Source organism: Lynx rufus, unplaced genomic scaffold (genome assembly GCF_022079265.1).
Source record: "Lynx rufus isolate CCGP_SWC_20201006 ecotype Redwood Valley unplaced genomic scaffold, mLynRuf1.p SCAF_4, whole genome shotgun sequence".
NCBI lineage: Eukaryota > Metazoa > Chordata > Mammalia > Carnivora > Felidae > Lynx > Lynx rufus.
Window position 1 is genome coordinate 91,682,780 of NW_025814856.1, and position 121,896 is coordinate 91,804,675.

The 121,896-nt window shown below is 39.6% G+C and overlaps 2 protein-coding genes across 9 annotated transcripts; one reads left to right on the plus strand and one right to left on the minus strand.

Moving 5' to 3' along the window:
* Nucleotides 1-47,776: 47,776 nt before the first annotated feature.
* Nucleotides 47,777-92,725, plus strand: DMTF1 (cyclin D binding myb like transcription factor 1). 5 transcript variants are annotated; one of them, XM_047097351.1, is made up of 19 exons: nucleotides 47,801-47,882; nucleotides 49,632-49,774; nucleotides 57,133-57,255; nucleotides 58,615-58,731; nucleotides 60,500-60,622; nucleotides 64,958-65,052; nucleotides 69,029-69,143; nucleotides 70,027-70,103; nucleotides 75,023-75,180; nucleotides 76,316-76,348; nucleotides 77,252-77,361; nucleotides 81,062-81,290; nucleotides 82,503-82,654; nucleotides 83,954-84,163; nucleotides 86,722-86,807; nucleotides 89,400-89,555; nucleotides 90,058-90,432; nucleotides 91,019-91,166; nucleotides 91,357-92,725. In XM_047097351.1, exons 4-19 carry the CDS (start codon nucleotides 58,623-58,625, stop codon nucleotides 91,464-91,466), a joined length of 2,286 nt encoding a protein of 761 aa, XP_046953307.1. In that variant the 5' UTR covers nucleotides 47,801-47,882; nucleotides 49,632-49,774; nucleotides 57,133-57,255; nucleotides 58,615-58,622; the 3' UTR covers nucleotides 91,467-92,725. The 5 variants fall into 5 exon arrangements, with proteins under 5 accessions (XP_046953306.1, XP_046953308.1, XP_046953307.1 ...); XM_047097350.1 differs by lacking the exon at nucleotides 49,632-49,774 and having other exon boundaries at nucleotides 47,777-47,882; XM_047097352.1 differs by lacking the exons at nucleotides 49,632-49,774; nucleotides 60,500-60,622 and having other exon boundaries at nucleotides 47,777-47,882.
* On the minus strand, nucleotides 92,543-114,500 carry TMEM243 (transmembrane protein 243). 4 transcript variants are annotated; one of them, XM_047097358.1, is made up of 5 exons: nucleotides 114,296-114,500; nucleotides 113,303-113,602; nucleotides 95,579-95,629; nucleotides 94,513-94,617; nucleotides 92,543-93,152 (listed from the first exon to the last, which is right to left on the minus strand). In XM_047097358.1, the coding sequence occupies exons 2-5, from the start codon at nucleotides 113,378-113,380 to the stop codon at nucleotides 93,030-93,032; spliced, it is 357 nt and encodes a 118-aa protein (XP_046953314.1). In that variant the 5' UTR covers nucleotides 113,381-113,602; nucleotides 114,296-114,500; the 3' UTR covers nucleotides 92,543-93,029. The 4 variants fall into 4 exon arrangements, with proteins under 4 accessions (XP_046953314.1, XP_046953313.1, XP_046953312.1 ...); XM_047097357.1 differs by lacking the exon at nucleotides 114,296-114,500 and adding an exon at nucleotides 113,970-114,096; XM_047097356.1 differs by lacking the exon at nucleotides 114,296-114,500 and adding an exon at nucleotides 113,838-114,096.
* Between the last annotated feature and the right edge of the window lie 7,396 nt (nucleotides 114,501-121,896).

The window sequence follows — 121,896 nt, forward strand, 5'->3', positions numbered from 1 at the left end:
AAGAGAGAATCTTTTTAAAAAAAATTTTTTTTTAATGTTTATTTATTTTTTAGAGAGAGAAAGAGTGTGAGCAGGGGAGGGGCTCAGAGAGAGGGAAACGCAAAATCTGAAGCAAGCCTCAGGCTCTGAGCTGTCAGCACAGAGCCCGACATGGGGCTTGAACTCACAAACTGGGAGATCATGACCTCAGCGGAAATCGGACACTTACCCGACTGAGATACCCAGGCGTCCTGAGAGAGAATCTTAAGTAGGCTCCACGCCCAGCACCCTGCTTGAGATTGTTTCTCTCTCCCTCTGCCCTCTCCCCCTCTCATGCATGCACTCTCTCTCTCAAAAATAAAATGTAAAATAAAATAAAAGAAATAATAAAATAATAAATAAAATAAAATAAAATAAAATAAAATAAAATAAAATAAAATAAAAAGTATATATTTGCCACTCTGGAAGGTATAAGGCAACATGTCAATGTTAATTTAATTTACATTTTTTAAGGTGTTTTTGTTTTTGTTTTTTACTTTGAGAGAGAGAATGTGCGTGCATGTGTGCACGAGTGGGGGAGGAGCAGACGGAGAGGGAGAGAGAGAATCCCAACCAGGCTCCTTCCTGTCAGCACAGAACCCAATGTGGGGCTCAATCCCACAAACCAAGAGATCATGACCTAAGCCAAAATCAAGAGTTGGACACTTAACCCACTAAGCCACCCAGGTGCCCCTAGTTTGCATTTTTATGACTACTATTGCATTAGAGCATCTTTTAATATATTTATCAGCTGTTTGGATTTGCCTTTGTGACCTGAAGATTTATATCCTTTGTTTATTTCTCTATTGAGTTGTCTTTTTATCAAATTATAAAAGCTGTGTATTATAGTTATTAACCTTTGCTAAATTCATCATCTGCTTTGTAAATAGTTGTTCCAGATCTAATAACTATCTGCAGGCATAGCTTATAGTTTATTCTGCATGCAAGATTTTTACTATTTATGTTCTCAGCTATGTCAATTTTTAAATAGTTTCTAGGATTCATTATTATTATTAAGATCTTTCTCTCTCTTTAGATTGTATGTTACCTCCTAAATTTCTTTCCAAAATTTTTAACATTTTAATTTTTTATATGTAAGTATTTTAATTGGAATTTACTTAAATATATATGAAATATAGGAGTCTGATTTTGTATTCTTACAGATGGGCAATCAGTTTTACCAGCAACCAATTGTTAAATAAATCTTTTCTCCTGAAATTGAAATACTCTTGCCATATGTTAACTTTTTTGAGAGAGAGAGAGGACACAAGTTGGGGAAGAGGGGCAGAGGGAAAGGGAGGGAGACAATCTCAAGCAGCCTCCACGCTCAGTGTGGAGCCCAGCGTGGGGCTCAGTCCCACAACCATGAGATCATGACCTGAGCCAAAATCAAGAGGTGGATGCTCAACCCACTGAACCACCCAGGTGCCCCAGTCATATGTGAAATTTTAATGTTTCCTGCTCTATATGGACGGACAATGTTATCTACTCTTGTGCCACTTCCATATTACTTGGGGTTTAGCGCCCTTATACTATGTTCTGATAGAAGGTAAGGCCCTCTTATTATTCTTTTTGATAAATTTTCGGGCTATTTTTAAGATTTTTTTTTTTTTGTCTTCCACCTGAACTTTAAGGTCATTATGCCCAGCTTCACGAAACAAATCCAAATTGGTATTCTAACTGTAATTATATGAAATGTATAAATTGATTTGGGAATAATTACCGTTTAAATTGAATCTTCTCATCCAAGAACATGGTATGCCTCTCAATTTGTTCAGACCTTGGTTTTATGTTGAAATTGCTATAGTCTTCTTCATGTAGAGCCTTCATTCATTTTGTTAATTTTGGGGGGTAAATTGATTGTGTAATGTCATCATAGAGGCAGACTACCTTTCCCACCTCATGAAGCTTGCTTTGACCAAAACAGGCAGGCAAAGGTGATAAAATTCTGGTTTCAAGCCTAGGCCTCAATATTCCTTGCCTATTCTGCTCATTCTCTTCCACTGCTGCCATGGCCATGAAAAAGGGTTTTCTCTATAGCCACTGACCCTCCAACCCAGAGACAGATCTCAGAGCAGAGCCAGTCAGCCAAGCCCAGCCAAGAGTTATGGGTGACATTACCTGTCAAGATGGACCATTCAAAGGTCCTATTTGCCATGCCCACTGTGTTCTTGTGAGGAAAGCAGCCCCCAGCTGTCTCTGAGGTGACTTAAACCGTGTACATCAAGAACAGCCAAGCCTGCCACTTAGAGCACAGCAGATTGGACCAGATATTTATTCTTGTCTATGCTAAATTAAGCAGACATGGTAAGCTGCACATTAAGAAGAGCTAATCCTCTGAGAAACTTTCAGTGAAACTGCCCAATTGGGATGTTCTGTATCAGATGGTAACGTACCAGCACACGCTGTGCCTCTTGCTAAGGAGGAAATACCGTGCACACGGAAGTGAGTCTTGCAGGCAGAACGTATGGTAACCAATTGCCCCACTCCCCACGGAGCTTGCTCACATGCCAACCAGTGCTGGCTGTCCTCTGGGTTTGGCCCGTGAACACCAACAAATCTCTTCTTCCCAACTTTTTATTTTCCAACAACAAAAATAATAACTGGTATAGATTAGTATTTATCATAGATAATACAAATAATACCAAAGAAATCCAGTGTTTTATAACATTTGTATGTCTTATTTTATTTCATCCTAGTAATCTATGAGGTAGTCATTATTATTGTTCCTTTTACCGGTGAGGGAACTTAGGTTTAGAGAGGTAAAATGACTAGTTCCGGGTCAGATAACTTGGAAGGAGAGGAACTGGGATACAAATCCAGACCTGTCTGGCTCCAAGGGTGGTCTTGTGTGCTTCTTTAGCAGTGGTTCTCAATATGTGGTCCCCAGACCAGAAGCCTCAGCATCCCCTGGGAATTTGTCGGAAATGCATATTCCTGGGCCCCACCCAGACTTACAAAATCAGAAGCTCTGAGATTGGAGCCCAGGAATCTGTGTTTTAACAGGCCCTCTCACCAGGATTCCTGTCTGCCTGCTTCAGTTTGAGAACCACTGCTCTGTACCATACCACCTCCATAAAATGATTTTAAAGTCAGGAAAGAATTCTGTGAGCAGAAGTGATCTGAAAGACTTTCTGAAGAAAATGTATTGTAAGCTGAACTTCAGAGTATGGAAGAATAGAACTGGGTGTAAAAAGGAGATGGGAAAAGTTAAATCTACTCTTACCATATGACCTTGCAACCACTCCTTGTTACTTACCCACATGTGTTGGAAATTCACGTCCCCACAAAAACTGGCACAAAGATATATATAGCAGCTTTATTCATGATGGCCAAAATTTGGAAACAACCACAATGCCCTTCAGTAGGTGAACACATAAACTGGGGCATTTCCTGAATATTGTCCAGAGCTAAAAAGAAAGGAACTGTCAAGCCATGAAAAGTCATAGAGGAACTTGAAATGCACATGACTAAGGAAAAGAAACCAATTTTAAAAAGCTATTTACTTATAGTTGTATGACTCTACTCTAACCGTATGACATTCTGGAAGTGGGCAAACTGTGGAGACAGTAAAAAGACCAGTGGTTGCAGGCTGGGGCAGGGGTGGGGGGGGGTGAAAGCAGACATTTTTAGTATTTAGTGAAAATCCTCTGTATAGTACTATAATGATAAATACATATCATTACACCCTTGTCGAAACCTATAGAATGTACAACACCAAGAGTGAATCCTGATGTAAACTATGGACTTTGTATGGTTACAATGTGTCACCAAAGGTTCATCAATTATAACCACCGTAACACTCTATGGGGTATTGTTGATAATAGGAGAGATTTCGTGTGTATGAAGGTGGAGATACATGAGAAATTTCTGTACCTTCCTCTCAATTTTGCTATGAACCTCAAACTGGTCTAAAAAAATGTGTCTTAAATTAATTAAATAAAATACTAAGTACCAAAGGTGCTTTGCCTAGGAAAGTACAAAGTCAAAAGAATGGTTATTTGGATGGAAAGGCCAACACCAGCTTTGAGAGAGGAGATAATCATTAAAAGAAGCCATAAATAATGTTTAGAATTTGAACAAAGAGAAAGGAAAGGACTGTTTAGATAGGGTTTCTCAACCTTGGCACTAGAAATGTTTTGGAGGAAATAATTCTTTGTCATGGAAGGGCTGTCCTGTGCATTGTAGCAGCATCCCTAACTTCTACCCACTATATGCCAAGAGTACCTTCCAGTTGGGACAACCAAAAGTCTCCAGATACTGTCCAATGGCCCTAGTTGAGGGAAGGAGAGAAAAAACAAGATTGCCCCTGGTTAAGAACCAGTTAAACAACCAGGTGAAGGGAACAGCACATGGAAAGGCATGCAGACAAAGAACATAAGGCAAGAGAATGGTTTGGTTGAAATACAGTGTTGTCTCAACTATTCATTATGAAAGATGAAGCTGGAAAGTAATAAAGGAATGAAAGATGGGGTTAGAAAAGTCTTCTGTAAGTCATCATATTTATGGTTTAAAAGTTTGAGGCAAATTCTGTGAACAAAGAGGAACTACTGAAGGTCTTTGATCTGGGAGTAACAGGTACAGAGCACTAAGATTTTTAAGATAAGGTTGTTTGGAAGGGATTCAAGTGACTAGGTAATGTCGTTCTTTGGTGAGAGAATTTTAAAGAATTGTTACATAGTTAAACCATTTATACTAAATATTTACTTCATCAACTATAACGTTGTGAATGTTTTTTGGTCAAAAGTTTATATATGTGCCCCACAAACGTATGGCCAACTAATCTTTGACAAAGAAGGAAAGAATATCCAATGGAACACAGTCTCTTCAGCAAGTGGTGCTGGGAAAACTGGACTGCGACATGCAGAAGAATAAACCTGGACCACTTTCTTACACCACACACAAAAATAAAATCAAAATGGATGAAAGACCTCAATGTAAAACAGGAAGCCATCAAAATCCTCAAGGAGAAAGCAGGCAAAAACCTCTTTGATCTTGGCTGCAGCGACTTCTTACTCAACATGTCTCTGGAGGCAAGGGAAACAAAAGCAAAAATGAACTACAGGGACCTCATCAAAATAAAAAGCTTCTGCACAGCAAAGGAAACAATCAGCAAAACAAAGAGGCAACCGACAGAATGGGAGAAGATATTTGCAAACGACATATCAGATAAAGGGTTAGTATCCAAAATCTATAAAGAGCTTATCCAGCTCAACACCCAAAAAACAAATAATCCAGTGAAGAAATGGGCAAAAGACAGGAACAGACACTTCTCCAAAGAAGACATCCAGATGGCCAACAGACACATGAAACAATGCTCAACATCACTCATCATCAGGAAAATACAAATCAAAACCACAATGAGGTACCACCTCACACTTGTCAGAATGGCTAACATTAACAACTCAGGCAACAACAGATGTTGGCGAGGATGCGGAGAAATAGGATCTCTTTTGCATTGTCGGTGGCCATGCAAGCTGGTGCAGCCACTCTGGAAAACAGTATGGAGGTTCCTCAAAAAATTAAAAATAGAACTACCCTACGACCCAGCAGTTGCACTACTAGGTATTTATCCAAGGGATACAGGTGTGCTGTTTTGAAGGGACACATGCACCCCAATATTTATAACAGCACTATCAACAATAGCCAAAGTATGGAAAGAGCCCAAATGCCCATCGATGGATGAATGGATAAAGAAGATGTGGTGTGTATATATATATACAATGGAGTATTACTCAGCAACCAAAAAGAATAAAATCTTGCCATTTGCAACTACGTGGATGGAAATGGAGGGTATTATGCTAAGTGAAGTTAGTCAGTCAGAGAAAGACAAATATCATATGATTTCACTCATATGAGGACTTTAAGAGACAAAACAGATGTACACAAGGGAAGGGAAACAAAAATAATATAAAAACAAGGAGGGGACAAAGCATAAGAAACTCATAAATATGGAGAACAAACAGAGGGTTACTGGAGGGGGTGTGGGAGGGGCGATGGGCTAAATGGGTAAGGGGCATTAAGGAATCTACTCCTGAAATCATTGTTGCACTATATGCTAACTAATTTGGATGTAAATTAAAAAAAATAAAATTAATAAAAAAAGTTTATATATGTGCAATATAGTTCATAATAAAATGTACTTCTTAAAAAGGCCATTTAAAAAAGAGAGAAAGATGGCACTGTTTCTGGCCATTTACTCCCATTTTCTCTATCATACTTTGAACCCTAAGAGAAGTGACAATTTTCAGCTCAGAACCGGCACCTATGGATACTCAATACATCTGTTCAGTGAATAAAAGTTTTGACAAAAAATAACAAACTATACATTTTATTCTAGGATTTAGGAGAAATTGATGTTTGCACTTCTGCATTATCTATGTACAACGATTTTATTTCAGGGTTGTGTCTTTAGAGTCTAGCTCTGGATTCTTAGACTCCTCAGCACAAAATGTTCAAGTCCTTATTTCTCATGGCTCTCAACATACGTGTCATGTATGTGCCCCTGTAGCATTGTGGTAATAATGCGGTTAATGATGCTCAATTAGCTTTAGCAACAGGTAGATTGTTGTTGAACAGAACAAAGAGGAAGCTCCAAATTTTGTCTTGTTAAACTGAAAACATTCACAAATTGGGGGAAATCAAATCATATGAAAAATAAAAACAACACATTGTGTAGTACATAACTTCTTAAATTCTAAAGTGGACACAAACTGAAGAAGCAGAAGATTGTAAGTGCCGTTCCATTATAATGATACGCTAAACCAAAATGTTACGGTTGTTCATTCTCTTCTATTAGAGGTAGTCCTACTGGTGCAGAGCATGGAATAGAAATAGAATATGTATATTTTTCCATGGCAGCAATTCCCTTGTTTTGATTTGATCAGCACATCTTTAGTTATGCACTAATACATAAATAATAATACAATTCTGAATTTGTACAGTTCTCCCAGAATCACATGTCCTGAAAAGTGATATACCCAAAGTGACCCTGGGTGATAAAGGTTTTGTGGTGTGACAAAATGTCCTCCATCTTCCAAGAGTAACTGGGAAATAAGAAGCAACAAACAAGAGGAAGACAAGGCACATGAAAACAACATGAATATGAAGCCTTAAGTACTTTGCATACTTTTTTGAAAAGACAGTAGAGACTTCTTTAGGAAGATGATTATACTATGACTTCCTATAGGATAATCTAAAGGGAGATCTAGTTTGATTGAATCCAACCTATTGATAAAGAAGTTGTTCAAACCTAAAATGAATAAACAAAATAAAAAGGGCAAAGATAGGGGTGCCTGGGTGGCTCAGTCCTTAGGCATCTGACTTCAGCTTAGGTCACGATCTCACGGTTAGTGAGTTCTAGTCCTGCATCAGGCTCTGTGCTGACAGCTAGGAGCCTGGAGCCTGCTTTAGATTCTGTGTCTCTCTCTCTGCCCCTCCCCAACTTGTGCTCTGACTCTCTCTCTTTCTCTCTTTCAAAACAAATAAACATTAAAAAAAAAATTTAATGCAAAGATAAATATCTATGGAATTTTAGATGCTTTGAGTCAGCATGCAAAGGCTATAATATCTCATGACTTAGGACAGAGAAGTCCTCTTTACAGTAAATCAGAAATGGACTGTCCAGGCAGTCAAGGTTTATAATCCTCTCCCCATGGGCCTGGGCTGGATTAGTGACTTGCTTCTAACAAATACAATTTGGCCAAAGTGATGGCCTAACATCTGAGATTAGGTTACAGAAAGGCCTTGACTTCTATCTTGGGCGCTCTCTCTCACTCTCTTACACACTTGCTCTGAGGGAAGTCAGCTGACATGTTAACAGCAGCCTTCTGGATATGCATAGCTTGGAACTAGACATACATAGGAAATAAGTGACCAACAAAGAACAGTCAGGAAAGAGCAGAAGTCCTCAGTCCAATGTCCCAAGAGGAACTGAATCTTGCTCACAACCGCATAAATGAACTTGGAAGTGTATCCTTCCCAGTCAAGCCTGCAATGAGGCCGTGGCCCCACCTAACAGCCTAACTGCAACCTCACCAGAGACTCAGAACCAGAGGCATCTAGCACCTGACTCAGAGCAATTGTGAGGTAATAAACATTTGTTACTTTAGGCCACTAAGTTTTGCAAGCTAAAAGAGAACTCACAGCTATAGCTCAGCATTGGCTCAATGGTTGAAAGAAGGTATTTTTAAAGTGTGTCACTCAGAGATTGATCCCTTGACAAGAGATAAGATCTTGAGACCAAAGGGTAATGATGGCAGAGGACACTGGAGATGATGTATCCAGGTTCTAAATCCCTCTCATGTAACCCACCAAAGTGAGAATTTACTTTTAATTTTGCTTAAAATATATGCCTTGAAATTTCTTTGTGAAATAAAAACACTTAGTTCTACCTTGGAACCAACTGTTCTGGACTGTACTTAAAAAAAAAAAAGGCAGAGAGGGAAATGGGGAACTATCAAAGGAAATGAAAAATGAGGGAGAGATCAGAGCTCAGCCTTTAATAGAGAACGTTCCCTACTCGAGGTTTGTCCAAAAAAAAAGTTCAAGATCCACTAGAGTCCTTATTCTATACGGCAATTACTGGTTTATCCATCTTCTGTGCATACTATGAGACACTTGGTTCAAAACTGGGTCTTATTTATTTATGTAATCCAGCACATTTTTCCAGGGTGTATAACATAGTAGGCATTCAACTGTTCAGTGGATAAATAAATCAACGGGATAGGAATCTCCAGTGGATTAAGGTTCTTTATACCACAGTACATAGTGAATTTATATAACACCCAGGAATGGGATTATCTCAACTTAAAAGGTAACTAAAGAGTTTCTGCTTCCATGTAAGTTGTTGTAAGCCCACTACACCCTAATTCTCCTAGATTATAACTAAAAGTCCTACAAGAGAATAAAAAGAGCAGTATCTGAGGTCTCTGAAAATAAACAAGAGCAGGCATATTAGGGAAGGAAACCAAAACTGAAGAACAGCCTATGCAACAGTTTCCCAGCTTAGATTTGAGAGCAGCCCAAATACTACTGTGCAGCACATGTGGACGTGAAAATCTCCGAGAAAAATACAGTAAAACCTTGGATTGCGAATAACTTGTTCTGTGAGTGTTCTGCAAGATGGGCAGACATTTCTAATAAATTTTAACTTGATAAATGAGTTATGTCTTACAATACAATTAGCATGTGATGCCAAACATCACATGATCACAACTGAGCCAATGATTCTTCTCTCTTTCGCTGTGGGATTATAGGTGATCGCCTCCCATGCTCAGATACTTTGTCTCAGGCTGTGGTGTTTGGCAGAAATCAGTGATTTTTCAGAAAGTTGGAAGGTGTCCACAACTGGCACAAGTGTATTTTTTGTCACTTCAAAGCACCTATGGACAGTCCTTTAGTTTTCCATGTAAGAGTAAGCTTGGGAATGCTTTGCTCCTTGCTAGGTCAGGCTGTCTGTAGACACAGACCCTTTCCTCTGCTGCCTTATTGCCACTTACATTAAATACAGTATATGACAAGAGTTTATTAATACTGTACTGCAGTCAAAACCTGTGTGAGTGTACACAATGGCCCCCATGCAGAAAAAGATTCCATTGGGCCAACAGATAGCAGTGATTTCATTTGTGACAGTGAAAATCATCCTACACAATAACACTCCTCTTTCTCATCTCCCTCACACCAGCCAAAAAGGATTTCAAAGGTAAGTGCAAGTGAATTTGTTTATTTTTCTTTATATTTTGTATTTTCTTTATTGTTTTGTATTATATTACACTATTGTAATAATATTTATATGAATATTTTTGCCTTGTGGAACAAATCATCTGAGTTTCCATTATTTCTTAGGGGGAAATTTGTTTTGATATACAAGTGCTTTGGATTACAAGCATGTTTCGGGAACAAATTATGCTCACAAACCAAGGTTTTACTGTACTCTCTTATCACAAGATGGGGTAGTAGCCTGATTGAGATTGTGGGAGAAATCTTTGTTTTATTTTTTTCTCTTTCTCTATCCCAGCTTTCCCCGAAGCAAACTCCAGTGTTAGAGTAGTGAAACTTGAGGTCTTGCAGCAGCTAAAACCCAAAGAGAAACCCTCATCTCCAGGCAGAAAGGAAAGGGCCTGCTCACCATACCCAAAAATGTGAGAGAAGCCCAGATTTCTCTCACATTTTTTTCTTTGTTCTTTTTCTCTCTTGCCCCTGTGCTCCAGTTATGGGAAGGGCACAACAGTGTGGGGAGGCTGAAACTCTAGGAGAAACTGCAGCTTTCTAGTGACAGGACTGGGATAAGGAATCCTTGGAAGATGGGAAATCACAGAAGAGGAAGCTGAAAGAAAATTCGCTCAACCTATGTATCCCTGTGTGAACCCACACAGGTCTTAGGTTCATAGCTGAGATGCACATGTGCAATAGAGACCCAAAACAGCATAGTGAAGGCTTTCCATGGAACTGCAGTATAGAGCCCCACTCAAGTCCCAGATTGGGACCACATGGCTTTAAAGTTTGAAAGACTTTAAAAATTGAGCCACTGCCCACAGAAGATAGGATTTGTAGTTTGAACCTAACCAGGCTGTCCACTTGAAACAATGAAATCAACATTTCTAAGGATTTTTACAGGACCCAGATACATATAATATTCAAAATGCCCAAAATAAAATCCAAAATTACCTGGCATACAAAGAACCAAGAAAATCTTGGGGTGTCTGGGTGGCTCAGTTGATTGGGCGTATGACTTCAGCTCTGGTCGCAATCTCCTAGTTTGTGAGCTCGAGACCCATGTTGGGCTCTGTGCTGACAGCTAAACATCTGGAGCTGCTTCGGATTCTGTGTGTGTCTCTCTCTCTGTCCCTGCCTCCCCCCCCTTCTCTCTCTCTCAAAAATAAATAAACATTAAAAATTTTTAAAAGAAAAAGGTCTTAACAGCTCCTAAGAGAAACTACAACCATCAGATGCCTGGAAACAGGCAGAAAAGTTAAAGAATGTAAAGGACTCCTATAAATCTACAATTATACAAATTTAAGCAGTTTCATGAACCAAGAACCATGAGATGACTAATTTTGGAAAAGATAGCCTCTGGGCAAAAAGTAGGAACTCCTGGAAACCATCAGAACCTCAAGGTGGGCTCCAAGGACATTCACACTCCATTGATGCCAGCATTATAGACTGAAGGGGGCCCATCCCCTCTCTGGCGATTGTCTGCTTGCGATTGTCTGCTGGCGATTGTAATGTTGGCAAGGTTAAGCTTAGTAACTCCTTGGTGCCTGTTTCTTGGTTTGAGAAATGGAGATAAAACAGCACCTGCCTTAAAGGTACTCAAAAGTACCTATTGTGGGAATGAAGGGAGTTAAAACATTTAAGGCACTTAGAGCAGCTCCTGGGCAGACCTCAGACTGTGCAGAAAAGGAGGCAAATGGATGGCGTTGCCTATGTGTTCTTGTGCCTGCTGCTTTCTCCTCCACACCCTCTAAGCTCTTCTAATGCAGCAGGCATTGCACTAAATGCTTTCCATGCTTCCCTCCGTTTAATCTTTACGAGGCCACTGTGAAATAGGTGCAATTGTTATTTGTATTTTTCAGATGAGAAAATTGGATTGACTTTACATATGTACGTACTCACAAATATACACCCAGACACATCACCAATCAGGTCACCATTATGTCTTACTTTTATTCATGAGTCTTTCTGTCTTCCCAGGTAATACCTTATATGTCTGACATATCCACCATATATTGATTTTATAGAAAAAAAAACAAAGGAAAATACATTTTCCTTTTTTTTTAATCTTTTTAATGATTATTTTTGAGAGAGAGATATAGGGTGTGAGCAGGGGAGGGGCAGAGAGAGAGAGGGAGACACAGAATATGAAGTAGGTTCCAGGCTCCAAGCTGTCAGCATGGGTCTCGAACTCACAAACCCCAACATCATAACCTGAGCCAAAGTCGGACGCTTGAGCGACTGAGCCACTCAGGCACCCCACCATTTTCCTTTTTAAAAAATCTCTTGGGTGGCACCCCACTCTTGCCCTCATATACCACCTACCTCACCTTTAAATATGTTATTTTATAGACTTCCATCTGGACCCAGCTCCTTTGGCTTTGTGATGGGCACACCATGATACATGTGCAGAAATCTGATCAATGGGGTATGTGCTGCATCTAGAAGCAGGCATTCTTGGAGGCAATGTGGGAACAGTTTTTAGTAGCCATTTCATGTTATAATGACAGAAACGTAGTATTAATAGATCAGACTGTCCCTGGCATTTGAAAGCAGGCCTGACTCCCTTAGAATGTTTTCTTTAAAATAAGTTGATCAATTTTTTCTGTACTTAATGCCAATGGCTGTGTCAGCGTTGCTGATTTGGAGGCTAATTACATGATTTCATAGCTATTCTGGGAAAACATGAACTACTGGAAATAGAATGAGGGAGGGTATGAGAGTGTTGACCTAAAAATGGAGATAAGCCAAACTGTTAATGACTTCCATGGTGCTCAGCAGAAATCATCCCTCATGGTCTCTGTTGATATAGTTAGAATCCAGGAATGACAGATTTCCAGTTATGGATCACCTAACACGTGACTATGAGAAGTCATCTTGTCCTGGAATTAAAAAAGAAATTAAGGTCTACTTTAAAATAAATAGTCATAATTCAACAACATTTGACTGACAATTTTTAGCTTGGTCCCTCTATGAAGAAAGTATAGTATATCCATATAAAACATTAAATGCCAAGACACAACAATCTCTGGAAATCCTTCAAAACTAAGTGGGAGAAAGAGGTAGAAGTTAGGAGAGATAAGGGCAGAACTGTTTGTAAGGGTTAATGAGCTCAGATCAATCATTTTATGTGTATTCTTCCCTTGTCAATATTTATATACAGGCGAAATCAGGTAAAACTATATATATTACATACATTCTTAAAACAATTAAATTGTTGAATCCATTAACTATCAGTATATATGAAAGAAAAACCTACTCAGACAGGCTTTAACAATAGTCTGTGTCATCAAAGACTCCGTGTTTTCTCCATCTCTCCACTCTGCCTTTTGTCACACAGGCTTTATCCTCAGGATCTACATAATGGCCTTCCAGGGAAGCCTCAGGGTTGTTTCCCTGCTGGTGACAGTAATATGGACACAATATAACCAACTTCACATGTTATACCTCAACATCTTGGACAAAAGACGTGTCATCTCTGCCATTTCCACAAATTTTTTTCTTTACCTTTCTTTTAATGAGACAGTTCAGCAAATGTGACCTTAAATATCATTGTGATCTGGTTACACACACATGTCTGAAGCAATCACCCGGGTTAAAAGCACAGAATACACAGATTGGCTTAGATCAGCACGGCCCACATGTTCCACAATAGATATATGATGTACTCAGCTCTACATTCATGAACCTTCAGGTCTCCATTATCAGGTCCGTTTTCTCCTTCCCTAATCTTTAGCAACCCATTGGGGAACTTTAAGGACATACTGACAACAATCTTCCTTTAGGACAAACACCAACCATTTAAAAGGTTTTAATAACATTGGACCTCAAAAGAGAAGGGTTTGATAATTCACTCTCCACTCTCTGAGGATGTGTCTCTTCTCGGTGGCCAGCTGTTCATACCATGGAATCATGGGAGAGATTGTCTTTGTAAGGCCATATTTCCTGCAAAGAAATAGGTTCCTCTTGGCTCATCTTTGTATAACTTGTACTCTGAACAAAAGTTGAGCAGCTGTATTTCTTGATCCAAAGGAACCAGGCATGTTCACTGTTAACCTTTTGATAAATGTAACAAATTATAAAAAAAAAAAAAATGTGGACAAATTATAGGTATACAGCTAAGTAAATTTCATTAAGTGAACATACTTTATAACCAACCTCCAAATCAAGACACAGAACACGACCACCAGCCAGAAGTCTCTCCACAAGCTCCCTTCAGTCACTTAACCCCTCCCCACCAAGACTAATCAGTATCCTGCCTTCTAACACCATAGATTGATTTGCCTCTACTTTTATTTCAATGACATCACATAGTATCTACTCTTTTCTGCCCAGCTTCTTTAGCTCAAGATTGTTGTTTTATGTTGTTATAGTTTTCTTTCATTCTTAAGTTCATACTGTGAAAAGAAAAGTGAGCAGTGAATTTATCATTTTACTCAGAAAAACAAACCAGATGGATTTTCAAGTTATATAATTTTCTTTCAAAGATGTAACATGAAGTTTGATTCCAGAGTTCTAGAAGACTTCCAGGTAGTGAGACGGTAATGAGGCTACCCACTCTGATTAGATCCTGACAATAATAGCTAACATTTGTAAGTGTGGCCAGAAACTGTACTAAGTGTTTTATATGGATCATTTAATCCCCACAACTTTATGATTCTTTACATTTAGTAGATGAAGAAATTGAGGTCTTATATTATGAAATTTGTCTAAGGTCACAGAGGTAGTCATATTACAGCAGTGCAAGATTCTGGATATGAATCCACGTTCTTAGCCACTAAGCTGTGTTCTCCTCTGAGACACTGAATGAAATAATTCACATTATTCAATGTAATTGTGCATATCTATTTCCAGTACACTACAAATACTACTTCACATTAATAATAATAATAAAAATATCTTATATGACTTCTCCCTATTTTAAAAAATAATGCTTGTAATTTCAAGGATGATATTATATTAAATTGATCAATATGGTAAGGAATTTACAGACTTGGTTAGCATCCTATAGTGGGCATTTCCTCTTTCTTTACCCTCTTACAGAACCACAATTTTCATTCCAGTATCTTCCTTCTCTCATTCATTCCATGTGTTTCATGGATATACATGATGAGTTTAAGTCAAAGAGCACATCTCATCACGTGGTCACAGTAATTAATTCAGGGAAGGGTCCATGATACGATTCACATCAAGGAAATAAGAGATGTTTGCTAGAGGCTTTGGGGAAGAAAGCATACTTATTTTCCTGCTGAAGCTCCATGAAGAAATACTTTTAATGCTTCTGATCAGTGGGGTATGTGGATGTGAGGCCTAGAACTACAGCTGTTTTTCCACCATAAGGGAAGTCAGCATGAAGATAAAACCAAGACACAGAGGAAGGAAAAGCTAAGAGAATTACTTGATGACTGAAGAGCCTGATAAAACCATGTGTAGAATCCCCCCTCAACATTACATTCCAAAGTTTCAAGACCACACTACCATAGCTATATGATGAATCTACCCAACAGACACTAGTAGTTGTGTCTTCAACCATTATCCACCTAACTGCCCTGCTGGAAAAATAACGCTCTCCATTTCTTCTATAAAACACACTTAGTAAGCCCCTTGTCACATTGCACAATCACGGCTAATACTCTTCTCCTTTATGCCTACATACTTCTATTCCCACCAGTCAAACTGTGTTGTCATCAAGTCACTCAGGTTCGTTCAAACCTCTTTATCCCAGTTGAGCTTAGTACTGTAAACACATAACTCAGATAAATATCACAAAAATCAATTAAATATAAATGAAAAAGGCAAAGTTGTTTCAATAAGAACTAATGTTTTAGAAATGCTCAGTAATAGAATCATACCATCTTGTTCACTTTAGTGACTCAGTGAAGGTGAATCTCTAAGAACTACGGTCTTTAATTTAGGCGAAGTTGAACAGGCCCTCAAAAAGATAGGTGCACAAATCCTAAAAATATAGGAGCTTTCCCATAGCTCGCTTCACAAGTGTTTTAAAGTTTCCATCCCGGGCATGCCTGGGTGGCTCAGCTGGTTAAGCTTCCAACTTCAGCTCAGGTCATGATCTCATGGTTTGTGAGTTTGAGCCCACATTGGGCTCTCTGCTGTCAGCACAGATCCCACTTCAGATCATCTGTCTCCCACTCTCTGTGGCCCACCCCACTCGTGCTCTCTCTCTCTCTCAAAAATATTAACATTAAAAAAAATAAAGTTTCCATCTTATTTTCAGGAAACAAAACTGAGAATCACAAGTGTTAACTATTGTTTATATACATCATGTATATATGAAAGACATTATGAAACTCCAATCACGAGACCCATGTGAAAAAAAAAGCCATCCTAAAAACTTGACAAAAGCATACATATTTATGTTTCAAGTTTTAATTACACATTGAATGTATCGATTTTTAAAGATTCCTTGAAAGAAAAAAGGAAAAGAAAAAAATTTAAGAAAAGATTCTAGGTTGAAGCCACATTGTTGATGAGCCATCGGGTCCAGCTATGTGAGGTAAGGATTTTTCTGCCATTGTTCAAAAACAAGTAAGTTGCGCGGTGTACCTCTGTCTTCAGCAAGTACCTTGGGCCCAAAATGAGATGTGGAAACAAAGTGTGGATTATCACAAATAAATCCAAGCTTATGCTGAAAATGATGATGGCTTATGGAGTCATGCTGACTTTTATTACCTTACATGCCTAAGAATTGGAACAATGTCTCTCTCATAACAGGTGATCAAAATATTCTTGTTACATATTTTTCCTGGACGTATGCTATTTTTATTAAATATTGCCATTTCAGCAACTGGCCATTACTAACTGATTATAATGATAAATCATTCCTTATATCATACCCAAAGGGGTCTGAGGTTATTCCTTACCACTTTTTCAAAAACCTAAAGAACAAGATAAGGTCAACAAAAATATATCCTACTTATTCTCCTCTTCATTATATTCAGCCTCTTTTTTTAGTCTTTTGTCTGACCCAGATAGAATCTTTCTAATGGGCTAATTATTCTAATGTACTAAATGTAGTGATTTCAATGTAATTGTCTCACTTGATATTGAACAAGTAAACAGCTACAGCTTGATTTGCCTATACTTCTAGGAAAATCCCATTTAATTCATTTTCATTTTACTCTAAAAGGTAAGGCTACATAAAGATAATGCTACATTTACTGCTATGTACACATTACTTAAATAAAATGCTTTTTTATTTATTGTTTTTTATCATCTATTTTACGTGTTTATCTTTTTCAGTTAATGTTATCCATGTTAAATATTCAAGTTAAAATTTAAAGTTCTAGGATAGATCATTTTTTTAAATGTTTTTTAATGTTTATTTATTTTTGAAAGAAAGAGAGAGACAATGTGAGCAGGGGAGGGGCAGAGAGAGATAGAGACCCAGAATCCGAAGCAGGCTCCAGGCTCTGAGTTGTCAGCAAAGAGTCCGAAGTGGGGCTTGAACTCACGAACCGCGAGATCATGACCTGAGCCCAAGTCGGTCACTTAACTGACTGAGCCACCCAGGCACCCCCAGAATAGATCATTTTAAAAGTAATTATCATATGGGGCACGTGAGTGGCTCAGTTGGTTGAGCGACCGACTTCCACTCAGGTCATGATCTCACGGTTTGTGAGATCACAAACCCGCGTCGGGCTCGTCGGGCTCTGTGCTGACAGCTCAGAGCCTGGAGCCTACCTCAGATTCTGTGTTTCCCTCTCTCTCTGCCTTTCCCCCACTCATGCTCTGTCTCTCTGTCTCAGAAATAAACATTAAAAAAAAATTTTTTTTAAAGTAACTATCATAATAAAGAATAGAATGCAAATGAAATGCAGTACCCATACAAATTCTAGTACACAGTACATGCCTCTGAGGGCAGGCCAGAAAGGTGCAGTGGGCAGGCCTTCATCCAGTTTGGGCCCTAGTGAACTTTCATGATACTAGTATACAAAAATAATTTGTGACCAGTTGTTACTACTGAATGACTGCCATTTGACATGGAAAGTTTAACTTTCTCAGCATTCACAAAATTAGACATCTATCTGCTCTTGAAGTCATCTCATGTGGACTTCTTCCTCTCATGCTAATGTTTGAGACTTGTACATGACTCAGTTCTGATTATAACCTAAATGTATTATCCTACAAGAGTTGGAATGTTATCCTTTAAAAAATCCAGATGATAATCATCAATGAGTTAATCCATCAAACGCTTTATTTTACACTTAGATGATGGGAAAGAGAAGCCAACACAATTTAATCATAGTAATATAATGTCATTGAATAGTATGGCAACATAGCCAGGCTAATTACTTTGGTAATATGGAAAAAGTAAAGATTATGACGCAGTAGAGATTGGGTGGTAATCTACATCGCAGCCGTTAAAACAGTTATACATGTTGACTCAGATGTTTCCATGGAGAAACGCTGAAGTATAAGGAAATTACTACCCAGGTTTCTCTTATCAACATGGAGCCAGAAGTTTAGCAAAACTCAGGGGAGGTTGCTTAAATTAAATAAATAAACACATTAATTTCCTATTTTCTCACCTAACTTTGTGAGACAGCCCATCCCCCAAATCTAAATAGGAACTAGCACAGATCCTTGCTTAGAATAATACCTTTAAGAGGCACCTGGGTGGCGCAGGTCATGAACTCAACAATTTATGGGTTTGAGCCCCACATTGGGCTCTGTGTTGCCAGCACAGAGCTCACTTCAGATCCTCTGTCCCCCTTTCTCTCTCTGCCCCTCCCCAACTCGTGTGCGGGTTCTCCCTCTCAAAAATAAATAAACTTTGAAAAAAAGAATAATGTTTTTGATATCAAGTGGAACAATAAACTTTAGGATCTGTGGGCTAGACGAAACAAGAGTGGTATCATCAGACCCAGCTCCCTTTTCCCAGAAAAAAAAAAAAAAAAAAGGAGCAATTTCAAGCTAACTGGCATCTGAACTCTTTACCTAAATTACATTAAAATTAATATTTAAAAAAAATTCTCAAAGCACACCTGCTAGGAAATCCTTTCTTTAAAGTCCCAAGTGGTCATAATAGCCCTCTGTTTCCTGCTGACACGTTCACCCCAAAAATGGAAGCAGTAAGGAGACTGTGAAAGTACATAGATATTGATATGCCATTAATACTGACACACTTGATTAATCTGAGTTATCGAGGCTAGCAGTCTGAAGAAAATGTGCTCGTGTGCAGGCCGTGGTGGGAGGAAGGCGACGAGGAAAGGGGCAGGGTCCTCACTCAGCTCCTTGACAAACTCCTCACAGGCTTGGCTTGCGAGCCATGAAAGCTCGGAAAACTCATTTCTCAATACACCATGCAGCGTCCCACTCATCGAGCTCACAAAGACTGATAAATAAACTCGATTTCAAGTATATTGATTTGCAAAGAAAAGTGTTCACTGCCACACGTTGCCATCGCCCATGCCTTCTTTACCTCCAGAACACGGTGTGGGAAGCTAGGTTATAATCCAAAGGTTTCTTGGTGATCATAACCTCAAGATGAGTAGCGTCAGTTCTATGCTCCCTCTGGGTCATGGTCTCTTGTCCCTCGGTATAGTCAATCTTTGTCCAGGTGATCTTTCTTTTTTTGAAATTTCAGGGCTGGCCAAGGCCCCACGCCATCTGACTGATGCATATTTTCTTCAGCGACTAAATATATTCACTCAGGTTACAGTTCATTGTTACCTGCTGAGCCACCATTCTTTCTCTTCAGAGAAGATTTTGCTATCCTGTTCTGTGATCTTTTTAAACTTTTAATTCTCAACAGACAACCTAAAGTCTTACTGAGGAATGGAGTTCACCTTCACTTTCAAATCTTCACAACACGAAGTAATCTTGAATTTAAAAAATTCCTCTGTAGTTAGCCTTTCTTCACATGTCTCTTAAGTGTCATCTGGCAAAAGACTGTGCCAAGCAGGAGTGCATTTGTGAGGGAGAGGGAGATAACAGAGAGACATTAGTACTTGGATACGTGGATATGGGATACCAGTTTATTTTAGCCATACTCAGCTCCCAGATCAACCTGTCAGAAGCTCAAAAACATATCTAAGATGAAAGCAAGGATGAGGGGCGTTTGGGTGACTCAGTCAGTTGAGCATCTGACTCTTGGTTTCAGCTCAAGTGATGATCTCATGGTTCATGAGTTCGAGGCCCAACTTGGGCTCTGTGCTGACTGCGCTGAAAGCATGGAGCTTGCTTGGGATTCTCCCTCTCCCTCTCTCCCTCTCTCTTTCCCTCTTTCCCCCGCCTCTCTCTCTCCCTCTCTCTCTCTCTCTCTCCCTCTCTCTCTCTCTCTCCCTCTCTCTCTCTCTCTCTCTCCTCTCTCCTCTCTCTCTCTCCACCCCTCCCTTCCTCATGTTCTCTTTTGTTCTCTCAAAATAAATAAATAAAGTTAAAAAAAAAAGTAAGGATGAGAAAACTAAAATGAGTGAGAAAATAGAAAAGTGAACAGAAATCACAATTCAGGAATAGTGAAACCTAGAACATAGGGTCAGTCAGAAAATAGGTGCAAGCAGGACCCAAAAGAGTAGAACCAGGGCTGCACCACTGGGCATCCCAGGGGGCACTTTGAAATCACTGTCCACATGAGTGCAGCCTGCTACACTCTGGCACATGCACGGCATCCATAGAGGCTCTAGGCATGAGAATAAGATCAGAGGCCCAGATCTCAGGAATAAAGAGCTGAGGGAACAGAATGGGAAGGGCAAAGCAGGCAAGACAGAAGATGGAAGAGGAAGAAGAGGAAGGAGGAGGAGGAGGAGGAGGAGGGAAAGAGGAAGGAGATGGAGAAGGGGAAGGGGAAGGGGAAGGAATAGTAGGGAGGCCACTGCCCTAATAGGACTTAAAAATTAAAATGCTGTCTTGGTTAGGGAGCTTTTCTAAGTTCTGCCAAGGTAGGGAACACATTCTGTGAATATGCAAACTGAAGCAAGCTACATACCCTATTCAAGTGGGAAGGGGTAGGTAGGGATGATGGCAAGTCCCAAGAAGTGTTGTTAAACAGTCATGATCTCATTCCATGTTTCACATTTGATGGAGGATGATGTTTCCAAACGTATATTCTAATCCAGCCAGATGTACCATTGAAAAAATGCTTCGATGCCCAAGAAATATATGAGAAATGAGTAGAATGTATTCCCCTGGTGGGAATTTACAACTCTCAATAATTTATAATGATACACATATAAAAAGCTAAACTGTTTATTTGGATATGGAATTTCTCTTTGTAACATGAACTTTCTGTGGAGCATGCTTTAGGAACAGGCAATTACTGTCATATGAAATAATTAATTTTCCCTCAGGATTGACGGTACATTCAGGTTAAGAAATACTGTACTTCTAACCAAACAGGATGAGAGAAAGAGATCAGGGGAAGTGTAGTGGTTAGGAAATGGCTTAGGCTGCTAGAGCTGAAGCTCAACTATAATGACTTAAACCCATTAGGATCTCTCTCTCTCTCTCTCTCTCTCTCTCTCTCTCACACACACACACACACACACACACACACACAAGCTACAGAATAGTCCAGGAATGCTGTGTAATCCTACAAAGTCACAAAGAACTTATACTCTTTCTATTCTGCCATCCTTATCTCATGGCTTCCATGTTCAGAAATAGTTGCCAGGCAAGATAAGGCATAGAATCCTCTCTGCCAAGCTAAGTCAGCCCTCCACTAATTTTTTATTTTCAGTTAAAATTTACATACAGTGAAATGTACAAATCTTAAATGTACAATTCAATGGGTATACTGTAGAACCAACACTCCACTCAAGAGATAAAATAGTGCCATAATGGCAGCAAATTGCTCTGTGTTCCCATTCAATTCCAGTCCCTAAAGGCAGGAACTGTTCTGGTCAATTGTTACAGTTTAGTTTTGCATGTTCTCGAACTTCATATAAATGGATTAATACAGTGTTCTTGTCTGTATCTGGATTCTTTCATTTAACATAAAGATTTTGAGATTGATCCATGTGCTAGCATGTATCATTTGTTCTTTCTCTCTCTCTCTTTTTCCTTTAAATTACCCACTGTGGAGCCCAACACTGGGCTTAAACTCACAACTCTGAGATCAAGACCTAAGCTGAGATCAAGAGTTGGACGTTTAACTGACTGAGCCACCCAGGCGCCCCTCTTTCTTTCTCTTTTTAAAAACTGTTTGCTACGCAGTATTTTATTATATGAATATACCACAATTTTCATGCACCCTCCTGTTGGGAGATGACTGTGCTGTTTCCAGCTTTGAGCTTTTATGAATAAAACTGCATAACTATTCTTATACAGGTCTCTTTGTGAAGACATGTATAAATTTCTATCAACTGAGAGGCCTGGAAACAGCAACGTTCTAATAGTTATAACCACACCTACCTAGTATCCAGTTCTTAATTTCTAAATATCATCCTGCACTAAAATGTCACAAATATCACTAAAATATCCTACCCTTGTAGGAACACAAACGTAATCATGGGTGATGATGTATCATGTTAGCAACTTACTCTCAAATGGCTTAGGAAAAAAAGTTGGTTATACTGTACTGGCAACTTTCATGTAAGTTTGAGAATGCTTTTGTTTTGAATAAAAAATAAAACCAGGGAGAAAATACTATATACATAGATTATATTTAACTCTTCAGAACACCATGAATGAAGAAAGTTTCTAGTGTGAATTAACTTGCCCAAGGACAGGTAACTAGTAAATGACAGAAGATAACATTAAATAAGAGATGCAAACTTCTGGCCCAGATTCATAAAGATTGTTCCCTGCAGGAGACAGCAGTTACGTTATTTTGGGTCATTTAAATTGTCTAGTTCTTCATCTCAAAAATGTCAGATGTTTCTGTCTTTAAAGTTGAGTTTAAATCAGTTTCTGATTCTATTCTTATTGTGTTGTTCAAAGAAGGCACACAGAGATCTTTGATCTCTTTGGGTATAGGTCAACTAAATCCAGTTCTCCAGTAGTGATAGGGAGAGGCAGGGGAAGATGACACATAAGTAAGAAAAATTATTTTTCTTCAATTTAATTCTGTCTCTGTTTTTCAGAGCATTCTTCCTACCTTCCATTTATCCCAAGTGAAAACCCAAAGTGACACATGCACCAAAATGTTTTGGGAATGTGGAGTATGGCGGAAGAAAGAGGGAATCATTATATTTCCTTCTCCCCAACCTAAGAAAGTATAATGACAAAGCCTACATATCATTATATAATTTGTTCACATATGGTAAGAAGTCATTGAAATTATGACTTTTCATGTGAAAAGTGCCACTGTTTCCAGAACTCACTGAGTGTGTTACGCAAGATCATGGTTCCAATTTAATATCCTTCCATTTTTATCAACAGCTCATCTAAGTACTGACAGCTCAAACAAGCAGCATATGCTCTTCCGTCATTCTTGTCCCAAATAATTATTTGAGCAAACAATTATTAGTTACTAATTTGCCATTTGTCAGAAGATATTTTTATTCATTCATTTAACTACCAAATCCCTTGCCTGGGGCTCATACGGAGATACTGCAACATTGGATAAGTATGATTCATGAAGCTAAATATCCATGTTTCTCCCTCCCTGTTTCACAGCCCTCTACCTCTGCAGGACACTGTCAAAACTCTCTGCACCTTTAAACTTTTCTAGAAGTATTTTTTTGGCTATGATAATATAGTCAACATCTGGCTTTTCCCTGATGATATCTTTAACCTTGAAATCTGCTATAACAGGATAATTCTTCTTACTCTCTCCAATTCAAAAGAAAGAGGGGTAAGCCTTTCTTTACTGCCCACTACCCTTCAATTGTCCTCATGTGACCCTCTCTTTCTGCCCCCCATGCCCGAAGCCACCTGTTCCTTATACTTGTGCAGCCTGCCTTTCTAGTCTACATCAGCCTGTGGTTGATAGGGGCATGTCAAAGGAGCATAGGAACCAACTGAAATAGCTCTTAGTCATCAAAGCTGGAACAATTTGAACAAGAAAATAAAAAGTAGTATTGAATTATAACCCAAAAGCATATGATAAATGCTCATGAGTCCACACTGATACAAATAAATTACTGAATAAATTACAGTTGACCCTTGAAAAATGTGTGTTTGAACTGCGTGGGTCCACTTATATGTGGACTTTCTTTGATAAATACAATACAGTACTGCAAATGTATTTTCTCTTGTGATTTTCTTAATTATAGTATCTTTTCACTAGCTTACTTTATAGTAAAAAATATAGTACTTAATACATATGATATACAAAATAGGTGTTAACCAACTGTTATTGTTATCAGTCAACAGCAGGCTATTAATAGCTAAGTTTCTGAGGAGTCAAAGATATGCAGGGATCTTCAACTGTACACCCCTAACCCTCACATTGTTTAGAGGTCAACTATAATATGGGGAAGAAGAAATAAATCTCCCATGTAGAGTAATTCCAAATAATGTATGTAGCTACTCCAGCCTCAAGAAGGGGGAGAATAATGCTCCACTCCACAAGTGTGGTTTGAGCATAGTAACTTCCTTCCAAAGAGTATGTGGTGGGGGGTGTGCAGGTCACAGGACAGTAACTTTACAGCGGAGACACCTGATAAATACTACCTTAGCCAGGTGATCAAGATCCATACTAACAGTGAGAAATAAATTCAAGATGACACAAAGAAATGGAAAAACATTCCATACTCATGGATTGGAACAACAATATTGTTAAAACGTCTATATTACCCAAAGCAATCTACAGATTTAATGTAATGCCTATCAAAATATCAACAGCATTTCTCACAGAAGTAGAACAAACAATCCTAAAGTTTGTGTGCAACCACAAAGACCTCAAATAACCAAAGGATCCCCTAAAGGAAAAACAAAACCGGAGGTAGAGCAATTCTAGATTTCAAGTTATATTACAAAGCTGTAGTGACCAAAACAGTCTGGTACGGGCATAAAAACAGCCACACGGATCAGTAGAATGGAACAGAAAACCCAGAAGTAAGCCCACAATTATATGGCCAATTAAACTTCGACAAAGGAGAAACGAATAGCCAATGGGAAAAAGACAGTGTCTTCAAAAAACGGTGATGGGAAAACTACAGTCACATGCAAAAGAATGAAACCGGACCACTTTCTTTCACCATACATAAAAATAAACTCAGAGGGGACTAAAGACCTAACTGTGAGACCTGAAACCACAAACATCCTAGAAGAAAGCATAGGCAGTAATGTCTTAGACATCAGCCATAGCAACATTTTTCTAGATGTCTCCTCAGGCAAGGGAAATAAAAGCAAAAATAAGCTATTGGGACTATATCGAAATAAAAATTTCTGCACAGTGAAGGAAACAATCAACAAAACTAAAAGGCAACCTACTGAATGGGAGAAGATATTTGCAATTGACATATCCGATAAAGGGTTAGTATCCAAAATGTATGAAAGAACTGATACACCTCAGTGCCAAAAAACAAATAATCCGATTAAAAAATGGGCAGAAGATATGAACAGACATTCCTCCAAAGAAGACATGCAGGTGGCCAACAGACACATGGAAAGATGTTCACCATCACTTACCATCAGGGAAGTGCAAATCAAAACTACAAGGAGATATCACCTCACAGCTGTCAGAATGCCTGAAATCAACAACACAAGAAACAACAAGTGTTGCTGAGGATGTGGAGGAAAAGGAACCCTTGTACACTGTTAGTGGGAATGCAAACTGGTGCAGCCACTGTTTCCCCAGTGAAGGTTCCTTAAAAAATTAAAAACAGAACTACCTTATGAACCCATATTTGCACTACTGTGTATTTACCCAACAAATACAAAAACACTAATTCAAAGGGACACATGCACCCCTGAGTTTATTACAGCATTATTTACAATAGCCAAACTATGGAAGCAGCCCAAGTGTCCATCGATAGATGAATAGATAAATAATATTGGAATTCAAACTTTCATTTAAGAAAGAATGAAATCTTGTCATTTCCAACAAAATGGATGGAGCTAGAGAATATAATGCTAAGTGAAACAAGTCAGTCAAAGACAAATACCATATGACTTCATGCATATGTGGAATTTATGGTTACCAGATGGTTACCAGAGGGGAGGTGGGTGGAGAGATGGGTGAATTAGGGGATAAGGATTAAAGAATATACTTATCATGATGAAATAAAATAAAATAAGATAAAATGATTTAAAAAGAAATCTAAATAAAGTATGTTTTAGCTAGTAATACTATATCAGTATTGGTTCATTAATTCTAACAAATATGCCATATTAATATAAGATGTTATTAACAAGGGATACTGGGTGTGGGATATATAGGGGCTCAGTATCATCTTCATTTTTCTATAAATCTAAAACTATTCTAAAAAATAAAACTATTCTAAAAAATAAAGACTATTTTCAAAAATACAGTTTTGGGTTACATCTAGGATTGATCTCTAAGTCTGTGTCCTTCCTCCCTGTCTACCAATTAAAAGTCCAAATTTCTTAGTATCCAAGTATCCTAGCAGATTGCAAAATATTGTCCCCGATAATGTGCAATTCTTCCTATCAAAAGGTGAAGTCCTTTCTTCAAAGTCACATATGGGCTCAGTTAGTGACTTGGTAATGTGAAACAACCAGAGGCTTAGCAAGTCCATGAGCACTGGGTCTTGCCTTTGCTGCTCTTGAAACACTGCTGCTCTATGAACAAGCCCAAGGCAAACGGCTGAAGTCACAACATGGAGAACTGAGCCACACCAGCCATCAATCTATCAACTAGACATGTGAATGAAGCCATCCATTCCCAGCTGATCTTCCAGCTGACTGCAGCTACATGAGTAAACCCAAGCAAAAGAGTTGAAGAACTAATGAACTGCTGCCAGTCCCAATTGCCAACTCAGTAAGTAGTAAGTGAATAATTGTTTTAACACACTAAAATTATGGCTTTGGGGGGTGGTGGCGGGGAGAGATGACTGCCACATGACAAAGCAGCAAAGATGAACGGATGTATGCCTCTAATACCTTACCCAGCCAAGTCACATTTCCACTTTTGTTTTCCAGAATTCCCCTACGCTTCACCCAAATTGCAGGTGTTTTTATTCCCTATAAGTTCTTTTCACCTTCCTGAATATTTCCTCATGAAATTTTCTTTCACCTGAAGTGCCTTTACTCTCACATCTCTGCTTAAGCAAATATCACTCATATTCCCCTTGACAGAAAGTTTCATATGTGAATATAAAAAGGGGGAGAAATTTTGGCTCACTGACTTCCTCTTAGTATTCTTTTTTTAAAAACATTTTTTAATGTTTATTTATTTTTGAGAGAGAGAGAGAAAGAGAGAGAGAGGAGGAGAGAGATCATGAGCAAGGGAGGGGCAGAGAGAGAGGGCGACAGAAAATCCCAGGCAGGCTACCCTGTCAGTGCAAAGCCCAATGTGGGCCTTGAACTCACAAACCGTGAGATCATGACATGAGCCAAAATCAAGAGATAGACACTTAACCAACTAAGCCACCCAGGTGCCCCTTCCCCTTTGCATTCTTAAGAAATGCCTTGGTGTGAAGGGTGGGAGCTTTAAGGGCAGTGCACGGATTAGAATATAGACCCAGCTGCAGAAACAGAAACCCAAAATATGAGTGATTTAAGAAAATAAACATTTACCTCTCTCAAGGCATAGTCAGTCAAGGACAGGCATCATCATGTCAGTACATCTTGTTGCTCTACTGGTCCTGTCATTCTTATCTGCATAGTTCGAGAGCATACTTACCACCACATCCACATTCCAGCCAGAAGGAAGAGAGAAAAGTGAAAAGGAGGAAAGGCTCATTCCTTTATAGGGAAAACCCCTAATGTTATATACTTCAGTTCTGTTTACATTACATTGGCTAGTGACACTCATACAATCATACCTGTCTGTACACGAAGCTAGGAAATGTATTGTTACATTGGCACTCAAATATTCTACTCAACTATGGAAGAAGAGGGGAACAAATATGGAGAACAGTAGTAGCATCTACCACAAGTTAGATCAAGTGTATTAGCCTACTAAAATGCTATATGTAAGGCAAGAAGAGAAATTAGCTTTGTCCCTGAAAGATAGAAGAGAATACGAGACAGAGATAGAAGCCAGGGAAATGGTGGAAGGCTATAACTCCTCCCTGAAACTTTTAACTCTCCCACAAAGCCTCTAAATTCTTAGAATGAGAAGCCCTGTGATAACTGGTGAAGAGATTCAATTCTTTTTTTAATATTTATTGATTGATTTTTGAGAGAGAGAGAAAGAGACAGAATGACAGAGGGACAGAGAGAGAGGGAGTGAGAGAATCCCAAGCAAGCTCCGCACTGTCAGCACAGAGCCCGAAGTGGGGCTTAAACTCATGAATCACAAGATCATGACCTGAGCCAAAATCAAGAGTCGGATGCTTACCTGACTGAGCCACCCAGGTGCCCCAAGATTCAATTCTTCAAGGTAAAATAGAGTGTACACTTTGATACAAGAATTAGAGGAACCTTCAGGACCCTATGGAAAGATCTAAACATAAGTGGACTTTGGAAATGAAGCAATCTTTCATTGATTTTATGAGATAGGATATGGGAGGCCTCAACATGTGAGTACCAGAGTACCACCACAGCTCCTTTAAAAGAAAGAAAGAAAGAAAGAAAGAAAGAAAGAAAGAAAGAAAGAAAAAAAGAAAGAAAGAAAGAAAGAAAGAAAGAAAGAAAGTCCCCAACTTTTAAACAAACAAGGGTGCTGAGAACAGGATTAAGCATAGTTGTTAAAACATAATCAAAAAGAAACCAATGCAGAATTTCTAATTATGCTACTTAGAGCAACTATAATGTTAGCAATTTGAGAGAGCTTTCAGTTAGGTTTAAATAATGTTAAGTTTTAGCTACGGGAAATAAATAAGAAGTATGAATCACTTTCTTAACTGAAAAGTAGGCTAAACGTAGCCTTTGCAGATTTTAAGAATTTCACCTTATTTTCTCAACCACATTTTGTGTACTGACACTAACACATCAGTTAAGCAAACAGGATGAACTGGCTAATTTCTGTCTTTCGAAATGGACTCCATATTAGTGGAAATGACCTAGCAGATGGACAACTGTGCATTTCTAAAAGATTGCAATATGCCTGATTACAAAATAATTCATTGGTGAATAGGCCTCATCACCATTAGAAGCTGTCATGGAGAGAGTTTATTTAGAACCAAATAAACACAAACCAAGAGCCATCGGAAAGCCCTATGTGAGTGTCCACCTGTCACTTCTCACAGAAACTGACCTTTCAGACGTTAACCAGGTACAAGAAGGCCTTCTTAGAAGAAATTCCTTGTTGAACAAGACAGTCCTGTCCTTCCTATGTAAGCTATTCAGAGACATCATCAAAAAGACGTGACCACCAACTGATCCATGAGCTAGACCTGGGCACTTGGAGGCTCCTTGCCCCTCTCCTATCCTTCAAATGTGGGTTCTGTTTGCCTTTCAGCTCCCAGAGGTTGCCCCAAGGACATAGCCTTGAGATAGGGATGTGGTGTTGAAAAAACCCACATAGCATATGTAACTGAGCCCAATGAGGCCCTCTTTGTAAACTTTTATGATTTGGAGGGTGAGTGCCTGAATCCATTCATCTTGCTCCCTCTTGCTCAAGACAAGCCTCATATGTAAGTTTCCTTTTGTTTATCAAAAGTGCCACCTACAAACACATCTCTGGAGGCAAGGGAAACAAAAGCAAAGATGAACTACTGGGACCTCATCAAAATAAAAAGCTTCTGCACAGCGAAGGAAACAATCAACAAAACTAAAAGGCAACCGACAGAATGGGAGAAGATATTTGCAAATGACATATCAGATAAAGGGTTAGTATCCAAAATCTATAAAGAACTTATCAAACTTAACACCCATAAAACAAATAATCCAGTGAAGAAATGGGCAAAAGACACTTCTCCAAGGAAGACATCCAGATGGCCAACCGACACATGAAAATATGCTCAACCTCACTCATCGTCAGGGAAATACAAATTAAAACCACAAGAGATACCACCTTACACCTGTCAGAATGGCTAACATTAACAACTCAGGCAACAACAGATGTTGGCGAGGATGCGGAGAAAGAGGATCTCTTTTGCATCGTTGCTGGGAATGCAAGCTGGTGCAGCCACTCTGGGAAACAGTATGCAGGTTCCTCAAAAAACTAAAAATAGAACTTCCCTATGACCCAGCAATTGCACTACTAGGCATTTATCCACAGGATACAGGTGTGCTGTTTCGAAGGGACATATGCACCCCCATGTTTATAGCAGCACTATCAACAATAGCCGAAGTACGGAAAGAGCCCAAATGTCCATCGATGGATGAATGGATAAAGAAGATGTGGTATATATATACAACGGAGTATTACTCTGCAATGAAAAAGAATGAAATCTTGCCATTTGCAACTACGTGGGTGGAACTGGAAGGTATTATGCTAAGTGAAATTAGAGAAAGACAAAAATCATGTGACTTCACTCCTATGAGGACTTTAAGAGACAAAACAGATGACCATAAGGGAAGGGAAACAAAAATAATATAAAAACAGGGAGGGGGACAAAACAGAAGAGACTCATAAATATGGAGAACAAACTGAGGGTTACTGGAGGGGTTGTGAGAGGGGAGATGAGCTAAATGGATAAGGGGCACTAAGGAATCTACTCCTGAAATCATTGTTGCACTATAAGCTAACCAATTTGGATGTAAAATTTTAAAAAATAAAAAAAAAAATTAAAAACAAAAACAAAACAAAAAAAACCTTGCCACCTACAACCTGGAGTGATCTGCCTCTTTCTTTGGTCTCTCCTTTCCCTCCTCATACAAGGGCCAGCTTCAGATTATACCTGGAAAGCTCCTTAGAGTTTTGCACTAACAAAACTACAAAAACAGAAGTTGAAAATGTCTGGTCAACTGCAAATGGAGAACATGACTCTGTCCAATTTGAGTTACTGGAGGGTGCTTCAATTTTCTGCCCAGATATTCAGGTAACCTTTATGCTACTAAAAACTGACAAGCAGAATTTCAGGTAATTTGGGACTTTAACAAAGACGAGAATATCTATTAAAATGAGACACCATTCCCTCTCTGCACACACTATGGTTTGCAAATATTTGTGGCAGCTATATTAAGAAATATGTTAAAAGTAATATAAACAATGTTTTTCAGCTTCTCACATATAAAATATTGAAAATCCAAATCTTTTTAATCTCTTCATCTCCTGTGAGAGGGCTCAACAACTCTGTATCATGCCCTATTACCACTCCTATGCCCTATTACCACTGTCCTATCTCTCCACTACTGTAAAGGACTCAGGTGAATATACCAATTCCTGCTTTTTGGGACCCAGAGGCATCTCTGTAGTCCAGAATGCACTCTGCTGAGTTGCTTGTCTCCTAAGAATGCTGATAATTTCCAGGTACATATTTCCTTTAATCTCCATTTTCCACAGTAGAATGTTATAAATTAGAATTCCAGTTCTGGGTATGAATTCCATATCTCCCAAATTCCAAAATCTATCATAGATAGATAGATAGATAACTAGAACATACAGTTTATGCAAACTTTTATTAATTATGTGAAATCAAATAGCACTTAACATAAATGCTATATGTCAAGTATTCTTTTAGTATAATAACAATTTTGAGCTATTAATGGGTTGCTATTCCTTCCTGAACTTTCTCATAGCTGTTATCCTTCATAAAGGCAACTTTGATAGCTTTCTCTACACTGCCTCAGAGGAAGAACATACACACAGACCAGAACAAAGAAGTAAATTAAACTTCTGAATGGACTTTTATAAATTTATATGAGATAATATTGAAACTCAGAGTCTTTAAGAGCCAGGAACTATAGAGGGGGAAAAAAAGGTTTGGGGAATTCTAAAAACTTTCATTTAAAAACTAATAGAAGGGCCTAGACCACCTAGATTCAGAGTCTATATCGTGAACTGGAGCATGGGGAGAATGCTGATGATATGAGCTGTTTACGCAACCAAAGGAAATGAAATTTTTGACAAGAGAACAAGCTGTAGTACATGAGAAGGGCTCCCCTATGCTACTCCCTTCTTGGAGTCAAAATCCTAGGTCAGAGGGAAAGAAAGGAATAGAAACCCCAGATGAGTTTGTAGGGTTCCCAGAGAAGAATGAAGTAGCTTCTGGCATTCCAGGGCTTAGTCCAAAAGACTCCATGTTCTGGTTAGCTAGTGTTGAAAGAAAGAAAGAAAGAAAGAAAGAAAGAAAGAAAGAAAGAAAGAAAGAGGGAGAGAAAGAAAGAAAGAAAGAAAGAAAAGAAAAAAAGAAAGAGAAAAGAAAGAAAAGAAAAGAAAAAAGGATAAAGGAAAAAGAAAAAAGAAAAGAAAGGAAAATTACTCCAAAACATAGTGGCTTAAAACTACAATAACCATTTTATTATTGCTTATAGTTTCTATGGATGAGGATGTGGGGAAAGGCTGGGATAATAGTTCCAGCTGACAAGTTTCTCAGGCCTTCACAGTCAGATAATGGCTGGAGCTGTAACAATGGATGAAAGAAAGGTATCTACAAATCCCTTCAAAAGGTAGAGCCAGATCCCTATCCCCCTGAATGTGGTCTGGCCTTAGTGACTCACTTCCAATGAATAGAATAAAATAGAAGTGACAATGTGTAACTTCTGAAACTAGGTCATAAGGGCACTGAAGCTTCTTCCTTGCTCTCACTCTTGGATCACTTGCTCTCGGGGAGGCCAGTGGCCATGTGCTTGAGGACAATCAAGCTGCCCGATGGAAAGGACCCAAGGGTAGGAACTGAGCTCTCCAGTCAGTAGCCAAGGATGAAGCCTGTTGTGAATAGCCATGTGAATGGAGCGATCTTGGTACTAGATCTTCCAGTCCCAGTCTGACTGAAATCCTCAGCTGACATCTTGTTTGACTGCAACCTCAAGAGATTCCCTAAGGAAATCACCTAGCTAAGCCACTCCTGAATCCCTGGCCCACAGAAACTATGAGGTAATAAATCCTTGCTGTTCAAAGATTTGGAGGTAATTTGTTATGCAGCAATAGATACCTAATTTGGAGAGGAGGCTGGAGTAGCAAGGGGCTCTCCAGTCATGTTTCTCTTTTTACATGATGCTTCTTCATATGCCTTTTCTGAATGGGCAAATTTGGGCTTCCTGATGGTTTAGCAGCTGGACTACTTATATGATGGCTGCTTACATGATGGCTGATAGGCTTTTGATGATCCATCTTCAGAAGTCACATAGAATGACTTTCTTCATACTCTATTCGTTAAAATAGCCACAGAAGCTGTTCCATTTCAAGAGGAGGAGTCCCTCCTCTTGGTGGGAGGAGTATCAAAGTTGTATTGTATGAAGAGCATGTTGGATGAGAAATACCATTGCAGCCATCTTTGAAAAATATAATCGTCCACATTTAGGCCAAGTGCCACATCCAAAAGGGCATAGTAGATTAGCAGAATTATACAGGTAGGAGTCATCACTGTAGACAGCAATTGAAGTCACTGGAGTGGATGAAATAACTTAGGAAGAGAGAACAGAAAGAGAAGGAGGTGTGGGCTTGAGAAATCACCACAAAGAACTCTAAAATTGAAAAGTCAGGCCAGCCAAGAAGTATTTAGAGAAACAGAAGAAATTACAGAGTGATTTAAAAGTACCAACCATTGCCATGTTGCTTAAAACAATTTGAGATAAGAGGCACCTGCATGGCTCAGTCAGTTGAGCATCTGACTCTTGATTTCGGCTTAGGTCATGATCTTACAGTCTTGAGATCAAGCCCCATGTTCAGGTCTGTGCTGGGTGTGGAGACTGCTTGGATTTTCTCTCTCTCTCTTTCTCTCTCTACCTCTCTGCCTCTCCCCAGTGTGCACTCTCTCTCTCTCTCTCTCTAAAAAATTAAAAAAAAAAAAACTTTTAAGATGAAATATAATAAAACTTGAACTTTCCTAAATAAATATCTTGTCTAGAAAAAGAAAAAAAAATAAATAGCAGATTCATGCCTACAGCATAAGGAACATCCTATAAGTTTTTAATTCTTTCTTGTTGTTGTTCTTGCCACTCAAGGAAATCTGTACTTATTATAGCCAACAGTATCATTATTGCTTCAAGCATAACCACCATACATCACACTAGGCTAAATATTAGGCATTTAGTCTTGATACAATAAAAGATAGTGTTCTTTATGCCTGGAAAAAAAGAGAGTATTATATCTCAAAATCAAGAAAAAAATAGTATTCAGAGAAAGAAGAGGTCGTCATTTCAGGAGGCAGTGCTGCTGAAAAATTAAGTTAAGTGATAATAGAACATTATTCATTGGATTTAGCAACATGGAGGCCATTAATGATCTTCAATGGCATGTTAGAGGCAGTAACCAGACTACAGTGGTTGAAACATAGAGGAAGGCATGAGCATGGTCCTAGGAGGGAGACAGATCAAAAGCACCAAAGAAGAGATTAGCCTTGAATAAGAGAATGAACATCTCTAGGATTGCAGAGAAGTTAGGATGAACACAGATCAGGATGAACACAGATCAGCATGTTAGTGGGGGAAGCCAACGAGGGAGTTAAAGACTCTGTGAAGGTCATTTGTTGAGAGAGAGGTGGAACAAACGACTATCAGGGTCTGGGGAGCTTCTGAAAGCTTGTTACTGAAGAAATGGCATTACTTGCAAAGCTTTGGTGTATGTTCTATGACTTTAAATTATTCATCAGGACTGAATTTTACCTTTTATTTGTTTAAACATCAATAAAAAGAAGCGAAATCAACCATTTTAGTGTGTTTTTTTAGTTTTTTTTTAAATAAAACATTTAATAGTATTATATGTTACTACCAAGTCAATATGCGAATGGTAGGAAAACTCTGGTCACTAGTTACATCCCTACCAGCAGTTATAAGCCACCTATCCTAGCGAAATCTAATTTTTAAATTCTTCATCCAATTTATTACTTTATCAAAGTGTAGTTACAGTGAAGAGAGAGGTAGGAAAGGCCTAAAAGCAAAGAATTCAGATTCATTTTTGATTTTAGCCATTACAAGAGACAGATTGTATATAGAGTACTATATTTACTGTGACCTTTTCAAGTAACACAGTTATTTATAACATTATGTATGAAATATTGTTGTATTGTATATTTTTCTCACAATTGGTCTACAATGGTAAAGCAGCATGGGTTCCTTCTCAGAGGAGATTCTTGTGAAAATTTATTACAGGCTCAAGATCAAGAGTGTTCTCAATAATGATTTCACAGCAGATGGCTCTTTGGCAAAGGAAAAGAAAGAAAAGACTGCAACATCATGTGAAAATGGGCTCCTGTTCAACAGAAATAGAGCTTATCCAATTATAATGGAAATAGAGAAAGGAGTTTCACCTTCAAAGAACGGCTGTAACAGCCTTATGTCTTATTATACCAGGTTGAACTAACACAGACCAAAGTTCAGCCTAAATGTAAACTTCTGGTAAGAAATATAAACAGAGGGTAAAGACATTAGGGATATTGTGACTGTGGGAGTCACATATCTTCCTTACTCTAAGTTTGCTAGTATCAATATAATACTGCTGCAATGGCTACAATTCTAAAACAGGATTATATGTAATAATATTATTCTCAAGTCTGAACAGATGGGCCACAGAAGCTCTGCTTTCCTAATCCTGTTATTCTCAATCTCATTAAATTAAAAATTATATATTACATATTTTTACCAGGTCTGCCCACTTAAGATGCAGTCATTATAACAAAGGTATTATGCTCTGGAATTTAATTTGATATGGTTAAATTTAATGTAATGTAGATGTTCTTAAAATAGGTAGGTATTAGAAGACTAGGTTGTTATTTCAGGTTACTATTTTTGGAGGAATTGTTTCCTTGATAAACAGTGGTTTCTGTTGAGTTTGGATTTTAAATCTAACATAAAATTCAGGCCAAGAAAGACCTTTAGTTTGCATATGTTTACATGCTTCTGTTGTATACATATTAAAGGTATGCAGTGAACCTCAGTAGAAGGAGATTCCTCAAATAAGTGGCTATGTCACTTTCTCCAATGCATAAAACACTACCCAGAAACATGAAAACAGAACAGTTTCCAAGAAGGAGTTTCAGAGAAACATAAAATTCAGAACAATGGAACTTAAAATATTTCTTTCCATACTTATCAGCAATAGGCTGATATTTTGAAAGGCAGTTTACAACAAATTAAAAAGATACCTAAAAATAGACTACTGTTAGCTATTTTTATTTCCACATAAATCTTTTTTCTCAATATAAATGTTAAGAAATTTTTTATATCCCAATTGTCTTCATGGAGATAGAATCATTACCTAACAAATCTTACTCAACAAATATCACAATTCTCTTCTGCTTTTCAGTTTTTGTTGCTATGATGGGTGAGACAAATAATAATATCTGACATTTTTGAGCACTTACTGTTCAAAGTGCTTTTGACTGGAACAAATATTGTTAAAATGTCTATACTACCCAAAGCAATCTACAGATTTAATGTAATGCCTATCAAAATATCAACAGCATTTCTCACAGAAGTAGAACAAACAATCCTAAAGTTTGTGTGCAACCACAAAGACCTCAAATAGCCAAAGGATCCCCTAAAGGAAAAACAAAACCGGAGGTAGAGCAATTCTAGATTTCAAGTTATATTACAAAGCTGTAGTAATCAAAACAGTCTGGTACGGGCATAAAAACAGCCACACAGATCAATAGAATGGAACAGAAAACCCAGAAGTAAGCCCACAATTATATGGCCAATTAAACTTCGACAAAGGAGAAACGAATAGCCAATGGGAAAAAGACAGTGTCTTCAAAAAACGGTGATGGGAAAACTACAGTCACATGCAAAAGAATGAAACCGGACCACTTTCTTTCACCATACATAAAAATAAACTCAGAGGGGACTAAAGACCTAACTGTGAGACCTGAAACCACAAACATCCTAGAAGAAAGCATAGGCAGTAATGTCTTAGACATCGGCCATAGCAACATTTTTCTAGATGTCTCCTCAGGCAAGGGAAATAAAAGCAAAAATAAGCTATTGGGACTACATCGAAATAAAAATTTCTGCACAGTGAAGGAAACAATCAACAAAACTAAAAGGCAACCTACTGAATGGGAGAAGATATGTGCAATTGACATATCCGATAAAGGGTTAGTATCCAAAATGTATGAAAGAACTGATACACCTCAGTGCCAAAAAACAAATAATCCGATTAAAAAATGGGCAGAAGATATGAACAGACATTCCTCCAAAGAAGACATGCAGGTGGCCAACAGACACATGGAAAGATGTTCATCATCACTTACCATCAGGGAAGTGCAAATCAAAACTACAAGGAGATATCACCTCACAGCTGTCAGAATGCCTGAAATCAACAACACAAGAAACAACAAGTGTTGCTGAGGATGTGGAGGAAAAGGAACCCTTGTACACTGTTGGTGGGAATGCAAACTGGTGCAGCCACTGTTTCCCCAGTGAAGGTTCCTTAAAAAATTAAAAACAGAACTACCTTATGAACCCATATTTGCACTACTGTGTATTTACCCAACAAATACAAACACACTAATTCAAAGGGACACATGCACCCCTGAGTTTATTACAGCATTATTTACAATAGCCAAACTATGGAAGCAGTCCAAGTGTCCAAGGTGTAGTATATATACCTATATACAATGGAATATTATTCAGCCATAAGAAAGAATGAAATCTTGTCATTTGCAATGATGTGGATGGAACTAAAGAGTATTATGCTAAGTGAAACAAGTCAGTCAGAGAAAGACAAATACCACATGATTTCAAACATATGCGGAATTTAAGAAACAAAACAAATGAGCAAAGAAAAAAGAAAAAATAGTCAAACCACGATACAGACTCTTAAATACAGAGAACAGATGGTTATCAGAGGGGAGGTGGGGGGTGGGGGGAGGGACGCTTAAATAGGTGAAGGGTGAAATAGGTGAATACTCTTATGATGAGCTGTGAGTAATGTATAGAATTGCTGAATCACTATATTTTATACCTGAAACTAATATAACACTGTATGTTAACTGTATTGGAATGAAAATTAAAAATCTAATAAAAATATTAAAGAAATGCATTGTCATTAAAAGAAAACCAAAGTGCTTTGACTAAGCAAGACCAATGAACATTGATCTTTCCTAGTATTTGCAATTTAGGGTAATCTGATGACACCAAGTGATTTGATTCATATTTTGTCTCATTAAGTTGCTAACAATGAGCAAGTCTTATGGGCAGTTGCAAAAAGTCAGTAAATTGGTAGTTTAACCAAGGGTTTGTTGTTTGTTTTTTTACAAAGACACATTGAAAAAAACTAGTACAATGTAAGCTCCTGCATTAGATTATATGTTCTTTGAGGGCAGGGACCTTACCTCTCTTGCTCTCTACCATATTCCTTCTCCCTAAAATAGTGCTCAGCACAAAGTATGTGCTCAGTAATGTCTGATGAATGAAACTAATGAATAGGTGTATCACAGATGTGCAAAGCTATAAAGGTTACACAAGTTCCTCGTTTCTTTCTGTCACTCACTGCATATTCTGTGCAAGAGAATTAGCTGTATGCTGTACATTGAATAAAAGAGAAGAGGATACATCAGTGACAAGTCTTTAAATGCTAGAACACCTTTCACATTTAGACTTCAAAGCATATCCCCCTGGTTTTCTTATTCTTGAGGCTTGTCATTGGTCTACCATAGTGTACCACTAACAAATTCAAGCCAAAAAATTCCCATCTACTGTTGAAGCTACTACTCTGGAAAGAAAACAAAAATCTTGCTAAACAACAGGGACATCTGCTGGTTAAAATGTAATGCTTTTATCCTTAAAATACTGCAACTAGGGGGATAAGGAGATTTGGGCAATAAAGTAACACCCAACCTTCTGTTAAAATAACCTCTTTGCACTACAGGAATAATAAAAGGTAGCATTTGTTTTATTCCAGAGTTATGTAAGTACTGACAGTATCTGAAAAACAAATGAGCTCTCCTGTAGTCAGTAACTATCACCAAAGAAAAGAAATGACTAGCTTCCTGATCTCCTGGCTTAAGATACTTAATTATCTTTGATCTCAACAGACATTTAAGCGTCTATTAACTTAATGTGTCATACCATATGCTGGCAAACTGAAGCTATATGATAAGGCAGAGGTAGCAAATTGTCCAGCCACCTCTGGGCACATGCTGATTTCCAATCTTAGAGAAGTGGACTTAAACTGAATTAACGACTGTGAGAGAGACTGAGCTTACCCCCTTACCAACACTGTGCTCTTTCCCTTTTACAAACATCATGTAAGCCAGTTGCTTTCTGCAAATGCACTCTTTCCCATGTTAACTGAATAAATGCTCTCCTACCTTTTATCCCCTACTATGGTGATTTCTTCTCTTCTTTCCAGTCTCTGTTCAAATGTCTTCTCAGAATGCCCTACTCTGAACACTCTATGGAAAGTTCGCTTTCAGAGCCTTCCGTTTCTGTCCTCAGAACTTATAAAAATTGGCAATTATTTATTGGCTTATTGTCCTTCTCTCCCCTATGACATACTGTAAAAGAATGGGTCCTTGAATCTGGGTTCAGACATTCTCCCAACCTCAGTAAACTGTTTTATTTTGCACACACAAAAAATTTCAAGGACAGAATGAAAACTTTTATCCTCGCTTGCTGGCATTATCCAAAGCCTTAGTTCTCCATTTGCCTAACTGAAAGAGAAGCCAAATTTTGCTAACGTTCCATTAATAAGTCTCAGTAAAGATCTGTTACAAAAGAAAAAGTGAAGAAGGTATGAAGAGGTGGTGACTATGTTGAAAGATTAAAAGAATGTGGAGATAAGACACTGTCACAAAATGGAAGAGGCAGGAAAAGGGTTATAAGATGGAGTGCCATGAGTCTCAGGGAAAAGCCTAGAGGAGAGAAGTGAGACAAAGAAGGACCTGGAAGAACTTGATGTATAGGCCTAACCAGGGACAGTTTGTTGATTCCCCTATTACCGTAGGATTCCCCATCAGATATCCAGAACTTTCCGAAGGCCTTCCAATGTAACCTATAAACTGTACTAACAGGACTCAGAAATGGTGTAGAAAGAAAATGAACCTCTCAATAATTGTAGTTTTCGTGTACTTTGACAAAAGCCCTTGTAAAAACATTTCTTTCACACCATCCAAAACACAAGACAATTAATCATCAAACAACAGAAACTGCCTCTCAGTATTTTGAAACACTTTTTCATTAATATATCATTCTTTCATAAAAAGAATAATTTCATCAATATTCTGTCACTGATAAGGTTCAAGAAAGTGTTATAAAAATGTAGAGTCCAACAGAGTTAATCATAACTAGCAAATGTAGCAAATACCATAACTGTACTACAAATACTTTTATAATATAGTAAGTTCTATTTGGGATAGAATTATTTCTCATGATTTTTCTACAAAATATTTAATTCCTAATTAGGCAAATCCTAGGACATTAAAAATCTCTTGCATCCCCTAAGTATACAGTGACTAAGTACTAAGGTGGAAATGACCTAGATGTGCAACTACAGAAAGCTACCCTAGACTTCAAATAACATTATGGATAATCCTTACAATGATTATACGAGTTAAAGACATAATGGTGTTACTATAATAAATTTAATTTTATTATTTTTTCTTTATTTGTTACTAAAAAAAATTTAAGTGCACCCATTTCTTCCAACTTAAACCCATCACCTCTGGCAGCTATCAATTTGCTGTCTATATCAATGAGCTTGGGATTTGCTTTTTGGGGAGCGGGGCAGTTAATTTTCCACATACACTCATATGGTATTTGTCTTTCTCTGACTTATTTCACTTAGCACAATACCTTCACTTAGCATAATAATAGGTCCATCCGTTTTGTCACAAATGGCAAGATTTCATTTTTTATGGCTAATATTTCATTTTATATATACCACATCTTCTTTATCCATTCATCCATTGATGGACACTTAGATTGTTTCCATATCTTGGCTCTTATAAATAATGCTGCAATAAATATGTGGTGCATATATCTTTTTGAGGTAGTGTTTTCATTTTTTTTCAATAAATCCAGAAGTAGGATTTCTGGACTATATGGCTATTCTTTTTTTTTTTTTTTTAATGTTTATTTATTTTTGAGAGAGAGAGTACATGTGCATGCATGAGCAGGGGAGGGGCAGAGCAAAAGGGGGACAGAGAATCCAAAATGGGCTCTGCGCTGACGGCAGTGAGCCCAACATGGAGCTTGAATTCACAAACCATGAGCTCATGACCTGAGTCAAAGTCAGATGCTCAACCAACTGAAGCATCCAGGTGCCCCCCGGACCATATGGCTATTCTATTTTTAATTTTTTTTTTATATATATGAAATTTATTGACAAATTGGTTTCCATACAACACCCAGTGCTCATCCCAAAAGGTGCCCTCCTCAATACCCATCACCCACCCTCCCCTCCCTCCCACCCCCCATCAACCCTCAGTTTGTTCTCAGTTTTTAACAGTCTCTTATGCTTTGGCTCTCTCCCACTCTAACCTCTTTTTTTTTTTTTCCTTCCCCTCCCCCATGGGTTCCTGTTAAGTTTCTCAGGATCCACATAAGAGTGAAACCATATGGTATCTGTCTTTCTCTGTATGGCTCATTTCACTTAGCATTACACTCTCCAGTTCCATCCACGTTGCTACAAAAGGCCATATTTCATTTTTTCTCATTGCCACATAGTATTCCATTGTGTATATATACCACAATTTCTTTATCCATTCATCAGTTGATGGACATTTAGGCTCTTTCCATAATTTGGCTATTGTTGAGAGTGCTGCTATGAACATTGGGGTACAAGTGCCCCTATGCATCAGTACTCCTATATCCCTTGGATAAATTCCTAGCAGTGCTATTGCTGGGTCATACGGTAGGTCTATTTTTAATTTTCTGAGGAACCTCCACACTGCTTTCCAGAGCGGCTGCACCAATTTGCATTCCCACCAACAGTGCAAGAGGGTTCCCGTATCTCCACATCCTCTCCAGCATCTATAGTCTCCTGATTTGTTCATTTTGGCCACTCTGACTGGCGTGAGGTGATACCTGAGTGTGGTTTTGATTTGTATTTCCCTGATAAGGAGCGACGCTGAACATCTTTTCATGTGCCTGTTGGCCATCTGGATGTCTTCTTTAGAGAAGTGTCTATTCATGTTTTCTGCCCATTTCTTCACTGGGTTATTTGTTTTTCAGGTGTGGAGTTTGGTGAGCTCTTTATAGATTTTAGATACTAGCCCTTTGTCCGATATGTCATTTGCAAATATCTTTTCCCATCTATTTTTAATTTTTTGAGGAACATCCATACTGTTTTCCATAATGGTTACACCAATTTACATCCCCACCAACAGCGTACAAGGGTTCTCTTCCCTCAATGACCTCATCAATACTTCTCACTTTTTTGATAATAGTCATTCTAACAGGTGTGAAGTGATAGCTCTTTGTGGTTTTGGTTTGCATTTCCCTGATTAGTGGTGTTGAGCATCTTTTCATGTACCCGTTGGTCATCTGTATCTTCCTTGGAAAAATGTCTATTCAGATCTTCTGCCCATTTTTTAATCAGATTATTTTTTTGATAGTGAATTGTATGAGTTCTTTACATATTTTGGACATCAGCCCCTTATCAGATATATGATTTGCAAATATTGTGTCCCACTCAATAGGTTGCCTTTTCATTTTGTTGATGGTTTCCTTTGCTGTGCAGAAGCTTTTGAGTTTGAGGTAGTCCTATTTGTTTTTGCTTTTGTTGCTTTTGATTTTGGTGTCATATTCAGAAAACCACTGCCAAGGCCTATGTCGGGGAGGTTATTGCGTGTCTCCTTTTAGGAGTTTTATGTTTTCAGGTGTGGTTTAAGTCTTTCATCCATTTTTTGGTTAATTTTTATATATGATGTTAGATAGTGGTCCCCATTTCATTCTTTCACAGGTGGCTGCCCAGTTTTCCCAATACCATCTACTGATGAGCCTGTCCTTTCATCATTATATATTCTTGGCTCCTCAGTCATAAATTAATTAACCACACATGCATGAGTCCATTTCTGGGCTATTTTGTTCCTTGGATCTATGGGTCAGTTTTTAACGCAAATACCACACTCTTTTAATTAATATAGCTTCGTAATACAGTTTGAAATCAGAGAGGATGATGTCTCCAGGTTTGTTCCTCTTTCTCAAGAATGCTTTGGTTATTTGGGGTCTTTTGTGGTTCCGTACAAATTTTAGTATTCTTTGTTCTCTTTCAGTGGGAAATGCCATTTGAATTTTTAAGGGGTTTTATTAAATCTGTATATTGTTTTGAGTAGTTCAGATACTTTAACTATATATATTTTTAAATGTTTATTTATTTTTGAGAGAGGGAGAGAGAGAGAGCACGAGTGGGGAAGGGGCAGAGAGAGAGGGAGACAGAGGATCTGAAGAAAGCTCTGCACTGACAGCAGGGAGCCTCATATGGGGCTCAAATCCATGAACCATGAGATCACGACCTGAGCTAAAAATCAAGAGTTGGACACTTAACCACCCAGGCACCCCCACACTTTAACAATATTAATCTTTTCAACCCACGAGCACAGAATATCTTTCCATTTACTTGTCTTCACGTTCTTTCATTAATGTTTTGTAGTTTTCAACACACAAATCTTTCACCTCCTTGTTTAAATTTAGTATTTTATTCTTTTTGATGCAGTTGTAAATGGGATTGTTTTCTTGGTTTCTCTTTCGGACAGTGTTATTAGTGTATAGAAAGGCAACCAACTTTTGTGTATTGATTTTGTATTTTGCAACTTTATTGAATTATAAATTCTAACAGTTTTTTGATGGAGTCCAGGATTTTACATATAAAATGTCATGTCATTTGCTTATGACAGATTATGAGTTTTACTTCTTCTTTTCCAATTTGGATGCCTTTTATTACCTTTTCTTGCCTAATTATTGCACCTAGGGCTTCCAATACTATGTTGAATAAAAGTGCTAAGATTGGGTATTCTGGTCTTGTTCCTGATCTCACAGGAAAAACTTTCAGCTTTTCACTACTGGGTATGGTTAGGGGTGGGCTTGTCATATATGGCCTTTACTATATTGAGGTACATTCCTTCTATACCCATTTTGTTTTTAACACAAATGGATGTTGAATTTGCTTTTAAAATTATGTATTAAGGGGCACCTGAGTGGCTCAGTTGGTTAAGCATCTGACTTCAGCTCAGGTCATGATCTTGGGTTCTGTGAGTTCAAGCCCCATTGTCAGGCTCTGTGCTGACAGCTCAGAGGCTGGAGCCTGCTCTGGATTCTGTGTGTGTGTCTCTCTCAGCCCCTCCCCGACTTGCACTCTGTCTCTCTCTCTCTCAAAAAAAATATTAACATTTAAAAAAAATTATGTATTAAACTGGGGCACCTCAGTGGCTCAGTCAGTTAAGCGTCTGACTCTTGATTTCAGCTCAGGTCATGATCCTGTGGTTTCGTGAGTTTGAGCCTTGCATCAGCTCTGAGCACTAAGTGCTAACCGTATAGAGCCTGCTTGGGATTCTCCCTCTCCCCCTCTTTGTCCCTCCCCTGCTCGCACTCTCTCTCTCAAAAAAAAAAAAAAATGTATTAAACTGATATTAAAATACATTTGTCCTCCCCAAGTAAATACCAATGGACCTTGTTAAACGTAGTTATGAAAGAAACTCACCAAGAAAGGGAGAATTATGAGGATGGGCTTGACTTTTTCAGGGAATTAACAGCAGAGTGCAGCAGAGCGCAGGCTGCAAAATTTTGCAGAGGGCAATGGACAGCCAAACTGTAATTTAGACACCACTCTGTTATGCCTTGCTGAAAAAGAATCCTATATGGTTATGCTTTATGAAAAATGTGGCTAATTAGGAACCACTTCCTCATAAATGTTAATGTCAATGATTTTACATATGTAATTATTATTTCATTAGAACTGCTCTGAGAGTAATTGCTTTTCTAATTCAGGGGTTTATTAGTTTCCATTTTTAAGTGCTTACTACACATGTCAGGCTCTGTGCAAAGCATGCCTCCATTATTTGGGGCGGTAGATTTTATTATTCCCATTTTTTGAAGGCTAATGCAGCTGCGTGGTGAGGTACCATATCCACTACTAAGCAATAAAGCCAAGAGGCACACTCAGGTCAACCTCCAACATCTATTCCTCAACACTATTCTACCTCATGGTTTTGCCTATGTACTTATTTAGAAATTGAGTGATTTACGTCATAACCATAATGGAATGCAAAGTATCACATATTGGTAATAAAGTTAGATGTAATAAAATGCTGCTTCTGGCATTTATTTTTGAAAATTGGCCAAACATGTCCATCTTCCAGTTAAGACTCTGGAAACTGGTTGTAATTATTTGTTTTCATTATAAAAAGGCTGTTGCCAAAGTGTACTTTGCAAACTGCAAAACCGTACGGTCTGAGCTGAGGCTTCAATTCTGACTCTACCATTTACTTATGTGCTGTGTGTCCCTTGACATTTTTTTCCTTTTTTTTTTTTTTTTTTGGTTGTCTAAAAGAGGATTCATTTGTAATAACTGTACTAATGCCTTTGGCACTTGTGAACATTAAATGAGTTTAAGACATGTAAAACATTTGACACGTAAGCACTCAAAAAATGCTGGCTCATGTTGTCCAAATCCAAAAGCTTATCTGGCCTTTTCATTCTTTCTTTTAAATAGATTTTTTTTTTTTTAGAGTAGTCTAAGATTCACAGCAAAACTGAGACAAAGGTACAGACTTCCCGTATACCGCCTGCCCTACACATGCATAGTCTCCTCCCGTATTAACATCATCCACCAGCACGGTACATTTGTTACAAATGATGAACCCAGGGGCGCCTGGGTGGCGCAGTCGGTTAAGCGTCCGACTTGAGCCAGGTCACGATCTCGCGGTCCGTGAGTTCGAGCCCCGCGTCAGGCTCTGGGCTGATGGCTCGGAGCCTGGAGCCTGTTTCTGATTCTGTGTCTCCCTCTCTCTGCCCCTCCCCCGTTCATGCTCTGTCTCTCTCTGTCCCAAAAATAAATAAACGTTGAAAAAAAAAAATTAAAAAAAAAAAAACAAATGATGAACCCAAAGTCCATAGTTCACATTAGGGTTCACAATAGGGTGTTTTACATTTTGTGGGGTATGATAAATGTAGAAGGACTTATATCTACCATTATATCAAAGAGAATTGTTTCACTGCCTTAAATACCCTCTGCTCCATCTATTCCTCTCTCCAGCCCCAAACCTTGGCAACTGCTGATCTTTTGTACTGTCTCCAATTTTGCCCTTTCCAGAGTATCATCTAGTTTGAATCATACTGTATGTAACTTTTTTAGAATGACTTCTTTCACTTGGTTATATGCATTTAGGCTTCCTTCGTGTCTTTTCATAGCTTGATAGTTCATTGCTTTTTAGCATTGGATAATATTCTGCTGTACAGATGTAGCACAATTTATCCCTTCACATACTAAAGTACATCCCGGTTTCTTCCAAGTTTTGGCAATTATGAATAAAATTGCTATAAATATCTGCATGCAGGTTTTTACACAGACATAAGTTTTTAACTCGAGTAAATATCAAGGAGCAATTTGTTGGATCATATAGTAAGAATGTTTAGGACTGTAAGAAACTGCCAAACTGTCTCTCAAAGTGTAACCTTTTGCATTCCCACTAGCAATTAATGAGAGTTCCCTTTGTTGCACATCCTCACAAGAATTTGGTGTTGTCTGCGGATTTTTTTTTAGTCATTCTAATAGGTGTATAAAAGTATCTCGTTGTCGTCCCTTTGTGAAACCCAGCATTTATGGCTGAGAAATTATTTTACTATAAAGAATAGCATGGTAATGGGTACCACTGGTGAAAACTAAGTACATTTGGCTTAAAATCTAAATAATAAGTTTCTAAACCCGTGTCAGTGTGGTTTTTTGTCCTCCTCCTCCATGTTTCTTTGATGAATTATTCTTTCCACAAAGTCTTTCAACTATACTTTGTAGTCAAAGGAAACCACAACCTTGTGGCAAAATCAAAACATGCTAAGATAATGGAGGGGGAGAAGTTACTAAGTATTACTAATCTCATTAATTCCTTAGGACCAACTTAGTAGTACATATTCACGTTCTGCAGAGCCTTTATTTGACCTTTACGACTGATGCTGGCTACATTCCCCTTGTGTCAATGTAGTGTGAGTCTACACAAAGCTGTTGGAATCAAGAACATCAGTCAAGTCTAACTTTTAATCTCCCTTCATGCCAATACAGAAAAAAGACTACAACGTATTTAGTTTTATAAACAAGTAAAATGAGTTCGGAATCATACAGAGTTGAAACAGTTTCACACCACTACACCAAAAGATTTTCAACGCCTTAAAACTCTACAAACAAAATCTCTGCCAGGGTCTCATAGAGCTTCTAAAAGGCTGGTCTAGGGGCTCGGTCCGAGTATAGGTCCTTCCTAAAAGCTTCCCACTTACTCAAGAGCAGCTGGCTTAGAAAACCTATGCTTCAAGACGGACTGTGCATTATAGTAGCACCTTCCTTCGCTCACAAAGGATACATTTGACCAGAACATCACACGCCCAAAGAGGGAACACCTCACACCGAGCGCCTAGGGCAACGCAAACTAAGTGTGAAGAGCCACACAGAATTTCCAACTTTCTTTTGCATCTAGACACGGCATTCACTCCGTTCCACACCCGGCTGTCTCCGCTCCGAGCTCTGCGAATTTATGAAACTCGGCCAGCGGGGCGCCACTGCCACCAGAGCCAGAAAGACCCCAGTTACGCCAAAGAAAGATGGGCCTTCTTTACAGCATCAGCAGCGGAATTGTCAGTACCGAGGTTTCCCAGTAGGAAAAGAGAAGCTGCGGACCGCAAACGAACGTTACCCAGAACGGTACCGAAGCTCCAATTACCCGAGACCTTTTTTCGCGCTCCGACTTGGTCGGAAGTGACGCGAGCAGCCAACAGACACAGCAGTCCCGAGGGAGCGGAGCGCGGGAGGGGGAGCGTGCGGGGGCTGGGGGCGGGGCGCGGCCGTAGCTCCGTTTCCGGTGGCTCGTCGCGCTCGCTCACTCCAGCTGCAGCCACTCTTGCCCGTGGCTGCTTCCTCCATCCTGGTATTTTTTGGAGCCTCCATCCTGGTTCTTCCAAAGTGCCCGGACCCAAAACAGGAAGTAAGTGCGATGGAACCTTCAGGTCCCAACCGCCGCCAGGGCCGCTCCGCCCAGTGGAGCCTGTCCGGCCCCCTTGCTGCCATCCTGTTCCCGCCGGCCGGCGCAGGCTCTGGGCGCCCGGGCACCGCGGGCGGGGTCGGAGCTGGGCCTTCGTGACGCTGAAGCTGCCGTTCCCGCACGTTCAGGCCAGGGCCTCCCTCTCGGGGCCCGGCCCGCGGCAGTGGCTCGGGCTACTGAGTGGGGTAGCGAGCGGCCGCCGAGGCGCAGCAGCGATCCGGCGGGGGCGGAAAATGGCGGCGGCTTCGGAGGAGCTAAATGGCGCCGGGACCCCTGGGGGTGGGGTGGGCCGAGAGCTTCGGTAGAGAATTGGGCCCGAGAATGCAGAGAGTAAGGGAGCCTTAGTTGCTTTCTCTTGGTGTTCCTTTTTTGTTTATTTCCTTTTCAGGTTTATGTAGTCCATTGAAGGAGAGGTGGGCTTGAGAGAGTTGGGCGGGTCTTGTCCCCCCTCCCCCTTTTTTTTCTTTTACCTTGTTTGCGTCTTAGACTCTTCCATCTTTCGGGATTCATTCTAGCTGTGCTATTCAAGGCCCGTGCCGAGGGAATCGGGGTTGCTTGGCCGTAAGATGTCAGGCTCTTTTAAGAAGGAGGGGCAGGGACTAACTGCGAGTGAGAGTGCCCTAGTCGAGCCGAGAACAGTAAAATGCGTCTGCAAAGTAGTAATCGTCATATGTTGAGTTCTGAATGAGTTTTTAAATTTTTTAATCTTATTGTCTTTAAAAATATACTTTGTTTTGACCCATTCTCCGGCATAGATATGACAGTAGAGGTGGCCAAGTGCCGTTCTATGCAGTTGAATGATACAGCATGTATTTTTATAATAAAAATATTCGGTGAAGTTAAGGGGAGGGTTATAATTACATGAAATATAAGTCAGGACTTATCTCTACTTTGCATGATTGAATTTGGAAATTCAAATGCAGTGTGTGGTTGCTTTTCTCATAACTTGATTGATCGTCTGTGTTCCTCCTGACAGGCGAGGCAGCTTGTTGGGACATCCGATAAAATGCGTATTTTGTAGGGTGACTTTCGAATATGCAATGTTGTCAGCATAGAATATACCGTTTCGAAATTTTTGATCTTGTACTAATTATACTTTTTAATTCGTGAAAGACGATTAACCATTTATAGCGTTTAAGCTACAGTCTAAGTAAGAAAATATTCTTCCATTGTATTGAAAGTTTTACAAACGGAAAATCTTTTTTTCTTTTTCAAAGGTTTTCATATTTTCCCATTAGGATTCTTTCTGTGAGCTGGCTTTAAATTTGTTCCCAGCTTTTTAGTATCACTGTTTTCTGGTTAGTAATTTGAGTAATTACCACCACTGTAACATTTAAAGACTGGTGATAATATGCCGAAAACGTAGCGTTTTACTAAGAAGGGGTAGTGATAAGAGATGATTTATTAGGCTCAGATACAGAAATTTAGTTAAGTTTTAAGAAAAAATTAAAATTAAATCCCTCAGCCTTAGGAAAAAATTGCCAGGGTGTATAATTTGATGTGAGAGTTGTTTCATTCACCAGGGGCAAAAAAACAGCTTGAATTTGTCAGGGGGAAAAATTACAGTTATGAAGAAAAATACATTTCATGTTTTGTGATAATTTTATCTCATTATTTTTACTTCCATATACTTATGTGCCACCAAAAAGCTAATTTTTTTTTTTTTTTTTTTTTTTTTTTTTACTACTTTAGTTGATAGGCTCACACCAAAATATGCTTTTGGGGACTGATCTAGAATCTGCATTTTCTGCGTGAATCTCTTTAATTGATTGCAGTTGAGCTAGATGGTGGAGCCAAAATGCTATTATTGCCCTGTCTTCATCTACAGTTAATCAGTAAGTACTGGGCATTGCATTCTTGCTTAGAACTTTAAGTTCATACTTTGAGCAGTTAGATGAATAAATATATACTCTATATTTCAGAATGTTGAGATTTTAAAAGTGTTTTGAGAGGAAGCAATCACAAGAACATTTTGGAATTAGGATTCGATCTTTGGAAGCAGAGTGTGGCTGGAAAAGGATTACTGATAGAATTATATCAAAAGAAGACATATCCCCTTGTGTCTTTTTTAAGTTCACTTCTCTTTACTGGCTTTTTCTTTTTCTTTAAAGATGGGGCAAGTTTATCTCCTTTCACCCTGAGGCAGTGAGAGAGAGAAGCCTGTTTGTAAGGTTAGAAATGGCTAGTTACTGTTGAAATAAAAACAACAAAACTAGTCCTTCCCTTCCCCCACATAATGCCTTTCTTTTTATTCACTTCACTTATCTCTCCAACATCTACAGACCCTATAGTTTTTATTAACGTTGTAATAAATTTGTATGTCCTGACAGTAACCTCTCATTATTATAAGCAGTTGCTTTTGTCATGCTCCATTAAGTACATTGGCTTAAGTTAACACCTGTGAAGACAAATGCACTAATGTGAAACACGAGCATCCCTAGGGATTTACAACCTGGCACATAGATGTTAAAAATTTAGTGGGGCAGGGAAGTTTTTTGAAGTATTGAGGTCCTAGATCACACTGAACACACACTTTCATTTGTTGCGGGGACGTCAAAAGTTTCGAATAGCAATGAAGTTTAGGAAGAGTTCTAATGTCTTAGAGGCTGCTTATTTAACAGGAGATGGTAATCTGTCTTCTTGGAATGGAGTTTTCTTTTTAATAGTCAATTTTCTCTTACTGCCCGAATCGTCAGCACTTTTCTCCCCCATATAAAAGAATTGTTTTTGAATTGCTGTACCTTTAAATGCTTTGTAATTTCAGTTCCAAAGCTTTTTCTGTCCTCAAAGGATATGAAGTGACCTGAGAAAATGATAAACTGTGCCAAGTATGCTAAATGTACAGATACATTAAATGTTTGTGCTTTCGTATCATCGCCCCCTCTTTTTTTCATTTTGTGAAGAAAATCCTTGTAATAGAAATCACAAATAGGTTTTGGTTTTGTTTTGATTCCATAAAGATAAATGATAAATAAAAGAAGGAACCTGTTTAACATGTCTGCTGCTTCAAGTTTGTGGGAAGATACTCCATTCCATGACTGAATCCCAGAAGCTGTCAGGAAAAGGCACACTGGAGAGCCCTTTATGAACAGTTTTTAATTTTATTTATTTACACGTTCCTTTTTTTTTAGCTGTCATTTTGGCTATGTACACTGTTGTCAGGCCATTCTTCCAGCAGTGGGTTGTGAACACTGGTCTTTATTTACCATCATTTAAAGAGCTTCTAATGGTACCTTGCATGAAGTGCTCAGTTTTGAATGAATAAAATTTTTAAATGTAGCCAAATACATATTATAAGCTCTTAAATCATGCACTGGGTAAAAAATATTCTTTCTTTTTAATAAGCAACATTGTTGCCAGACCAGGTATGAAATGCTACACCTTGAAATGAACCATGTTGCCAAGAAATCTCTTAGACATTGTTTTCAATTGTCCGTAGTTAAAATCAAAGCGTAAGTGACTAAAGCCTATTAAAATAAACTCTACAAACAACTATTGATATGGCCTACAGCTATATTTTGCCACTAAAACTCAGCTGTTAGTGATCATTTGTTACCTTAGTCTAGTATGCTTTATGTTCATTTGTAGCTTTGCTTCTCAGACTTTTCCACAAAGTGTACAGAAAAGCAAATCCCCATAGGCCTGGAACAACAATCCGAAGCATTCAACCTCAAGTCCCTATTCCTATCTTGAATAAAATCAATATTCTGCAGATTTCTATTCTGCCAGCCTGCTGTGTACACATGTTGAGGATACAAGTATTTGTTAATTATTCTCTTCCACTAAGACTTTCTAATTAGCAAGGAGGTTTATTCTTTCAGATTATTTTCAAACACATCTTTATTAAATATTACTAAGCAAATCCACTTATAAGCGTGTCCTAAGGCATTAGTTATATGCAATGATCGGTATGTTGGTGGTCAGTATGAGGTCTTTATAATAGTATGACCTCAAAGAAAAATGTTCATTTATAGGATCATGGTTAGATAAACATAGATACTAAGTACCCATTAAAAATGCTGTGGAAGAGTAAGTAGACCTAGTGAAAAATACTACGAAAAAAATAAGTGCAAAAAAGTTCTAAAAGATGTGACAGTATGTTTGGAAGAACATCACCAAAACGTTACAGAGGAGGGGTTCCTGGGTGGCTCATTCAGTTAAGCGTCGACTCTTGCTTGATCTTGGCTCAGGTCATGATGTTGCAGTTGGTGGGATCAAGCCCTGCATCAAGTTCAGCACTATCAGTGCAAATTGGGATTCCCTCCCTCTCTGCTGCCACCCCCTGCCCCTTTGTCTCTCAAAATAAACTTAAAAATATATATATTTAAAAAAGAAATAACTGCAGGCTCAATCCCATACTGCTGCAGTAAAGGTTGCAATAAAACAAGTCAAATGAGTTTTGGTTTCCCAGTGCATGTAAAAGTTCTGTTTATACTTTACGGTAGTTCGTTTAAAAACGTGAATAGCATGTCAAAAAAATCAATGTGTATACACATGCATTGTATGTATATTCAATGTGCCTATATTAAAAAATATCACCTGAGCTTTCAGCTAGTCTTAATCACTGATCACAGATGGCCACAGCCAGTATACAGTTCTTGGGAGCTTATACAATGGGAGCTTAGGGATGATGCCCCCCTGGGCAGTCAGAAATCCACGTATAACTTTTGACTCCCCCAAAACTACTAATAACCTACTCTTGCCGAGAAGACTTAATAATAACAGTCAATTAACACATTTTGTATGTTAAATGTATCATATATTGTATTCTTACAGTAGAGGAAAAACGTGGCTAAGAAAATACATTTACAGTACTGTATTGTAAAAAAAATCCACATATAAGTGGACACATTCAGTTCAAATATGTATTGTTCAAAGGTCAACTGTAATAATGAAAAAGTTGGAAATAGTTTGAGAATTACCAAAATGTGACACAGACCTGAGTGAGCTGTTGGAAGTATAGTGTGGATAGGCTTGCTTAATGCAAGATTGCTATAAACCTTCAGTTTATAAAATAACTCCCTTTCTGTGAAGCGTAGTAAAATGAGTTATACCTGTATGTAGATTCAGTTGATGAAAACACCAGTCTAAGATAATCCATTGAATAAGAACTTTCCATCAATACCAGAATGAAGTAGGACCAAGGATTCATTTCTTTGAATTCTGTATTAAACACTAGATCCAGAGTTGTTCTTTTGTTCTACGTTAAATAGGGTTCTCACTCATTGGGAGCTTTAGATGAAAAGAAATATATTTATTATTTAAATGCGAATATAAATGTTCCCTTATAAGCATTCTGTACCACGATCTCTCTGGGTGATCTGTTTAAAAAGTACTTGCATGCCACCAACTTAAGTTTGTCTTGATAGGTCTAATCCTGTTTGTTGAATTCCAGCTTCCACCTATCAACTTAATATCTTCATTTGAATGTCTTATAACTTTATTCATACAAGTAGTAATGCAAATACGTAATGAAATATATCTAAGTGCCCCCAAACTCAGCTGTTAAAGCCAGAAGCCTAGGAAACAGCTTGAGATAGTTCACTTTCTCTTAATCTCCATCATCTCTTCATTCAGCAGATCCTCTCAACACTACCTCCAAAATATATCCTTTTTCTAGCCTCCTTCCTTTGACTGCTTTCATCTCTTCTGACTTACCTATCCATTCTCCATACTGCAGTCTAAGTGATCTTTTAAAAATGTAAATTATATTCCTCAACTGAAAATCATCCAAGGATTTGTATGGCCTTGTGAGATCTGCCCCAGTCTTTATCTCCAACCTTCAATTCAACTGCTCTCCCTCTTTATGGAAAGCCTCTGCGATACCAGCTGTGGGGTGGTTGGTTTTTTGGTTTTTTTTTTTTCCTGCAACAGGCCAAAGCAGTCCCACTTTAGGGACTTTGCCATTGCTAATCCTTTGGCTACCTTGCAGTTGTGTGCCGTAGTGATGTCTCATCTTGCTGCCGAGGCAGTGGAAAGTAGCCTTTAAGGTACTGTTCAGTGTTGGTAGTATGATACTATTTCTGTAAAAAGAGTATGTGTAGGAAGAATAGGAAGGGCTGTATTGACTTCTCAATGCATAAGATAAGTGTAAGGAAGCCTGAGAAATTGATGAGTTCACCTATACAGGGAGGGGGGCTGGATGACCGGGGAACTGGAATGGGAAGTAGACTAAACTGTATAACCCTCTTTATATTTTGAATTTTGAACCATGTAAATGTGTTACCTAATAAAAATAATTGAAGGTAAAACCAGGTCAGTTTCTTAAACATTAATAATATTTAAGATGTTTAAGTTAGACCTTGTAGCTCTAACTATGGTGGGAAATGGGAGAGACCCCTGGAAAATGAGTCAAGAGCAAGATGGTAAAAAAATAAAAGTGACTACCATATCCCCAATGCCTAGAGAGCGCCTAACATGTAGATAGTAGACGTGTGATAAATATTTGTTGATTGACCACATATGCTTGTTAATTTGCACAGCACCTTAGAACCATTTACTAGTCTCAAACATGAGTTGCTGAACTTTAAAAACTGAACCCAGATTTCTTATTTAAAGCTGGTACACCGCACACTGCATGGAATCACCTGTAATCAATACAGCTTGTCAAGAATGAAATACTGATTGCATCTAGCTAGCTGTTTCAGACTCCCTTTTTTCTTACACTGTTATCGCACTTTATCTCCATATTGCCTCAAATCTGCCTTTATTTTTTCTTAGAGTTTTGGATTCATTTGGGTCCTGAGATGACATTGATTAAAATGCTAAACCTGTGACTATTTTGCACCTATCAAATGAAGTCTTGTGCTGTTTCTTGCTTTGTGCTTTCTTTTTAACAAAAGAACGGTTGCCAGGAATAGAGATTATACTTCCTTGGTTTGGATATAAATTTGAACAACATTTCTGGAAAACTGATGCAGGCAGGCCAGGTCAGAGGACTCAGAAGGGGTCCCACAGGACCAGCCAAAAGAGTTGTAAGCTTCACGCAGGATGGAGATCAGGCTCAAGCCAGCAAGAAGGGAGGACAGAGTTTAATGAAGATATTGGAGACAGCAGATACAGAGCATCTGGGAGACTCAGAAAGGAAAAGGAGCATGAGTCTCATCTTTGCTTGGGGGGGGTCTGGAGTTTTTATTAAGGATAGTGGCCTGGTGTACATGTCCTCTCAGGCTTCTAGTAACTGATCAAACAAGGACGAGTGCTCAGGTGTCCTCCATAAGTCACTTATCCTCTGGAGCCAGGGTCTTTTGTCAAGGTGTTTGGAGTCAGTGGTCTTGGAGAACTTTCATGAGGACCTCACCTGGCCACTTCAAAGTTGTTATCAGTTGTAGTGGAAGACGTCAAAGAAATAATTAACTCCTTGACCCTTACAAGGGGGACATATATCAAGGCATGTGTAAGGTCGGAGTGCAGGTATTGGCAAAAATAGAAGCAGGAAAACGAATAGAAACCAGCTCTTTTTCATAGGTCCTTTACAGTTTCCCTGTCTCAGTGTGACTTAAGAGTTCTAAATTTTGGGGCACCTGCATGGTTCACTCAGTTAAGCATCCGACTTGATTTTGGCTTAGGTCGTGAACTCACAGTTCAAGCCCCACATTGGGCTCCACTCTGTCAGTACAGATTCTCCCTCCCTCTCTGTCTGCCCCTCCCCTTGCTCATGCTCTGTCTCTCTCCCAAAATACATAAGTAAAATTTAAAAAATTTAGAAAGTTCTAAATTTTGTCATTTTCTTTCATGTAATAATTTCCATTAATGTTCAAGGAAATAGAGTATATAAATGTTCCAGTATGTTTTAAGGAAATGAAAAATCAGGAAAAACATAAATGTCCATCGATAGGGTCATTGTTAAATAATGTCATTTTTTTAATATGGTGTAAATTCTAAGTGATACAGAAAACTTCAGTTAGGTACCTAGCTTCAGTTAGGTTTCATCATACTTTTTAATGTGAATTAATTCTTAAAAAGCAAAATATAAGTTGCTTGTACACTGTAGCATATACACGTTTACAAACATACACAAAGGAGTGAACTCTGCTTTTGGTAAGTTTATGGATTTTTTTTTTAGAATTGAATTTCTCTATCTTCAGTATTACCACCTTTTAAAGAAAATTTAATGGATTCAGAAATAAGAAAAACATGAAATTTAATAGTTGACTGGAGTTGACCCTAGTAGGATCTCTACCTTTTCACTGCAGACTTATTTATGAGTAGCAATTCTCCAAATATAACCATCTTGGAGATGAGTTCTAATTAGAACATTGCTAAAATGAAATTTTAATCATTAATTTTTGCTGAATCATTCCCTTGAATCTCGAATCCTGCTGTACTTTTTGATTCTTTGGTTGAAGCTTTGGGATGATAATGAGTTTATTTAAACAAACCTTTAAAAATCATTTCAGATTTTGGAAGTTTCACATTGCATTCAAGAGCTTGCTTGTAATTTACCTTTCTGGCTCAACTGTTGAGGGTTTCTTTTTTCCACAGATCTGTAGGCAGGTTTGATCACAGATAGGATACAGTTTGTAATGCTTTAGGATGAAATACAGTATTATGTATAAAGAGGTGTTAGTAAATTGTTACAAAGAAAAAATACAGTTACTGGTAACATTTGTGGCACTCTACATCTTGGGTCATGTTGCACATACCTTGGTCTACAGTTCATTGAACTAGTAGCATAGTTTAACCTATTTTTTCTGAGACTGTTTGTTGAGGTTGAGAAACTGCCTCTAAATGAACTTAATAGGTACAGATCTCATAATTTCTGCCTTTCCCTGGGGAATACTTTTAGAGGCTGAGTTCTAAAAGGTCTGTTTAGAAAAGAATTCTGGGGGTGCCTGGGTGCTCAGTTGGTTAAGCACCCGACGTGGGCTCAGGTCATGATCTCGCGGTTTGTGAGTTCGAGCCCTGCATCGGGCTCTGTGCAGACAGCTCAGAGCCTGGAGTGTGCTTCAGATTCTGTGTCTCCCCTCTCTCTGCCCCTCCCATGCTCATGCTCTGTCTCTCTCTCTGTCTCTCAATAATAAATAAATGTTAAAAAAAATTAAAAAAAAAAAGAAAAGAATTCTGGTTTTTGTCATTCTTTTTCTAGTTAAGACATCACAGAGGATTGAGGCTAGACTGTCCTGGGCATTCGGCTAGCACACAGTTGTTTGTTCTTATTAAGCCTTATTGTGTAATGCTGTTACTTTTTCAGAGTGTTGCAGAGGTAGGAATATGGGCGAGAAGCAATCTGGATAACATGAAAGTGATGCTGGTGTCTAAGGGAAGGCGACTTGATTCTGTGGGAAGGGCTATACCTGATCCATCTATTTTCTAGGTAAGCCTGCCTTTATTCCAAGGATGTCACCTTATGTTTTGCAAATTTTGGTATAATTAGATTGTGATTTCTATTTATCTTGAATTTGGGACCTGTCGTCTTTTATCATTGCAAAATGATGTCCTTTTAAGGCAGTGATTTGTATAGTAAAACCTGAACGAATCACTGGGTCTTCACCCTGTAAATATCAATAGATCTTAAGTTTTTCTGGCAAGCAAAAATGCACTTAAATAAATGGTAAATATATGAGCAGACTAATATGTTGTGTATAGGAACCAAATAAATAGTGAGTAGTACACATTAAGCCTTATGGCTTCTTGTATAGTTGGTAAAAAGTATGTGGACAAGAACAAAATTGAGTATTAAGGGAAAAACTTCATTGAACATTATAAAGTTAACTGGAATACTTCAGCCAGGCTCTTGATTTTAATTCAATACATTTCCTTCTGTTAGCCATGAGGTATTATACTGTAAGACTCCGATCATTCAGTCTGTCTGAACAAGAGGAAAATGATATATGTGTAAAATAGCAGGTGAAGGCCCTCTAAACAAAATCAGTTCTCTATTTCAAAAGAAGGCCTTGCACTATATCCATTTAAAAAGCAATTTGGTCAATGATGAATGTACGTACTTGTTTAATATTATGAGGGGGGGAAAATGATGAGAATAATTTTTTAGTGCTCTTAGTTTCAGCTAATAATAGAGCTTAAATACTTGTAAAAAGTGTTTTGGAGAAGTAATTCTTAGATTTATCGATGCTTTCTAAGATAAAAGGTTTAATCCATCTTGTGAAAGAATCAGAAGTTAAACACCTATTTGAATGTATCAAAGTTGCCAGTAAATAAAAAGTGGTGAGAGTTTTACTGATAAGACCTCATATTTTATTGATGAAACAACTTGGAACAGAGTCTTTTTCATTGGATGTGGTAAAAACAAGTCTTTTTAAAAACTAAATGCTGTGGGGGCTCAGTCAGTTAAGTGTCTGACTCTTGATTTTGGCTCAGGTCATGATCTCACAGTTTGTGAGAGCCAGCCCCACGTGGGGCTCTGCGCTGACAGCCTGGAGCCTGCTTGGGATTCTCTATCTTCCCCCCACCTCAAAATAAATAAACATTTAAAAAATGCTGTAGGTTTTTAATTAGAGAAGCAGATTCTTGCAGATTATTACATTTTATTCTGAATCATGGATATAACCTTTTGAAAAATTTCAAGTCTGAACTGCCATTGGAATTCACATAAAGAGCACTATATAGCATGTATAAATTGTGAGGGGTTTTTTATGAGGAGGTGGGGGAAGTTGGGGGCTACTTTATGTTCATATTTGGGACTAATTTTTTAAATCTGAAATCTATTATGTAGATTTGAGTATGAGCACAGTTGAAGAGGATTCTGACACAGTAACAGTAGAAACTGTGAACTCTGTGACTTTGACTCAGGACACAGACGGGAACCTCATTCTTCATTGCCCTCAGAATGGTAGGAAAACTTGCTGACATGTAATTATGGATCTTTCTGGATTTCTGGATTTCACATTCCCTTTGATCGTTATTACCCTGATTGGGCTAGGATAATAGAAATGGGAGTTCTCTTTTTGGCTTATGAATTAATCTTAATTTATATTTTTATGTTTTTAAAATATACCTTTATATTTTTTTAATTTGCCATAAATTTGAACTTTTTTGACTTTCATAGCTACTTTATAAATAAGTAGAATGCATTGGGCCTCCAAAGATGATGGATTAACTGTAATTAACACTTTCTCTTTGATATCATTTGGTGCCGGCAATGTATATAGCACGTTAAAAAATGTAAAAGCAATTTTGTCAATTTTTTCTAGAATCTGTAGAAGAGGATTTTACATGACTATTTGAATAAGATTTAATATCATTATCTGTAATCAGTTAAGATTCAAGAGGCTGAGGCTTGTGATTTTGTTGTCACTTCTCTACCTATTCCGTATTTATATTCATTTTGCTTTAAGTTTATCTTTGTTCAACCTAGGTTTTATCTTCTCTTCTCATTCAATACTTAATTTCTGGTAATTTTATTCAAACTTGTGATTTTAAGTACCACCTACCTATTAAAATGATTCAAATTTCTGTCTTTATTCTGAATTCTTTGTGTTTCTCATAGACACCTTAAATATCACATGTTCCAAACTGAAATCTTTCACAAAATTCCGAGACCTTGTTCTCTCTTTCTTTCTCAATTTCATTACTTAGTATCCCAGATCATAAATGTGGTAGGAATAAACCCTTCTTTCATCTCCTACATTCATTCTATCATGAAGACTTGTTGATAGTATTTTGTTTCTTGAGTCCATTGCTTCCTTGGTCTCAAGTTCCCCTTTCTTAGTTTAGAGTCTCATTTCTCACCTGGGAGGCCCCAGTAGCCTTTTAACAAGTCTCCCTGCTAATTCATCTTTCATACTGCCATTGACCTTGGTCATGATGCTCAGTAGTGGAGGAAGGTTGTTTTTTTTTTTTTTAAGTTTCACATGGTTTTTAGAACACAGTGATGGCCTCCTACCATGTCAGCTTTTCTGCTAGCCTCCCTTCCTGCCACATTTCATATACCTATGTCCTAGTAATTCATAGCTGTCTTCATTTTCCTAACACACCTTAAGCTTTTCATACTATACTGTCACCACAAATAATTATTCCTAGTGCCGGTAATAATCATTTTCCCCTGGTTTCTGTTCATTCAAGTTCTTTCCAGTTCAACACACTTCCTCTGGGAAACCTTCACCTGTAGTCTAAATTAAGTGCCTCTCCCCTCTGCCCATGAAACAGCTTTTTCATTCCCCTCGCATAGCTCTTAGAACACAATTTTGAAATTGTCGGTTTAGTCATCTCCTCTACTACCCTGTGAGTGCCTCGACAGTCAAGGGTATCTGTCATTGTTCTGTTCACAGCACTTAGCACATAGTAGGCATTCAGTAAATAACTGAGTGAATTGAATAACCAGCCCTGTCTTTGCATGTGAAATATTTGGAAAGACAGATAGTTAGTAGTACAAAGGTGTGATGTTTAAAAAGTAGCACCTCTCTTCATAGTTCTTATCATAAGAATAGGAGCTGAGGCCCTGCACTGGGGTTAGAGATGGCAGTGTCGTTGGGGGTCCTACTTGCACAACTGGGTTAACTGAGCAAATAGATAAGATTATTTCACACTTGTTGAAGATGTGGGTTTTTCTTCACTGGTTTGAAGATTTTTGAGATTTTTGTTTTATTTTGTTTCATTAGAAGCTGATGAAATAGACTCAGAAGATAGTACTGAACCTCCACATAAAAGGCTTTGTCTGTCTTCTGAGGATGATCAGAGTATTGATGATTCTACTCCTTGCATATCAGTTGTTGCACTTCCACGTAAGTCACCATGTACGAAGAACGCAGTTCCCTTTTGAAATCTGATTTTAGCTTGTGCGAGATCAAGTTGGCATTTCAAGGTAGACTTAGATCCATTATTTTTCTCTTCATTTAGTCAAAAAGCCTCTTTTTACTAATACTTAATGAGTGGGCATGGCTCTAAATGCTTTTGCATATGTTGCCTATTTGAATTTTTTCAGCTTTTTTCATTGACAATTATCACCCACTCCACCCCAAGCTTTTTTAGACATTTTCTCCTGATCATGCTCTCCCCAGTGAAATTGTAATACCACAGATACACTGGTGTGTGTGTGTGTGTGTGTTTTAATGTACTGTATGTATGTAGCGTTTTAATAACAAAGAGGATACTTTTTTTCCACCCACACCCCTCCTAGATGCAAGCATATTTTGCCCTCATTGAGAAAGCATGCTGTAGAGTAGGTATTATGATCCCTGTTTCATAAATTTTTTAGGAAAACTAAGGCACGGAGAGATACAATAACTTGCCTAAAGTCATACCCAAGCATTCTGGTCTTTGAGAACTTTGATTTTGCACTCAGCATCAAGCGCAATCACACCTTCATCCAGTTGGAAAAAACTAAGATTAGGTTTTCATCATGGCAGACTTTGTCTTCACACATAGATGTGTACTCTTTATTTAGAGTTTATTGTTTATCCAATTGAACAGAAACCATTTTCAGTTTACTGTGAGACTTTATGGAAAGACAGTATTAATGTTAAGATTGCTAATATTGCTTCCAGTGACGTAGACAGACATATGTATTTCCAATTAAATGATCTTTACTCCTAGTGATGATTCATACGATTTTTTTTAAAACTCCTCTAATTTGACCATCATTAGGTTGTGATTCAGCCATGATTGGCATGTCTATACAGATACAATCCTATATGGACATTTTCCAAGCTAGAATTTTTTGAATTCAGATATAATTAACATGTAACATATTAGTCTCAGGTGCACAACATGATAATTTGGTATCTGTATATGTTGTGGAATGAACGTAATAAGTCTGGTTAACATCTGCCACCACACATAGTTAACACTTTTTTCCTTGTGATGAAAAGTTTCAAGATAAGTTCTCTTAACATTTTCCAAGAATACCATAGAGTATTCTTAACTATAGTCCCCATGCTGTACATTATGTCCCCAAGACATAAAATAAGATGAAAATATTTTATTAAGCCAGAATTTTTGAGGGATTATTTTGACATAAATTAAGACTGGTTAATTCATTTGGGTAAAGTTGAGTACCTTGATCATGACTGTAGGTTCAAAGTCCATTTGCTATTATATTCTATGTACGGTGTCACACTGAACCCTTCACACCCTCTTTCACTTAACTGGGTATGATAATGTGGACGTACTGACCTGAGCTACTTGCTGTGGGGTCACAGCATCATCACATATGGAGAATGTTCTAGAGCCTAATATTTACAGTAGTACTAAATTTGTGAAAAGTGGGCTTGAAGTATTGTTCCCTAGATTTGTAAAAAGCATGTTGATAAAATCAACGTAGGAAAACTTCTCCATTAAAAAGTCACGTAAAAAAATGAAGTCCTGTATCATCACCATCATCTGGGACTGACTGAATGGGCAAGTCGTTGTTTGCTGGACTTGATGGAGGTAAATACTAGTTTTTAAAGATTTAACTTCAAATTTCATTTTAATGTTCACGTTTTCTTTACATGCTTTATAAAACTGATAAAAAAAAATTTGTTCCTTAAAAAATCTTAACTCTCATGTTAATCATTCTAAATCACTTACAACTTCTTATTGTTACTGTCTGTCACCACATTTTCTCCATTCCCTACTCATAGTTACAACTCTTGGTGGTTATTCATTTAGATGATTGTTGCAATACTTTATCCTCTTCTGCCTTTTGTTCTCCATACTACCTCATTAATTAGTCCCATTACCTCCTTTGGTATTACCTGTTAAGTGGAGTCCGTTTGTGATCTACTTCAGACTTTGTTTTTGTACCAATACTTCCTTTCTTTCCAGGTTACTTTCTCTAATCCTTTCTAACACTTGGAATCCTTTGCCCCTCAGGGACCCACTGATCTTAACCACTTTTTCATTGTTCCTTTTCCACTTCCATCTTTTATTTCCTCCCTACCAGGTTTGGCTCATAATTAATCATTATAATCACTGTTGCATTTACCCTCAAATCCTTTTTTTCCTTCTCTCACTTCATTGTTTTTAGTGAAACCACAATCCTGGTTAAATATGCCTGGCTATTTATGTCTATACTGGCACAGCTAACTGAAAAACAGCACAAGCAAGCTGAATGGTCTTATTTTAAATTCATGATCATTAACTTGAGGTGGGCTCATACTGTTGCCTGCCACTCACGCCACACTTAACAAATGAATGGTTTTTTCTCCCACTCAGAGATGACTTTCATACATTCCTGAACCTCCAGTATTTTCTCTACCTTTGTTACTCTCAACTGATAGCCTTGCTTCTACCCTACTGAGAAAATTGAAGTAGTCAGAAGATAATTTCTGCCAGTTTCCACCACTACAAATGAATCTGTCCATATGAATCTGTGTCCGTATGTTCCTATCTTTTCTTCTCACTAAGGCCAGCCCTTCACTTTACTAGATCCCATCCCTTCTACCTACTCAAGGACATTGTTGGAGGATTTCTTCCTTTCTCACGTGAATCATTAGCTTTTCATTCTCTACTGGATCGTTCCCATCAGTGTTAGAAACCTACTATAATTTCTTCTTTAAAATAAGAAGTCCTGTTAGCCCACTTTGGGCTCCCCTCCAACTTCTCCTCTTTCCTTTAGAGCAGAATACTTTGAAAGAATCCATATACTTCCCTCCATTTCTTCTCCCATTCTTCCTTAAACCCACTCCAGTCCGGCTTTCATCTCTGTCACTTCACCAAAATTGTTCTTCCCAGGTCTCCAGAGACTATCTTGTTGCTAAGTCCAGTGATGAATTTTTTGTTTTAGTCTTTGTCTTCACTTGATCTATCCACAGTTTTTGACAATATTTATTACTCTGAGAATATTTATCAGTCTTCTCTGAAATAATGTCTTTTGGCTTTCAGGGAACCATTCTTCTAGTTTTCTTCTACCTTTCTGTCTGTGCCTTCTGAGTCTCTTAGGCTGACCTGTCCACATGTCCCTAGTCTCTAATTGGAGTGCTCCAGGACTCCATTCTTAGGCTGCTGCTTCTGTTTTGTTTTCTCATTCCCTAGAATTGGTGGTTTTAAATCCTGTCTCTTGTGATCATGTTCAGATTTATTCCAGTCCAACCTTAAACTTAACTCTAGATGTTTAGTAGGTATCTCAAAGTAGTGTGTTTAAAACCAACCCATGAAACTTCTTAAATTCTAAAATTTGCTGCTTCTACAAATCTTCCCATTTCATTAATGGCAGGTACATTTTTCTAGTAGCTCTGATTTTTAAAACTTTAATAACATCCTTTTGTTGTCAGTTTCTTTCATATTTAGTTTATCCACAAATCCTGTTGGTTCTCCTATCAAAATATATCCACAGTTTGAACTGCTCATCATCCTCACTTGCCTTTGGCCCTGGGCCAAGTCCCTGACTTCTCTAACCTGGATTATTGAGTTAGCTTCTTAACTGATTTCACAGTGCCCTTGCCACCCTTCAGGCTGTTTTCTTGTTAGTAGCCAAAGCAATCCTGTTAAAATAAAAATTAGATTATATCACTTTGTATCTTCCAGTGGTTTCCCATCTGAGAATTAAAGCCAAAGTCTTTACATTAGCCTACAAGTCCTCACAGAACCAGTCTTCTGGTTACACTATCCTACTTGCCATCCCTTTGAACAGTCCAGATGTGCCCCCATCTCAGAGTCTCTGCCCATGGCTTTCCTTCTGCTTGAAGTGCTCCTTCTTAGGATACCTGTGTGACTAGCTCCCTTTGCCATTTTGTTCCAAGTCTGGGTTACTTCTCTTCTCCTGTTAACTAAAATTTCAATCTCCTCCCCCCAGTACATTCCCTTTCCTGCTTTACTTTTTTCTCATTTATCAACACCCAACATAATATGTTAATTTCGTGTCTTTCTTACTAGAATATAAGCACCATGAAGGCACAATTCTGTTTTATTTGCTCACTGCTGTCTTCCCACCACCCAAAGCATTACTTAGTGTGTATTAGGTGCATAATGACTTTTTCTTAAACATATATATATCTGTATCTTTATAGACATAGACTTAATTGGCAAGGAATATGCTAGGAAATTAGATGGTCATGTATTTTTTCCCATGGATTTTATTTTTTTAATAATTAGAACTTGCTATTATATTGGAATTGAATTGTTCTTTCTTCTTGAAGTTTCAGAAAATGATCAGAGCTTTGAGGTGACCATGACTGCAACCACAGAGGTGGCAGATGATGAGATTACTGAGGGAACTGTGACACAGATCCAGGTATAGTGAGTCTTTTTACTGACTGCAAGAGGATTATCCTTAACACATACCTTAGGTGATAAAATGATGAGAACATAATTTGTCTGACAAAGGACACAATTGAGGTAAGATTTATTATTTCATTCAGGTTTCCAGTCCCCACTTGTATGAATCTCACAATAGTAGGCAAAGATAGAATTTTAAAATTCATTCCCTATAGTGGTTCACATCTGTTGAAACAGATGGTGCACGTGTATTCTTTAGCTACATGGAATGAACTCATTTGAGCTGTTAAATAACTTTAAATTTTATCTTACCGGTTATATAAGATATTGATATAAAGCTTTTTAAGTGTTACCCAGCACTTCTCTCTAATGACTGATTTAGAAAGGCTACATGTGTTCTCTGTTCTAATATGAATGGAAGCTAGTTATTTAACACGGATTTTAATTATGACAGTTGTAGCTCAGGTAGAACCTTTTGGTGTTTGCAGGACTAGATAACATTTTACCCTGAGTTAAGAAGTTGGATAACAATCAGGGGTTACTGCTTTCTTTTTATGTGAACTTCTGTGTTTCATATGAGTTATTTCTGCCAAAAGTAATAGAATCCTTTGCTCTTTTAGATAGCCTGGAGCTTAAATCTCTTTTACTTGTAAGTTTATATCTCTGGCTGATTGGGCCTTTCTTTTTAGTATCTTGTCCTTTTGTTTCATTTCTTTAATTAATAAAATATTTTTAAAGTAGACAGTAGAGACGTTACATCATTATCTTATGTGAAGCATGACAGTGAGCCTTCTTCAGTTAGGTAGAAGAATTACAAGTTGATAATATAACATCAAGGACTAAGGATATCTCAAGTGGGTGCACTGTGAGCCTTTTTCAATTGGGAACTTCACAGTGGTTCCAGAATGACTGAATTTCTAGAGGAGTGAGTCTTTCATGTACTTCAAACAGCTTTGAGCCCAGCTAGAGATTCTCATTATCTGCTCTTATATTTCAGTGGGTGATTTGGACAGGAATTTATTCCATGCTCTCTGAAGCAATAGAACACGTTCTTCAAAATGGGGCTTGTCAAATTCATTTCCAATTCAAAGACTATGTAGTCCCACTTAGATTCCGTTTTCGGCACCGTACAAATAGGTGTGTATTCATAGGTGATTTGGTTCACAACCTAGTTGTTAAAAGATTGAGCAGTGGCAGTGTTAGACAAATTATAGGGTTGTTTTGTTTGGGTTATTTCTTAAGAGTTAGTGAGTTATAATTTCATAGTAGCCTCTTGGTTTATTATTAACCATTTTAGTCAATGAAAAACTTGTAATAGTTTCTAATATTTGTTTCATAAGAATACCGTTAGGTTGTGAGTGAAAGCATAGTTAAAATTTCAGAAATAGTCTGCTTTTTGCTCTGTCCTCTGTGTCAAAGCAGGTGTAGCTATTTCACATATTATGGTAGTTACTATACTGTCCCATTTCAGCAATGGAACTATCTTGAAAAATGATTAGAAACTAAAAAATTTCCCAATATATACAGTGCTTTGTGGTTGCAAGAGGCATTTAGTGGGTAAAATGCTTAGATTTACATTCCTAAGTCAATGTATGTTATAGGCATGAAACCCTACAGTCAAGTCAAAAAGGCTGCATTTAAAAAACAAAAACAAAAAACACTATAGTGGGTGGCTCAGTCGGTTTAGCGTCCGATTCTTGATATCGGCTCAGGTCATGATTTCAAGATCATGGAATCAGGGTCCAGTGGGGCTCTACACTGAGCATGGAGCCTGCTTATGATATTCTCTCTCTCTCTCTCTCTTTGTCCCTCTCTCTCTCTCCCTCTCTCTCTCTCCCTCTCTCTCCCTCACCCCCTCTCCCCATCTCCCCATCTCCCCGTCTCCCTCCCTTCCTCTCTCTCTTCCTCCCTCCCTCCCCCTTTCCCTCATCCACCCTCCCTCCCTCCCTCTGCCCTTCTCCCCTGCTCAAGCTCTGTCTCTAAAAAATCACAAGTATAAAAAAAAAGTATACTAAACATATCTGAGTAATTTAAAAAGCTTCTACATAAAGTAGTGAAAATGGAGGTAAAATAATGTAAAACTTAATATCTACATACTACGTGTAGATAGATAACATTTAAGGTAACTATGTCTCCTACTATCCTCATTTAACTCATTTGTTATGGACAGTGTTAATTATTCTAAAATACAATAATTGTTGGCTTCATTTGATGGCTTTTTACATGTTTACCATTATATGACTTAAGTAATAATTGTAATTCTTCATCAGGGTAATTTAAGCCAAAAGGCATTAGGTATTTGTCCAAAGAGAGCAGTTAATTAGCATGACAAGTGTATTCCTAAGTTCATAGAGTGGCCTGTGTATTTAGACTCACTCTGGGAAATGATGATTTTATTCTTTTAAGCAACTGGTTAATATATAAGAGAACATCATTTCAGAAGAATATTTTCTACATTACATTTCTTAACAGTAGATATTGTTTGTATCAAGGTCTTTTCACAGCAGTCTCTATCACAGTAACCTCTGTGTCAAATCTTAGATAATTGGGTTCTTCAGAATACAAGAGACATTATCTGTCTAGTCTGTCTCCATTCTCAGCTTTATAAAGGTAGTCTCTTGATCTTTAAAAGAAAAAATCTAAAGTGTATGACACATAAATGCAGGGTTACAAAACTTTTCATACTTGTTCCAGTGACTCTAGCTTTTTGCCCATGGATTTAAGAAAACACTTTAATAAATACAATATATTCATTACCCCCAAATAGAAAAATAAAGTAGGTGACAAAGGAAACGTGGCTTTTCTATTCATTGTGCTTGGTTTGTTCACTGACAGCTTCTCTCTTTCCAAGTAGGATGATTTCAGTTCCTCTTGAAATTAGAAATTCAATTTCTGTCTATTCAAGAAATAGTCCAATCTCTTAGGATTTACCTCCAGCCAGTGACATAGTTTAGTTAATCTAGTCTGAGACCGAATGGAATTGAGTGGTCACTAGGCATGTGACTTTCCTCCTATTCTTATCTGCCTATGGTCGGTGGGCTCATGCCTGAAATGGTAGCACTGTTTCCAGATCTTTCTGACTCACACTGTATCTGTCTTTAGCCCAAGACCAACTCTCTTAAGCAGCTTTGTTCCTGCAGAATTTGCTAGGTTAGGTATATCTGTAGTTGAAAATGTACCTGGTGTGACAGTTGGATAAATACACTGAAAGCAACTGAATTTTATATTATAAAGGGTGAATTTTATGGTGTGTGAATTATATCTCATGCTTGCTTCAGCAGCACATATACTAAAAAATTGGAGTTATAAAGTTCTCAATAAAGTTGTTAGTTTTTAACTTCATGGTATTCAATGAAGATTATTTTTACCATAATAATAATAAATAATACCATATAGTTCTTTGAAAAGAAGGTATATTAATAAGGTTAGGAACCAACTCTTGAGATTGGCTAAAACAAAGTTGTCAGTGAACTATAAGCAGACTGTGATTTTGCAATGTCTTTTGATTTAGCCTGTTAATTCTTTAAATTTAGCAAGAGAGTACATTACAGATGACTAAATATTTAGGCAACAAATAACCTATAAGGACATGAACAACCGTGACACTCATCTGTAACATTTCCATTTTATTGTATGTATGAGCTCATTTTACATATATGAACATACAGATGGCTTCAGATATATTAATTCAGTCACATAATGGAATCTTAACTATTATTCTATAAAATTTAAGCCACTAGTACAGAGTTACTTGCTTAAATGAAGGTCATATTTTATTAATGCAGGCAGTTTTGTTTTCATACTGCCATGAGAACAGTAAAAAAAAATTTGTTTTTCTATAAATTGAATATATTTTTACTATATCTGAAACAAATGAATTCTGTATTAGTAGAGTTTTAGAATGTTTAGTATTGCACACAAAGATGAATCAGATTGGGTATTAAATCGAGCTATACTTTTTTTTTTTTTTTTCCTACTTTTACATCTTCAAGATTCTACAGAATGAGCAACTAGATGAAATATCTCCCTTGGGTAATGAGGAAGTTTCAGCAGTTAGCCAAGCATGGTTTACAACTAAAGAAGATAAAGATTCTCTGACTAACAAAGGTAAGCTATATTGTGAATTTTAGTGTCCACTGGAAAAAAATGGAGGTAAAAAGATCTGGTAGTCATCAGGATTTTGGATTGGGCCTTCATAGTTGTGATTGAGTAGTTACAGAAATTGAGTTTACCATGAAACCAACATTTGTTTTTCAGTACTTGATCATTTCTCTGACATGCAGTAAATTATAAACAGATGTCCATTAAAAGACAGTATAGTTAGTGCATGGGAGTGGGAAGACCAGTCTTTTCAGAGATCTAACTTTGGTCTGATAGGCAGCTTAGCGGCTTAAAGTAAGTGTTTTATACTGCTGCAGAGTTCATAAGGATTGTTAGGGAACTGCTACAACAAAGTGCAGTCATGGATATGCCACTCTGAAATAAGAAAAGGAAGCAAAAGTAAGTAAATTGATTGTTTTCAACCACTGTATAGTAAATACTCATTAAGAATGTATTATTCACTTGGTATCCATTGGATTATGTTTACCTTGTCCTAGAATCTTTTGTGCACATTCTTTTGCCCATAAAATTTATTTTTTGCATTGGATAAATTTTTCAGAAAGTTTGGAGCATGATTTGGCTTTTATAATTCTCATGCCTTTTTTTAGCAGGCTTTTATTATTGAATAAGAAATATAACTGATAGGAAGTAATAATTTTTTTTCCTTTTACTTCTTACTGTCTTTATTTAGTAAGATTGAATGTATTCTGTTTTAAAAACCAGAGGTTACAAAAGCAACTACGTGGAGATCTTTCAGATTTCAGATGAAGGAGAAATTAGCTGCCTTTTATTCACACAGATAATTTATTTAATCACAAAGCAAATCTTTAGTGTTTTATCCATCTTGAAGGATAACATTTTCTATAATATTATTTGTTTTCCTTTAAAGGACATAAATGGAAACAGGGGATGTGGTCTAAGGAGGAAATTGATATTTTGATGAACAATATTGAACGCTATCTAAAGGTATCTTATGGCATATTTTTGTTTCACTAATTTTTTCATTTCCAGTTGCAAAAATTATCAAAGCATCATATTGTATGTACTTATTAGGAGCTTTTCAGTAATTTTTATAATGGATGATTGGCTAATATGTGTCTTGGCTTAATAATTGTAAGGTGTATGATTATGGTATGTTTTTAAACAAATTTGGAATTCTTAGTTTAAAATAGTTTTACTGCTTTAGTTGATACCAAAAGTTTAGACAAAATCCTCACAGCTTCTCAAAACCCTAAAGCCCTGTCTTTTCAAGCAACCTAATAATTAAGAGTTTAAGCTTGTATTGTCTAAAGCTTAAGATACACATCTTCTTTGAGTGAATTTCTGACATGACAGTCCTCCCTTTTTTAAAAAATGGATAATTTAGTTCATTTTCCTGTTGAGGCTTATATGTTAGCTAAGTCATCCTCTTCAGTAAATGTCTCTCGAACACAGTATTTTTGAGGCACTGGAGATAGGAATTCCTATAACACAAGGTACTGGTGTTTGAAAAGCCAGCAGTTCATTTGGGAGTGTTGAAAGCAGGTGAAGACCAACACAAGGCTTTGTACCATGTGAGTGATAAATTCTGCATGAAATCAGAGAAGGAAGAGTGTATTTTTAGGGTTTGGGACAGTTAGGGAAAATACTTGGAAGATCAAGGATTTGAGCGGAATCTTTAAGAAATAGAACTTAGACTGGAATAGGGCTGGAGGGAACAGCATGAGTAAATGCTGAGTACCAAGGAATCAGAAATGAAACCCAGAGCACGTTGAATTAGCCCTTTTAACTTGAACTGAGTTAATTAGCCTCTGGAAACTTGACTTTGAAATCCAGTCCAAAAAATTAGAACTCTTTCCTATAGGAAAATGAGAAAAAGTGGTAACTTAGTTAAGTGAGGAATTGGTGGAGTAGATCTGTGCTCTTCTCAAGGAAATGTTTCCAGAGATTTGCTGACCATTCCTGTAAAGGAGTTAGTGCATGTTTGAAATATAGACCATTAGCACTGTTTGGGAATGGGAGGAGTACAGTATTTATTTAACCATTCTATTGTTTGATCCTTAGGTGGTTTATATTATTTTTCACTATTATAAATACATTTGCTGCCTAGAATATCCACGTTGTAAAGCTTAATTTTAAGCTGTACTCTTCCCAAGCTAAGCTTTATGAACTGTAAAGAGTGAAACACTTCATTTCTTTGTTAATGGGTAAAGATTATTCCTAGCAAACTAGTTTTTTGGGGTTTTTTGTTTGTTTGTTTTTAAGAGAAACACAAGTGCAGTGACCATTGAAAATGTATCTAGAAGTGTATTAAAGTTGTCCACTGGTCACATACACTTTAGTTAAAATGGAAAAACCTGGAAAAATGTTGCAGGTTTAAATAAGGCAATGACGAACAGTAACAACATTGAACTTTGGGAATTAAGGTGGTTTCTTGTCTAGGGGATTGGAGTAGATGGTTTCCAGGGATTAAAGGGTGGGAATGTGACTGAAATTTGAGAGCTTTTAGATGACCATTTCAGTTGACCAGATGAGAGTAGTAAAGACTTTATGGTGGTGGGAGAAGAATTTTCAGGGAAAGGGCAGATAAGCAGGTAATCTCTAAGGAAACCTGGTGACTGGATGTTGGGGAAGAGGGAAAATGAGGGGTTGGAATAAATTCAGAATGTTTTATTTTTGGATAACTAGGAGAATAATGAATGGATTGGCAGAGATGGGAAATGTCCACAAAGATGTACTGATCTTGGGAAAAGATAATTTGTTTGATATTTGACCATGGTTTTTAGTATGTGCTGCTGTTTAAGAACATTGTGGTGCCATTTTTAAACCAATTAATTAGATGTCAGATAAATGAAAGTAACTGTCAAATAGTTTGAAAAAAAAAAAAAAACAGAAGAAAAAGAAAATCTTTCCATCTCACTGTATGTATGGTCATCCTGCAACACATTGCCTTTCATATATTTAGGCTTATAAATATTAGGCCTAATTATTTGCATAATTGAAACTGCATAAGAAAAATTTCGATTCTAGAATTTAGAAACTTGGGGTTCCTGGCTGGCTCAGTCAGTAGAGTGTGTCACTCTTTTGCTCTTGTAGTCGTGAGTTTGAAATGCATGTTGGGTGTAAAGATTACTTAAAAAAGAAAATTAATTTTAAAAAATTTAGAGACTTACTCTGAAATTTTACATATTCAAAAGAATGTATATAATGCATATCAGTATAATTTTACTTCTTTTTGAAATTTATGTAAATAGATTTATCCTGAGTGTTAACTGATTTCTGTTGTTTGTTGTGATTTTGTGATCCATTCCCTGTTGATTTTTTTAGCTGTATTTCATTATGCTAGGATAAATACCTACCCAGGTGCAGTCAGTGGTCATTTAGGGTCTTTTTAGGTTTTTTGCTATTATGTAAAAATCTGATGGGTGTGAGTGGTATTTTATTATGGATTTAACTTGTATTTCTCTGATTACATGCTTTTATATATGCTTAGTGGCCATTTCTAGTGTTTCCTTTTTGAAATTCCTATTTGTATTTTCTGTCAGTTTTTCCGTAGGGTTCTTTTTCATTTTCTAGACTATTTATTTATTTATTTAGAGCGAGCGAGCGAGCACGCATATGTGAGGGACAAAGAAAAGAAATACAATCCTAAGCAGGCTCCGTGCTGTCAGCGCATAGCCTGATGTGGGGCTCCATCTCCCCAAGCCCTGAGATCATGGCCTGAGCCAAAATCAAGAGTGGGATGCTTGACTGACTGAGCCACCCAAGTGCCCCTAGACATTCTTTTTTTTTTTATTTTTTTTTTTTCAACGTTTATTTATTTTTGGGACAGAGAGAGACAGAGCATGAACGGGGGAGGGGCAGAGAGAGAGGGAGACACAGAATCGGAAACAGGCTCCAGGCTCCGAGCCATCAGCCCAGAGCCTGACGCGGGGCTCGAACTCACAGACCGCGAGATCGTGACCTGGTTGAAGTCGGACGCTTAACCGACTGCGCCACCCAGGCGCCCCTAGACATTCTTAATGTATGCTGGTTACTAATGGTTTTTTTGTTTATTTGTATTGTAGATATCTTGTCCCAATTCAGTGGCCTAGCATTTCCTTCTCCCTAGGGGTCATATGATGAAAAAAGATTCTTAATTTTCAATATAAAAATAATCATTTTTACCTTTATATTTTGCATGGTTGTTGAAGGTACTCCTCCTCTGTGTCAAGGACATAAAAGTTTTAGTTTTGCCTTTCATACTGATTTTTTTTCCCATAGCTGTGAGATAGGATTTCACTGTTGTTGGGGTTTTTTGTTTTATTTTGTATGGATGGCAGTTGTCCTGGCATCATTATGGAATATCAGTCTTTTCCCAATGTACAATGTCCATTCTGTCCCAGATCTAGTTTCCACACATTTGTTTCTAGGTTTTCTAATATGTTCCCAGGTTCTGTTTGTTGATACCTGCACAAGTATAGATAAATGTGGGACAAGTCTCTTTATGAATGTCTTGGCTAGTTTTGGCTCTTTGCTCTTCCTTTATAAATTTAGAATCAGGTTGCAGAGAATGGAAACTGTTGGGATTTGTTGGGGGGACTGCATTGAATCTGTGCATCAGTTTGAGGGGAATTCACATCTTTATAGTATTTCATCTTGCTACTGAGAACATCGTATAGCCCTCCATTGTAGTGAATTCCTCTTTAATGCCTTTTGATAGTTTGTTTTCCTCCATGAAGGACTTGGGTAACTTGCCTAAGATTTAGTCCTATTGCTTTTAATTTTGATGTTACTGTAAATGAGAACTTGTAAACTTTGTTAGGAACTTTCTATAGAAACACAAATAAATGACTTTATATATTGACTTCGTAAGCGGCAGCCTTGCTAAATATTTTCTTTTATCAAATTGTCAGCAAAACCAAACTTGATATTTATATTTATATTTTTTCCATAAATCTTATAATTAATAACTAATTTTTTCTGAAATTAACACAAATTTGTATTCCTGGAATAAGCTCACTTTTTGCATTGATTATTAACCTTTTTATACATTGTTGAGTTCATTGTGCTAAAATACTTTAAGGACTTAGAGGATCTATGTTAATGAATGAGCTTACCTGAAAAATCTTTTCTGAAACTGTCCTTGTCTGGTTTTGTTATTGAGGTTATGTCAGCCTAATAAAAGAGAATGAAGAAGTGTCCCGCCTGTTTTTCTATACCCTAGAATAGTTTAAAAATCAGAATTATCTTGATTGTTTGGTAGGATTTACCTATAAAGCCATGTGGGCCTGGTGTTTCCATTGTGAGAAAATTATTAATAACTTATTAAATGTTCTTGATGGTCTAGATTTTCTTTCTCTTCCTGAGTCTATTTTGGTAAGTTTAATTTTTCTAGGAGTTTGTTCATTTTATGTAAGTTTTCAAATTTATTGCCATAGAATTTTCATAATGTTTAATTCTCTACTCTGTAGCATTTCTATTTAGGCCCCATGTTTTTCATTTCCAGTATGGTTTTGTCTTTTAGTTTTTCTGTAAGTTTATCTTTTCATATTTTATTAGTCTTAATGGATCTTTTGAAAGAAGCATTTTTTAGCATTGCTTGTCATTTCTGTTACTTGATTCCTCATTCCATTAATTTTGTTATGATTTTCTACTTTAGATTTTAATATTTTTCTGTTGTAAAAGGGGTTGACACAACTTTACTGAATTTTATACAGTTTCTTTTTGGAACATTAAAGTATCACTTTATTATCTCTTGAAACATTCTAAAGTTTATATTTGACTTATTAATGAATTAACAATGCATTATTTTTCTAAATGCCATTGGTGATCTTGAACATAAAAGAAACAACTTTTAAAAAGCATAGTATATCCATATGCATTTTATCAGAAATCCCTAAATCAAAGAAATGTAACCCATTTAGGCACGCGGAATAAAAGATGCTACAGAAATCATCTTTGAGATGTCAAAAGACGAAAGAAAAGATTTCTACAGGACTATAGCATGGGGTCTGAACCGGCCTTTGTTTGCAGTTTATAGAAGAGTGCTTCGCATGTATGATGACAGAAACCATGTGGGAAAGTATGAAAACTTGTAATGCTGCATGTTTTCATGTAATTAGGGGAAATACCTTAAGGAGCTTTCATTTTTTAAAGTATAGTTATGATTAAAACTTTAATTGGAGACAGCTATGATTAGTTTGTTGTGTTAATATTTTTTCTCTCCATTTCCATGTTATAAATATGGAAACCTCATTTTAACAAGGGCTCCTAGAAACTAGAATCTAAATCCCCTTATATATGTCAGATTTTAGACTTAGCTGTCTTCATGCATCAAACTCTGCTTTGTAATAAAGTAACGTTATAATAAAATGTATTATAGTGGTTAAAGATTTAGGAAGTGTGGAAAAACCTCAATTCATCAGTAACATTGTTCTTATTCAATTTTTTTTTTTTTTATAGTATAGCATTTCCTAGGTTAGTGACTTTTTTTTTTTTTTTTAATAAAACCAGAGTGGAAAAATAACTAAATTTCTGAATACAATGCATGGATTTCTGTTATAGGCAACATTTATGGGAAGGCATCTTTTTTTCAACTCAATGATTATATAGTGTTACTAACATATTTATAATTTCTCTTTGGAAATTTTAGGTAGTCATAGGACAGCTTATTAGATACTGCTTTTAAAAAGAAATTGCAATGGCTGTTTTGAGTACTTGCCCAACTAAAGAAAAAGAGCCTTTACATTAAAGCAAGAGTATGGCAGATGTCCATGCATGGGTAGTGGAAATGAAGAGAATTTTAAATTTTTCAGTGCCTTGTGAGAATTCACCATAGATTTGCATCTTGGCTCTGGTTTATAATGTCATGCATAAGTCTTTCGGAATAACTATCAGAGGACCTGAAACCAGTTTTGAAATAAAGGGAAAGTTAAACAAAATAGGAGCAAATATGTTTTAAATGTTGAATTTTCCTAGAGAAAAATATACATTAATTACTTTTGTTACAGCTAAAAGGTTTTTTTTTTTGCAAAAAAAAATAGAAGCATTAGTTTTAATTTTCAGTCATTTACCTTGAAATTAGTCACTTTAAAAATATTATCATTATGCTAAGTGACTTACCATTTGGCTCCCTAAGTGAAAATCTGATTTTTATCAAGGTTGTTTAGCATTCTTTGTTTTAATTCATCTTTTTAAAAATTTGTTTAAATTTCTAGATATACACCTGAAGAAATTGAAAAGCTCAAGGAGTAAGTTTAACAATTTTTTTCCTTTTCATTAATTCTGATAGTTGGGTTTTACCTTTCTAAAAAAATATCTTTGTGTTTAAAACTTTTATTTTGAAAATGTCAAGAGAGTTTTAGTAGACTGGTATATTTAATCCTGCTGTTAAGCATGAGACCGTAAAAAAGAACTTTTCAGATCCATACGTGCAGAGTATGCCCATAAATGCCCATAAATTTAGTCTCCTGTTGTGAGCTGCCGAATGAAATGTGTGGCAGACCACTGATAAGGGTTACAGAAGAGACTAGATGGCCATTCTTGGTGGCCTGAAGACTGGACCTCAGGAACTTACATACGGAATTAAAACCAGGGTTGTGCTACTCTGTGTTTAAAATGATGACTTAGCAAATGTTTTACTTAATATCTGGGCGGACTCTACCTTATAAAGGCTATTTCACAGGAAAAATAATTTTGCTTCGTTGAGCAGGGCCATAAAGTATGGGTAAATGGATTGTATGGATCATGGTGAAAATTGAAGGCTGGTCCTTGTTATAATGATAGCACCTTGTGAAACTTTTTCAGATGACTGAGAAGAGCTTGTTAGGAGTACTCAAAAGGGAACAATCTGGGGATTGCCTGGGAGATTGTCAGTAACCTGAGGGGAAATTTGGTCTTTTTTGAACACATATCCAAGTTACTTATTTCTTCTCTGACCCAGGAAAAAGGCAATTGCTGCCTGTTTTTTTTTCACCCACAGACAACTGTGGACCCCAAAAAAAGGCCACACTTTCAAACTTTGGCTCTCAAAGTATTGCTGCCCACAACTTCCAAACCACTCAAATGGGAAGAAGAAGAATGAAGAATAAATGATGAAATTAAAAGGGAGAAAACAGTTGAACCAAATGCTGATTGGCAGACTCTTGTTTTAGGCTCCGGATAAAGCATGGCAATGACTGGGCAACAATAGGGGCGGCGCTAGGAAGAAGCGCGTCTTCCGTCAAAGATCGGTGCCGACTGATGAAGGATACTTGCAACACAGGTACTGTGAGCGCCCCGGCTGGCTTCTCTGGTCTCCATTGGCGCTTCCTGGCCTTTCACATATGCCCTGTCTTCTGTCCTGGGAAGAAATTTGTCATTCACTTTGTAGCAGGAATTTAACTCTTAGAAACCTTAGTCTCCAGTGAAAACTAGTAACCAATTGTGAACTCTCTGTTACATCAGAATTTTTTTTTAGATGGCAAGCTTATAAATCCATTAAGCACAAAGCATGTTTTCACCAGTTCTAAAGATCCTTAGGTTTTTTGGGTTTTTTGCCACAAGTCAGAAGCACAAACCTACATCTAGTAATTAGTGCTTTAGCCTCTTATCTTGTTAGATATCCAATGAATTCAATCTTAGTTTATCATGCAAGTAAAACATTAACGTTTTAGGTTACCAAAGACTGAAAGCTATCTTAACAATTACCCATGAAAACTTAAGAGACCGACAAAATTAACTGTCACTTTAAGTCATCCTTTTGTTAACAAATTGGAACAGAGATAACATGAGCTTATTTGACCCTCAGCAAATCAAGGTAGAATAAAAGTTTTTTTTAATGTTAATAAACATCTATCTCAAACCAACAAACTTAAATTAGCTTAAACACTGAATACGTTTTACTTGAGTCCACGTAAGACAATTTGTTCCCCTTGGTTAATTTTTACCTGCAACGTTGGTGGGGAAATCTGACATCGGTGGTCTTTGTTCCTAGACATCTAGGGTGGGAGGAGGAGCTGATGGTGCCTGAGGCATTGAGGAGCCAGTTGTGCCAGCCGCCCCCCAGGTGGTGCAGAAACAGGAGCGGGGAAGGGAAGACAGAAGAGACAGGTGCCAGCGGAAGGCAGAGAAGAGAATTCCCAGTTTTAAATCTTGGCAGCTCAGAGGAGCAGACTCCAGGTTTCTTTTGTTTTGTTTGCCACCAGTGGAACGAGACAGTCCATGTCAGTCCTGAGAAGACAGGGAATTTCCCCGAAACAAAAGGAGTTTCGGCAGCTGCTTGGGAATATTCCCTCAAGTCCCCGTTCTGAGGTAGAATAACCAGAGACAGTTGGCTTGAATTATAGTCGTTGACCAAGGAAATGAAGGAGACACAAGTCCCCATACACAGTCACACGGCGACTCCAACATGCTGCCCAGCACCAACACCTTAGTGTTGCAGCTTCATTCCTCGTCCCTTGTGGAACTACTAGTGCACCTCTGGGAGGTGATCAGGCTCCCCTTCTGCCTCTTACGGGCAGGTCTGCCAAAACGAACCTGGGTTCTTAGAAGGCTGATGGGCATCCCTGAGCCGGTTCCTGGGCCTCTTGGGTTCCATGAGCACCTACGGGGGTTGTTGCCCCGGTGTGCCAGGAGGGCTGGTCTCCTGTGGATCAAGCGGCCTGCTGGCACCAGGTGAGGCTGCCTCTCCCGGCACCCGGAGGTTTGCAGCCCCGGTGGCAAAGGAGGTGGAAATGCACTGTCTGAATCCCAGACCAGCCCCCCAGTAATGTAGCAGGATTCTCGCACAGAGAGTCATAACACTGAGGCTTTTCTTTCCAGGAAGCAACTTTATTCCTGCTGGCACCGCTCAGCTGGGTTCGTACCCAAAGAACTGAGCCCCGAACGCCACGTGGTGTAGTTTTCTATGTATTTTTTTACTTCGTCTCCCATATATGGTAACACACAAACATGTGGTCTGATGTTAAGTGGTCTCATTTTACAAGGTCTTGAGGGATGTTGTCAAGTAAGCAAATAGCAAGGTTGCCTTGAGGGTTTTTTTTTTCCTTTTCTTTCCTTAGGGAGGGGACCCTACCACAATTTTAATTCAGATTTTATTTTCTAGTCTTGCTTTTTCATCAAGCTTTATAGACCTAAGTAATCCTTCAGTTTTCTTTTGTGTGAGATGACACTGTTCACAGGGACACATCTCACTTTTCAGTCGTTTTAGGTATGTACCATGTTTCCTTTTTGTAGCAACTCATAACTGCTCCGGTTGTGAAAGTATTTATCATTAAGGCTTACATACAGGAGTTTGTTTTAATTTAAGCCCATCCAACTGTGGAGCTTACGTTAACAAGCTTATCAACTCAGGTTTATAAAACACTTTAGTTCAGGCAGATCACAACTTAAGAAGTTATATTCCAAAGGTGTGGCTCTCTTTTGCTTATTTCAAACAAATAAGTATATTTTTCCATAGAAAAAAACTTGCGACTTTTGTTTCAACCCCCAGACCACAAATGCCTTTTTAACTTTTAACAGATGACACTGTTAAACCTAACCTTTGTCATCAACAACAGTATTTAGGCTTTGCCACTAACTCTCACTCAATCTTTCTGAGCCTCAGTTTCCTCTGTAAAAAAGAAAGAGGTTAGAATGATCTCATTGTTCCCTTTTAGCCCCAAAATTCTCTGAAGGATCCACACTCTGCTCATTCTTTGAATTAAAAAAAAAAAAAAATAGTTATCAAGTTAAGCTTTCAGTGTATATATTTTCTGTTTTCACCTCCCTATCCTGCTAAAGTGGAATTAGGAATATTTTCTGAGTAACCATTCCACCAGCACTATGACCTGCAAGACAGTGAGAACAGAAATTCCACTAACTCTTGTTATTCTGTGAATGACAGCTTAATGAATGAAGCTGGAATAGGAGCTTTAGATTTAGGATGGGACCCTAGCGTTTTATGTAAGACATTCTGAGAGCAGAACCCCTTTTGTTAGCATAATAATGGAAAAACACTGCCATTTCCTGATTGCCAGTCTGAGGGATTGATTCGCCTGTTTGCTTTTCATGTTGCTACATAGTATTTCTGATCATGACTTCTCTTTTTTTGTACCACACTATGAGACACTCATGCTAAAGCAGGAGAGCAGGATTTTGCCTTGAGTATGTGGTATCCAGAACTATGCCTAGCACATAATAGATGTTCAGTAAATATTTGTTGAATGAATGGAATCCCTAAAGCAGGCATAGTGACACTTTTGAAATTTTCTAGATATTTTTAGTTACTAATAACAAAATGGAAACAGAAGTGGGAGGGGTAAAAAGTTTCTCTTCTTTTCCCGTTTTTCTGCTTGATCCTTAAGAAAAGACCAAAGAGAATCATTTGGTGTTATTACTGGTTTATGGCTTCAGGAAAGCCTTGAGTAAAATCATGTGTGAGTGCCAGTCTCAGACTTCTCTTTTATCACAGTTTCTTGGAGTTGGGATGGGGGGAAAGGAAATCATGTAAACCTAGTTTTCATTTTTACTAAAATGGGCGGAAGCCCATAGGAGTTACACCATTCATTACTGTAATGAAGGATCTCTGTTGGCTTACTACATTTCTGCAGAGCAGGAATCTTAGGTGATACTAAGTAAAAATTGTGTGTTTCTTTGTCCATCATGCCATTAGTGAAGCTCTTCCTACTTACACTTAATGCAACTTGACAGTACAGAATTCTTTCTAGGTATATATTGGGTAGTTTTTCTTTCCTTTAAGAGTCGGTCATTGTTTTCTACAAGACTCTGTATTTTCTTTGATACCAAGAACCTTACTGGGCTAGTATAGGCTAGTAAAACAACTGTCTTAGTAGATGTGTGCAGTTTCCCACCCCCGGGTCATTCAGAAATACTTTGGGTGTTACTGTGTACTTCCCATCAGTCCTTGGAAATACAGGGCTGAATCTGATTTGGAAAAAAAAAAAAAAGTAGCAGTAGTAGTCTAGATGATTTCCTTCTTTTAGGGAAGTGGACAGAAGAAGAGGAAAAGAGACTTGCAGAGGTGGTTCATGAATTGACAAGCACTGAGCCCGGTGACATAGTGACACAGGGCGTGTCTTGGGCAGCTGTGGCAGAACGAGTGGGGACCCGCTCAGAAAAGCAGTGTCGCTCTAAATGGCTCAACTACCTGAACTGGAAACAAAGTGGAGGTACTGAATGGACCAAGGAAGATGAAATCAATCTCATCCTCAGGTTCGTGTCCTAGATCTTTTAATAACAAAAGCTGCTTAATGGCTCTAGGTATCTTGATGGATTTTCCTCTTTGGGTCTCCCTAGATGCCTAATGTCTGAAAAGCATCCTTTCCATAGAGAAAGGATCCATAGAGAGAGGATCCTTCAGATCCTATGTATTTCATATTGAGCTTTTTTTGTTTTGTGTTCCTTTTTAGTGGATTTAGTGCTCGTGCAAAGTAGCAGATTGAAGGCGTAGAGACTGAAGTCCTCTCTGTCCACAGAACAGGTATGGCACAGGCGGTGGCCCTGCAGCTTGCCACCGTCCCAGCAATGTGCCTCACTCCTAGCAGAGGGAGACCGTGTCAAGGGGAAGAGGGCTGTTCAGTCTCCATGCCCTTCACTCTTGGGCTGTTTGGATTGCCAAGAAGGGGGTTCAACTACAGTTACCCCACACCTTCATACTGGGCCGAATCGGATACTTCCATTTCACACGTATCCAAACATAGCTAGGAGATAATCCTAAGCTTCTTTTTTAAATTAGTCGTTTTAACCATTAAGAATCAGTGACCCAAATGGGCAAAAATACCAGCAAGAAAATGTTTGAGACCTTGAAGTAATAGAAGCTACTCCCTCCTGAAAATCAAAATCATCATGACAGTTGAAGCTAGAAAACAAGTAGACCGTTCATACCCCAAAATTTGGTTGTGCTATTATAATGGTTGTTAATGTTTTGGTTGTTGCTGGAGCATTGTTTTTGTTTTTTTCAACATTTGGGGTTTTGTTTTTAATACACTTTTTGTAAATAGTCGTCTACAAATAGCTCATTTCTAAACATTTTTAGTATAGAAACGGAAAAGCTCAGATGTAGGAAATAACTTGCTCTAACACACTATAAAACATTGCAGAACACTATACAACTAAACCTGCTCTTATCCTGTTCTAATAACCTTTAGCTACTCCCTTTCCTTTACAGTGTTTCATCTGGTTGTCACCATTTACACTCGGGCCCATCAGTTGCACCATTAACAAAAGGCTCTTGCTGGTGGGATTTCATAGCTCTCAGCTCTGGAAGCAGTGTGCACTCCTGGAATCCCTTCCTTCCCATACACCTTAAAGCATCTCCAACATAAGTTGACATTCCCTTTATTGCCATTGCCATCACGTGTAGTCAGAGGAGGTTTCTTACAGAGAAATAAATAACATGTAACAAATGGTTGTTTTAACCTGTAGGATAGCAGAGCTTGATGTAGCTGATGAAAATGACATAAACTGGGATCTGTTAGCAGAGGGATGGAGCAGTGTCCGTTCACCACAGTGGCTTCGAAGTAAATGGTGGACCATCAAAAGGCAAATTGCAAATCATAAGGATGTTTCATTTCCTGGTAATGTATTATTTGATTCTTAAGTCCTTCCCAAGTCTTACCATTTTTACTCCTCAGGACTTACTTAGAGGTTAGAAGTTCTTTGCCTCAGCTAGAGATCTGAATCATGGCAGAACTTCTTTTAAACCTCTGCCCTATTTTGGGGGGCAACTGTCTTTTCTTCCCTTGAGAAGAGTTGATGTGATTTGTAATTCTTAAAGCAGCTGAGATGAAAATATACACAGTTGACATACATTCTTGTTCTCATATAAACTGTGAAGAAGAAATTGATTTTAGATATTGTGTACAAAGATGTATTTTTGAAAACTTAGGTTTAAATCAACTTTTATGTGTTGAATAATTTCAAATATCTTAACTGGGTTTGTCATTTAGAGAAATTCCTTAGTGGTTTTATAGTACAAAGAGTAAATTGTAATTCGTTTGTTATCTAAATCTAGAGATATTAACTTGGGTTTGCTTAAAATGAGGCAGAGCACTTTTGGCTCTTCATTGCCTGCTTTGCACATAGGGTGTGCATCTAAGTCGTACAGTCTGTTTAATTAAGGTCATCAAATTCATTCCCCTTGGTATAGTTCTCCAACTTCCCATTTTTCCAAAGGAAAATTATATTCTGAAGAACTCTGGCTTGATGAAAATATATATTTTTTTTAACACATAGTTATAAATTTATAAATCAGGTGTTAAACCCAGAAGAGTGAGTGAATACTAATGTGACATGAACCCACCCAGATTTTACTATCACCTGAAAGGGCTTACAGAGTTTATCATGACTAGTGGAGGGTGACAAGTGTAGATTTTGCTTTCCTGTACAAGAATTCAAGGTGGTTGCAGAGTACTGTTTGCTAAAGATGAGCTGCTACTCTGGAGGTGTGAGTTAAGTGTCCTTGAGTCCTGGAGGGGGTTGGAGGGCGTACACTATTCGTTTTGAAAAGAAAATAAGCTACTTTGCATTAACAATATTCTTCTTAAGTAAGAAGAATTTTATCCTGAAGCCTTAGGACATTGAAGAGGTCTTATTTTCATGTTCCACACAGGGTTTTGTGTTTTTTCTAATGCATCTTGGTTGACAAGAATAATACTATGAATTTTTTTTAATTTCTTGTGATGGATAGTGTTTCCACAAATTTCCAGACAGGTTGTAGCCTTAAAATATTTTTATTACTATTTTGCTGAGATCTCACATGCAGTATACAATTATTTATTCCAAATACTTTCCCTCCTTACCCCCACCTCCCTTGCTGCTTAGATGGTGGTCTGTCGGAGAATCAATGTTCTTTTTGTCTACCCATCTCCCTTCAGTCTTAATAAAAGGTCTTAAACAGTTACATGAGAACCAAAAAAACAACCCAACGCTTTTGGAGAATAAATCAGGATCTGGAGTTCCAAACAGTAATTCCAATTCCAGTGTACAGCATGTCCAGATCAGAGTCGCCCGCTTGGAAGACAGCACAGCCATGTCTCCAAGCCCCGTGGCAGCCTTGCAGATTCCGGTCCAGATCACCCATGTCTGTAAGTGTTTATTACTCAAGACCCCTTGCCATTATGGGACCTATACAATTTGTTAATGGCTTTACCATCTAATACCCTTCATTCTTCTAGAATGTGGATAGAAATTTGTACAAGTTGACAAAGGCAGTCCAAGGCATTTTATGTTTATTAGCTCAATATTTGCACAAAAGTTGAGTGTGACAGGAAGGACTGATAACCAACTGCCCAGCCTTCATAAACCATTTGAAATCCTTTCTTTTAGATGTTACAAAGAATGATTAATAAAACACTACCTGAACTCTAGTCAGTTTAGTAAGGAAATAAACTTCACAAGGTGGCACATCATTTGTAGTAATTCACCAGAAGGCACAGGGATTGGGGGTGGACTTGAGGCCATATGTAGAAGAAATGGTTTTGATGAGATTAAAGACTTTCTTCAGGAAGTGAAGAGCTAGTTTCCTGTGGGAACTGTTGTGTTTACCCTTCTTTTCCTTAGCCTCTGACATTTTTTGTGCTTAAGGAGATTATGAGAAACCAACAGTTGGTATAGGGAGGGAAACTTATTTCCTGAGATCTAAACCAGGTTGATATTTCTGCCCTTTTTTCCATGATAGAGTAACAGAAAAAGAATGAAAATAAAATTCTCAGAACCATATTATTATTCATGTTCACCTCATTTCTTTTCTCTCCCTAAATGCTATGCCTATGGCAAGGTCGTTGCCGAGAGTATACCAATTGCTGTGTGTCTTTCTCAGTCAGGGGATTATTGGCATTTTGAGTGGGACAATTCATTGTTACCAGGGCTGTCCTACACATTGTAAGATGCTCCTTGTCCCTTGACCTCACCCACAGAATGCCAGTAATACTTTCTAATCATTATGGCAAAATATAAAAACACCCTACAGGGTTTCAAATGTACCCTATGATCCCATTTTGAGAATCACTGAGCTATCTATTGGTGGTAGTAACACCTCCTGTATCCAGTGACTGTCAAAGTTACCTTGGATCTTTAATCATGCCTGTCTTACAGTCCTAGTTTAAGTTTGGTTATTTGCATTAGCTTTCCACCAATGTAATATAAAGGCATGAAAAAATTCGTTAGCCCTGTTTATTTTCCCTTATAGTATGAAGAATTGCAAAGCAACTGAAATTACTGGTCTGCCACAAATATGAGAGCTACTGTTGGCTGTAGATTGTGCAGAGACTGGTAGAACCTTCCTTGGACATTGGAATGACTATAGTTACTGGCAATACAGACATTTTAGAATTGGTACCCTGATATTTACAAGATGGCTTTTTTTTTTTTAAATATATGTAGAATAATTTTCTTTCAGCAAGAAATGTGAGTACAGTAAGAGTTTTACAACACATCAGTTACTGTTTGCATTCAGGCTAAAATCTCAGGATTGTTTTTTCCTTTGTGTTAGGAGTCAGGGATTGTTACACTTTAAGCCAGAATAGTAAATATAAACATGGTAGGGTCTGGAGCCCACATAGGACTTTGTGGAATATTCTGGTTTTTAAACAATCCTGTAAAAATGTAAAAACCATTCTTCGCTTTGGGCCACATCTGTCCCTGCCCATAGTTTGTTTACCCATGACTTAGGTTATTTATTGGGAATCACTTTAAATTATTCTAGGTATGATCTTAAGAATCCATCTAATAGAGAAATAACATAAATCAAGTGCATTTATTTTGAAAAGGGTCTCTTCCTTTCTCACTGAGATGTATTATAGTTGTAGTAAAAACTACAGATTAAAAGCCGATTCCAAATCTTTTTTTCACATGGGTTTATCTGCAGGTACAATTGAAAGCACCAAGAGATAACATGTCTTCTAGTTATAGTTCCTAATAACCTTGATCAGGTGTAACCAACACTGCCCAAGTTTAAATAAAGCCTCAACTGACACATCTATAAGGAGATTATATGATGTGATCTCTAATGAGCTGTTCAGTCTCCCATATGTGGTATTCTGAAATAGTATTCTCTTATATTTCATGTTTTTGGTCCTCCCAACAACTCCCATGATGTAGGAAGGACAGCCAAAATCTCTAAACATTAATAAGTTAAGTTCAAATTAAGTTACTTGCTCAGGTTTACATTCTCAGAAGTAATGTTGCTAGAACTAAAGCCTCGTGTTTGGGGACTACTGTTCCAGTCATCTGTACTTGCTTACCAGAATATCCAGGGAAAATTTATTTTTTTTTATCCACTTTCTCTTGCTTTGTAAGTTAGCCTTAGTGTCTCCCTCTTACTTCTTAATACTAGAAATATTTTGTGATTAATACCAGGAGTTAACAGGTACTGTATCACAGCTAGTCATCTCTGTCCTTGTAGTGCAAAGGCAACCATAGAAAATAAACAGGTGTGGCCCTGCTCCTCTAATATTTTATTTACAAAAACTGGTAGTGGGCTGGATTTGGGTATGAGCCGTGGTTTGCCAACCCTGATCTATGCCATCCCAGGTAAATCCATTAGATTTCTTCTCTCATAAGATTAAATGACTTCAGGTTTCCATGCAAATTATTCAGTATGAGAATATGTCTTTTATTTATTTTGTCCTTGTTCTCACCATAGCTTCAACGGAGTCCCCTGCCGCTACTGTTGACTCGGAAACAATAACACTAAACAGTGGAACACTACAGACATTTGAGATTCTTCCAGTGAGTAATACTGCACAAAATAGATATTGGCCATTTTATGCATTAAAAAAATTACTGGTTTTACACTGTTATCACATGAACAAAAGAAACAGAAATTACCATGAATGGCATTACGTACAACTATGTCCGTGTTTTTGAGACCAGATGGTTAAGAGGACATAAATCAGACTTTCACTTTTATAATTAACTTCAGTCTTTTTTTTCACCTGTATATAAGCCAATAATAATATATGAAAGTGACAGTGCTTAATGAGTAGGGTGCATGCTATGGATTTGTATGGAGTCCTTTTTTTAATTTGCCATTTTAATAATTTTTAAATTTTTTATTGTTTTTAATTTTTAAAGTATTTTTAAGTTGATTTATTTATTTTGAGAGAGAAAGCGTGAGTGGGGAGGGACAAAAGGTGAGAGAGAATCCCAAGCAGGATCTGCACTGTCAGCACAGAGCCCGATGTAGGGCTCGAACACACAAACCGTGAGGTGATGACCTGAGCCAAAGTCGGATGCTCAACCGACTAAGCCATCCTGGTGCCCCTGGGTGGAGTGCTAAACAGACACCATGTGCAACCAAAAAGTTTATACTGGTTATCTGAGAAAAGGTTTGTGGAATGAATTATTTCACAGTACTCTCAGTAAATACCGTACTAGCCCCTTTGCAAAAGAATCTTGCAGTTCCTAAAAAGGTAAAACAATATAGTTAACATCTGAGCCACCAATTCTAATCCAATATATATTCATTTCTCTTGAAATGAAAGCGCGTTTGCATAAACTTGAACATGAATGTTTGTATTCATAATAACCAAAAAGTGGAAACGCACATGTCCATCCCAATGAATGGGTAATTAAAATGTGCTATAGCCACACAATTATTCAGCAGTAAAAAGGAACAAAGGAAGTACTGATAACATGTCCCTGGGATGAACCTTGAAGACATTTTGCTAAGTGAAATGAGATGCAAAATACTGTAAAGTGTTTGACTCCTGTTTCTTTGAAATGTCTAAAATAGGCAAATCTGTAGAGACAAAAAAAAAAGTAGATTAATGCCTATTATGAGGTTTCCTAAGAGGTTTTGGGGAGCAATGGGCCATGATTGCTAATTTGAATGGGTTTTTCTTTTGGGTGTGATAGAAAAATTTTAAGTCCTTGTTCTTGTTCTGTTTACTAAAATGGGTAATGCCCAAAATTAGCTCATTTTTCAGGAAGAATATAGAAAGTAGATAGTATTTAAATTATGAGGTATTAGTGCAAGAATTTATCCTCTGCACAGCCAAATCTCATGAGGATGGCCAACACAGCAAGAAGTTCTCTTTTAGAACAATTTTGGAACTTTTACTAGCAACTTACTTAACCTAAGCTTCCACTTCTTAATCCTGTGGTCTCCAAAACAGGAATGTGTTTATCACAGGTGGATAACCTTTGCCAACTCCCTTCCTGCCCCTGGCCAAAGTAATAAATACACATACATTTAGAGTATGTGTCCAGGTTTTAACTTGGGTTACGATCAAGTGTTTAGAAACTTCTGTCCTAATTTAGTAAAAGAGGATGATAATAGTGCTTCAGCTTCAAAAAACTGATTATGTGAATTTAAGTGTATTAAATAAAATGCATATATGTAATATTTACTGTCCTGCCTGACCACATGTAATTTACTAAAGGTTGTATTTATTAAAAGATCAGCTTTTACTTCTATGAAGAGGGAAGAAAGAAATTGAGCCCCCGTGTGCCAGACACTCTTTTGTAATAATTTGTAATGCTCACAACCCCTTCCCTGGGGGTTAGTGATTATGCCCCCTTTGCCAATAAGGAAACCTAGATTCATTGAATTAGTACCCAGAAGAGTTGTTGTGACTCAAGTACACAAGACCACAGGCTGTAGGACTTCAATGTCACCCTGTCTTTCAAATGCAAATACTTTCCTGGGGGGGTGGGGGAGGAAGGATAAAGCAAACTGAAATTATTCTATAGAAACCTATGGCTGTGAAAGACTTGATGTTGAATAGTTTTGTTAGTTTTATTTAAAAAAAAATCTCCAGAGATAAACATATTATCAGTTAACCAGCTTTTCAAACAGGAATTTTCTTTTTCATTCAGATTTTGAATTGCTATCCATGTACATTTCTTCTTATACTATGAAAAAAATCTGTCCAGGTCAACTCTGCTGTAGTACCTTTTCAAAAATGTGAAACTTTAAAAAAGTGGGAGGCTGGGGGGGCGGAGATTGCCAGTTTTATATGTGGTAAAGGAAGATTGTGCAGGTAGGTTACTGCACTGGACACAGTGGCTTAGGCAGCCATTCTTGGTGCCTTGAAATAAATAGCTAAGACCAGATCATAGACATACATGAGAGTGAAGAGCAGGATCAGGGCTTGACCTGGTCTCTCTGGTAAATCTCCAGAACAACTAAGGACTTGGGACAAGTCAAGAATATTATAGTCTTCATTTTGTTACTTGATGGCACCTTCAGGATGGGGAAATATGTGTGTGGCTAAACTGAAGTCCCTGTTTTGGATGTAAAGCTAGACTTATAAGTGTACATAAGCGTACTTACTCCGTGTTCTTGCACCTGTATTGATCTTCATTTTTTTCCCTTAGTCTTTCCATTTACAGCCCACTGGCACTCCAGGCACATACCTACTTCAAACAAGCTCAAGCCAAGGCCTTCCCCTAACTCTGACGGCTAGTCCCACAGTAACCCTGACAGCTGCTGCTCCTGCTTCTCCTGAACAGATTATTGTCCATGCTCTATCCGTATGTTACCTTCGTTCCTTGATTTTTCTATTTTCTCTAGACTGGCTAAACTGAGAAGTGTCACCAAATGGCTTTTATTTTTAATACTATGATGAAACCCATGTGCCTTCAAAAATAATGTATCTCGGGGGGAAAAATCGATTATGTATTCCCTTCAAGTATCCAAGTACTTGTTAGGGAACAGGATTTGTTGACAGAAAGTTTAAGAACCAGAACTAATGTCGTCCATTTATTTAAACAATGTTTCCTACCACCGTTGCCTTGGGAACAAGGTTTTACACCATCACTCTGCCTTCATTGGGATATAACCCTCATCCCATGTCTGTCCTTACAGGAGATTGACAGGGGTTTTAGAAAAATAGTGTAAGAATTCAACCATTCCAGAGGGGAGGGGTGGGGAAGGGACAGTAGGGTACCATCTGTAGATGGTATTTTTTGTCTGTAACACGAGTCTGGTAGGTCCTTTTTCACTTTACCATTGCTTTTCTTTAACATTTTATAGCCAGAACATTTGTTGAACACAAGTGACAATGTCACAGTACAGTGTCACACACCAAGAGTCATCATCCAGACTGTTGCCACAGAGGACATCACTTCTTCCATGTCCCAAGCAGAACTGACGGTAGATAGTGATATTCACTCATCTGATTTTCCTGAGCCTCCAGATGCCCTAGAAGCAGACACTTTCCCCGATGAAATTCATCAGCCTAAGATAACTGTAGAGCCATCATTTAATGATGCTCATGTATCCAAATTCAGTAACCAAAATAGCACAGAACTGATGGATAGTGTTATGGTCAGAACAGAAGAAATCTCTGACACCGACCTTAAACAAGAGGAGTCGTCTTCTCCTTTAGCCCGTGCTTACGTTACTGAGGTAAGTTGCAGCCAGGGAAACAGGCTCTGGGTTCTTGCCTTGAGCCTCAAACCTGCAGTTTTTAAAGAGCCTAAAAATGATCTGGGGGAAGTAAAGGTCATACATCCTCCAATACCTTCCTTTTTTCTCTAGACACAAAATCAAGTGCAAACCCCTACCTGTGACCTCACAAGTATCCGTCAGACAGTAGTATTCCTCTTAGCACTGTGCTTCACTAAAACCTTTCCCCCCTATCCTTCCAGTAGACTGAGAATTGTTGAAAACCTATGGAATCATTTTCAGGAGGGTGGTTAATAATAGGTCCTGATGGTTCAGCTTAACCACCTTACTGACCCCAGTGTAACAGCATTTGTTTCTTCTACATTCAGGGAACCTGTAACTGAATTGCTTCTTTTAGGTTCTGTTTTGTCAATATTTAAGAGAGTAGGGGGTCATTACTTTTGTCCATTTTAAGGCTTCATTTTTCTTTGCTTTATAAAATATGGGACAGTGTTTGAATTTAAGTCCTTTTAAACCTAAATGTGTTAGGGATCTTAAAACTGACAAAGAAGTCAGAATCTGATTTTTTTGAATTGCTATTGTTTAGGACCTCGAGTCTCCTACCATAGAAGAACAAGTTGATCAGACAACCATTGACGATGAAACAATACTTATTGTTCCTTCACCACATGGCTTTATCCAGGCATCTGACGTTATCGATACCGAATCGGTCTTGCCTTTGACGACGCTAACAGGTACTATAATAGAACTGCATCCTGTGCCTGCTACATCTTAAGGGGAAAGTCAGGCTCCTTAGTTCTGTTGTTTTAGTCTTGATCCAACAGTAGTTCATCATCTTGTTTAACTTTGCACTTTGGTAGAGTACTTACTCTAACTTCTTGACCTGGTTTAGAGTACATACACTTAAAACTTAACTTCTTACAGATCCAATACTCCAACATCATCGAGAAGAATCAAATATCATTGGATCATCTTTGGGCAGTCCTGTTTCAGAAGACTCAAAGGATGTTGAAGATTTGGTCAACTGTCATTAGGTAATTCTTAAAAGACAGGTACCTCAGGCAAAGAAGCCACACTGTTAATTACATCTCCAAAGAAATAGGAGCAACTCCCAAGAGGCTGAATTTACCATTCCTATGGCTTTTAAATAGCTACAGTGCTGAAGCCACATACAGTGTTGCTGCTATGACTTTTTACCTCCTTTAAATGGATCATCTGAGGTTTAGTCTTATGACAGTGTGTAGGTGACTCAAGTATGGAGGACTTAACTGCATAGATCCCTGTGATTAGTGTTAATTGACAGCAGGGAATTTCATTCAGCTACTGAAAAAAAGTTTACAATCACCAAAGCTTAACTACTCTGTTTTAAAAGCAGTGATATTCATCTCTGAAGATCAGACATGGCTCTATCCATTCTCAAGCAGGCCTTTTCATATTTCAGAGAAGTCCTGTCAACATGGTGTGTGGAGCTTATCAGCGACCCTCAAAAATGTTAAGTATCCTTAGTCTGAAAGTTAACCAGCATACACACACACACACAGAGACCTAAGAGACGATTGTGTGGCGGTTGCTTTTGGTTTACCCATTGCTGGCAGTGGGAGCTGATTTAGGCTGGGTACACAGAAAAGCATTAAAAGAATTAAAATTCACTACAGGTTTTTTACTACTTTTAAAGGGAATATGGAAGAGAGTAGCAACACAGCTCACCAGAAGCTAAGCAGACTTTTCACCCCTTCGGAACCCCCCGTTGTTGGTTTACAAAGTTAGCACTTTGAAGTAAAATTAAACTAAATGACAAAGGAAGGAAAGTTGCCTACCCCATACCAGGCGTGTTTCTTACGCGTTTTGCTATACAGATGACCCAGGAAATAGTTGAGGAAGGTATTGCAGTCTGCCCTTCACTTTAGTGCATTAGCTGGTGGGGTGCCACTTAACTTCTCCCTCTCAGGCAGTTTAAAAACACAAAATTTGCTTCTGTTAGCAAAGGAAAGAAATCAAGAGTCATTCCTGTATTAGAGAAGGTTAAACCAAAATTAGCCTCTAGGATTTTAATGAACATGACCCCAATAGAAAAGCCACACACACACACACACACACACACACACAAAAAAAACTTGTATAAATTATTTTATTTATTACTGTAATTAGATCTTCACAATCAAAGTTGTCTTTTCACCGTCTGTGTTTTGTTAATGTGAAATTTAATTGTAGTTATAAGCAAAAGTTGGTTGCCTAGGGAACAATTGTATATTCAGTTTAACAGAAATAAAAGAATATTTGTCTTAAAATGCAAGATTGTCACATAGCCTTTCGCCATGCACCTACATTATAAAAAATTTTAATTTCAAAAGTGAAAATTGCTTGTGCTGTTTGAGCTTTAAGGTTTGGAATGTTTCAGTGCAACATCAGCTCCTTAAAGAAAAAAGCAAAGCAATCTAGGATACGTCTCCCCTGCAAGAGGGAATTTTAGATTTACAATTAACATGAAAATCATGTATCAGACTTGCACAGGAGATTCTTCAGCACACCTGACCCAGCTCTTACAGTCCAAGTGTACAGCTTCGCAGAGACCTGATAAGTGTTTCTCCTCGGCAGCCTCACTTCCCCACGTCATGGAAGTACAGGTTTGCACATATACATAACATGATGAGCGAAAATAAGATGTAGTAAATTAGGTTTCTAAATTTCGGTTCTAGGTCTCCTTGTCGATACCAGTAGATCTAAAAAGAAAAGAAGCATTAAGTCAAAGTTTAATTAACAGTCACTGGTCCTGGCATTAAAAAATTTTAATTCAACTAATCTTTTTTTCCACTGTGACAGATTTCATCCATATAAACTTTTCTCCCTCAATGAGGCCCTCTTTACTTTTAGTCTACATTCCTAAAACTAATGCAGCCAGAATGTAATTTTGTTTCCCTTTTTTCTAGTAGTACGAGTGTCCACACCCAAGATTATGCTTATTCCTGCTTTCTCACCTTTGGTAATGTTCAAACCGATAGTCATCCAGTTATTGACCAGCTATCCAAGAATTTGTACCTTGTAGATCTGTTTTAATTCTATGTGAGTAAAAAGTACAGCTCTCTTTAGGTACTGGGAAGGAGGGTAACTTTTAAATTCACGGAGCAGAGTCAGATTGCCAATACAAAATAAGAGCTTTTATACCAAACTAGACCCTGTGTGTCATTCCGGGGCGTTAGGCCGGGAGAGTGGGGAGCATCTCTGGTAGCTTTGTTCCAAAGGCTCTGGAAGGGCGTGGGCCAAGTCTCCCTCAGATCATAGGAGTCAAGCAAACAAAGTCAATTAGATAAACACATCACTATGAAGATATAAGCCCCATGTGAATCAAAACTATTGTTTTTAAGGGTGTCATTTATAGTATTGGTTCTACCTCTTCTCAAAAGAAATGAAACAACAAGCCAACTAATGAATGACTAAGCCCCTGTCCAATATCCAAGTGAGGACCTATCACCATCTTTGTTCCTTTATGTAAAAGTCAAGCATCTTTATGGTAAAATTGTACATTCTTGTGATAAGGATACAACTGTAGCTTAAGATTTCCCAGGAGATTCTTGGGTTAATTACTTTCATTTGGGTAGATATGCACAGAGATTAAAATAGACTAATTTTGTAATTATCAGAAATAAATCCAGAGTGCTATGTATCTCTTCCCTTAAGAGCAGTACTGGCATTTGCCAAAGCCTGTTGGACCCTGTATGTTGTAGCCCTTGAAGGAAGATGAATTAAGTAAGTTAAACTTAAACCTTAAGTTTTGGCCACCCAAGTCTTAACTCTTTTTTTTTCCCCCCTTCCTCCTGTTGGGGTTTTTTGTTTTTCACTTTCAAAGGAAAAGAGTTTTCCTTTAGATAGGAACTTAACTTTGAGATTTAAGGGAAAAGGAAACTGATTCCAAAGATAAATAAAATATCTGAAATTAGTAAATACTGAGAATTCTTAACATTCTTGGTGGGGCCAGGACTAGGGGGTAACTAGACACACCCCTTCTTATAGATCTAAGGCTGGGAATCTGTCCTAGGTAGGCACTGCAGCAGTCTGCCCTCAAGGGTTGTCAGTAGTACTCACAAGTATGCAGGCAGTAATACTACTCAAAGAGATGCAGACAGCAAAAAATATATTCAGCGGTTTTGGAGGTAGTTGAGGGAAAACAAAAGCACTGATCAGCGTTACCTGTATGAAGAGAAACTGTGTCAGGCCTTAGGAGTAATTCCAATAGTAGGCTAGACTGGAGTTTAAGCAATGTCCTATTATATAGTATCTACCACCAGGTATGTTAATAGTAAAGTATTTGTAAATCTGTTCCAGTGTCTTACTTCTCTTAGCACTTCCTCTTCCTCTTTCATCAAAGGAGACAAAACATCACAGCTCAGAAAACTAGCGAAGCTCCAAAAAACCCTCTTAACAAAAAGATGAGAAAGCATTTAAACCTCATTCCAGGATTAAGGATTACATTGGAAAAAGTTCAACCTTTGTTATGTTATTTTGAATACTTCAACAAAAATGAAAACCAAAACAGTTTTTGCTGAACATTCTGGAGAATACTCAGGTTTCTAATACACTGGAGTTCTATTTCTACCATAGATAAAACATGATACCCATTCTTTTTATTAAGAAGTCAATGAAACAAACTTCACTAAAATTCGTAGACTTAATAAAAATGTGGCATCTTTAGACCACAGAAAATATAGCTTGTCTTTATTTTACAGTGATAACACCAAGCTATACTACACAGGATGCCGAACTGTTACATGACCAAATAATCTTTTTAAACCAAAGGATAATGAATGTGCTTTAGTAATAAATTAAGGTAGTAGAAGGGGGCAGTTGTGGGTTATGTACAACGTTCCTAGACAAGGCAAACTCAGAAAATCGAGTTATTTGCTGTGTGCTATTTCATATACTCAACTGAAGGTTGAAATCAATTTAGCTCTTCCTGTTACCAACTGCAGTTTTATTCAAGCAGTAATGAAACTGAAAGCATTAATTTAACTATGACTTCAGTACTTCACATGGTCATGTACTGGCCCCTTTTAAGTTTTTTGTTTTTTGGGTTTGAGTGTTAACCACAATACTCAAGTTTTCAATAACTTTGGTTCAGAGCCTGCAGAAGACACAAAATAAAGGTACTTACTAGAATCAATAAGGATGTTAAGCTGCCAACAACTAAATTGATGATTCGATCCTGAAATAGAAAAAAATTGTTTAGCCCTGTGATGGATCCACTTTCAGAAAGGTACAATGCTAGCCACTGGGGTGACTTAGAATTAAGACACCAAGGTCCTCCTGCCTCTCTCTGAGCTTGACACATACATACAACTGCCAGAAAGGCAAAGTGTACTGAGCCACCAGAGTGGAAAAGGCACTTGAGGAAGACAGGGACAACTAGTTGGAAAAAGTTTCTTGGGGCGCCTGGGAGGCTCAGTTGGGCATCCGACTTCCGCTCAGGTCATGATCTCACAGTTCATGAGGTCGAGACCTATGTGAGGCTCTGTACTGACAGCGTGGAGCCAGGAGCCTGCTCTGGATTCTGTGTGTCCCTCTCTCTGCTCCTCCCTGGCTCATAGTCTGTCTCCCTCTGAAAGATAAGTAAATATTTAAAATTAAAAAAAAGAAAGAAATGGTTCCTTGAAAGGACAGGCCATTTTTACACTACAGTCTTCTGAAAGCTGGGAAGGACTGAATGGGCAAGGGATGCTTATCAATACTCCAACGCACGCTGGGAACAGTCTGAACAGAAGCCAAGGGACGGGAGCCACTAGGATGGCCAGCCCAGAGCCGTGGGGAAGAGATCAGAACCAGACTGCAGGTGATGTTGAGTGCCGTGAGTTTGGACCTACTTGTGATACTGCTTACATGTCCTTCTCTAATGTCATTTACAAGGAGATGCTTCTGCTAGCAGAGGTCACACCATGCCAAGGCTGGAGGCAATCTCAGACCATCTAGTCCAGTGCCTTTCCAACTTACTTAGTAGCAAAAACCTTCAATACGTAACACAAGTAGAATCATATGGCTGAATTTGCAGCCTGGGGTCTTACCCATTGAGCCTTCTCTTCATTCCTATGCCCACCCAAACAATTCCACAGGATGGTTTGAAATTCTTCTAGGGCACCTGGGTGGCTCAGTTGGTTGAGCATCTGACTTCGGCTCAGGTCATGATCTCATGAGCCCCATCAGGCTCTGTGCTGACAGCTCAGAGCCTGGAGCCTGCTTCGGATTCTGTGTGTGTGTCTCTGTCTCTCTCTCTGCCCCTCCCCCACTTGTGCTGTCTCTCTCAAAAATAAAAAACCAACATTAAAAAAAAATTTTTTTTAATTTCTCATATAATTCAATCCTCATTTTATAAGTTAATATAAATTTAGGTCCACTGAGTGTGGTTAAATTATTTGCATAAAGTCATACAGCAAGTAAAAAGCAACTATTTTAACATGTTTCCCAAATCAAGATCACTGGCTAAATAAAGTTTCAGCTGTAGGGACTAAAAAGTTCAAATATTTTATACATATATAAAACTAGTGTATATATAATAATATTAGTAATATATAACACATGTATAATATATGGATTTACAGAACAAAGTCCTAAGAGTTTAAGACCTGATTTAAGAAACACTATTTTCAGGCAGCGAGAATACCAAGTAGTCTTATTTCTGAGAAGTCAAAACTGAGCAATCAGTGGTGTTAATGAGTGTTCTGGTAACATCTGAGCAAGGACCAGCAGAATATGGACCACGAGCAGCCAGAAAACAAAAGCTCACAGATGGAAGGGCACAGGAACAAGCACAGAGAAGCAAGTGAATCCAGAGCCATTTTCAAGTTGTCTGCATTTAAAGAGAAGAATCCAAAGTTAAGAGGCAGGCAAAGCTGGGAGGGAAAAGTGAAGGGAAGCCAAGCATTAAACTGGGTGTGTTTGATCTAATCAAGGACAGACCACTCTGCAGACCAAGGCCACTGCAATTCACACACTGTGGAGGACAAAGGTAACAACTGACCACACCCTCACTTCTCATCTCATAGCTAGAGAAGCCTGCCCAGCAACAACCATCTGTGAGCGAAGAGACCCAGGGGAAAATTACGATCACTAATCACTTCTTTCCACATGCAAGACAAATGTGTGTGTGTGTGTGTGTGTCTTAACCTAAGATGTAGAGACCGTCTATTAATGGGAGCCCCATTGTCTTTACCTTAGGAAAAAGGTTCAACTTAACTCCTGTCTGTACTGAGAATATCTGCTCTGAGTTCCAAGGATTTGCAAAAGTTTACAAAGGTCTGCTCTGTGAGGTTTTACCTCACAACAACAGCTGTTTTACCAATAGAAGACAGGGAAGAGGTTCCGCTGAGGTAGCCAAGAAGCATCACTTATGTCCAAACAGCAAGATGCCAATTAGGATCCAGAGCAGGAGGAAAAATAATAGTAATAGTGAAGGGATGGTAACTATGCCAAGACCTTGTACCTATCTTCTACAAATCCTGGGGTGAAGTGGCATTAGGACTCTTACAGGTGACAAAATTGGCTCTGGGAAACAATTTGTCCAAGGTCTCAGATCAGTAAGTGAAGGAGACAGGATTCAACGCCAAGAGAGTGGATTCTGTTGACACTTCTCACTGGAAGAACACCTACAGTTGCTACAGCTGGTCTAGACAAACAGAACAAGACACTTAGCACGGAGATTACTTTTCAAGGCTTTAGTAGCTCCCCCAGGTCCCAGTCTCCAAAGAGAAAACACTGTAAGGAAATAATTATAAATAGTCAGCATTTCAAAGGGCAGTTTTCAAACTAATATGCACCAAATCAGAAAAAAGTACATGAAAAGAAATAATTTCTCAAAGAAACTCTCTTCCCCAGTTTTATTATTATCCTATTTCCATCTATCAAAACTTCTCCCCTCCCAGATCTTTCTTCAGACCTTGTACTGCTGCTTATTTTCACTCCCCCAGAAAGCCCGACAGGATCAGAATCAGCCTTGATCCTACCTGCAGAGAGGATAGGATACAGAATTGGGACATCCTTGCCAAAGACTCAGCAACAAGTTCAGAGTCTTAGCTTATATGCATATTATGTATATATAAATATATATATGTACACATTAGCACAGAAAATAGAGTATAGTTTTGTGAGGAATTCTGCATGTATAACCTTGTAAGCGATTTATTCATTTAAACACCTCAATTATATCTCATTAAAATGAAAAAAATTCCTATATTCCAGATGCAAACACAGCAAATAAAATGGTCTTTACCTTCCACAAGTTGATACCATCCAGAGCTCAAGAGGGCACTAAGGCGAAAGGGAGAGAACCTAAGAGAAAGTCAAATCTGAAAGAGGACTAGCAGATGAACAGAAAGCAAAGAAAAGGTGGCCCATGAAGAAGGAACTTAACCAAGACCCCAGAGAGAACAAAAGCATGGCAAATGGACATGGCCAGTAGTTGAGCCAGCTTTGTCAGAGCTGAGAAAAGGGGCTGGAGTCAGCCTGGGCCCAAAGCAGTTAAGTCTTCATCTAACTTTGAAATGGAGAAGGAGAACACGAAGAACATACATCCCAATGGTTTGTACCTGGGATGGCAGAAGGTAACCCCGTAAAGTAAGGAACATACAATCTCCATTTACTAATGAGTAACTAGGTTCAATGGGATTCATCTGTCAAGGTCATAAGGCAGGTAATGGCCGAGTCTATCCAATGCTCTTAGCAAAATGGAGGCCAAAGGTCTAAGAATCCTTAAACTAATCTGTGTGGACCCTGAAATTTTAAGAGTTAAAGAGATGAAGGTTCTCATCTCCATTCTGCCACTGGCTAACTCTGAGTCTACCACATCAGAGGATTGGGCTACATGGTATCTGGTCCCTTCCTGCTTTAACAGTTTCTGGTTCTGAATCATCAGCTTCAGACTGCACTTGGGCCAGAGTAGAAGGCCTACTCCCCAGCAATCAAAAAGCAGAGGAGCCCCCAATCTTGCCTGGTCAGTCATTAGCCAGCATCCTGATACAAGACAGAGAACCCCAAACTCATGTCAAATGCTCAGGTGTTTAATGATGGCTCTGGGAGGAAACTGGCAGTAACTCCCCAAATAACCAAAAACTGGCATTTGCCCTCAGCAACCTGGAAACATCCTGGTTCTAGACTGTTTGGAATGCTAACATTTCCAGAGCCACTTATTTTTTGTCTACTTCCAAAATGGATTTCAGGACTTGGGCTACTGTAGTAAAATTCTAACCCATTTAAGTAACAATAAAAAGATCAAGGCAGATTTTCTAAAGGGGTTTGGCAAGTGGAAAGATAGATGATGAACATATATAAATTGAAGCAAAGAAAACGTTTCTGATTTAAGCTCAAATGTTAGCCCTAAGCACTCCTGACAACCAAGTGGGAAGTGCAATAGGGTTTAAAAGCGCTTGCTAATTATTAAGCACACTGGATCATTAGAAGAGACAAACTTCTGGATCTAAGAGTTCGTGGCATGGGTCTCTGCAAATACACGGATGCAGAAAACACAGCTACTTAACACATAACCGTCTCACGTTGACCCACAAGATAAACAAAGGGCGTAATGTTCTCAAAAGAGTGAGCTGTAGGGTGGGAGGTGGGATGGCTGATGTGCCACACTCCCTATCTGACCGCTCACCCTTCAGAGCTCAACTCGAACAGCAAGTCCACTGTCCTTCCTTTCTGGCCACCATCCTCGGGCATACCCCACCTCCCCCCTCACTGTCCTTCAGGAAGAGATGTGCTGGTCTTGGGGCTCCAAGATCACATTGCCCAGATTTATGCTTCCTGCATCGCAATAAGCTCTCTGAGCCATATCCTCCATCAGGACTGGCAGTTAGCTTAGGGCGAGGCACGCGGCCTGTCTTCCGTGCAGCCCGGCACACCTCCTGCGCTCTGAGGAGAGAATCGTCAAGAGAAGCGGCAGAGGGCATTTTCCTTAGAGGGTCTCTCACCACCAGAGGCCACTTTCGTCACTCATTGGGGGCCCGGCTCCTCAGAAATCTCAGCTCCCAGGCAACAGAGCACGTGGCCTCACCGTTCCGGGATGGGCACGCCGCAGCACGGGGACGGGGACACCACTGCACCCAAGCGACGGCCTGGTTCCGCAGCCCACAACGTCAGGTTTTTGCCAGCCACAAAGGCCCGACAGCCCACTGGTGCCTCCCAGGCTAGGTCCCATTAGTTCCATGGAATTATCTAGGTTTCCCTATGTGAGGACAAGCCCAGTTATGCATTTTCCGCCAGGGCAAGACCAAGCCCCGGTTTCAGAGGCACGGCAGCAGCCCCTGCTGCGGAGTCCGTCCTTCGGCAGTGCTGGTGGTCACTCCCAGGGAGTAGGAGGAAGGAAAACAGGAGGGTCTCTGCAGAAAAGAAAACCCCTGGAGGGACAAAGCCATGGAAACGTGCCCTTCTACTCCCTGGAAGGAGACAAGAGGGGCCAAGGGCTGGGGTAAGACTGAGAATTCCATTTTTGGTGTCGCCTCTAACTTTGTGACTCCTTATTACCCTGCTCCTCAAACACCAGAGATCCCAGCACACCCACTCCCTCCCACTAAATGTTCTCCCATCAGTCCTCATACCCACACTTGCAAGTCCTGTGAGCCATCCCTGTGAGCCCCCAAAACCTGTTCCATGTGAGCAAATGGCTTTGTGGACCTGCAGACTTCTCCCACACCCTGGATTTCCCCTGCTGCCTCGGTCTCTGAACGCGGTCCCCGAGAGAGACTGTGTCACCCTCATACTCATCCCCAGTGCACTGGGCTGGGCTGTAGGGTGCAGGGTGTTCCCCGCTTCACGGGCCAGGTGGAGTTAGCAACTTCAGTTAATATCCTCTGCTACGGGCTGAGTGTCTGTGTCCTCCAATTTGTCAGGCTGATACCCTTATGCCCAATGTGACCATATTAAGAGGTGGGGTCTTTGGGACATAATTAGACCACGAGGGTAGAGCCCTCTGGAATGGGATTAGTACCCTGATGGGGGGCTCCAGAGATCTCCCTCGCCCTTTTGGCCATGTGAGGTTGTAGCTTGTGTTTGCACCTCATCTCGGACTTCCAGCCTCGAAAACAAAGAGAAAAAAAACGTTTGATGTTTATAAAATCCCCGAGTCTGTGGTATTTTGCTGTGGCAGCCCGAACGGACTAAAGCATCCTCTTTAAAATCTATGTCCCTGGCAATAACCGGTCGACTTCTTCCCCTCGTCTCAGTTACTTCACTTATTTCAGCACCTGCTTCGGCCACATCTATATTCCTGCAACACTCTGCCCTACGTACACCCACTGACTAGACCGTTCCCCATCAGTTACACCAAAGCTCTAACTTGAGGGCCCCCCTATCAATTTCGGACCATGGAGTCAGCAGCTTCTAATGCATGGAAAACTCCCTAGTGGATCTGTTCATCTGCTCTTCATGCTTTGAAAACCCAGACCTGAGTCCCTCCAAACCCTTGACCGCTTCTATGCTCTGGCACGAAGCCTCGCTGTGAAGCCTTTCGACTGTCCTAACCCTACCTACCAGTTTCCCGTGCGTCTCCCAGGGGCCAAGTATTCCTTGTTCACTGTCACACTGTGGGCCACTCACTACACACGGCCACATGGCTGCAATCCAGCCCAATGCTTCTCTCCAAGCTGCGCACCCTGGCACCAGCCTGCATCACCCCACTGGCAGGAAAACCTTTCTGTAATTCAGACAAAACCAAGCTATGTGGCTTGGGAAGCTGCCACTGTCCAGAGTGGAAATAACCTTCTGACTGTATAAAGGTGCCAGAGAACTGGATAGTAGAACTGGTCATTTCCCTCTGCTGACCACAGTACCCAGCACATACTGGATGCCCAAATATTAGCTGAAATACACACTACCTGAGTTTACTGCAAATTCGTGTTTTCAGCTGAGCCTTCACTGTATTGCCACTGCCTTGTGAGTGAACTGTCGCTGTCTCTCTCCAGAAAGCGGTTTGCAGATCCGTCTCAACTCAGCTTCCTGATCCCACTCTTGAAGCCTATACATCAGCAGACATCCTTTTAAAAATTAGATGCTGGGGCGCCTGGGTGGCTCAGTCGGTTAAGCGTCCAACTTCGGCTCAGGTCATGATCTCACAGTCCAGGAGTTCGAGCCCCACATCGGGCTCTGTGCTGACAGCTCAGAGCCTGGAGCCTGCTTCACATTCTGTGTCTCCCTCTCTCTGCCCCTTCCCTGCTCATGCTCTGTCTCTCTCTGTCTCAAAAATAAATAAACATTAAAAAATTTTTTTAAATAAATAAATAAATAAGATGCCAACAACAGGAAGATAACTCCTCCTGTTTCCACCCCTTTCAGCCTGAAGAGGATCAAAAGGTGACCAGCTTCTCTGATCCTGCACCTGTTTCCTGGCTCAAGTTAATTATCACCATTTCCGGCTTTATGTTCAATCTCTCCTTCATGGAGTCCATCTCCAGCCCAAAAATCTCAATTCCCTCCAACATCGGAAGAGCCTTCCATCCATACTGCATCCCACTTTGATGTTGGTCATTCATTCTCCATTCATTTTACAGGCAAAGTGTTAGGAAATTAGGAAGAAAATCAAACAGGGTCAATGGAGAGTGACCAGGGTGGAGATGGGGGGCTATTTTTAAAAAAAGGTCAAAGAATCCTGAGGATGTGACACTGAGCAGGGGCCTTTATAAGGGAAAGGAATGACACAGGCAAGGATCTGGCAGAAGGGTATTGCAAACAAGCCACTGCAGCATGTGCAAAGGCCCTGAAGCAGGAGTAAGCTTGGGTACTAGATGAATAAAAAAGGGGGGGGGGTGCAGAATGACTGAAGCTTATAATAAGGAAGAGAGAGAGAAGAAAAATGATTTGTTTAATGCCTTTCTATCTTCCGTGCGGTACATACATGCTCTTGTGAAAAAAGATAACTACCCAACATATATTACACCTCCACAGACGTAGTATGCGCTCAGTTAATAACTGAATACAAGCATACATACATTCACACTCAACAACCTATAGCCTCCAGAAGAAAATCATTCTTCCTAGTACAGCATTCAAGGCTCTCCGCCCAGCCCAGCTTTTCCTCTGTCACAGTGGTGCTCAGAGTTCCTTTACCATTTCCTGTACTTTCCTGCTCCTACCCCTTTGACACAGCTGGACCTCCTGCTTGGGATTCCCAGTCACCTCCTCCCATGAAAAATCCTACATTTGCTTCAAGGCCTAAGACTCAAAAGCCCTCCGATCTGGTGCCCCAACTATAATTTTCTCTAGCCCCTACAACAGGCTTCCAGCACTTTGCTCATTCTTTCAATAAAGGCCTCAACCCCATTTTAAATTCAAAACTTATCCTCCATAACCCACAAGAGCTTCACGTCATTAAAGACAGTGATTATCTTCTTTTATGAGGGAAAGAGCAAACAATCCATTCAGCATGTATGAAATGTCCAAAGGACACCACTTCCTACCATTGTTAACCAGACTGAGTGATTCAGACCCTTGAGCCACATCCTACAATTCTGTTTCAAAAGTCTTTGCATTTCTCGAACGTAAGGGTTCCAATACCATAAATAAGTGGCCAATTCTCGGAAATGATTTTCCTTTTATTTCTTCCAAATCACAGTGCAAAACTTCTTGTCAGGAAAGTTCTGGGAATGGCCCAGTCAGAGGTCTTAAGAGGCAGCCCTATAGGAATAAACATACCGAGAGGACGTAAAACATGGAAGGTTGGGGCCCAGATGAAGCAGGAAATCTCACACCTTCCAGTGGGTTCATTTGGTTCCCCCAGAGCTACATACTCTTAAGTAGGAACACCCCTCACACTGTCATCTGGAGCAAACCTAGGGACAGCATCCAAAGGGTGGAAAGCCAGGGGACACCTTATCTCACTGGCAAAATCTAGGTGATAGTGTACTTGATCATAGGTGCTACTGCTCAGACTTCCCGAAGACACATGGGACTTTGAACAATGCCAGGAGCAGAGGCAGCGTAAGACAGTATTTATGAGAACGCAGACACGCCCATGCTTTTATCACCCTCACACCCCCAACTCTCACAAATGCACCATGACCACCACCACTGCGTGTACATCTGAACACCAACGGCCCCCCCACCTCCATTTGGACAAAGTACCATGCATAGACATCTTTAAGTGTTTCCCTTATTTCACAGATCGGTATTTTGAAGTACTTTGCATTTGTGAATACTTTTGTATATCCATCCCGCCAGATTCTTTCTCATAGACATGTGCACTTGAAATGTATTAATTTTATTAAAGCACCACTTAGGGACATTCGGCAGCAGTAAAAATAGAGAACGAACCTACTCCACAAGTTTAAGGGGCAAAATAATCCCTAGAGTTGGTACCCACAGGAAATGCCTTATTTTATGTGCCATGACCTTCAGCACAGGAGGCAGAGTACAACACTATGAGGTGAGGTGCCTGATGGACCAGGCATTTTTCTTCTCCTGCCATATGCCAGCCTATGTCCTTAAAGGAGTCACTCAACTTTTAAGCCTAAATCGCCATATTTGTACAGTGGTCAAACATGCACAGTTGCTCTAAGGATTTAGAGATAATATATGTCAAGCCCCTATAACAGAGTGACATTTACCAGAGCCAGTCAACAGCTGCTAATATGGCATTGGTATTATTTCTACATCTAATGAGGTGTCTTACCAATGACATGTTGGGTCCTCAGAGATGAGCGGGAATGGAGACGGTCCAGATCCTGGCCCCAATTTCTAAGTCAGTCCCAATTTCAAATGCATTCCATCATTCCCACAGGGACACTCAAATCTGTCAATCCACTTGATCCTAAAGCAGCTCAAAAAATATTAGAGGGGCGCCTGCGTGGCTCAGTTGGTTAAGTCTCTGACTCTTGATTTCAGCTCAAGCCGTGATCTCACGGTTCATAAGATGGAGCCCCCTGCACTGGGTTCTGCACTGACGGTGCAGAGCCTGCTTGAGATTCTCTCTCCCCATTTGCCCCTCTCTCTCATGCACACACTCTCTCAAAATAAACTTTAAAACGCTGCATGTGTGTGTATGATCATACATACACATGGTCCACAGACTGACCGTACGAAAAAAAGGACTCATTTCAGTAGACCCAGCCCACCACCACACACCTGCAAAACGCACACCTATCGAGAGGACAACTCAGCAGACCAGACAGCCCTCTTAGAGGCCAACCTCGGTTTATAGTTTTTACGCAATACTGTACGAAGTTTCCTACCTGCCCCTTTGCTGAAGCTCAGCAAGGAGAGGATCACATGAGGACTCTAACTGCATGAGAGCCTGAAGCACCATTTCCTGTTGTGGTATCCAGTGTTCCAGGTTTCTGAACACCAGCCCCCTCTTCTACTGTCACCCAGTATGTCCCAAGAATGTAGGTTACCCTTCTGATGTTGCTCCATTTTCACTTAAGGCTCAGCATACGTAACTCCAAGAATCGGGTAAGGCATTACACCCAGTGCCAGAGAGGCTGGAGAAATGAGGCAGCTGGCTTTTCTCAAGGAGGTTACACTCGGGTCAGGAAGGCACAATCTCAACAAATCCCAGACAACACAAGGAGTTAAGTTCCAGGGGGCACCTCTGGCCACCAGGCTCCTTTAAGGGCAGCATGGGTGCAGGCTGGGTTTTAAGAAAGGCTCTAAGGTGGAGACGGAAACGGAACAGGATTCAGATATTTGGAGAAGAGAGGGTGCTGAACCTCAGGAACAGGTTTCTTTACTCACTTAAACCTTTAAGAGGCTCTCCCTCGTAGTAACTTCAGGGGCTGCATACAGACACGTTCCTTCGCCACCTTGCAACACAATTATTAACTCTGTCCTTTCATTCTTTTTCCTGAAGCTAATTACAGAGACCAGGAGTGGGATGCCAGTTGAAATGTCTGTCTTGCAGAACCGGTAACAGACACCAGGTTAACATGTAACATACCAGGACCCTCTGGCTGGCACCAAGACTCTGAGGACAGCACATGATAACCTCAAGAAGTTTCAAGGCCCCCTTGAGAAGTTTCAAGGCCCATCCACATCCTGCCATGACTGCCACATATTCTGCTAATCATGTTCCTAGGATCAATAGGGCAACTCAGATTTGGCGATGCTCCCCTGTCTTCTTATTGGGCTGCCCTCCTCTTACTACAACTTTCTCTGCTTCACACCCAGTGACTCAGAGACAGGCTTACTGCACATCACCAATCCGATTTCAGGGTTCGGCAACAATGCTACGGAAAGGTAAACAGCATTTGCCCATAGCGGGAGACAGCTAAAAGCAAAGAGGTGGGTGGAGAGGCGCCAGCCTGCCCTGAGTGTCCACACAGCTTGGGTAAGACCCAGACATTTCAGCCCTCTCTATGCACCAGCATCCTCTGAGAGCCTTCCCAAGTTACCTCTGCCAGAGTCCAACCCCCAGAGATCCCCAGTCCTCTGGTCTAAGGATGAGAAAGAGCAAATTTATTATGGTAGGGAAGAAACAAACGATGGCCTGAATCATCCTGAACTGTCTCCAGCACAAGAAACCGCAACTCAAAGTGGTTTGTCAGGCTATCTGAGAGGCAAGGGGACGGTTGATCTGGTCCCTTGGGCTACGACCTCTCCCATGAGGGAGACAGGAGTTGTGCTCTGAGGTTTGCCCAGAAGCCGTGTCAAGAGGAAAGAAGCTAGAAGCCTGCACCCCTCAGAGGAGAGACTTCAGGGTTCTAGGCAGGGGGAAGGGCGGCAGCCAGACATAACCATCTTAATCGCAGCTTTGTCCTTAATTAAGCAGCAACCTTTAAACCCACCCTCCCACAAAAAAAGGACACGAAGGAGCACTCTCATTTTACACTATCATTTGCAGAAGCCACATGCCCCAAGTCTGAATTGCTATAACTGGAGTACCGGACATAAAAAGACCTTCCCCCCGCCCCCAACAATTTTATATGTTTTGTTTACAGGAAAAGAACAGAGGATGCTTTTTGTACACGGAACTCTTGCCTTTGGAACCAAAGATCTGAGCCTCAGGGCCCAGTAACTTGTCCTCTACACAGAGCGCTCCACCCCCACCCCGATCATCAGAGTTCAATGTATGCACCTTGGCCAAAGTCACTCATTTTCTTCTATAACATCCAACCACCATCATCACCCCCTTAGAAAATGAATCACTTATTTTGGGGATCAGTGACAAATCAACAGAATAGGCTGGTCTAGAAGGCAGTTTATACTATATTCTACCAGTATATTCCCGCTTGCTCCAGCAAGGAGGTGCTGGTTTGCGTTCTCCCCAGAGACAGCCATCCTCTCCCTCCCGGCCTGGGTTCACCCCATCTGCACTGGAACACACGGACTTCAGATGATTGGGAAGGTAGCCAGCAAACCGAACAAAGACCGACTCACAAGCTTGAGGTTAACATAGCGCCCCTCCATTACACAGAAAGACACCCAACTATGTGTTGTCCTAAGACATACTTTTAAAGGCAGTCCTGGAGGGGTTCCTGGGTGGCTCAGTCTGTTAAGCATCGGACTCTTGACTTCAGCTCAGGTCATGATGTCAGGGTTCATGAGATCAAGCCCTGTAAATCAGTGCTGACAGCATGACAGCCTAGAGCCTGCCTGGGGTTCTCTCTCTACCCCCACCCTGCTCGTGTGTGTGCTCTCCAAATAAATTAACTTAAAAAACAATAAAAAATAACAATAATAATAACAAAGACTGCCCTGCACAAGAGAGGGGGAATTTCTCCAGGTTTTAGTTCAGGAGGGAGGGAAGGAAGGAAGGAGCAAAGGATGAGGCTTTGTACGGCAGTATTTCCCAAAGGGTGTCCTGTAGAAACTGGTCTCATGAACACTCCCATGGGGGAGGTAAGAACTCCATACATAACACCTCGTGCCAGTCCTAAAAGGCTACGTCACCAACAGTCCAGAAGTACTACTTATCACTCTCTCCAATCAGAGTCCCTGAGAAAATTGCCATATTCAAGGTTCTGAGAAGTCCCACAGAAAAGAAAAATATTTTGTGATCATGATTATGGAACCACCGTAACTAAGAACTCACCTGCTTCAGAACCGTGCTGTCCGATAATGTAGCACTGGCTGTTTGTGGTTACTGAGCACCCGGAATGTGTCCAGCACAAACTGACATGGGCTCAAAGTGAAAAATACACACTGGATTTCGAAGGCTTAGTCCAGAAATGTAAACATATGTCTGCTTTTTATATTGATTGTACATTCAAATGTACTTAAGTTTATTTATTTGAGAGAGACAAAGAGAGTGAGCAGGGGAGGGGCAGAGATCCCAAGCAGGCTCTGCACTGTCAGCAAGGACCCTGACATGGAGATTGAACTCATAAACCATGAGGTCATGAGCTGAGCTGAAACCAAGAGTCGGAAGCTTAACCAACTGTGCCACCCAGACGCCCCTCAAATGTACTTTTTTTTTTAACCTTTTTTATGTTTATTTAGAGAGAGAGAGAGAGAGAGAGAGCGAGCGAGCATGTGCGCGTGAGCAAGTGGGGGAGGGGCAGAGAGAGAGAGAGAGGGAGACACAGAATCGGAAGCAGGCTCCAGGCTCTGAGCTGTCATCACAGAGCCCAACGCAGGGCTTGAACTCACGAACCGTGAGATCATGACCTGAGCCGAAGTCGGATGCTCAACCGACTCAGCCACCAAGGCTCCCCTCAAGTGTATTTTTGATAGGAAATTAAATAAGACATATTAAAATTAATTTTACCTGTTTATACTTTAGCATGGTTGCGACATTTAAAATCACATAGGCAGCTCACACTTTATTTCTACTGGCTAGTGCTCCTTTAGAAAATGCTAAGCTAGAGCATAGGCTTGGAAATCCCAGATATATCCATCCAGGTAACTGTGCCAACAGCTGTTTTTCACTCTAGAGAATATACATAACTATATCCCAGAACTTGGGAATGGATACAAATAGATGAAAACAACATTCTGACCAGGATTCTAAAGCTACCCCACCTAGCAATATGTAATTCCAAAGGAATGACAGTTTTCCAAAAAGATAAACATCGTTCCTTTCTTTCTTTGTCTATTATCCCTTCAATATTTAGGTAATGACAGAACTGCTTCACTTCGCCTTTCCCTCTATGGCTCTATGTGAGAGGGTATTCCTAAGCATCATGCAGAATTCTGAGTACGGGATCCCTGTACACGATGCACATACTTCATTTACCAAACTCTAAGTTTGAGTAAGTTTGGACTCTGGTAAATGAAGTACGTGCATCCCGTACAGGTGAAAACAAAAGTTCCTTCAGAGACTGCCCAAGAGAGCTGCTCGAGTCCCACTGGGTTACATATCAGTTGTTCTACAGTAGATTCTAGTATCTTTCACTTACTCTGTGACTCACCTGTTTCCTGTGAATGGAAAACTGGTATGTGAATGTCTATAGTGCTTTTCAAAGAATGTAGCACAGGGGCTCCTGGGAGGCTCAGTCAGATCAGCGTCTGACTCTTGATACGGGCTCAGGTCATAATCTCATGGTTCGGGAGTTTGAGCCCCGCATCGGGCTCTGCACTGACAGCGTGGAGCCTGCTTGGGATTCTCTCTCTCCCTCTCTGCCCCTCCCCTACTTGTATGCGTGTGCTGTCAAAATAAACATTAAAAAAGAATTTTTAATAAAAAACAAAGTACGTAGCACAGTCTGCATAATTTACCATTTACTATCCTATTCAACTCATGAAAGCAAGTTGTTAAAACATTACCAGGCAAGCACTAGTAGTGTGACTGAACAAGCAGCCTGCTATGTGTTTGGTTTCCTTAATTCCAAAAGTAACAATGCCCACCTCACAAAGGAATTGGGTGACCAAGCAAAGGAAAGGGGAACGCCTAGCAGGGTGCCTGTGGCATTGAGGACACACGACTTCCCTTAGGACGTTGCTCTGCTCTGTGGGCTTTCAGTCACCTTTGCCTTAAAGCTAGAGACTGGACCTAAAGCTCTCTGGTCCTTTCTCGATTTAAAATTGAGAGGCTATATGTGGTCAGTTGCTGTAGAGCAAACATGGTTACTGGAAGCTCAGAGGCTCTATCAGATTATGACAGGACGTAGGCTTTCCCCTTTCTGGATTTTCTCCTCAGGAGTTGTAATGTATTAAGTCTCACTGTTAAGTGACTTTTGTGTCCAGTTTCCTAGCATCTGAAAGAGAGCAAGCAGGGAAAACCTACACGTAGGGGCCAATGAAGGTTTTTCTCTGGGTCTGCAGGAACCCAGCCTGCTCTGGCACTGACTGTCCTCCATGGGAATGGCTCCACTGCAACATGTCCTACCCAGTTCCTGTGCCTTGCCCACTTCAGATCCTCCAATAAAATCATTTGCTGTCCTTAAAGACACAAATCTCCGTCTCTTCACACCTGACATCTCAACTTGTAAGACATACGATGCACAGATATACTCTTACCCTCAACCACACCCAGGCACCAGCAGAGCTCAGCTGTCGACCAAGCAAAGTTTGACGTAAGCTTCAGATGGCGAAGCAATTTCCCTGAGTGCGTGTACTGCACTTCAATAGCTAATGCTTTCAATAGCTGCTTTGGGGGCACCTGGGTGGCTCAGTCGGTTAAGCATCCAACTTGAGCTCAGGTTATGCATGATCTCATGGTCCCTGAGTTTGAGCCCTGCATTCGGGCTCTGTGCTGACAGCTCAGAGCCTGAAGCCTGCTTCCGATTCTGTGTCTTCCTCTCTCTGCCCCTCCCCTGCTCGCACGCGCGCTCTCTCTCAAAAATACACATTAAAATAAATAAAAATAGATGCCACTTTGGCTTCTAACTGTAAGTTAAGACCTTGGATATGGTTTAATTGTTATCCTTAAAAGAAATAACACTTTTGTGCTGACTGGAAAAAAAAAAAAAAAAGTCACGAGGTTTTCTCCCATCCTCAGACCACTGGTCTGTTTCTCAGTTCTGTGTAACTTCTCTATGTCCAATTATTCTGTCAGCCTCATGGAGGGGGCTAAAGGGAGCAATTCTGTTATCTGGAATTATATCTTATCTAAAAAAACTTTTTTTAATGTTTACCTATTTTTGAGAGAGAGAAAATCTGAAACAGGCTGCAGGCGCTGAGCTGTCAGCACAGAGCCTGATGCAGGGCTCGAACTCTCAACGGGGAGATCGTGACCTGAGCAGAAGTCAGACGCTTAACCGACTGAGCCAGCCAGGTGCCCCAATTATCTTATTCTTAACGTTGTCTCTGAGTAGCCAAATCTTCTGTTATAAATGCCCAAAGCTGCCTAAATAATGCCAGGCCCATATACTCTTGGACTAAATAATTATGAAGCCAACAGATAAACATTTTGAAAGGTTCTTGGATGGTTTCAACTTGATCACGGGCAATAGGAAACTTATAGTCATTAACTATCTAGGCCCAAGCAAGTCAGAAAACATCAATATTTCTCAGTGCCTCTATAAATCAAGTCATCTACTTCAGTATTCAGGGGCTGTGGGGCTTAAAAAGGGGGTCAGAAGTCTACATCACCCAGAACCCCAATCTGTGCACCAAGGCACATGAGGCTGACAGTGAACCTCTTAGCTCTTGGAACAGCTGGACAGTCAGGTGCCCTGGGTCCAACAAGCAGCAAGCTGCTGCCTCCACTCTCCAGTACTCAAATCCTCTTCTTGTTAAACCCCAATTTAGGGACATTTATATCTGAAAGCCCAAGGCTATCAGAAAATCTGAATGGAGAAGCCATCCAAGATCTTGCCAAAGCTTCCCAAACAAAAGTGACCAGTTTCTCCTGTGTACCCCAACATACCCCCTCTATGCCCCGCCATAGCACAGATCCAACGCATCACATTAGTTTACATATTTCCCTCACCTTTGTTCCTTGGATCCCCAGGGCCTGTCACATAACGCTCAATAACTGTAGCAGAAACAGGTACGTCTAATAAACTACAACCATGCTTCTCAAACCACAAGCAATGTGGGCAGGGATTATGCAAAGCCCCCAAATAAACAAGGTGCATCTTCCTAGAGATCAAGCTTAAAGCATTTTCTTGTTAAGATACTTTAAGAAAACAAGGACATCCACAAAGAATTTAAAAAATAAAGTAGTTGTCCTGTGGCAGGCTGGCAGCCCAAATTCAGGACTATGCCCCACACTCCCAGGTGTACAAGTTTCCAATCCTTGGTGTTAGAGGTCCCCCGCCAAAGCTGAGAAACCCAAGAAGCTCTGGACTCCACATGTGCCCTCCTTTCTGAGAGGCCTGAAAGTCCTTTTCAGGGGTGAAAGGTTACCAAGATCACTTTCTAGCTGGGAAAAAAAAAACAAAACAAAACAAAAAAAAAACCACAGGCTAATCTTGCGAAAACAACTCAAAGTTACGGCTGAAGACAGGAAAAGAGCTCTGTCTTCAATTACTGGCCCTGAGCATCACATGATAAAGCTTGTAAGAAGGCATTATCCTTGTCAGAAGGCTAAAACAAGATACTATAGCTTGTTTAGGTCCAGAGACTCTTTGATCCCTTCCAAGAATGGAATGCCATCAAAGAAAATCTCATTCCAAGCCTCTTTTTCTTTGCTTGGCTGCCTCAGTATAAACCCTTAATGGCTCTAGATAAATACTAATCAGAAGCACCTCTGCAGGGTTCTTTCTTACGAAAGCTTTGGTCTCACACCTGAAGCCTCTCAGAGATTAGCACTCGATCCCCACGGAGAGGCTTCCGCACTCCCCTGAAGGGCCCCTATCAGCCCAGAACTTCCTGAACTTTTCTCCACCCCGCCCCCCCCAACCCTGCTTTCAGAGCTCCGGGCCAACCCTACCCTCAAAAAGGAGCCAAGTGGCAGGACAAACATCTCAAGAGGGAAGCAGGATAGAAGAAACAGCTCTTTCTACCCACAAGTGCTTCTCGGGGCCGCAGACACACAGACACACAAACCCATTACCCTGGAATCCGGGTCTGCACTCACCTTGGCCGACGTCTCTCCGAACAGAGGTCTGTTGTCCAGGCCACTAGTGCCGTACGTCCTGGTAGTAAAGTCCTCCATTTTAGGGTTTCTTCGCTCTCCCCGGGCCACTCAAAACTGAGCCAGCATTACCTCCCGAAGTGGCAGGTCCACGACTCCCCACGTCGCCTATTCACCGAGCGCCCATGGCCGAAAGCCCTGGAGGGTTGGGGACGTCCCGCGGCGGCAGCGGGTGGGCGCTCAGACCCGGGGGACGAGGCCGCTCCGCCCTAGGCCCGCTCCCCTCCTCATAGCGAGCGGCCGCTGCAGGAAGTGAAAGGAAACAAACAGCGCGTGGCCGAGTCTCCTCGGGACGCCCCGCCCGGGCAGCTCCCACTTCCCCAAATCTCGGCGCTCAACCCCGCCGGACGCTGCGGCTTGCAAAGCAAATCGGCGGCCCCACGCTCCCGGGGCTACCCACGATCCCCACCCCTCACCACCCCATTACTTTACGCGATAGTTTCCCAACCTTTCTAAGTATTCTGGTGAGCACCAATACCTCCACGCTCGAGGAGGCGGTGGTCCTGAGAATTCATTACAAGCCCTTCTCCAAACCCCCGGCACCTCTCCACCCCTCCAGTTCTCGAGCGGCGGAAGAAGTGAAGTTGCCCGAGCCGAGCGCCCCTCGGACCTCTCCCGCAGCGGTGCAGCTTCAGGTCGCGGCCGCAGCCGCGCCGGGCAACTCGGTTCCCCTCTCAAGTGTTGCAACTACCAGCGCAGCGTCGCGCTTTCAGCAGCTCCCGTTCCTCTCTCAGCAGGAGAGTCGGCCCGGACCGCGCCAGCGGAAGAGAAAATCCCGCCTCGGCCCTGCACAGATTGGCCACCCTCCCGGGAAACGCCCCGCGCCCGCCCCGCGCCCGCCCCGCGCCCGCCCCGCGCCCGCCCCGCGCCCGCCCCGCGCCCGCCCCGCGCCCGCCCCGCGCCCGCCCCGCGCCCGCCCCGCGCCGCAGGCCAAACCTCTGCGTCCCCTGCCGCCCTCGCGCTGGGGAGTCCTGGTCCCCCCGGGGTCTGCTGGTCTCAGGTTCACACCCCCGCCGGGTTTCGGGGCCGAGGCTCTGCAGCGCCGGCGAGTCGCGCGTTGGAGAAAGAAGCCCTCCGGGCTGGCGAAGAGCGAGCTCGCGGGCCGAGCACTGCGCTGCAGATACCTCTTCTCAGCTTCCCCGGCCGGGACCCGCGGCCTCTGTCGCAAACCGACTCGGCCCGCCCAGGCTACGTCACGGCCGAGGCCGCCAATCCCGCGGGCGGTGGCGCCGCATTGGCTGCGGAGCTTTATTTCTAGAGGTGCCAGTTTATTCCCGGAGGTGCGGCCAGTCTCCCTGGTTGCGTGTTTCTTAGCCCGTTAGTAATTAGCGTCTGCGCGATCCACGTGGGCAAAAAACATTTCTGAAGGTAGCTTTGCATTTGGCTGAAAAGATCTTAAAAACAACCAGCCTAGTCTGCACGACTAGGACGCAACGGGGGTCACTGATAAATTTGGTTTAGGGTTGTTTGTGTATTTCTCTTTTTTGTTCTGTGATAGGGATCCTGTGGCGTTTAAAGAACAGTTGGGACGTGATACTTGTAAGGAAGATACTTCCTTGACTTGCCCACTCGTCCTGCTAGTGATTGTGCTGACTAAGCGTGTTAGCAGCCACGGAAAACGCTTCATGTGTCAACCTTTTTCCCGGGTGTTACAGCATAGTCAACTGGATGTGGACGACATAGTGTCACTGCATTTGGAGTCATATGCAGTACAAGTGTTGGGAAACAAACGCAACCACGCTAGCTTCGCTGGACACTGCAGCTCCTAGATTAGAGAGAGCTCTGACAATTCTGTGTGCAGGGAGAACCCATGTTGGAATGCTGTAGCCATATAATATTTAGAGTCCAAGCAAAGATTCCAGGTGGTCTTTCAACATTTAGGTCGAGGGATTAGGACAAGGGATGGACTAAGAACCACCATCAATTCGAAAATTTGCAACGCTGAGCAGAGTATGGTGTGGTGCACATCTGATCTACCAGTTATAGATTTCATAAAAGATATTTTTGTTAAGGACTTCTTAACAGCAGTACTACACAGTCCTTCACTCAGTTCTGTTAGAAGGCTAATTGGCTTAACAAATAGCTTCATTCACTCATATTCAGCCACATCCATTCAACAAATACCTTTGAGAACTGCTCTGTACCAGCCAACCACCAGACAGGGCAATGCAGTGATCAAGAGTCTGGGGAAAGAGGATGGCTAAGAGGACAAGCTTTGACGTAGATCATCTCTGCTCTCAAACCCTAATTACCACCACCCACAAACTATGTGCTCCTGGGCAAGTCATGTAATTTCTCTTGAGCTCCTTTTTATATAAAAAGTGAAAATGATGTTAATAAATGGAACTAGAATATCTAACTTCAACTAGTTTTTATCAAGAAAAATGCGTAGAGAATATATAAGACATTTGGCAAATAAATATCCCAATGGTGGTTGTCATGGTGATAAATGCTATGATCTGGACACCAAGAGGTGCTATAGGCACACATAGGAGGCCACCCACCAGCTTCAGCTGGCAGAGAAAGCTCCCTTAAGGAGCTTTCTAAATCAAGACACCAAGGAAGAGTATGATTTAGCCAGTGTGAGGAGGAAAGTCAACAATGCAGGCCAGAGAGGCCACATACTTGGGTAGGGCGCATTTGAGGAGGAAGGTTGAGTTGGAGATAATCACCTTCTCACTCTAGCACTTTATTCTTTCGTCTCATTAATTTTCTGTGCCTGTGCTCCATTCTTTATCCTAAGAACCAGCTTCTTTCTGATTGCTACTCCCTAAAATTTCAAGTGACATATGGCCTAAGCTTTTTTTGCTGCTAAACTTGGGGAAAATAGGTCTTAGAGAGCCACTGCCCACCAATGATTTGCAGACTTAGTCTCTAGTGTGTAAGTTCAGAATCTCATGAGAAATTTCAATCAGCTGAGTTCAGATTATGGGTAGTTTCTAGTTGCATCAGGTCCTCTACCCCAACAGGGCAACAAGTGGGACCAGGTATAACACGTACTTTCTAAGGTCCATCCCCTTCAGCAAAGTGGGATAGAAGGTTTTTTTAATAGAGTATGTGTAGAAGCCGATGGTGGGCTTATCCAGTGTTTTGCCACTCAAAGTGTGGTTCCCGGATCAACAAATCGGCATCACCTGGTAACTCGTTATAACTACAGAGCTTCAGTCCTCATCCCAGATCTACAGAATCATAATCTGCATTTTAACAAGATCCCCAGGGGATTCATAGGCACATTAAAGTTTGAAAATCACTTCTTTCATCCACTTCTATTTTTACAAATTGTGCCTCAGGCCATATAGATGGCCCTTCCAATACCATAGCTTGTCATTTCTCAATCTTCATCATACGTAAGCCACTCATTCTAATGCAACATTCTGGATGTTTTCAACACCCAGAATGGTGCCATGTTTGAAATAAGTCAGCCCATTTGCTAAGCCTTGTCCTCCAATTCTTCCAATTCATTCGTTCACATCAGTCCCTCGGCCACTTCCATGCCCGATCCTTTGGTGTCTTGATTTTCTCCCAGTGGATCTACTCCCCTGTTTTCACTTTGTTCCCATTCAGATTGTGTGTGATATCAGTGAAATTGCTCTTTAGATGATGTGTTCAGTTCCCTTGTCGCATTTATTTTGTCACACCTGTACAGAAAGTCCCCTAGCCGTTGTGCCTTCTCAACCCCATGGCCAGGCGTGTGGTGCAGCTGGAGGGGACAGAAAAATCACAACTTCCCCTGATTAGAATAATTTTAAATTCAGGGCAGCCAACCTCAACTGAGCCCTTAAAATCAGCTGGAATTCCTGTGTTGCCTGGGCAACTCTCTCCTGTGTTGTCTTGTGTCCCCCTTACCCTTGGCAGAGAACTCAGTCACCCACTTCACAAGAAACAAACCAAAGCCATCAGGGGTGATCCCCTCAAGTCCACAGCAAACCAATACATTTAGGGTATCCACCCTCTTCATTTCTCCTTCCCTCCAATTAGAATGGAAGAGACACCTGTCCGTCTCTCATGTTTTACTTTCCATGCATCTCACAATCATGGGGGTCTCACTATTATATTTTATCTGTGAAAAGCATTTAAACATGCCCAGCTTCAAAGATGTTAACACAAACATGCGGCAAACTTGCATTAAGTCCATGTCTTCCTCTGACTATCATGTTCCCTTCATACTCTCTGTGGAACTCTGTGGTTGCCTATATAGCCATCTTTCTCCTCCCCTCTTCTTTGAAAGCAGAGCCTGCTTCCCAGTATAAAGGAAAAAAAAGCCAGATGTTCACTCACTGAGAGATCCCTTACAGCTGGGGGAGTGGCAATGTGGGTGTTAAGGGTGATGAGTCATTAGAGCAAGTCGGCTTGGGGCTTTCAGGAAGGTTTCCTCCCTAACAAAAGGAGAGGTATAAGAGGAGCCCTGTCCCTTAGGTGTTGTCATATGAGGATGTAATATTTGAAGATGCTTCTACCATCTCATGACCATGAAGGGGTGGCCAAAAGTATCCCAGAGAAGCCAACTAGAGTCTAAATCTTTGAACCGTCCACCTCTGGGCTTCTTGTTATATATGTGGTGTGTGTGTGTGCGTGCGTGTGTGTTGAATGGGAGGGTCTCTATTGTATAAGTCACTTTTATTTGGGGATTCTCATGCTTACAGCTGAAAACATACTGACACATTGTTAAAGCCAGCATTTCAGTAAAAAGGTCCATAAAGATTGTATCTGCTTCCTTCCCTCCCACATTGGCCTCAGTCACTGAAATCTTGTTCACCCACACTGCTCCCCCAGTGTTCTGCCATAAACGTTCCCATGAGGACTTGGTGCTGAATCCACGGGTTTTCAGGCATTCTCCTACATGGCCTCTTGGCAGCACTTAGCATTTAAAAATCCTAGAAATATCCTGTCCTAGTGCTCTTCTCTTCCTCCACACATCCCCTCAGTATTAGTCCCCAAGGCTCTGTTCTTAGCCTTTTTCTCTCCTCGCTACATGCTTTGCAAGAGCCCGCTCATCTACATTCAAGGCTTCACTTTATATCTCTATGCTAATGACTCCTAAACTTATACAGACAGACTTCCACAATTTGGCAGGAGACAGAAAACTCATGAAGCCATTTTTGAAGCTAAATAACTCTCATTCATTTCGGTTGTGATTTAATTGTTGCTTCTCCTCTTCTGTTGTCTCTACAGTGAGGTCGTCACAGAAAGCAGTAGCTGGACATTAAAACACTTGGATTTTTGGAATACCCTGATGTTACATCAGAATCTCTAAGGATGAGGCAGCAGTGTCTCTCAAAGCTCCCCAGATGATGCTGATGTTCAGCCAGGGAACCACCGGTTTCTGCACAGAGTATCAGGCTAAGTAACAGGACCTGGAGTCCCACTGTGTATGCTCACTCTACTATCTGACAAGTCAGGATCATAGACTTTGAAGTCCACACACCTTGGTCTGAATCCTGATTTACCCCCTCAGTAGATGGATGAATTTGAGCAGTTTACTTAACCTCTCTGAGCCTCCGTTTTCACTTTTGTAATTAAGATGAAATGAGCAAAACAATTCTTGCTCTGTAGGGTTTCGTAGGAATCAAATAACATTTTAAACACTGGACACACAGTTAACACTGTACATTATGCATCTACTAAAATGAACATAATAAAGACAGTAGCAAAATGAAAAAAAATGCACATGATTTAGTGTTAAAGGGAAAAACTAAATATAAAGTAGAATCTTTATAGTACTGTTGTTTAAGATATCTATGCATGTGAACCAAGACTGGGAAGAAACATAAAAATATAAAGGCATGCAGGCACCTGGCTGGTTCAGTTGGTGGAATTTGCAACTCTTGATCTCAGAGTCATGAGTTTGTGCCCCCCACTAGGGGTAGAGATTACTTTAGAAAAAGAAAATATTTTTTTAATGGAAAATATAAAAGCAGAGTTGTCATTTTTTTAAATCTTTCTCTCTTTTCCAGAATGGTTTCTCAGTTCCATGCCTTCGCCAGAAAATAGAAAAACTGATAATAATGCCTTTGTGCTTCTTTATTGTTCTTTCTCCTTTTTAAAAAATGTTTATTTATTTTTGAGAGAGACAGAGTATGAGCATGGGAGGGGCAGAGACAGAGAGGCAGACACAGAATCTGAAACAGGCTGCAGGCTCTGAGCTGTCAGCACAGAGCCCGATGCAGGGCTCCAACTTGGGAATGGTGATCATGACCTGAGCTGAAGTTGGATGCTTAACTGACTGGCCCATCCAGGCGCCCCTGTTTTTTCTCCTTTTTTTCTCTTAGTATATGCTTCCTGGCATAGCATGTTCCTTCAATAGCCAAGGGCAACAGTTTTCAAAGACTAACACTAGAGCTCCGGAGAGAGTGAGGAGAGAAGCAGTGTTCTCAGCCCAAGGGTGAGAACAGAGTTGAAGGAAAAATTCACCTTCCAACACTTGTCAGTGAGATGGCTTGCAAAAGGAATGAAGCAGTTACCCACACACAACCCTTGCTGGGGGATAGAATAATATTAAGCAGCTTCATTTGGGTAGGGTCACCGAACAGAATTGGAAGAATTGTGCTTCTCCTTGACCCCAGAGCTCAAAGATGAGAGGAGTCCACGCCAGGTAATTTGTTGCTGAGTCTTGTCCAACTGGGATGTCTCTTAAATTGTAGGGATGGGGAGAAGCACACGGTTTCAAAATTCTGCTCTGAGTCCCACCCTCACAACCTCACTCAACGGACACAGGGAGAAGGGTAAGTTGGAAAAAAGAAGTCAAGCTGGAAGAAAGGCTGTGGTACCAATGAAAAGCAAAGGAAATGAGGAAAAGGGAGCCAGTGTCTTCCTACGTCATGGGGCCAGATGGCAGGAACTGCTGGGGGCCTTTGCAGGTGCACATGGTTTGAATAGTCATGTGATAGGAAGATTGATTCACAAATGTCATGAATTCGGGCATTGCAACATACTGGCCATATCATTCTGCATGTGTTCCCAAGAGTAGGTTGGATCTACTGGCTTGCTGACAAAGTTTTCTGAATAGAAGTACGCAATCTCTACACATGCCCTGCAAACCAGGCAGGTGTCATGAAAGAACCAGCTTAGTAATTGAGAGTCTGGTCTGGTGTGAGCTTAGGAAAGTCAGCCTGGAACCCATTTTCTTATCTGTAAGTGGAAAGATTATATTCTAGCCCACCAGACCTAAAATTCTAATCAACTCAGAGAATAATTAGAGGACCTGTTTTTCAATCGCTTTACGTTTTTAAATACTTTTAAAGTTACTGAAAAGCTACAGAGATCCTACAGAGAGATCCACTATATACCCTTCACCCAGCTTTCCCCCATGTTAACATTTTACATGGCACAGGGATTTATCAAACCTAAGAAAATTATTGGTATAATACTGTTACACACAGACACTTTATTTGGAGTTCTCTACTTTAAATAAGGCTGATGTATAATAGAGAACTGTGACCTTGAGCAAATCCCAGGAGCTCAGTTTTATACACGCTAAAAAAAAAATCAGGAAAATACATTCCCGCTCAGGGTTGCCATGTGAGAATTAAGTGAGATATGGTAGGGGAAATTGATTTTTATACTCTGAAGTGTTATTCTCTGGAATGAGCCACAACTGATAAAAAGTAATTTTCAGGTGTTTTAATAATTGACTTAGCAGTGAAGTAAATAAAATCTGAAGCAATTGTCTGTTGCCCACAGCTGAAGCCCTGTTCTCACAAAAAAGTACAGAATTTGCACAGAGAAATTAGATTAAACAAATATGCCAATTTAAGCCAGTCCTCTCAAATAGGAACAAACGGAATTTTGAGCAGGTAAGCACTTCACTGTACCTACAGTAACTTCTGGGTTTCAAATTTTGTACCTGTGTGTGTATATTGTTTTTAATTCCATGAATTAGAAATTTGAAAATAAAGATGCAAAGACAAAGTATTTTTCTAAGTTTCTTTTAAGAAAACTTATGAAAAACTGCTGGGAATGACAGTTATTTTTTGTAATCATTTTATAGGAGATCTAAGACATTCCTGATAATGATTTTGAATAAATTGTTTAAACTTCAGGCATTTAGATTCAGAAGAAGTGTGTGCCAGGCCAAGGTTTTGTCACTACATGTGTCACATTCTGTTTTTCATTTATCCTTAAGAGCTTCCATTTCCTCACTCTGAAATGAGAACAATAGCATAAGTAACTTTTCAAGAGTCTTTAGCACTAAAACCATGTGACTCCGACCTTAAGAGAGGAAGGTCTAAAGTTAAAAGGGAGAAAGAAAGGAAAATATAAGCATAATGTATTCACAGTGCAGTTATATTAGCTTCTTATTTGCTTCTTATGTAGTAAGCTCCTTATGAAGCTTTTATTAGCTTCTTTGGATACTTTGGGCCCTTTTTTTTTTTTTTTTTTTTTTTTTGGAGGGCGCAAGATCTTTTTCACAAAGGTATTTTCCCTGTGATGCTTATTTTTAGTACTGTATGGACAGCCCTGCACACTCCAGTCTGAAACTCCTCACCTTGCTGGAGGCACGTGTCCTGTACTAATTATTTGAGGTGTTGTCTAAATAG

Bases quoted from the DNA above. Each gene is read 5' to 3' on its own strand.
- DMTF1 (XM_047097350.1), top strand. From the start codon at position 58,623: ATGAGCACAGTTGAAGAGGATTCTGACACAGTAACAGTAGAAACTGTG. The intron at 60,623-64,957 runs GTAAGTCACCAT...TTCTTCTTGAAG, and splicing joins ATCAGTTGTTGCACTTCCAC to TTTCAGAAAATGATCAGAGC. The intron at 69,144-70,026 runs GTAAGCTATATT...TTTCCTTTAAAG, and splicing joins AGATTCTCTGACTAACAAAG to GACATAAATGGAAACAGGGG.
- TMEM243 (XM_047097358.1), bottom strand. From the start codon at position 113,380: ATGGAGGACTTTACTACCAGGACGTACGGCACTAGTGGCCTGGACAAC. The intron at 95,630-113,302 runs GTGAGTGCAGAC...TTTCTATTTCAG, and splicing joins TCGGAGAGACGTCGGCCAAG to GATCGAATCATCAATTTAGT. The intron at 94,618-95,578 runs GTAAGTACCTTT...CTCTTCATACAG, and splicing joins TAACATCCTTATTGATTCTA to GTAACGCTGATCAGTGCTTT.